Raw genomic sequence first — 126208 nt, forward strand, 5'->3', positions numbered from 1 at the left:
ATTCAGCTTTTTGGTAAGTTACAATAAGACCAATTTGACAATTATTTGTTAGACAGAAATGTCTTGCTGAAAAGTATGTATATGTAGTGTGCTTTGGATTGCAATAAAAGTAAGGTTACTATTTAAGTACAATGATTTCACATTCTCCTTGTGGGATCTCCTGTTTAAAGCTATATAAACAATTTTTGAAAAGGTTATGATCAAACCATTAAGAAATTACTGGTCTATTGCTAAAACAGTAGCTATTGGCCAGAAGCAATTTTTTTCAGCAACACCTTACTGCTGAGATAAAAATATGTCTGAGTGATTCCCTGGTGTCTATGTTATGGACACAAACAGAAACATATACTCAAATAATTTTTTGTTCATCACAAGTAATGTTATTAAGGCAGTCAACAATGGTGTCACATATTACATGTTTCTAATATTGTGCACCCCTGCCCCCTATGAATTTTCAGGGAATCTCGAAAGTATTCACAGCACTTCTCCTTTTTCACCTTTTGATATGTTGCAGCCTTCTTACAAATTGTGTTTGAATAATCCCCTTCCTTAAAATTCTAAACACAAATACTTTATTATGACAATGTGGAAAAAAGTTTCTGAGATTTTTGCAAATTTATTAAAAATAGAAAGGTGGGTATTCATAGCTTTTACCTAATACCAGTGTTGTATAGTAACGAAGTAAAAATACTTCACTACTTTACTTAAGTATATTTTGGAGTACTTCATACTTTCCTGGAGTATGAAAATTTTTGATGACTTTCACTTTTACTTCACTATATTTCCGAACTTAATTGCGTACTTTTACTCCGATACATTTTCAATGTGTGGTTTAGTTACTCGTTACAAAAAAGCGAGAGAGAGAAACGCAAGTGTTTTGACCCCACCTACTGATTAGCAAGTAGCAAGTAGGCTACCGAACAAAGTCCGTAGCCTGCTTGCCTGGGCTTGTTCATCACCACCAATAGGATACTTCTTCTTCTTCTTCTTTTCTATTATGGCGGATCACAAGCAACTTTAAGGTGCATACCGCCACCTACTGTACATGAGTGTGTAGAAGCATTACTTCATATCTATTAAATTCTACTTTTTAATTTTGTATTCTTAAGATAAATAAACAATGCTTTCCTTAATTTGTGAATATCTGTTATGTTTCCTTCATTTCCTAATATACCTTTAAGATTCCATTCATGCCCCATATTTCTAACTATTCTCTTTAATTCTTCCCTTTCGAGTTCATTTGACTTACAGTTCATCAATATGTGTTCTACATTTTCTTTCTCTCCACATCTCTCACATTTATCATTATTTTTCCTCCCTATTTTATAAAGCATGTCATTTAAGTAGGTATGACCTACTCTTAATCTACTAATTATTATTTCTTCTCTTCTGTTTCGTTCATTAATGCTTCGAATTCAAACTGACTTTTGTACTTCATATAATCTTCTTCCTTTCTTATCTTCATTCCACATTTTTTGCCATTTCTTGATTTCTTTACTTTTAATTAGGATACACCTGTTTCGCTTCTCCCATTAAACACAAAGCAAGTCTCGCAATCAGTAGCAGCCACATGGAAATTCTATCTTACAAAAACTCCCCGTTCAACTTGAAGAAACACATCGAGGTAACGTCTTATGAAATGGTTATAATCCTCCTGTTTCAGTAACTATAGCTTGGTCACTAGGCACTATTGTGAAATCTTGACCATAAATGAACTTTGTTTGGCATTGTTTCAGTTCCACACGTGGTGTATTTAGCTTAGGCCTAATGTTGACTGTAGCAGGCTACCTAGACTCCTCTGTTCAAGGGGGGACAGAAGCCATAGCAATAGCAATTTAGACTAAATTTAACGAATATAGGAAAGGCATGCAAGTTCAAAACCAGGTTTACAGATGCCAATAAGCTGCATTTCCCTCCCAATTCTTTTTTTCTTTTGCATAATGACCAGTTGTGTTCACCACCTACTGACTGTAGCATTGACTGATTCACTGATTTGTGAAGTAGAGTAATCGTAACAGCTCTTTTTCTTCATGTTGGCCGCATTTTCTGTACTATTTATTTTTCTCATTTTCAGCACTGACCTTACTTGAAGGGAAAACTTAAGGCTTACAAAAACTTAGTATTTTCTGTCCTGGAGGGTATACTAAGAAGCTGGTTCAGTTGTAAAGCAGGTTAAGTTAACCTTGTGCTATAGGTAAAGCACCTAATTTTCTTAACTAAATGATGCCTGCAGGTATATCTATTAGCAGGTTTAATTTTGCCTGCACTTGGTTGGGTACATTATTTTAAGTGTATTTGACAAGTTTACCAAAATATAAAAAATGTCATTCAAACTGCATTTGCTTTGTTTTACTTTTTACTTGTACTTTTCATTACATTACTTGAGTACATCCATTTTTACAGTAATTTCCATACTTAAGTACAAGAAGTTTCAAATACTTTAAGACTTTTACTCAAGTAACATTTCAGTCAGTGACTTCGACTTTTACCAAAGTCATATTTTGGAGAGGTACTTGTACTTTTACTTGACTCTGAGATTTCAGTACTTTATACAACACTGCCTAATACTTTGTTGAGATGTTTGTGCACAGCCATTTTATGATCTTTCCAGAAATGTTCAATCAGATTCAAGTCTAGACTCTGGCTTGGCCACTCCAGGACATTCACAGAGTGATTCTGAAGCCTTTGAGATCTTGACCATGTCCTTTGGGTCATTGCCATGCTGGAAAATAAAGGTACGGTACTCTGGAGCAGGTTGCATTACTGCATACATCTTTCCCAGTATCCTGACTAGTCTAAGAGTCCCTGCTGCTGCAAAACATCTCCATAGCTTGATGCTGCCACCACTTTGGGGATGGTATTGGCCTGGTGATGAGCCGCGCATGGTTTCCTCCAAACATGACGTCTGGCATTCGCAGCACAGAGTTCAATCTTTGTCTCATCAAACCAGAGTTTTGTATCTCAAGGTCAGAGTCCTCCAAGTGTCTTTTGGTAAACTCTAGAGGGGCTGCAATGTGCCTTAAGGAGTGGCTTTTGTCCAGACACTCTACCATACAGGCCTGATTGATTGATTGATTGATTGATTGATTGATTGATTGATTGCGTCAGAGATGGTTGTCTTTCAGGAATGTTTTCCTGTCCCCCTGGAAAGCTGGAGCTCTGACAGAGTGACTGTTGGGTTCTTGGTCACCTCGCCGACTAAGACCCTCTGACTGCTCAGATTAGATGGCCGGAGAGCTCTAGGGGAGAGTCCTTGTGGTGCCAAACTTATTCTATATTCAAATTATGGAGGCCAATAGTCTCATTCTTGAAAGCAGCATAAATTTTTCAATCCTGTTTTGAAGGACAGAATTCACACATTTTTGTTTGACCTCTGACCTGCACGATGAACTATAGGCCCTTGTAAAGACAGTCGTGTCTTTCCAAATAAAGTTCATCCCATTTAAGATGTAGAAACATCTCAGATGACCAATCAGTGGATACGGCTCAATTTGAGCGTCACGAGTAAGACTGAATAGTTATGTAAATGTGTTTTCTTGGTTTTCTATTTTTAATAAATTTTCCACATTCTCGTAATGGGGTAGTTGTGTGCAGAATTTTGAGGAAATGGATTAATCCAATTTGGAATAAGTCCGTAACAAAATGGGGATAAAGTGAAGAACTGTGAATATTCTTTGGATGCACTGTCTTGCACTGCATTGGTGAGGTGTGGCATAAGGAGGATCAGCCTGTGGGTCTGAAATTAATCTTGCTCATATATTGACTATATTCATGTATAACCATCAGGTGATGTTGATTTTTGTCTAGTACATTTTCTAGTCTCTACCAATCTCCATGTCATTTAATACCTGTAAGCGGAAAAAGACCACAAGAACCAGGCAGCTTAGTTTGTCAACTTTATTGGTACTGAATGACAGGGGATTTCTACTGCAACCTAAAGTTTGAACACAGTTAAGTTTTACTAGTAATGCTATTGAGTCTATCTGGGGTGTTGGTTACTTGTAGTTTGTTCCTTTCATAGTTTCATTTTGGCAATGACTTCTTGACTTCACATCTTCAGGCATCCTCTTCGGCCTCCTCCTCAAACTCACCCTCCTCCTCAGCAGTGGCATCCTGGTACTGCTGGTACTCTGACACCAAGTCGTTCATGTTGCTCTCTGCCTCGGTGAACTCCATCTCATCCATACCTTCACCTGTGTACCAGTGGAGGAAGGCCTTGCGCCGGAACATGGCTGTAAACTGCTCAGAGATGCGCTTGAATAGCTCCTGGATGGCAGTGCTGTTGCCAATGAAGGTCACGGCCATCTTAAGACCACGTGGTGGGATATCACAGACGGCGGTTTTCACATTATTGGGGATCCACTCGACGAAGTAGCTGCTGTTCTTGTTTTGCACATTTAGCATCTGTTCGTCCACTTCTTTCATGGACATGCGACCGCGGAACACGGCGGCCACTGTTAGGTAGCGGCCGTGGCGTGGGTCGCAAGCAGCCATCATGTTCTTTGCGTCGAACACCTGCTGGGTGAGCTCTGGAACCGTCAGGGCACGGTACTGCTGGCTGCCCCTGCTGGTGAGGGGAGCAAAACCAGGCATGAAGAAGTGCAGACGAGGGAAAGGCACCATGTTGACGGCCAGTTTGCGGAGATCAGCATTGAGCTGGCCGGGGAATCGCAGGCAGGTGGTGACGCCGCTCATGGTGGCGGACACCAGGTGGTTAAGGTCACCGTAGGTGGGTGTGGTCAGTTTCAGGGTGCGGAAGCAGATGTCATACAGGGCCTCGTTGTCAATGCAGTAAGTTTCGTCTGTGTTCTCTACCAGCTGGTGGACTGACAGGGTAGCATTGTATGGCTCAACCACTGTGTCTGAAACCTGCAGATAAACAACTTTTATTCAGTCTTATGATCTCAGAATAGGGAACCTACGGCTAATCAAACTAAATTTAAATCCCAAGCAAATCATGTGCCATCACAAGGATCAGTTACCTTCGGGGAAGGCACCACACTGAAGGTGTTCATGATCCGATCGGGGTACTCCTCACGAATCTTGCTGATCAACAGGGTTCCCATTCCAGATCCTGTTCCCCCACCAAGAGAGTGGGTAAGCTGGAAGCCCTGCAGGCAGTCGCAGCTTTCTGACTCCTTGCGGACCACATCCAGAACAGAGTCCACCAACTCGGCTCCTTCTGTGTAGTGACCTTTGGCCCAGTTGTTTCCAGCACCGCTTTGGCCTGTGGAGAAGATAGAAATTGAGGTGTTTTTTCTTAATGCTTTAGTATTTATTCATAAAATAGTACGATTTATTAAGTTTCTACTCACCAAATACAAAATTGTCAGGTCTGAAGATTTGTCCAAAGGGCCCAGACCTCACAGAGTCCATAGTTCCAGGCTCCAGATCCACGAGAATGGCTCTCGGCACATATTTACCTCCTTCACAAGAAAGAAAAGAAGACAATGGAAGAGAAAGAGGAAGGGCAAAATAAACAGACCAGCTCAATATTGAATGAAAAAAAGAATAAAAGTTGTTATAAACTTCTGACATTACCAGAGAAAATGATCTATAAAATGTTTAATTAAATAGTTTTTAAGAGAGAAGTTTACCTGTGGCTTCATTGTAGTAGACGCTGATCCTGTCCAGCTGCAGGTCACTGTCTCCATGGTAAGTGCCTGTGGGATCAATGCCGTGCTCGTCGCTGATCACTTCCCAGAACTGCAGACACAAAATGGAAGTGATCACATGACTGTTACTTTCAATTAAAAAAAACACTTAATATATCAATGTGGTTTATGAAACTGGGGCATTTAAATGGCTAAAACAGCAGTGGTATTGCATTTTTTTGCAGGCTGATGGTTAGGCCAAAATTTCCCCCCCTTTTAAGCGTGTCATATCAAAAGCATTTCCTGCAACGCAGTTGTTAATATTTCCACAGCCGCCAGCTGATGACACTGCAGAACGCAGCTCTTACACATGTAAAATATGATGGAGGAGCAGCACAAAGGAGCCACTGAGCACTCTGCACGCCGTACTGCGAATAAACTTCATTTGCACCCAGTCGCTCAACACAGGAGGACAGTGACCGTCTGTATTCAAGTCTTGTTCACCCTTTTTAAAAAGACCGCATTCAAGATCTTTAAAAACAAACCCATTCAAAAATCCAGTGTGATTATGCAGGCGATTACTGGCTTTGACCAAATTTTCAAACATTTATTTCACTTTTAAGTTATTCATGTTTTATTATTTTAAAATGTATTCATCAAAATTATGATTTCCTTTATATGGATGAGTCGTATTATGGGCAACCAGTCACTTTGGGAGTCAGCGGTGGAATGCAAATCATGACATTTAAATCAATGCATAGCAATCAGTAATGCCTTCAGGAGCAAAAAGAGGCTCAATAAGGTCGAGAAGAACAAAAGATCTGCACAAAACAAAACAGAAACAGAGATGAGAGAACTGACGCAAGGCTGATGGTGACACAATAGATGGCTATCAGCAAAGATGAAGAATCACAGTGAAAGAATGAGGACAATAAGCAGAAAGAAATGCCACACCCTGACCCAGATCCCTGCAATGTATGCATTCAGCATTTCTGTCAATCACATAAGCTGGACTTCTGAGTCAATGGATCCCAAGGGGGTGGAAACAAATAGAGATCTTATCTGAAAGGGCAGCAGTAGTAGTTTTATCAGCTTAGTCAAACACGGAGCAAAAATAATGAATTCAGGTGAATAAACATCTACTTGCTTATCTGTCCAACCTTATTTACAGCAACAAGTATAAGAAAAAGATGAATACTGATTTTAAGCTGTGTGCATTAGTCATAAGCATTCTACAGAGACAATGCAAGCAGATGCAGATTAAAGCAATTGCCTCTGCATCCACTGTGCATCAGCTGTTTCCTCCAGTCTTCCCCCACCCTTCTCTTAATTTGGTTATAGAAGGAAAGACATCGATTACAAAGGAGGGTCTGGCTCTCCAGGACATAAGCACCTCTGCCAGTACTGCATCATGACTATAATGATGCATCCTTTAAAATCCAGCCTATTGCTGTAGTGCAATCTTGAAGATTAGAAGTAAACATATGAAATGATCAGCTGTAACATAAAGAAACAATAAGACAGCCATAATAACAGGCCAGTAAGCTCTTTTGTTGCAGAATACAATTGTTAGTGAAAGACTGGGTAGATGATGAATTGATTTATTGGTTCCCATTCAGACTGTGCTGACATCCCACCACTTGTGAATAGATAATTAGGTCAAATACATCAAAATATGTGTGTAAATTATCAACAACTACTGCACAGGTTCATTACGATAGAGGCTTTTAGACAATAACAGTAAAAATGAGAAATTCCCTTATTCCTCAGCCAATTATTCATGCCACACCCTTCCACCAGATCCCTTTTTAGATCACTTGAACTGCAGTCTGCCTCTACACAGCCTGGGGAATTTAAAAAAAATCTAATCAATAAGAGCTATTGATCCAAATAGGGAGGAAGAGGAGAAGTACTAGGCCTCTCCTCCAGACTCCCACTCATTGTCTGAAATACCGGTCATATCTGCCTGTGGGAGACAAAGGAAAGCAGACTGGTCTGACTGAGGGGGGCTGTGACAACTAGAGAACAGACTTTACCCTCTTTCTTCCCTTCTTCAACAATGTCTGAGGATAAGCTGAATCTAAAGTGTGGGGAAGGCGGACACGCCCGGTGTTGTGTGGGGGGAAAACCCCCCGTCGAGACATCAAGACTCCCGGTATACCGTTATATCAATGCACACGCCCTCCCACCAGTTACCGCAGTGCACAAGATTCAGCTGGAAAACCACGAATAAAGATCTGCTGGTGTAGCTTAAAGAGAATAAACTCATAATATATGCACTGAAAATAAATGGTTGTATTCCCAATTGACATAAAAAGGTCTTTGTATGAGCTAAAACTGAATACATTAAATAAGAGGAGAGTTGGTTTTAGAGGAAATACTGTGTTCTCCTACCTTGGCACCGATCTGGTTACCGCACTGGCCGGCCTGGATGTGCACAATTTCCCTCATTGTGGAAGTGAAAGTTTTCTAAGATAAAGAGCGAGGAGAGGTTGCGATTTCAGCACGAGGAGCCGACTGGTGCCTTAAGTGCTCGCGCTGGACAATGGATTTATAAGGCTGGAGCGTTTCCAGGGGAGGTGGGGGCCACATGCAGCGGCTCCACAGCGCCGATTGGCTGCAAAGGACAGACTGGGGGAGGAGACGGGGATCTGGGTAGGGAGGAGCGACGATGTTGCAGACCAGGGAGTGGAAATGAGAACAGGAGACTGACTAAAATTTTGCCAGCTGGTGTCCAGAAATATTTATTACAGCTGTTTTCTGGGTCAGCCATAACAAATCATCTCGTATCGCCTACTTTATAGGAAACAGATGGTGGACATTTCCGTGTCCAACTGGGGGGAAATGGGGACAATTTCACTCAAGCCCTCTTCAGTATGGGAAAAAGAATCTCACTACCAGATCAATTTTACTGATTTTGGAAGTCGGATTTAATGCCGTCAGTGTCTCCAGATGGAGCATACATTATGTGCATTTTCTTCCCTTGCCTCATCCAGTTGCCTATTTGCTTCTGAATGCAGGGAGAATGCCAGAAAATAGTCAACCCTCTATTAAAAAGCCTGGATGTAAATGGATGAGATCATTTTTAAAAGAAGCTATCCTGCAGCTGTAGAGCTGTGAACAATGTGGCTAAATGTAGGACGCCAATGGGAGAAAAATAAATGGATTTAAAGACAGGCAATAATATACACTATTCAGCTTGAGACAGATGTTTACACACATTCATCATCAGTGGTAGTTTTTATAAGAGCAATATGGATCACTGTCTAGGGTGGCAAGGCCTTGGAAGGTGGGGATAGCATGACTTGACCAAAAAAAAGCTCTTGGGAAATTCCCCAAGCAAATCTTTCATTTCTTATGTGCTTGTCCAGCCAAAAATATATACATACACCCCATCAAATATCTGAATAAATATCTTTTAGTAACTTGCAGATGCACCATATACAAAAGTTCATTAAAGCTCTTTATTGTATCATTGTTGCACCTTAGTAACAAACAGGCCACATTCGCCATTAAAAGCTAAAAATAAATATGAGATTCATGACAATAACGTAAGTGATTCTTTAGTGCTGGAGGTGCTTCGTTTATTTACAACAATATTATCCAAATTTAAAAGTCATAATGTTTTGCACATTCTACCTTTATTATGTTTAAATTTGAAGAGAAAATCATTATATAAGGAAATGGGTGAATCTTTGGGAAAGCGGTAGACTGCTTTGTCAGCAAGCAGCTTATGCCTCAGGCCTTCAGAGAGCAAAGTCAGTAAATGTCAACATGTTTCAAACCACATAAAACTGCTTTAGGGAACTAAGATTGTAACTTAGCATCTGATAGTCCAAACAGAGATCAACATTGTTTCTACAGCTTACAGGTCATATAAATGAAAACCTGCTTATCATGTTGCTCAGTGATGTTCTGCTGGGAAAAATGTGGCTTCACAAATAAAATTCAACTACCTCCAAGAAGGAAACACAAAGTCTGAGATGTTAACCCAGCCCGTAAGGTAATCTGAAATAGTTTTTTAAAAATCTGACAACGACTTCTATGTTCTCCAATGGCCTCCACAGTCACCAGACCACAATCCACTAGAGCACATTTGGTCTGTGGGAGAAGCTTGTGACAAATCCACAGCTGATCAAGCCTATAGGGAACAAAATTTCATTAAAATGTTTGCGTCACCTTGTTAAATACATGACATCAACGATGAAGTCAGTCCTAAAGTCAAATGGGGCTCCAGCATGTTTCCAGCAGGGTGTGCCTAATAAAGTGGCCAGTTATTGTGTTGCAGCAGGGTGTCCCAAGTGTGGCCCAGGAGCCATTTGTGGTCCTTGAAAAACATTTGTTTGGCCCCTTTCAGTAATTCAAGACCAGAACGTGCAGCGGATGCATATGTACTCTTGTTAAAAATGTTTTGGAAAAATTTTACATACAAAATTAAATCTGATTAAAATGGAATATGTTTGGTACATTACAAAGTATTTAATTAGCTACTTTTGTTCCTTTGATTTTAGTGTAATTGTGAACAGAACCACCAACATCCAGCAACTTATACTCCAAAACAGTCCCACTCAGTCAACGTCGCTAAATATACCTGTAATGAAGAACAAAGAGTGACCCAAATCCTATTCTTAGATAGTTTTGTTCTCAGTCAATAAAACAGAAAGCATTCGACTTCTTGAGATTAAAAAAAAGCATTTCCATTAATAAGGTGATGTGCAAGAGTGTTTTTATTTTTTTTTTAAATCACTGCTTCTTTAAAATGCAGGCACACATAATCATTACAAAATCCCAATAAGATTACTATCTTTTAAAATGTATAAAACAGAAACATAATTTTGTGGTTTACATTGTGTGATTTGACTTGTCCACAGAACAGGACAGGTCCAATCTGTACCAAACAATTAAGTCTGCAGGGCGGATCCTTAGGGCCGACCGTCGTTCCATCCAGGACTTGTACAGGTCAGGTCAGGAAAAGGGCAGCTAACATCTATCCCAACCCCACACATCCTGGACACAAATTGTTTAGACTGTTATCTTCAGGTCGGTTCTACAAAACGCTATTTACAAAAACCAGACGTCACAGAGACAGTTTTCTTCCTCCAGGCTGTCCAACTGATGAACACAATGAACTCCTTACAGCCAGAGTAGTCTGCTAACTCTGTGACCCTTAACAAGACCTAGTTTGGGCGTCTACTTGTAGTTTACTTATAATAAGTTATATTTTACATACTTAAGAACAGCATAGTGAAACACACTTGGCTTGTACTGTAAAGTATATAGAAAAGTCAGAGAGTAAACACATATCATTGCTTACACTTATTCATTAAATATGCTACAATAAACTAAAACATGAACCACACATATATATCGAGTACATTAAACTATGTGTTGCATATCTTAATCTTAAAATTACTTTATTAAAGTATACTTAATAAAAACTTTTGTAAACTAAAAAAAAGTTGTATTCTATTATATTGGTATATTTTCTAATACACCCCAGTTACATGGTCTGTAATACTTTCCGTGCTTTTATGTTTAAGCATATGTAATAAAATTAACCTATACTTTTTGCTAAGAGAAAACAAAATAAAGACATTGCACTACCACAAAATGAACATGTACATGGCTGTGTATTTTCACTTTATTCTTAACTTTACTCCCTCTAATGTTCATCTAATTATGCATAATATCTGTATTATGTGAGCAATTAGAAGTGGAGTCAAATTCTTTGTTTGGTCACACTTTATTTTTATACTGAGAAAACATTTTGGTACATAAACAAAGAAAACACAAGGAACAGAACACAGAATGTGAAATAAATTCACTGGTACAAAAATACACTTTATGATAACTTAAAATTATTCAGTGACCCACAATATTCATATGTGTTTACAGATTTTTTTTTTGTTTGTGCTCTTGGAAATAATATAGATCGATTTCCTTAATCAAAGCTGTAAAACAACTAAATAAAAATAAAAACCTTGTTTGAAAACAGATCCAGACCAGATTCACCACAAGATGGCGCCAGTCAAACGGGGCGTGGTGAACAGACACTTCCTTTTTCGCAACGACGTTCTTCTCTGATTCCAATTTGACGATCGCCGAGCTACAGTACAATCTGTCCGCAGCAGCACGAAACCAATTTAATTGCATCCTGAAAAGGTTTGTTGTCTTTTATAAACCAAATAGGAGCGGTTTAAACAGAAACAGTCGATTCCGGTGTTTATTTCGCTGAAGTGTGGCTGTGTTAATCCTTTACTGTTTTCCTTTACTGTTAGTGTGTAGTAACTGTGCTAAAGGCGAGCTTATGTTAGCTTTCTTAGCGCCGTGATTTTAGATAAAGGGTGTTGTTTTCGGTTTGGTCAGGGTTTTTTGTTTTTTGTTTTACATGGGGATAGCTTTTTGTTTGGACTCGACGGTTTTGTTTGGGGAGATGTAAGGAAGATTTCAACGGGTTTGTGGGAAAGAGGGAGGAGCCGTGAGGCTGAAAACACACAGACGGATCTTCTGACTGCCGTTGACATGTGTGAACTGTAGTTCCCAAAACGTGGACTCATGTATGAGAACCAGTACTTATTTTTTACTCGAGAAGTCAAAGAAATTTGCTCAAGTGAAAACAAATCCTTTGAATATTTACAGTAGTGAAAATATATGCTACAGCATTGCGAAATACTTCCAGTGATAATATCTTCTGTGCTATAATATTTGTCTTGTGTTGACCTGACCTTTAAATGGTGCAACAGGTTCAGCTGTTTAAAAACATTAGAATAACAAAGCTTGTGAACAAACAGGAGTTCTCACTTGTATCTGTGTATCACACACCTTTGGTTAAAATGTGAATACATTTGCTTGATTTGACTTTTTTAATTATCTTTATTTTATTGACTCAACGATTTTGGCCCATACGACAAAAAATGTGGACATTCCTGCTATAGTTTTTACTATAACTTGAGTAACGTTATTACGAAGTATTGCTCCTCTTACCTGAGTCAAATATGAAACTTTTTGCATGTTTGATGTATTAAAATAAATGCATGTAGTTGTGTCACTTTCTGTCAAAATGCTTGGTATATTTACCCAAGTTTAATACATTAGATTAATATTGATTTGGATGCAAGTGTCGCCTTTTTAGTAGGATATTTATTATAAAAGCTTGGTTATAAAAAGTGAATACTTTGGGTTGCTGTAAACAAAATTATAGTTTTTACCTTTATCACAAATAAAAAGTCTCCATCTGCATCAAGCCTCTGTGCTGCTCAAATTTCTGTCATTCTTGAAATGCAGTTGATGGGCCGCACAAAATCAGTTTAAGGGCCACAAATGACCCCTGGGCCACACGTTGGGACACCCCTGAACTACAGTGTTGCAAAGCTAGTCTTAAAAGTAAATTTTTCCCCAAAATGTTACTCAAATGAGTAAATATTGTTCCTACACTCCTCTGCTCATATTAGTTTTGACTTGGCAACAATAATAAAGGTGATTTAAGAAGTAAAGTTAAATTTAAATAAAACGCTTAGCAAGTTAGTGACTTCAAAAGTGTTTGTAAGAAATGTTGATATTATTTACTGTTTTGCTACATTCTTTGGGACTCATGCTATCTTTTACATCCTATATATAGGAAGATAAATGTGTCTTAGCTATTTGTCAGTTTGATGAATCATTTGTCTACATTTTCCAATCAATATCCTGCAAAAACGCCCAGTTTTTAGGTTTCTAACTGAGGTTTTTATTTAATATTTAAAATGTCCTGGTATTTTAAAGAGCTCTACCAAGATTCTCATGTTGTGTGAAAGAGAAGCAGGCCCGCAGCATCACATATCCTCCACTATACACTAAACTCTGCACATTAAATTGTTTTATGTGTAATAATCTGCCAGTCAGAATGTAACTGATACCCCCGCTGTGTTTCCCTGTGGATAATTTTACATGAGTGGGCTTTTTCCTGTAACTCTTTTGCAATTTCTGGTTATTTTTAGATTCCTGGATTAGAATCATTAGTGAAACAATTTAGCTGCTAATTTCATTTAAGTCACTTTTAGGAAAGCAACACTCTTGTGAAGTTAGTCTTGAAAATGCCTCTAATAAGATTAAAGATTAATAATAGATTAAAGTTCATAATCTATTATTTTACATAATCTGTCATTTATTACATGTTATAAAGAAGCGTGTCACAATAATAAATTAATCACATGATAAATAAATATCAGCTTGATAATTTCTGATTTGATTATTAATATTTTTTAAAGGCCAATTTTGTTTACAGAGATTTAATAATCTATTTAATTTATGGTTTAGATTGTGTATGGTATTTGTTTCAATTTTATTTATTGTTTTTAGTTGTCTTTTTTTTATATTTAAAATATCTTCCAGTTCAAAATTTGTTTATTGTTCTTTGAGAGGGCGAACCTTCATTATTATGTCGTTATCATGTTATTACTTAAAAATAGTCTCAATAATATTATCGTTTATCGCAATTTATCATCCAACAAAATGTATTATGTATAAATTTATCTATTTTTATGTGGTAATAAATGTAAAGGTTTTTGATTTTCATTTGCATCTTGGTCACAAATACTTTTATCCAGATTTTGATTTTTATTATATTAGTATAAAATCCTGTTTTTACTGCTCACAGACTGCTGAAGGATTCCTTTTTTAATCATAAATGTACATTTTATTCCTTCAGGAATCGAGATGTTTTACACATGTGGACCCAATGAAGCCATGGTGGTGTCTGGTAATGGATTCCTGCTTGTTTCCTGCAATAACACAGGATGTTTAGAAAATCCTTTCAGTAGCTGGTAGAAACAGATGATACTTAATGGCCGTGTTTATAAATGTGTTCTGCTTTTACTGAAGGTTTGCGATCTAATTATTTGCTCACATTGGATTTTCAGCTTGGGGATTTTCCAGTTTTCTTTAATATACTGCGACTAACTCGCCTGTATTGTGAAATGAATCTATAACTGATCTGTTTCTTCTTTCTCTGGATAGTGAAGCAGCTGGTTGTTTGTCACTAATCAGCACTGTAATGTTAAATGATTTCTCTTTTTCCCCAACAGGCTGCGGCCGTTCTCCACCTCTGATGATTGCTGGAGGAAGAGTGTTTGTCATCCCGTGTATCCAGCAGATCCAGAGGTGAGCCGCCTTCTGCCTCTGTGGTTCAGAGTCTCTGGCAAATTAAATGGAGACAAAAGAGAACACATACATGATCAGAATATGATCATTTCTGCTTCGTCACGCTTGCTTTGTGTTCTACTACCGCAGAATCACACTCAACACCCTGACTCTGAACGTGAAAAGTGATAAAGTCTACACTCGTCATGGCGTCCCCATCTCGGTCACTGGCATCGCACAGGTGAGCGCCGACCGTTGTGTGGTAGAAATGCTTTATAATCAGAAAGTTTAACAGACTTGTTCTTTAAATCAGCTTCTGTGAACATATTTACTTTTATGTACGATTAGTGACTTTCAAAACATAAAAAGTCACTGATCCTTTTAGCACGACGTCAAACTTCATTGTATTTAATTGGAATTTTTTTAATTGTGTTAAAAATTGTTGCACAAATCTAAAATATTTGATCCCTTGACTCTGATACTACTTAATAAAATCACTGTTTAAGGCATATGTAGTTTATGAAAAAGTTTCAAGGGATAAAATTAAATTTGCAAGGCAATGTGGAAAGACAAGGAACCTCTGTGACTTTTTGTTTTACTGACTCAAATCTTATTAAATATTTTCCCTCTTTTAAACCTTTAGTTTCAGTTTTAGCTAAATCTTTTTCTTTTTTTGTCCCAGGTGAAGATTCAGGGTCAGAACAAGGAGATGCTGGCCACAGCCTGTCAGATGTTCATGGGGAAGTCTGAGGCTGAGGTCGCTCAGATCGCTCTGGAGACCCTGGAGGGCCACCAGAGAGCCATCATCGCTCATCTGACTGTCGAGGTCGGTCCGCCAACATCTTCACATGTTTTCACTTGAAATTTAACACCACACGGGTCAGAACTATGTATTGTGTTGTAAAATCTGTGGTAATGTTTTGCTTTCTGTGCAGGAGATCTACCAGGATCGTAAGAAGTTCTCTGAGCAGGTGTTCAAGGTGGCCTCCTCCGACCTGGTCAACATGGGCATCGGTGTGGTCAGCTACACCCTGAAAGACGTCCACGATGATCAGGTTTGTATTCTCTAAATAAAAGTCAAACATCTGGAAGCAGAAGACATCTGCTGGCCTCTAATGAAAGCTCTCTGGCTCAGATGGTTTCCGCTGCTGAAGAACTTGAGTGACTGATTTTGACCCAGCTAACTCCCAGCCTCGTTTAGGCCTAAGTGCTTCAGCGGTAGTAGAACCATTTCTTCATTGGTTTGACTAATGCACTACATCCGAAAGACTGCGTGTCCGCTCTCTGGGGTTTCAGTGTGTTAAAGTGACAAACTCATTTAACGCTGGGAGCTTTTAGGGAGTTTAAATCCTTCTCTGCCTATTTGCAGAAGCCATTTTAATTCACACAGTTATAAATTCCCTTTTTGTTTTGTTGCACAATCAGCACGAGGTTGGATGAAATTGGTTGATTTTGAATCTTGTGACTCTTTATGTGTTGATGTTTGGTTCTTATCCTCATGAAACTCCCGACGATTGATTTTTATTTACTTACTTTATCCACCAAATTTTTATTTTAAATCTCCTGGTGCTGCCTTTATGGCGCCGTTTTAACAGGATTCCTTCAGAAGGTAAATAGGCCTACAGCATCTCAAATTGTTTACTGTACCTTACAGTGGGCACGTTGTGTTTTTCCACGTTTCACACTTTGTTTCATGTGTCAAACTTGAGGCCCGGGGGCCAAATCCGGCTCACCATAACCTCTTATGTGGCCATTTAGGCTCTAGAAAAAGAGATACAGTTGTGTGCCTAAATATTTTATCTGTGAAATCAAAGCAGTTTCTATCTGAATTCAATCTGAAAAAGTTTATTTAACTTTAAAAGGGATTCATTAGATGCAGATGCCTATTTATTCACATTTTTACAGTCTAATGGGTAATTTTATTGAGAACATTCTTGATGCTGATGTGACTTGAAATAAAAACGAGTTTGACACCACTGCTACAGAGTCTTTGCTGAATCTTAAAATCTTGCATTTTATTATGTGCGTTTTAAACTCCAAGAAGTTTTAAATAATCTTAAATGTTATTTGACATAATTATTTGACTACAGATGTGGGCAGTTTTAGGCCAATATCTATTTTTTGTAGCTATTTCTTGAGTTTTGGAGGTAAATAGGACATCAGGCTAACCTAAATGGTATGTTTTCTTGTCTTTCCCATTTTGGAGAGTGGCCATGAAATATTATCGTGTCAGTTCATAGCCAGTGAAAACAGGAAGTGACTGATTATTTAAACTTTCCTTGTTCCACCTATGAATGAACTAAATTTAAAAGTATAAATAAAAAAATTGCTTCTTTTACATTTTTATAGGAACTTGTTTGGTTTGTAAGGTTGTTTGTGTTTTCTAATCTTTCATTTTCTGTCTGCTCTGCAGGATTACCTTCACTCTCTGGGAAAAGCCCGGACAGCCCAGGTCCAGAGAGACGCGAGGATCGGAGAGGCTCAGTATAAACGCGATGCTGTTATCAGGGTAAAGAATTACAAATGTGGAAATAAATGGTGAAAAAGAATATATTTGGAATAATTTCCTCATGATCTGTTCCTGTCTCGCTGGCTGTACGCAGGAGGCTCATGCAATGCAGGAAAAGGTTTCTGCGCAGTACAAGAATGAGATCGAAATGGCGAAAGCTCAGAGAGACTTTGAGCTGAAGAAAGCAGCCTACGACATCGAGGTCAACTCCAAGAAGGCCGAGTCAGAGATGGCCTACCAGCTTCAGGTGCCTACAGCACCACAGTGCACTACAGTTTGTAAACGACACATTTTATTGCTTCAGCCACATTTAAAGGGGAACTATAAGGCAAAATTCACATTTTGCATGTTTTTGAACTTCCATTTGGGTCTCTACCTCTTCTTAAAACAGCCCAAGAGTTTAAAAAACACCCAACTGTTATTTGGCAATATGTTGATGTGTTTTGGTATCTGGAAAATGAGCCGTCAAAAAGGAACCCCAGTGAAGCCCGATCGGTTACCTAGCAACTCAAGCAGAGCTTCAGCACATTTGGTCAGCTGGTTTTACCGCTGTATGCTCTGTACAATGACTGCTGGAAAAGACAAGTGTTTTATTGTTGACTTACCATCCAGAAACCACTTCCTCCATTCTTGTTGGTTGTGCAGGAGGCTCCACTTCTGCTTTTCAAAGATGTACGGTTGCATGTTTATGCATCTGTTTGCAGCCATTTTCATATGTGAGTGTAATTGTTGAGTTGGGGGCGTGGCCAGCAGCAGCTTATTTGGATTTAAAGTGACAAGACGCCCTAAAACAGCTCATTCTGAAAGAGCTCAAAATAGGAAGAACTGAGCAGAATTAAATCTCACAATTTTGTGTAAAAAATTCAATGAATATGTTTTGTATAGATCTTATCCTAACCTGTTCGAGGAAACATAATGGGTCACCTTCAAATATCCCACATCAGGTGGCCAAGACCAAGCAGCGCATCGAGGAGGAGAAGATGCAGATTCAGGTGGTGGAGCGAACGCAGCAGATCACGCTGCAGGACCAGGAAATCACCCGCAAAGAGAAGGAGCTGGAGGCCAAAGTTAAGAAACCTGCAGAAGCTGAGAAATACCGGATGGAGAAGTTAGCCGAGGCGCAGCGGTGAGCAGCACGCCGCCATTTTGTTGAATTCATTGAACTGGGATTGAAAGTGAGCATTTTACTCGTTCTGTTCTTTTGTTCAGCCTGCAGCTCATCATGGAGGCTGAAGCTGAGGCAGAGTCGATTAAGGTAAAAACTGACAATTACGTATTAATATTATTATTAATTATAATATTATGTTTGGTTTTGTGAGAAGTGAAGGTGTAACCTTTGTTAGAGCTGTGGTCTCTAAAGGGCGTCTGTGTTTTTTTTTTTGCTTTCATTCAGATGAGGGGCGACGCCGAGGCTTTCGCTGTGGAGGCTAAAGGTCGCGCTGAGGCAGAGCAGATGGCCAAAAAGGCCGAGGCCTTTAAGCAGTACAAAGATGGAGCCATGGTGGACATGCTGCTGGAGAAACTTCCTCTGGTCAGTTTAACTCTCTCTGATAAAATAATCTAAACAAATCTTAGAGCTGAGAGAATAATCACTTAATTAGCCAAAAACAAAATTACTTTTTAGTCCTCTTTAATTTTTATTTTGAGCATGATGGAAAGGACATCAAAGGGTGAGAGAGCTGCAGTAAACTCTTGGCATTAATTATTATTATTACAAATTATAACCATGAGTATGAAAAGAAAGAAGAACCAAGCTAACTTTAGCCTGAGATCTGAAAACATCTCGCTGTGCAAAGATCCTCAGCAGAGCAAGATGTGTGTTTACTGTATGAACCAAGGCAGATTTACATTTAGAAATACAGCTGAAACCAGAAGTTTACATACACCAAAAGACACATTCACCTCTTTCTCTCACTGTCTGAAGTTAAATCAAATCAAACTTCTACTGTTTTAGGCCAGTTAAAATAAAAAAATGACTTATATTTGCTAAACGCCACAATAATGAAACAAAAATTTTCAGATTTATTATGTGGAAATATTTAACTATGTTCCAAAGGGACAGCATAGTTATAAAGTGGCTCATGGAAAATAAACTCAATGTTTTGGCGTGGCCCTCTTAAAGTTCTGATCTCAGTGCTGAACGGAGTTTATGGTCAGATCTGAAAAGGCGCGTGAGTGAAGCGGACTTCAAACCCGACTCAGTCCTGTCAGGAGGAACGGGCCAGAAGATGGAGGAGGTAAACCAAAAAGTTTGAAACAAGTCATGCAGTTCAGAGGCAAAACTACCAAATAAATGTATCTAGCTTCAGATTTTGAAGACATAATTAGTAAATCTGACATATTTTCTCATCATTGTGGCATTTAGGAATTTAGGGATGTTAGATGATGTTCAAACAACTTTATGAAACCCAGACAGCCCGCTTTGTAAAATACACCAAAAATATTGGATTTTTAACCTTTTTTGATATTTTTTCATTCCTTAAAACTGTTGATTCTATCTGAAAACATTTTGTCATTTTATTTTAAATTCCTCATTACAACCAACACTTATCCTTTTTGCTTTCTCCGATGACGTTTCGCCGCAGATGGCTGAGGAGATCAGCAAGCCGATGTCGAAGGCGCAGAAGATCACCATGGTGTCCAGCGGCGGCTCAGAGGTGGGAGCCGCCAAACTGGCTGGGGAGGTTCTGGACATCATGACCCGGCTGCCAGAGGCTGTGGAAAAACTCACAGGAGTTGAAATCTCACAGGTGCTCCTGAGTCCGATCTGCTAAAAAACAGATAATTCACCTGACTGAGTAAACTGAGAATGTTGATTTCTTATTTTCCTCTGATTCAGGCCACTTCGAAGGCGTCCCGTGTGCGTTAGGAAGGGTGATCATCTGAGAGCGCCACTCCTCCTCCTCGTGTCCAATCTGTACCGTCGTTCTTCTCTTGTTGTCTCTCCATGGACGTTTCCCCTCCTTTCTGTGGCTTCTGCTCATTTCCTGGATGTCTGCTGTTTTTCTCCCTGTCGTTACCGACCACAGAAACACTCGATGTTTTTTGGGCCCGTTGGAGTCGTAGCCGCTCAGCCCACTTTAGCTCAACATGAAGTCAGAGCTGCTGCCTTTTTATACCTGATTTTCAATATGCAACTTCTTGCCTCGTGGTTTTCCTCATCGTTCCTACGAAGGAGCTGGACCACTAAACCATCACTCCTCGGAGCAGAGGTCACTGTGCCTTTTTTAATTTGTAACAGAACGCAAAGTGCTTTAGCAAGTTCAGGGAGCCCGAATTACACCTGCTGCTACAATGGAAGAACTGTCCTGTCACTTGAAAAGCGGCTCCTCTTCCCTGTTTGAAATCAGGTCTGAAATGTAGGGAAATCTATCAAATTTTCCATTTGTTTACTATAACAATTGTCGCTCTCTATGTGGTCCTGACTGTTGATTATGTAGAGCTCTTAAATCAGGGCTGTTAAACTCATTTTCCTTTTGGGCCAAATCAAGACCATAAATGTTCTTAAAGGGCCGGTTGTGCCAGAATGTGTTGATGAAACCCATTAAGCTATTAAAATATAAATAAATTCTTAAAATTAAACACCGAACATATTTTCAGTCACTCCAAGATTTCACAATCTGTTTTTTATTTACAATAAAAAACTTTTGATTACTCATCATATCATCCCACATAAAGTAAGGCTGAGCCAGCTAATTAGTAGAAGTATAGTAGAAATACTGCCACCCGCAGGTTACTTAGAGCCAATGTTTGACAAATTTATGCAAAAAATTTGCAATAAACTCACAATTATGCGTTAATGTGAAAAAGTGCAGGGATTTGTTGATTGTACGTAAGTTTCCAATTCACAAAAAACTGGAGTGATAAACTGATACAATTTGTCAGTAAACAGATAAAAAGTGCTTTGAATTGATTGATATATTTAAACTTGCTGCTATCTTGGCGGTTCTATTTATGTGTCCCTTTAGAGTCAAGAGGGCCACATAAAAAGCTGTGGCGGCCCAGATTTGGCCCCCGGGCCTTGAGTTTGACACATCTGTTTTAAATCCTCTTTGGTAATTAAATTACTAATCACTGTTAGCGTTGTTGTCCATTGGCTACATTTCTTACCAGTTTGAGCTGCAGGCAGAGGGATTTCAGTCTCAAAATGTTGGCAGAAGTGTTCGATGGAAACTAGTTTTGAGGTTTTCTTGTTCGATGGGAACAAGTTTTGAGGTTTTCCTGTTCGATGTGTTGACAGTGTCTGGTGGTTGCAGAGAAGCGTGTTGTCTCTTTGCAGCAGCATTGCTCTCTTTGAGGTCAAAATTCTGGGGGTTTTTTTTTTAGACAGAATCTGCACTAACTAATGTCACAATTCACACCTCAGCTTATGTATTTTTTTTTTTTCTTCTTGGAGTTTAAATTAGACTTGGGATGTTTTTCCAATTTTGATCGTACTGAACCTTTAAATGGTAAAATCGTACAGAATATTTGAGACGTTAGCTGAGACCTGTTCTAATATAACTGCAGGCGTATTCTTATTATTTTTTTGTATGTGTATTAACTACCAGTTGCATCTGTATCAGACTTTATAGACTTTTACCCAAAGGTTTTGCTTCAGTAAGCCTTCTTGCTGTCGATGTGATTCTTGTGAGGAATGCTTCGAAAACGTTTGTTGCATGGCTACTTAAACTGACGTGAACGTAAATCATATTTAGTATGGAACTGCTTGTACTAAAAAGTCTGTAGTGAACGATTAATAAAATGTTTTAACTCACCGAAAACAGCCTGGTGTTCATACACAGTGTGAGCCCGCTCAGTTTTATTTGAAAAGGGTAACTTTAATAAAACATCTACAAAAATAGAACAGCAATGAATAAGAGCTTGAAGGTAACAAGCGTTTCTATAGCAACGATGAAAATGTGACAGGGAGTTATCTATATATTAGCAAAGAAAACTGTAATCCTGTCCTTTGAATATGTACATACTGTGAAAATCAGAACAGAGAGATGAAATCAGACAGATTGGGAAGAATTATAGTAAAATGTTACGTACAACCAACTTCAATATTATAATTTTACTAAAAGGGACAAAAACGTGTTGGTCGTCACCAGATTTTAAAATTGTGTTGCTACAACCTGAACCGAGACACATTCTTAAATAAATCGAGACGCCGCAGAGACTCAACATGTGGGAGTTAACTTGAGTGCTGAACAAATACATTTGATCAGGTATTTATGTGAAAACTGACGTTTTAGCAGCTTGCTAATGTGTAATGGTACCAGTGACCTGAGAAAAACATGTTTTTGGCCATCAAATTGAAGAGTTATACAACCATTCCTGCACAATTTGGAATCAGATCATTCAAATAAAACCATTTCAGACTTTATACACCTCGATCTGGACGAGGGATCTTCAATACAACATAATTAGAAGGCTGAACAACTATTGGCTGGACATTTTATATGGATATCGACACAATCATCTGTTAAATAAAAGAGCTTATGCTAAAAACATCTGGTGCAGTACTGCTTGAGAAGCGTCTAAAGAAACCAGCTAAGAAATCCCCAAATTTCAGTCAAATTTTGAAATTAAGCTGAATAATTCAAGTCATTGCCCAGTTGAATATCAAAGTGTTCATAGTAAACCGACTCTGTTCTGGTTTGGCTCATTGAAATATTGTTTCAGGACCTTAGAGAGGATAAAACCTGTACCAGCATGAAACACAAATCAATCAGGTTTTCCGATGTTTTGTTTAAAGTAATTTTAAAACACACTTTTTTTGAAACAAACATTTTGAGTTGAAACCATCAATAACAAGAAGCACTTCTATATATGGATGATGAAGGTGTACCAGCGCCACCTTGAGGCCAGTGGTTCGCTACGGCTTTAGTGAGAAGGAGATCATTTTCTAGATCAAACTGTACCTTTACGCCCCTGTGCAAGGTGCTGGTTTGCTGAGTATCCAAGCTATTGCACTAACTACATTTCTCCTGACTTTCTCCTCTTCACCAGACAATCCTCCTTATAAATTGGCAATACATTCATCACACAGTCTCTATTTGCCAACTTTCATGCGCTTTCTCTTATTCTTTCATGCCATTTTATTTTATATTCCTCGACTTTTCTTTTGTAAATACATGTAAACTGTTTTGCTCTTCAAGCCTGAACACAACTGAGATGGAGAAATGTGGCAAATTCAAGCAATGTTGGAATAAAATGAACCAAGGCACCCCAAACAGGATGGAGGTCTTCAAGCTATTGCTGCTACAGCTTCTTAATCATAAATAATGATGCAGTAAAATGATTTTGTTTATTTCAGGAAATAATCTGGTGACGACCAAAAACAATATCTCTTGAAATCCCTTAAATTGAAAGCGAGTGTACAAACTTTTTACTATAACCAAGCTAAAAAAAAAAAAGAGAAAAGAAAAAATGAACTACAGTGTATCAAAATGAATGAAATGGCACAACCCATCACTAAACATGTATTACTTCACAATCAGGGTGATCTCAGAGTTACAGTGCTGTACAGACAGTAAGGTAGAAGCACTGGTTCCACCACGGTCAGCTCACACATGGATCAACGCAGAGATCGACTTTCACTCCAAAAAACAAAACAAAAGAAAAAATCAGGAATCCCAGAATTCCCCGTTTGAATAATGCCATAAAATTACAGTGATATAAAAGAAAATTATACTATCAGTAACATCTCAGCGCTCTGAAAGCTTACATAGGATTGCTGTTTGGATCCAGAATGCCATTCCAGGTTTTTAAACAATTTTTTTTACATCTAATGGTTTGGCAGAGCAGTGGAGGGTAGAGGAGGTCTCAGACATTTTCACACCTCCTGCTAACATGCCGGACATCTGTGCCATAAAAAATGTCAATCCATGTAGCTAGATGTCAGTTTACTGTTGTGACACACAAGAAGCTGCAGGAAGTTTTATTTCTCTACATGATGGACCAAGGAGTACGGCTGGAAGACAAGTAATTTTGTCCAAACAAAACATCCCGGCCTGGCTAGAAATCTGACAAACCTTGAGAAAGAATGTGCCATGAAACAAAATAAAAATAAATGTGTGTTAAAAAGGTGTGCACAGGTTATTGCAGCGTTTTACTTTTTTATATTTTCTACTTTCACTGATTTCTTTCTACTTATTTAGTTAAAATGTACAAGATGAATGCCATTTAAAGGTGGGAAAAAAAAGTTTTTAAATAATTTATCATATTTTTTAGGTAACAAAAGCCGGGCATTTTAACAGGAGAGTGTGCATGTTTGAGATGCGTGTCCTGATCAGAATCAGGAATCATCATTCAGACCCATTACAGAGACGAGTTTCGTTACAGTCAGGGAAATGCATGTAGGGTAAAGTGCTGCTGATTTGTGGAATTTTAAAATCGATCCTTTTTGACCGAGTCGCAGTCAAATAAAGAAACGATGATAAGAAGAAGAACACCTGATAAGGTGCCTGAAAAGGAGTCCCAGAGCAACGTCTCTCTGATGGAAGAAAAACAAAACAATTATTTGTTAATTTGCAGCTGCAGACTCTCATCTTCTGCGCCTTTTTCCTCTTGTTTGGCGTCGGGTGCATGATGGAGGTCAGATTGTTACGATTAAAGGCGGGAGACTCAACGTGTTCACACTGACGAAACGGGGAGGCTGCTCCTGCCTGGTCCACGCCTCTTTATTTCCCCACAAACACTGTGGATGTGGGTCACTGGGCGAGAACGTGGGGCTGAGATCAAATGAAGAGACGTAATAAAAAGTAGGCCGAAGGGGACGTAGCTGGGAGTAAGCTCACTGAGTTACAGTGCATGCTGTGAGCTATAAATACTAAGACAATCCCTGCGTGACCTTTCACCTCCAAACAACAGGTGTTCTTCGTGATATGAGCGTATTCACCTGTTAGTCCACAAATAACATTTAAAATGCTGAATAATTTGAATGTTTCAGACATGAAGCTGTAATTTGTGCCACTGATTCCTGCATATTAACTCTGCAGCATCGAATCAGAAGAGACACGATCTGAAATGACAGAAAACTGATTTGAAGACTGAACCCACCACCAGTTACTACGTAACGTAGCCGTTACCTACTAAAAAGACGTCTTTTGGGGGTCTGAGGTGGAATAAAAACCGAACCAGCGGCGTCTCAGCCCCACCCGCCCAAAAAGTACAAAATACAAAAGCGAGCAAACCCCACTGTGCCTGTGAACGCACCCTCCACCACACCAGCCCACTTCACCGCTCAAGCAAAAAGGTCAACTTTCTTCCTGTCGTTCTTCTGTCAAACCATGTTCATGGCGTCCTCAGTAAGAAAGGAGTGGATGTTGGTGAAAGATGGGCGGAGCTTGCAGTCTCTGTTCCAGCAGCTCAACATGAGCTCATAGAGACCCTGAGGACACACGGCCGGCCTGCTCAGATACACCTGAGAGAGAAAGAGACGCATGTGATGAACATCTGTGGATCAGTCTGGGTTATTCTGACTAGCTTCATTAGCAGTCAAGTAGTCAACTCAAAAACCTGTTTTTTTCCAAATCAATGAACGCATCATATCCAAGTGCTGCCAAGTCAGGGTAGCCATTTACTCTTCTGCTCACATTAAAGGTGACTTATTATACTACCTTAAACAGATCTATGGCCTAAACAAAACATGTTCATTACATTTTCAGGTTTCATTCTGATCAGTTCTGAATATTTTGAGCTCCTTTCAGACTGAGCTGTTTTAGGGCGTCTTGTCACTTTAAATCTAAACGAGCTGCTGCTGACCGCGCCCCCAACTCAATATTTACATTCACATGTCGAAATGGCTGCAAACAGATGCGCAATTATACAACCAAACATCTTTGAAAAGCAGTAGTTGAGCCTCCTGCACAACCAACAAGAATGCAGCAAGTGGTTTCTGACATGTAAGTCAAGAACAAAACACTTGTCTTTTCCAGCAGCCACTGTACAGCACATATAGTGGTAAAACCAGCTGACCAAATGTGCTGGAGCTCCTCTTGGGTTGCTAGGCAACGGTGCAGCGCCCATCGATTGTGACTAAATTGGAAAGGTTTTGAAATGGCTCAATGTCCAGACTCCCAAAAAATTAAACATGAACATATTACCAAAAAGAGCATTTTTTTATATGCTGTTTTTAGAACCCGAACAAAAGCACAAAAACATGCACAAAGTGAATTTTGCATAATAGGTCCCATTTAATCATAAACACCATATTTAATTGAAGAAACTGACTTGTTCTCTCACTTGTATCTCCCATAGATCTATGCTAACCTGTTCAATAAAGCATAACAGGTCACCTTTATGTAAGCAATAAGACTTGTAAGGACAAAATCAATGCTAGCGAAAAATAACACAAAGGCCTGTCTTGAATGATTCCAAATACTTTTGTGAAAAAGGTTTCTGGACTAATGTGTGTTTCTGAGGAGTCAAATCACTTTCTAACTGTCCAGTTTCAGTATAAACCTGTAGAGCTGTGCTCATGTTTTTGTCGTACCTGTCTGCCCTGGTCTCTGAAGAACTCCCCTGCGTTGTCGATGACTTGTTCATCTGTCAGGTCGGAGTACGGCTGCTCCTGACAAACGCTCAGCATCTCCCACAGAGTGACCCCGAACGCCCACACGTCGCTGGCTGTGGTGAACTTCCCCTGAGGACACACACCAACACACACACCTGAACCTCTGCCTTCACTGTCACGACCTCCATTAGTGTCACAACAACTACGAGCATCATTATCATAAAAGGTGAATCTGATGGAGAGGAATAACACGTCTAATGGGTTTTTTTCACACGTGAGTGCTTCATTTTTGAGTGCATTAGTTTGTTTTCCAATGTTTTATTTGTATAATTTTACTATTAATAGTCCAAAAAGCCTTGACCTGAACTAAAGTGGTGAAAAATTGCAATGCAATTAAAAGAAATGACAGCTTCGTGTTTCCTACACAGTCTGGAAAACTGAAATTTAACCATTTTTAATTTCTGAAAAAGTAGCAAAAATAGCATCCATCATTCAAATCCAGTTATCCTTGGAGAGAAGCTGAGGCTTCCAGCCTGGACCAAGTTAATGCAGGACCACTAAGAGTAATATTATACAACTAAAACATTAGAAAACATCACAGGACAACACAGAGACACACAGGACAAATAACAATCTCACACTCACACCTAAGGACAATTTGGAGATCAGTAACCTGACATCATGTTTTGGACTGTGGGAGGAAGCAGGAGTACCCTGAGAGAACCCAAGCATGCACACTGCAAAAACAAAATCAAGTATTTCTGGTTTAGTTTCTACTGAAAATATCTTAGTAGGCGTGAAATAAGACAAAACCAACTTACATGTAACTTGTCAGTAAGAAATGGGAGCTTATTTAAGTCAACAAATTATCAATATTGATGAAAAAAGTTCAAGTTATAAGTAATTATCTGCCAGTGGACATTTTTCCCATATTACAAGTTAAATTATTTGTTCCACTGGCAGATTATTTCACTTATAACTAGATAACTGATTGTTTTTCAGGAAGATGATGATTTACTGAGCAACACATACAAACACAATCAATATTACACAATAAAAGATGAGGAATTATTGAGTATGATTGTTTTTCTAGTCAATATCATCTTAAAGCTGTTGAAATTCATTCTTCTGATGTATCTCCAATATATTTTTCGATAAGGTGTTCCTTATGAATATAGCTCTATTTTAGGCCATGTTCAAAGATGTCGGCCTTGCATCTGTTAATCCATCCATGTATTCAGTTTTTTTCAGCCTCTATATTTAAATCCTGAACTCAACAGAAACATCTGCCCTGCATTTATCACAAACTTTTGTATGTATGCATTAAAACCAGTGAGACTCCAGAAAGTTCAGACTGGAAAAGTCTCGAGTTGAAAAACCATTTACAGATAAAACTAAAAACAGTTCATGATAACCTGTGAACACACAGACCATCGTGTCCGTCTGCCTGCTCACCATGAGGATGCACTCCCAGGCCATCCATCGTATCGGCAGCACAGCTCTGCCTTGGATCCTGTAGTAGTCTCCAGCGTACAAGTTTCTGCTCATGCCGAAGTCGGCGATCTTGATGTGACGCTCTCCGCCTCGATCCTCTCCGCTCTCTCCCTTCTCACCGCCGACCAGGCAGTTACGAGTGGCCAGATCCCGGTGCACAAAGTTCAGAGAGGACAGGAACTTCATCCCTGATGCGATCTGGCTGGCCATGGAGATGAGCGCTGGATAACTGAGGACAGGAGGGAAACGTCAGGAATTGTAGCTGAGGATGTTTACTTTACAGTTTCCTTGAATAGCAAGGATAGGTCTATAGGCGATACAAAACCAGACTGAGCTGATATAGGGCGTCTTGTCACTTTAAATCCAAATAAACTCAAAGCTTACAATCACACGTGGAAATAGCTGTGAACAGATGTGCAATTATACAACCGTACATCTTAGAAAAGCAGAATTGGGGCCTCCTACACAATCAACAAGAATACAACAAGTGGTTTCTGATTGGTAAGTCAACAGCACAACACTTGTCTTTTCCAGAAGCCATTGTACAGCACATCCAGCGGTAAAACCAGCTGACAAAACGTCACAGAGCTCAGCTTGGGCTGCTAGGTGACGGGGATGGGCTTGGCTGGGGTTGCTAGGTGACAGCACAGTCCCTGATGAATACGAGTCAACAATCAAAATGGCTCATTTTCTAGACACCAAAAAACATTAACGTATTGCAAAAAAAAAAGATAGGTGTTTTTTTAAGCATTTGTGCTGGTTTTCTGAAACAGTAGAGACCAAAATGGAAGAACAGAAACATGCAAAATGTGAATTTTATGTAGTAGGTGCCCTTTAAGTTACCTGATGGTTGGCGTATTGTGTGAAGGCCCAGTTTTGTCCAGCAGGACACGGTGGGACAGATACTGGTTCAGGTCTCCACATTCCATGTACTCGGTGACCATGCAGAGGGGATCGCTGCTCACACACACTCCCAGCAGCCGGATGATGTTTGGGTCCTTCAAGCGAGACAAGATCTTCACCTCCTTCAGAAAGTCGTTCCTACGAGAAGAAAAGGGACAGATCTGCTGAGTCAACAAAACAAGTTCGTACAAAAGTCCAACATAATGCGCCAGCTCTCTATATTTTGTTTGAAAAGCCTCAACCATGAAGAAAACCACAGATAAGCAGATATTTTCTCAAGTTTCCTTTGTTTACTGAAGATCTTTTATCCAATTTAAGGCTAAACTCAACAGCAGTCTTTATCCAGAGCAGACATGTCTATTCCTGCTGCCTCAGTTAACGTCTCTCCCACTATGTTTTTGGTTCATTTAAAGCCTCGTTGTCCAAACAACATCTCTTCACTTCTCCATTTCCCACCATAGGAGGCATTTAATTTAAGATTTTGAGCGATCTTCTGTCTGGTACCAGCTGCTTGCAGTCATGGCCCAGCAGCTCCTCAGGAAATCAGCCATAATCTCCTTAATTAAGTCAACGACCTTCTTTAAGTCAGTTTTAGTTTTTTTTTTTTTAAAGAAACCTAGATCATTTCATGACTTATCAGTTTTATTTTGCTGCTTTTGTGAAAAACTTAATGTGAATAATGAACCATAAATATTATGACTCTGCACAGTAAAGAGGTATCACTTATCCTGATCTCAAAATATGTGGTAAATACTAAAAAAGTATTTTTTTGGAGCAAAAAAAATTTGTTTATGTCTGTACATTAAAATTCTGAGTGGTTGACAAGTTGACATTTATGTAACATTTAATATTTGACTTTTTCCCACTTTTAAAGTAAATTGCTCACAAAACCCCTATACACTGCTTTGGGCTAATTGTGAAAGATATAGTCACTAAAATTGGTGCATGTGTTTATTTAATCTAATTAAGTTCTGAAATAAAAAGTTTGCGTTATGAACTATAGTTTATACATGTGCTACTGTAATCTTTTTAAAAGTTTATATTTTTAGACCTATATGTATATATGCACACATACGTTTTCTAGGTGCTGTAAAAAATAGATTAAGTACTGTAGAAAAATGTAAAAAAAAATGTTTTAAGTATGTTAAAAAAAATACAAATTTGATTTACAAATTAAAAAAATAACTTTTAATTTCTATTTGCAAAGTACAAAAATAAAGTAAAAAATGTAAAGTAAAAAAAATAAATAGGAAAAGTAAAAAATAAATAGATTCAGGTACTGTGAAGAAATTTCAGATTTCTTCTGTAATTTTTTTTTACAATGTCTAAACATTGTAAAAAAAAAAAGAAGATATTTAGGTACAGTAAAAAATTATAATGCAATGTAGAAGCCGGTATTGAGGTTTAGTTACTGTAAAAACAAAATGATACAAACCTGGCATTCTTTGAGGCATCTGGGCGCAGTATCTTCACTGCGACCAGAAGAGGGCGCCCTTTCCTCACATTAAAGGGGAACTCCAGGATCGGGAGGTCAAGAGGGTTCTCTATTTCACACAGGTGAACCTTTAACCACAAGAAATTAAATTCAAATTAGAGGACGGCGATCTTTTCACCCAGACATTTCCTCCATCTTTGTCGGTTCTCACCTCCCCGAACTGTCCCTCCCCCAACTTCTCCTTGAAGACGAGACACTGGCGCGGCAGCTCCGGCAGCGGGAGAGCGTCGGCACCAGGACTGGAAGAGGCCAAGGCCGGCACCGCGTAGGTGTTGTTGCCGCTGACCCCCTGCAGACTGACGATGTCCGCCTCTGCATAATGCGGGACGCTGGGAGGCAGCGGCGGGGAGACGGGGGGAGACAGAGACGGATAAGGAGGCGACCCCGGATAGGGAGGGGGCTCCTCGTGTGCAGAGGGGAAGCCTTTCTCCAGGTCCAAGTCCAAACCACAAGCTGGAGACAAGAGGCAGAGGGGGCGGATGAAAAGACGAGATAACCGAGAACAACCGAGTGATTTAAAACGGCCGTCTGCAGGAACAGAATCAGGAGATAAAAGGTCAGGCGACTTGTTTTGAAGGGACAGTTTGGATTTTCAGCTGGAAACCAAATCCAATATTCAAAAAGAAAAACATAAGCAATCTAAGATAAGTGAAATCAAGTTTTCCACAGAGCTACCTTTCCTCTGTCGGCCCGGGAAAAGGTTGTTTATTTTTACAGAAGAACTGATGATGGTCCTGAGCACAGCTGCAGGCTCATTCATCTACTGGGAGGCTGAGCTGGAGCTGAAATTATGCAGCAGAGCTGTCATCCTGCAGAAATATCGGCACACCCCTGCACATTGTGAAGGATTACAATTCTTGTGAATGTATTCCCCGCTGCGGCCTCCTGCAGCCCGGCCAGTGCATTAATCATTGTTTCATTCAGTCAGCTGACAGCACACATTCACCCTCCTGTGACTTATTTTATTCCCGTGAGAGACTAAAATAATTTATAATTTCATTAAATCCATCTTCCTGCATGAATAGCAGGTATGAACCACTTGTTATTGAATCTCTCTTTGCTCATTTACACCACATCGAACTCCTAAATTAAAACTAAATTTGAACCTGCATCTTTACCCGCTGATAAAACTGAAACACTTCGAAAAGATAATAATTTTACGTTTGAAACCAGCGGCTCCCAAAAGGTTCAGACAGCACTTGAGTCATGGGCATGTAGGGAGAGTGGGACCTGAATGCTAAGTTGTTTTACCTTTGAAATAATAATGAGCCTGATAGGAGAATGTTCAACCTAAATTCACACGCAACTGCAGCCATTAGATCACAATACTGTAACTTTATAAAGCTCATATATTTGGGAGGAAAAGCAGGAGTCACAGTGACTTCAGTAAAAAAATATTTTACCATCTGTCATTATCAACTGGATTTAACTACAATGTGTTTTAACAAGGATAAAAATGCGATAGCTTGGATTGGTCTGGGAAGGTAAAATAAAGTTCAACATCCTCGCTGTAGAAGTGTGCAGCTTTGTTTTGAGTCTTGACTTGGCAATACTTTTCCACCTGCAGCATCTTGTCCTCAGCTCTCATCAAATGACCTCACAGGTTTCTGCTAAATCTAGTTTTCTAGTTCTAGTTTGCAGCAGTTTGCAGTCAAACACATTTTCACTTCGGGCCAAGTTCAAAATTATGAATGACTGAAAGGGTCGTTTATGCTAAAACATTAATAAATTGCCTGCATTCGATTAGTACTTATTAAAATTAAATAATATTGAACATCTTTTCACACTGATCAGTCCCTCCAGGATTCCTCAATTGCTTTTGTGATTTTTCGTAATCAAAATGCCCGATTTTCTGAGGCTACTTTTGGAATATTTTCAAAAATTTTTGTGATATTTGATATGTATGAAGGTTAAACATGACCTTTTGTTACCCTGTAGATTACAAGACTGAGGTAGCAGAAAGAAATACTGCCACCTGCAGGTGAGAGTTAGGAATCACTTAAAACAGAATTTAATTTTAGTCTAAAACAAAAACTTTACCTGTTTTCGACCATTTTTGTAGAATATATGCATTATGCATTATGCGCGGATATGTTTATTTTGCATCATTTTCGAGATCTGGGAATTTCAAAAGAAAAAAAAAACTGGAGGGACTGGATGATGTAATTTGACAGTATACAGACAAAACCTGCTCTGATTATATTGCTACAATAATATTTAGTCACTCAAATGTTACCTTTAAGGTTTTATTTATGCATCTCTCTGGAGTCAGGAGGGCCAGACTAAAAGCTATCATGGGCCAGATTTGGCCCCCGCCCTTCAGGTTGACACATGTGAACTGGACTCTTCTGAAACTTTACTTTTGTTCTGGTGAAGTCGTGGCTTTGCTGATTTTTGTTGTTTGGGACTCACTGTGATGATTTCTTGTACACATCTGATAGTTTTGGGACAAAAACCTCTAAAACTACAGCTTTAGACGAACGATACCAGAAAGATCCTGCAAGGACAGCCGACCTCCAGGTCTGCTGTTGTTACAAGAAGATTATTATATAATTAGAAATAATTATTTGTTTTCTGGGTTATTGATATTCATGATACATCTCAGATTGAAATTAATTGGAGATTATGTATTGAAAATGGACAGTTAACTGAAAAAGTAATAAAAGTCGACCAGCTGTTGCTCCTAGAGGAGTGGTCGTTAAATAAAATAAAGGTCAAACTGGGGTAGTGTAAATTACTCCCAGTTTCCCAGTGGGACGTCCGACTTTGGAGGGTTTTACTCATTATTGCACACTGAAGAAAAAAAGAGAGAATCGATCTCCAACTTAAAAAAATAATAAATTCGTTACATGTAGTCAGATTAAGTTGGTCAAATTTATATTTGCTTAACATGACAACTTAATAAATGTAATATATTTACTTGCATAAACTTAATTTGACTGCTTGTAAAACATTAACTCAATATATTTTAGGATGGATCACCCGTTTTCTTTTTCACTGTATACAATATGGTTGTATTCACTCATAGACTCAATCTTTGGCATATTTTTTATTTATAAAATCATACTGGAACTATTTTGCATTTGTTTACATAAGTAGAAAGTCTACTGGGAGATATTCTCTGCAATGTGAGAACTTAATTTTCTTTTGGTAAAAATAAATTCGAACTGAATTAAGGAAAGTTCGGAACTTTACAGTTTTCTGCTCCATCTTTTTGGAACCAATTATAAATGTATGCATAAACACATGAACCTTAAGATGCTGTTTTCACTAAATATTTTTAAGGTGATTCTTACTGATTTTGAGAAGAAATCATCTGTCTGTAAATGTTTTAACTGATTTATGTATGACTGCGTTAAGTTTGTGCTGTAAACTCTGTGCTGCTGCCAGTTTTGGCCAGGATTCTCTTGCAAAACAGATTTTTAATCTCAGTGGGATTTTCCTGGTGAAATAAAGGAAGTTGTAATTTCCCAGGTCTGAGTGCAGCTGAAACGCAGCATGATAACCTGGTGCTACTGAGACGTTCACAGAAACTAAACTCAATCAAAGTAATAAAAAAAAAAAAAAAGCTCTTTGTGAAACTTTCCAGTTCCTTAGAAACCAAACTATCCCTTCAAACAAAGGAAGGAGTTATGTGATGAGTGAATGAGAGAATGGGAAGGTTGCATGCAGAAACAAATTGTTAATATTTGGGAGAAAATCTTCTCCTGCCTCAGCGTTGACAGGTCGGTAAGTGAGTGGGAAGCAGGGGATCCTCCTGACTGTGCCGGCCCAGTCTGAGGCTTCTTACCCTGGGGCACATTCAGGCTCTTTTCCTGAGCCTGAGCCGATCTCGGGACGACTACGGCTCTGGAGCCTTTTCTGTGATCTGGTAGGAGCACGTGATAGGCCGGATTGTTTAACAGCAAGGCTACAAGGTCACAGACACACAAACACACACAAACGTACAGAACGAGGTGGGGCACACAAACAAAATCATAACATGGAACAAAACAGAATCATGACAGTGTTAGCGTGTTCATGTACATACGAGGAATCATAAGGGTTTTCATTATGAGCACAGGAAGGAAGAACATCTCAGGCAAGTTAACACAACCCAACATAAAAAACTGACTGCATGGGATGTTTGTTACTCTTGTTATTTCAAACTAACACAGGCGCCTAGTAAAGATGGCATGCCAACCTCCTGAGGAACAATGCAAGCAAAGGAATGCATTTTTTCTTCTTTAATCCTCAGCTTCTCCTCCCTTTTCTTCCCTCTCTTTGGAACAATAGTTCTTTTGTGCCCCCTCTGCACCGTGCATCTTCTTGCAGGCAGACTTCCTTGCAGGATGTTTGATTTGATTCACTTTTGTTTGGTGTGGTGGGATATACTGCAATGCCACAGTTTTCTAGATAGGCACGCCACATCGGGAGTTTTCCTTCTGCTTTTGCCCCATCTCCAAATGAGTTTGCAAAATCACAAACAGGCATGCAAACTGAGCGATGTGGTACAAACCACAGGCATGAGTGCAGAAATTTAAATACGGTACATATGGAAGGTGGGATTGTTGTCACATTTTCTGCTTATTTATTGCCAGCTGGTATGTTTTGCATGTTTTCCTGCCTGTCAACATGTTGCACAGAACAGAGCATTATTTTCTTGCTTTTTTGTCATCTTTTGCAGTTATTTTTATTTAACTGTTCTTCCAGTTTTCTGAGGGACTTTTACTTTTGTTTCTTTAGACTTTGGCTGCTTTTTTACTCATCTGTCCAGTCCTTACGCCAAACCAGGCCAACGTTTAAAACAGCTCTCCTCTAGACATGACCTGTTGCAATAAGCAATAAATCAATTATCCGCATGATGAATTAAAGTGAGCTCAATCATTTCTATTTGCATGATTTATAGTTTTGCTCTTTTCTAGCTCTTCCTACCAAAAACTAGATGAAAAACATTCTTCAGTCTGGAGCTTTTATCTCAACTAGCCCTTTTTTGAAGGACAATTTTGTTAGAGAGACTTCAGTTCCTATTTTATTTGTTGTTTCTGTAATTTTGTTTATTTATTTTGGATAATTAAAATATTTTTCAGATCCAGTGTTAAATGTTCATTAGAATTTCAAGTTTATTGTGCTTTGAGAATTGCATTATTATACCTTTACTGTTATATTGCTTGAAAATGGTCTCAAAATAAGAAAATCGTTTATCGCAAAAACGTCTGGGACAATTTATTGTCAAGCAAAATTTGCTATTGTGCACTGCAAAACCACAAAATCTTACTAAGTATTTTTGTCTAGTTTCAAGTGCAAATATCTTATTTCACTTGAAATAAAAAAAACAAACTTACAAGAAACTTTTCAGCAAGATATACATAGGAGCTTGTTTTAAGTAAATAATTCCTTAATTTTGATGAAAGTGTGCTAGTTCCATTGGCAGATTGTTACAACAAGACATTTATTCCATGTTAAATTACTTTTAAGTTAGTTTTGTCTTATTTCAGATGTACCAAGTACACTAGAAACTAGACAAAAATATTTGGTAAGATTTTGTGTTTTTGCAGTGCAACAGGTCTAAGACTGCTGTATCTGTGAAAATAGTCCCTGTGGCTGCAGTCTGCAACATTTCAAAAATATGCAGAAAAAGCTTCTTCAGTCAAATGTGCTGAGCTGGGTTAATTATTATCATTATTTTTATACATTTTAAATCTCAGTAGACATTTATATTGAGGGTACTTCTATTTGTGTCATGATAGCTTTGGACACAATGTAAAGTTTCATTCCAAGCCAAACCAACACTAATGCGATGCTTGATAATCAGCCAAAGAAACGACACCCAGTAAAGAAAAAGCCACATGAAGTTCATTTTAAAGCTGCTGAAATTAGACGTGCTGTTTTCTACATTTTCCCTTTATTAGGTTGTTTATACGTTTTGTCCCATTCACACTGCAGCCAACTCTCTTTGCTGAGGTCAGATGTTTTGTGCAGTTTTTCACATTGTAATTTAAATGTAATGACATCAGACTCCAGTGTGAACAGTCCTCTGTTCTTCAGCCTTTAATGCAACACATGTTGTGATGTTGCCACACTTCAGTGGTGTGAATGAAATGTCGAATAAAATGCAAAGCGGCCATTAAGACTGAGGTCACGTATCCAATTTAGGATCAAATATTAAAGCTGCCTTTATTTGATTTTAAAATGAGTTTTGTTTGATTCAGAACATGAATAATAAGAACAGATATGGGCCACATAGTTGCAAAACGGTCAGATTTTGGCTGAATGTTGACAGTATCTGAAAAGGACCAATGAGTGAAAAAGCAGCGTCAGCACTAAAAACTTTAAAGAAACACGCTCCAAAGAAATGTCAAGAAGAAATAATGAAGAAAAAAGGATGACTTGAGGCTCTGAGACCACTTTATGTCACATTATTTATGTTCAAAAACTGACTTGGAAACATTTTCTCCAACACACAGATTTAATATTAAAGGTAAGCAACATTTAAACCCCTCAGTGCTTGTTTTGTAACTTACTGGTGCTGTCCCTCTGGTCTCTGGGCCGCAGCAGAGCGCTGGGCTCCTGATATTCCCCCTCTGCTTCTCTGTCCTGGTCCCGGTCGTCAGGAAAAGTGTGTATGCGCTGGTACCGGCTCGAGTAGCTGTGTGTGTTGTTGATGACCACGTTGTCCGAGGGGACGGACAGATGGACTCTGAGCTCTGAGCTGGACAGACTGCCTTGGGCCTGAAAGGCAGCATGAAGGAACCATTAGGGCAGAAGGATGCTCAAATCCTGGACACAAACTTTAATCGCTGACTGATTAGCAGCGCATATAAATCCAGATGGAGACGCGCTGGTTTACTGCCAGTTGGCTGGCAGCTGTTCTCTCCAGATATTACTAACTTAAACTGAATCAAAGCGACGGTTTGGCTTCATGAAATAAAATATTTCCAGCTTAGAAATTACACCGTAGAGGTCCAGCTCCTAACCCACCTTGCCCAGAATCTTTTTCCAGTACTGCCTCCAAAGAATGACAACTATAACAGCCAGCAGCAGCAGGATGATGCCCACCAGGCAGCCAATCAGAATAGCTGTGTTACTGCCGTCATCTTTGGCTACAGGAAGTCCCGCCCTCGGAGTAAAGGCAGCAAATTCTTGAAATGGAAAAAAAAAAGAAAATCAATTTCAGTCAGTTTTTTATTTATATTTGACATCAAAATCTTGTCACTTTTTATGGTTTCAAGGTTTTGAGTTAAAGAAACCTACAGCAGAAGAATTATGCGTGTCAAAGTCACTTTATCAATCACAGGTGAGTAAATTATTTACATTCACCAGCTGTCGTTTCTGTTTTGGTTGAGTTCATATCATCCAGTCACACCATGATGTGTTTAAATTGCATTTCTATTGTCAATTGCAGATGAAGCACTTCACAGAAATCGGAATCTGACATTGTATAAATGCAACCAGATCATCAAATAAGCCCCAGGGTTTTGGAAGTTGAAAGATCCTGCAGCATTAGGACCAGAAATTAAACATCAAGCTCATAAACAGTCCATTGATTTGAATTTTGCATCACAGCATTAGTATCAAGTTCAACACAAATGTCTCAGCAATGACCCAATGGCATAAATCTATCTCTTGCTATGCTATGCTGACTCTCTGTCTACGCTGAAGAAGATTCAGTGATCTCAGCATGCAAGTGACAAGTTCTGCCCTTTTCTGATTAATTTTTCTTTTAGTATTTAACCATTCACTGAAGACTTGGAGCACCTGCAGAGGGATACTTTGATTAAACATTGATGCCAAGATGGTAAGTAATATAAAAAACAAGAAAAGAGATGGTTAAATCACAGAAAAACGAACTTACTCTGTTGTGACTCACTATACGTCATCATCATACAGACACAATACAAGTAAGAGGCACCTCATAAACATCATTTATATACATATGTAATTTTTGCCAAATGTTTTATTCTCATGTAAAACACATTTTTAGAAAGGGCAATATACATGGCAGGAAGAGAAACTATGTTAGTGACTTTATTGATTTACCAGAATGATTTTTCTCATTTTGTGGTTGTGCCACTGAGCAGTCTTGGTATTTTTCTGTAACAAAGCATTAAACTAGTCCCAAACTATGACACTACCTCCACTGTGACAAACTATATTTTTATGACTTAACAAAATTAAGTTTCCACATATAATGAGGCATATTTGTAAAAGCAGCATTTTCCAATTTCAGTGACTCCTGTTGGTTTTTTTAGTGACAGATTTTTTTGATGACTTCTTTGTATCTTTTAGGTTTTCATGATAAGTTTTCAAATTAGATTTTTTTTTCCCAGAACGCCTACGCACATCAGATGGGAATTTATTCCATCGGTCAACATGTCTCCTTATGAGAAGAATCCAAGCCAAGTCCTGAATGCGTCTGTAGCATCCTGTCCAGCTTTATGCATTTTGTCTCATCTAAGTTCCTGCAGAAGTCATTGAAGCCCTAAACAAACTACCCTCTTTAAAAGCTCCCCCTCTGAGACGTAGACGGCTGCATCTTCAGAGGCGCCTTCAATGACTCTACAGCAAACCTCCAACTTATCCTTTTACAGCCGGCCAAATATAAAAGATTGCTTTAGAAATGGAAGTCGATATGGTGGATAACAGAAGACAAATGACGAACTGAACGACACTTGATGTTAGTTTTACTTTGAGTCAAACTCGGGTCCTCATGCACTTCTGTGTTCATCATCCTGCCCGCCATGAGGACGGCGATAATAACTGACATCCGGTTTCAGAAGATGATAAACAATGTGACTTCCTTCTCAATCCTTCTGTTAACCTTTTGTTCCTTTCAAGCATTGTTTTAAAGCTTAGCTGTAAATTGCACTCTCTCTCAGCCATGATTTATGAGCCACTATAAGTGAGTTGTTGTGTATTTTCCTATGGAAAGAAACCCGTCTTTCATTTCATTTCCCCGTTTTTGTGTTTGGGGCATATCTGACCAATAATCTATGGACTGAAGGTGTGTGAGCAACAGGCTTATAAAGACATGCCAGTGCTATAACTATAAATCAAACTAAATTAGATTTCTGTTTTATGCTTACAAACACATGCTCTGCATAAAGAAAATGTGTGTTTTAGAATAAAATATGTGGGTGGAGCCTCTGCAGCTGGGAGTGAACGTGCTTTCAAGTCTAACCACAGAAAAACATCCAGGAAATGATGATTTAGTTCTGTTTATTGCTTTATTCTGTGAATGACCACAGTTTATTCACTAGTTCATCAAAGCAACAAAGTTATGCTGCATTCTGTGACAGCTGGGAATTTGGACTTTCCCCTTTTTAGTGCAGGACAAAATTGCAGAAAAACCTCAAAGAATGTTTCTCCCAGTCTTTAAAGTTAATATATTACATGGTCTTGTGATTTTATTTCTAACTTTCTTACATTTTGCACCATGAAATGCAGCATTATCCCATTTCCAAATGCGTTTGCCCTAAACTTTAAAGGCATACCAGCTTTCCTAATTTTGTATTGTGTTAGTTTTTTTATGTCCCAGACTAACACAAAGAAGTGAAAAGAAAATTATGCTTTACAAAGAGAAGAAACTTAACTTTTACACTCACACAGGAAAATGGCTTCAGACAGATGTGTAATTGTACAACTATACATCTTTGAAAAGCAGAATTAGAACCTCCTGCACAACCAACAGGAATGCAGCAAGTGGTTTCTGAATGGTAAGTCAACAACAGTCAACAGCAGCCATTGTACAGCGCACACAGTGGTAGAACCAGCTGACCAGAGGTGCTGGAACTCAGCGTGAGTTGCTCGGTAATCATGCAAAATGTGAATTTTGCATAATATGTCCCCCTTATCTGTTCTAAGACACCCAAACTAGCAAATAGGGAAGGACAGAAATAGAGAAACCACCAAGAGACTCATAATAACTCTAGAGGAGCTGCAGATATTCAAAGCTCAAATGGAAAAATCAGCTAATAGGACAAACAAATCTGCTTTTATGGAAGAGTAGAAAGAAGAAAGTCATTGGTAAAATAGAAAAAAAGGGAAAAAAGTCATGTAAGACGAACAATAATGTTTTAAGTGGTGGAAAACTACCAATGCACAAAACCCTAAACATGCCATCCCCACTGTGAAACGTGGTGGTGGCAGCATTATGCTGTGGGGATGCTTTTATCCAGCAGTAACATGAAAGCAGATCAGAGATAATGAGAAAATGGATGGAGCCAAATGTTGACCAGCTCTGAAATAAAAACCTGCTACAAGCTGGAATGAGTAGAGACTTTTTATCAGGACGATGACTTTAGATTCACAGCTAAAGCTCATAAATCTAAGGTCATGAGCTAGGAATCTAAGGTCTAGAGTCTAGACAGTAGGAATTGCAACTAGTGTCCACAGAAATGTAGGACACTAGTTGCCTGTTGCATCATTAAACACTTGGTTTGTTTTTCTTTTTTTAATATCACCATATTAAAAAGTCAAAGTTCAGACCAAATCCAGGCTAGTAAGAAGAATGGTATCTAGATGTGCAAAGCTGGAAGTGATTTAAACTAAAAAAGACTTATAAAGTTCTGACTCAGAGAGGCTGGACACAAAGACGCGGTACGCTGCTCTGACTTTTATTGTGAAAGTGTTTCCAATACTCTGTATTGGTGTTGATGTTTCTGGTGGTGATGTTACAAGATGTGAAACCATTCAAGGGTTATGAAAACTTCAAGAAGGAATATAAGCTTTAACAGAACCATTTGAATCAATAACATAATCACTAAATAAAAGAAGCAGCAGGAAGTATGATGCTTTTATTCCTTTTAGGCTATTTTTCTGAAGTAATGTGACTTAGGCAGCAGTAGAGAGAGACCTTCATATTGCCAAACAGTTTTCAGAATTATTCTGCAGCTCTGCGTATTCAGTAACTGTGTGGATTTGTGGATTTATAACCAGAGTGTGGCATAAGCTAGTGCACTGAAGAGCCTTCAAACATCAGCGCTCTCAGAGGAGTCACGCTCTCACAGGGGGGTCACACACCAGCACAGGCACACCAGGCTTACTGCACATCTGATAGGGACCGACCGCTTCAATATTCACCATAACCCAGAGCCTCCCAGACCCCGCTGCTCAGGGAGCAGCGTGTCTGTGTGGTTTCACTTCTAAGTAGCTTTGTAGCGAAGCAATAATTAGAATAATCCAGTTTCTTTCTCCTTTCATGTCAACGTGAGCAACTGAGGTCTTTTTCATTGTTGAATGAAAAAAGACCAATTTTCCTCTGGACTGTGGTGAAATCTACATATAATTCAAGAACTAAGAGAGTTTTAAGAGGCGATGTAAGGCTGGACAATATGGCTGAAAAACGTATAGACATTTCATATCAGTCAATAGATAATTATTGCTTACTTTCTTGTTTTAAATATCTGAAATACTGCCAAAGCCGTGACCTTTCCTGCTTTAGCCACAGTTTTCCACAACGTCGTTTTTTTAATTTTAAGCGTTTATGAGGTACAAAGAAACCTTAAACTGCCCCTGTGTCAGTTACTCAACATGTTGTCGCTAGGTAACCAAAGAATGAGTGAGTTGCTAGGTAGCCAAATCGTGAGTGAGGTAGTTGAGGCCACCAACTTTGATAAGCTGGCCACAACTGGCCAAGTTTGAGCAGCTGAAGTGTTTTCTCTGCCTATATCTCCCAGAATGCCAAGCTGTTCTGGATCGTAGTTCAGTGAATATTCTATCAGGAATATTATCTGCTGATATTGATCACTTGTCTACCATGATAAATGGTATTGATTTATTGTCCAAACCCATTAGTGGGTGTAGAAACCTCCACAGAAATGTAGGACACTAGTTGCCTGCTGCATCATTAAGCACTTAGTTTGTTTTTCTTTTTTTAATATCACCATATTGTTTTGTTTTTTTTCCCTTCATTTAAAAACTCCTTTCTGTATTTACTCAGGTCATCTCTGAACCTCAAAGTTGTTTTTGATTAGTACTAAGTGGAACATTGATCAATACATTTGATCAATGTACCTCTGCCAAAATGTAATGTTTATTGCTCATTTCATAATTCGTTGCTGTGTTGTGTTTTTATGGTGTAAGGTGCTTTGAACCGCCTTGCTGCTGAAATATGCTATAAATAAACTAGACTTGATATTTAAATCAATTTGATGGTATGAAACATTTAATGGTGGCACAAAAAGACAAAAACAAAAATAATCTGTTTATAGCACTGGATGTAATCAACATTTGTTGAACCTATGTGTAGACAAGAACATAGCAAACCATGCACATGCCTACATTTATAAATCCAGATTTAGCAGCGAGTGTTTTAAACATTAGTCTGTCAGAACATAAGAGTGCTCCTGCATCTCTCTCTCTGTCACTTGAACACCATGCGGATAATAAATAAACCCAGACAAAGCCATCCAACCACATCCAGTAAAAAGTACAAAGCAGCAAACACGATACAGAAAACCATTTCCAGCTCTTTTCATTGTTTTTAAAGCCTGTTATTGTTTAGCTGTGTAGAACAGAGCCAGCTCGCCAACAAAACATGCAGTTTGTGAGACCACAGGAAGCCAAGATGTTATTGGATGCAAATATAATTTACTATGGCTGCGTTAAGAGTTGTTTCCTCGAGCTGTTTATCTTCCAACTCTGGGGACAGAGCCCAGTGCCAAATCCTGTCCCTCTAATCCCTGCTCCATTATTGTACAGCAAACTGTCTACTTAGCACAGCGGACAGGTTTTTTTAAGCTACCGGAGGAGAGCCAACGCAAATGGAGCTGACCTCCTTCTCGGCCTCTTTTTTAAGAAAATAAAAAGAGAATCTCCTTTGGCGCGCTCTCTCACCTGACAGCGTCCAGTTAGCAGTGGTGTCCATCATGAGGGAGGTGGCGGTGGGGGGTTCTGGAGGAGCGAGGGATGAACAAGGGAGGAAAGTGTGAGAGGAGAGATGATGAAGGCTCAAAGAAGAGGGATGAGGGGGATTTTTTATCTGTCTCAGCAAAAATCTCTTAATGGTGGCCTATTATGCTTCTTTGACCAGGTCAGGATAGAACTATGGCCTATACAAAGCATGTTCATTACATATTTTTGCACAAAGTAATTCTTAGATAATGAGATTTCACTCTAGAAGCTTATGTGAGCTCCATTCAGAATGAGCAGTTTTAGAGCGTCTTGTCACTTTAAATTCAAATAAGCTGCTGCTGGCCACGCCCCCAACTCAACATTTACACTCGTACGTGAAATTGGCTGCAAACAGATGCACAATAACACAACCATACGTCTTTGAAAAGCAGAAGTAGAGCCACCTGCACAACCAACAAGGATGCAGCAAGTGGTTTCTGGATGGTAAGGCACCAACCAAACACTTGTCTTTTTCAGCAGCCATTGTACAATGAATGCAGCGGTAAAACCAGCTGACTAAATGTTCCGGAACTTCACTTGGGTTGCTAGGTAACAGCCTGGGCTTTGCTGGGGTTGCTTGGTAACAGGCTGGGGTTGCTAGGTGAGAGACAGAGCCTGCTGATTTGTGATGTGTAACATTCCGAAGGTTTTTGAAGCGACTCATTTTCCAGACACTAAAAACATTAACTTATTGCCAAAATATGGCTGGGTGTCTTTTTTAAGTGCTTGTTCTGATTCTAGAAGCAATTGAGACCCAAAAGGAGGTATAAAAAAGTGCAAAATGTGGGCACGGACAAAGTGCTCGACCCCTAAGGAGATCTCAGTTCTTGACACGACGATCACAGGTTGGAGTCCCGGCATGTTGAGCTTTGCTACACGTCTTCCCCCCTGTTCCCTTTAACAACCATGCTGATGGTGTAAAAGCTTCCTTGTGATGGTAATTGTTTAATCTTTCTCTTCAGTATTTCCAAAACCACCATAAAATATAGAAAATAAGTATCTGCAAATAACCTGAGTTCAGAATAAAATATATTTCATAGTTTTGTCAAACTCATAATTGCAGTTGCCACAGGAGAAGATAAAGAGATGGGCACAGAAACAAGGGACAAGAGAGGAAAGAGATAAAAGAAGAAAAGTAGGAAGGAAGAGAAGGATAGAAAAAGGCAGGATGTTGTCAAGTGAGGATCAGAAACTTGACCCAAACCTACCAGAAGGCTTGGAGCTGGTGCTGAATGAGCCGTGACTCGATGTGGGAACAGAGGTGGTGACGTTCCCCACAGGAGTCGGACTAGGGTCCGGAAACTTTCGACGATTGTGAAGAAATGAATCAGCGTCCGTCTCATCCTCTTCAAATGGTTCTGGACACGCAAAATATGGAGAAAACAAAGGGAAAAAAGTGAATTACAGACAAAATAGCCCTGGTTTTCCAACAAGGGAGTGAACAACTTGTTACTGAGGGAAAACTCAAAGTTAACTTCTTACAAACATGTAAGAAGGTGTTTTAAAGAAAACTATTTTTGCACAACATATTGAGATATGACTGCAGCTCATCCAGGCTGCGAGAGAAAAAGAGAGATTTTTAGCAGATGACCACAACAAGGGATGCTCAGATTTATTCTTTTAGGCCGAGTTTAAATTTATATCATGGAGAAAAATTGGGTTTTAAAATGGTAGGAGCCTTTTGGAAATCTCTGATTCATGGTGAGGACCCTTAGCGACAACGGCAAAAATTGTCAAATTGCACCTGATTAAAAAATGCCTCTGCATTTACCACCTGAGCAGCTGGGCCAGATCTTTTTTACCAGCTTTGAATTAATCACTCAAGGAACCACAAAGACCTCAGGTTCTTACCCCTGGTCTGCAATCTCCAGGTTACACACATACAGATTGCTATTTTAGTATTTCTACTCACCTTATATGTCAACAGAAACCTGACATACATGATCTCAGCAACATTTGAAAGTATTTCATCAAAGCAGAAACAGTGATTGCTGTTTAGGATCAGGAGGTAATGCAATGCTTTCCAACAATAATGATGGATTGTGTTTGCTCAGTAACTCTCCAGCTGCCTTTGTTAGCTCACTATTTAGCATCAGGGTTGTAGCTAACAGAGGGAGAGGAGATGGGGAGCAGATAATAGAGGATGGATTATTTAACTCTGACTGCTTGAAATCCTGAATGGAGCATTGAGGGTTTATAGAACGAGTGTCAAACTCACATCAAGGTCATGAATGTTCTGTTAATGATCCGTTAAACTGTTAAAATATTAATAAATAGCAGTCTTTGCATTCAATTAGTTCTTCTTAAAATTAAATAATGCTGAAAATGTTTTCACATTATTCAGTGCCTCCAGGACTTTGTGATTGGTTTTGTGATTTTGGGAATAAAAATGACTGATTTTGTGGTGCTAATTAGAAATATTTGAAAGGAATTTCAAAGGAAGCTTTTATGTACGGCAGTAAATGTGACATTTTGCTACCCGCTGTGTCGTATAAGCTGAACGTATAAGATGAATACATTAATTATTTTATTTTTAGTTTTATTTGCAGTTGGGGTGTTGATTGACTGTAACACCTTATATGTGTCTGAGTGTTTTAGATTCAATAATCTATATTGATCACAAACTGCAATCTGAATTCAGGCAGAAGGTAGAGAAAATAATAAATACCGCCACCTGCAGGTGGGAGTTAACAGTCACTTTAACCCAGTGGGTTTGATTATTTCTGTGTTATATTTGCAGTAAGCTCACAAATGTGTGTGAATTTCAGCAATCACAGAAAAACTAGAGGGTCTGATTGATTTGGCATCTAGAGTCTAGATGGCCGCATAAAAAGATGCAGTGGGCCAAATTTGGCCTGTGAGCCTCGAGTTTGACACATTTGGTTTATAGGAACCATCTTCTTCCTCAATGATTATGTGTTTATTTATTTTTCACTCAAGTTAAAGCTAATGGAGCTGAATTTCTTCTTTCTGGAGTTAGTACAGCAGACATGCTTTACTGATCCATTATTGTGATATTCACACAGTTGCACAAGCGCAGCGTTTCTTCAAAATCTAATTTATTATCTGCATGATTCAAGTCGACAAACTGGACATTGCTGGGTCAAATTATTCAGGTACCTGACTTTGCCGTTATCACATTAGAGCTGACACAACGGACAGTTTAATTAGCCGCCGTTATCTCAGCTGTAGTGTAGATGGGTACATCTGACTTCTGGTCAGAGTAATAAATCTTACACTTCAGATACTTTGGGTTCAAAACAAAATAAGACAAGGAGGTCAATGTAGGAAAGAACAACTATTTCCCAGAACTGAAACTGCAGCGTGATAACGAGGTGTGTAAAGATTAATTGTTGCACACTCCCTTCTACGAAGAGACGACCGTACCAGGAAGGCTGTGGGTAAATTGCATTTTGATATGAATAATACCATAAAGTCCTTGCATGCAAATGCTGACACTTGCAGAATAAAAGTCAACAGCAGAGGAACTTTTATCAAAATAATTGGCTTCATTAAATGAAGATGCTCAGTTTTATTCCTTGCTGCTTCTCAAGCAAATGTGATTAAACCCTCCAGTCTGCACTACTGAGCTTGGTATTTAAAACATAGTTTATGTAATAAGGAATTTTAAGTGTCTTTTACTTTGTTGATCATGAACCTGCTGGACATCTGCAGCACTGCAATTGAGACTTAAATTGAATGTATTTTTTGAAACATTTTCTATAATAAATCCAAATGAAACAGTTTATAACATTGACATTGTTTGTCAATGTTTGCGTAGACAAACATCTTACATTTTAACACCAGGAATTACAAATTAAAGTAGCAAAATGGTGCCGGATAAATAATTCTATCATTACTGCTGTTTTAGACCCAACATGCACAGCTTTGGGGTTTCATCCCATGAATGTGGGACAAAACTTAGCTGTAAAATTAATTACTTTATTTTAAAAGACATTTGTAAGCTTTATTTTGAAAGGCCAGCAGAATTATCTTATAGCTGTGCAACAAGATTACCTACTTGAAACTTTTACTTTGAAGAGGATACAAGAGTTTTATTTTGAAAGACTCACTGGTTTCACTTAATTGGTTATAGTACGTAATGTGGAAGCTGCAATAATCAAACCAATAAAACAAAACGTATTTTTTAAGACTTTTTACGTTTTTTTTGTAAAGTTTAGCTGAGATGTACAATAAGATGATCACATGTGTATCTAATAATGCCCTGCTACTATAACTAGCTTAGAATAGTAAAATGTTAAAGCAATTCAACCTATGAAGTGTAGATGATTTCCTTTACAGGACAATCATTTGAAAAACAATTTATACTGAAATGCATAAACGGGTTTTATTTTGAAAGGTCAACATAATCTCTCTTTAAACACAGGTTGACTTCCATTAGTAATACAAAACCAACTCATTTAATTTATTTACTTTGAAGAATATCTTCAAGACCAAAAACATCAACATTTATCTTGATATGTCAAATTGTCCAGATATTGCTTTCTTGCTTCCAAAGCCGATTCTGACAACTTTTTACTGTAAAAAGAAACTATAAACATTTGAAATATTTGCAATATTTATGTCTATTTTATGTTTTATTTGCAGAAAAGGCCAAGCATATAAAATATTTTCATGGTTTATGGGAATATATAAGATGCAGAAGCCAGGGTATCTGTGATATCAGTGCAGATTCTGTACAGGAACATAACGGCTCTGAGCGAGCAGGGAGCCAATTATCTGAAATACGTGAAACAAAACTGCTTGAGTTTGTTTTCCTACCAGAGAGGAATGATATCTCACTGATGAGCAACCAGCGGTCTGCAAAGTAAAATTTGCAGCGGAGGATCTGAGCCGGCCGGCCACCAAGCGGGAGGGAGATGGGTCGTGAAGAGGGGTCCTTCAGATCTTCGAGGGGAACTGGCAGGGTGAGCGCCGGAGAAGACCAGGGCTGAAGGAGGCCAGGCTTGAAAAGACATTCTACTTTGCTGAAGACTCGCACGCCCTGCGTGTGCCGGTTGTTACTGTGAACCTAGGAGAGCAACACGAGTGAATCCAAGAGAAAAATATGAGCCGTAAAAGATAAAGATCAAGAGGGAAAGAGATGCAATCAAAAATCTACTAACTATGCATGTGAATTAGCTCGAACACACAGCAAACTCTGGGATGTTTGTTATTCGTAATGAGTAGAGAGGCTGGAAAAGATTAAATTAAGACCCTAAATTAATGACACATTTTCATTCTGTTAAACTGTAATTGCTTTGGCATGAAAAGCACAGAGCAGGACTGCAGATGAACTAAATAACAAAGGCAGTAAAGGAAAAAAACATCAACGAAGACGAGAGTCACTGAAAAAAACTCAGCTGGCGACCAAAATCTGACATTATTATTTATTTTGCTAAATTGACTGGTGACAGGTCAGATACTTAAAATTCCAATCTTTTTTGATCGGTAAACACACCATCCCCAAAAAACAAACAGTCCTCTCCAGTACTCTTGATGAGTAGAAACGAACCAAAGTAGCTGTCTCTTTTCAGCAATTACTGGGTGTTTTAGGGTCAATTCACTCCAGTTCCCTCTAATATAGTTTGTTTGTCTGGAAGATCTGGTTTGTTTGAGGAGTGATGAATGTTCAATCAAAATGAGTTTCTAGTGAACTCTGGTTCACCTAAAAACCTCTGTCTCGGTTCGATTGAAGTGAACTCTGGCGCAGTTCGAATGCATATGTGAACATCAACCAGGCAATGCTCCAAAAGCTGGGAGCGGACTACAGCACAGGGCATTCTGGGTAAAAGCAACCAAAACAAGCGAGGGGGGCCAACAGGTCATTCAATTAGTTTGGTTCATTTGGCACAGAGCAGTGTGAAAGCAAACGGCCGCAGCTGAAAATGAAACAAATGTTCCAGTTTTGGTCTCCAATTGAACTGAGTCTACCGGATTATCAAGTGTGAAAACACCCCAATAATAAAGTCTGAGGATGCAAGAAACTTTTTAAAAGAAAACTGCATTTTCTACATTATCTACAAGCACAGTTCTCAAACTGTGGCCTAAATTATTAACAAGATAAAAGCAAACAACATTCATGTTGAAACAGAGACTGCTGAGCACAGGAGGAACTCTCACTGAAAACCAGGTGCACCTGCTGCTTACGGAAAACTGACTCCCACCACTGGTCAATGTATGGTAAACGTATGAAGTGGCAGGTAAAAGTGACCAGCCCACAACTCAGATGCAATGTAAACACAGCATAATAGTTAATATCACAAACTGCGACGTTAACAGAGCTCAGTTTATGAGACAGGAGAACAAACTCTGGCTGAAGGTCCAGAACTGGAGCCGCAAAGAAAACATTCACATTCCCGTTTACTACAGGATGTAGTTATAGTTTCTTGGTGAGTGATTCTCATCAGGTTGAACATAATCACCATGCTAATGCATATGAAATGTAAGCTCTAATCTTTGTGCTAGAGTAAATTTGGTAATATGTGCTACCTTTATTAAAGTACCTCTATTATTAGAGATATTTAATGAGATTCCAGTTGCCATAAGTACAAGGGTTTCATTTTTGGTTCAGTGCAGCTATAAATAGATTTTAAATGCACCATGTTGGATTTTGAGGTCAGAGTTGGTCAGTAAAATCTGGAAACCACTTGACCTTTCTGGTAGTTTACAAATCTGGGACTTTAAAATTCAACTAAATATGCAGTGCCAGTATAAAATCCTTTCTTTTCCTTGTATCAAAACACAAGATACCGATTAAATAAATGTTCTGTTGAACTCCAGATAATATGGTGTAACATGGAAACGTTATATTTGCTGACAAAATTAAAAGTACATATTGAAAAATGTTGGCTGTTCATTCAGACAGAGATAGAGAATAAGCCTTTCAACAGATAACGGGAAGGCCAATTAGAGTCTAGTCAGTTTTTTGAGAACACAAAATGGCACGTAAAATTAACTTCATGTAAAATTAACAGATCCCCTTCTTTGGAGGGAGGTGGGGGGACTAATGCATAACTAAGTTTATTATTTTCCACAAAAATGGTTTATGTGACCGCTAACTCCCACCTGCAGGTGGCAGTATTTCTTCCTTCCACTGCACAGCAACCTCAGCCTTAATTGATGTCAAGTCATTGATATGGCAAGTAACAAAAATTTAGCTGTTTAATTTCTTTGAAGAATAATATTTGTGTGTTTAATCTGTCTGCTTGGTTTTTTTCATATTTTTCCTTCTCTGTGTAAATTCTGGAAGAAGTTTAGTGAGGAAAAAAATATTGCAAAATTCCTTGTAATTATTTCTAAAGTAGCACCACAAAATGAGTAATGTTGATTGTGGGGGGATCATAAAAACAATCCTGGAGGAAGTGCAGAGCATTGCAAAGTAGCTAACTTTGTGGATTTTCAATCTCTGTGTTGCTGGACTTGAAAATGTTTGCAGCTTTTTTGTAAATTTTACATTTAAAAATCAGGATCTACTGTACATACTCTATTATAGTAGCTGCTCTAACTATGCTGATTGCTAAAACCAGGTTTCAGCAATCAAAAGTTGCATGGTAATCAATTTTTCAGTTTTAAAACCATAATGAGACGGTTTCATAATAAAATAATTGTTGTTTATTATAGTTTTCAATCAGATTTCTCCATGTTATTCTCATATTTTCTAACTTTTTAGGTGTTAAATAGAAACAGAAATCATTTGGAATTTATATTAGCAGGACTTAGCTTTACATAAACAGTAGATATGAAATGCGACACAAAACTGATTGGTGAATCTCTAAGGAAGACTGACAAAGATTTCCCCTGTTCACAAGTAAATCTGCTCTGGTGTATGAGGATGAAGCTAAGGAGATGAGAAAAGGATGTCGATGGTAAAAGGAGTAAGTGAGAGGTCGAAACTCAAGATCAGATGGAAAATCAAGAAGGAAAAAGGTGGATTTTTGTTTTCCTTTGGAGATAGAGGAGTTGGTACAGAGGTTGCTTTGACAGGTTGGCTGTTAACCTCACACAGTGCAGGAGCAGTCACGCTAATCTAATCCACATGTTAATGCTCACACACACAAGATGCAAGACGTCCAGCTGCACCAGATGCTCGGATGATGTGTAAGCAGGAACAACATTTGGTGTGTGCAGCGAATCATGGCTGTACGAGAGTAACAAGTAACTCACTACCCCATGAGGGAGTATAGCTCCAACAACCTGCAAAAGGCATTTTTCTCTTTTAGGGAACAGCTCTGCATTCATTATGCTTAACTTTATTCATCATAAATCCAGTGTTCATTAAGGATTCCCTCTGATCTTTCTTCTCAGTTTTAAGAGCACTGACAAAAAAATAAAAAAAAATTTAAAATGCTCCGAAATATTCCCCAAAGTATCTGGAGCTCGACAAAAAGCAGATCCAAGAGTGCCACGACTGTCAAAGGGTAGAGCAGATTTCCCGTTTGGGAAGGTGATTAGCCACAGGTTAGGGAACTCTGTCCTGCAGAGACAAATCAACCAAGAATTGGATTCAGGTTCCCACTCTTTATTTATCTGACCTGTGCGCCTGACATATCCGCTCAGTCAGGCAAGTATAACAGTGTATGGCAGCTGAGGTTAGTGTGGGAAAACCACCGGGGAAAAGGCAGGAAAAGCTGGATAAGTCTTGGAAAAACAATAGGAACACTGCTGGGAGATATTTTAAATGGTAACTGAGGTAAAGTAGGACAATACCGAACACTTGAAGCATAAATCTGCTGAGAGCACTGAAAATAATTGGATTTTTCTGCGCGATTACTGGCTGTAAATTCACTTTTCAATATGTACACGAAGAGTTTGTTTCACCCAAACCGACATTCCAACCCTGGTCCAATACAACAACACAGTTATAACTCAAACTGGGTTGCTTCATATCATTATCTCCATGGTTGCTCCAAAAACTAACCCCAAAAGCCACACAGACGCACAAACAGACTCTGATGCAACTCAGTGGCTCCTAGAGAGACGAGCACAGATGCACCGTCCCGACACAAACTATGGCGCATCCAAACTAATTACATGGCCACAGAGCGATTCCAGCCAAAATGAAGCTGGTGGCAGATTAACAAAGAAAAAACAATGAGGCTGGAATATGGAAATGTCAAAGGAATTTCATCAGCAACCGGAAGAATTAGGACAAAGCCAAAAAATATTTGCACTTTTAGACATAGGGATACCATGAGATGATTTATTACCAGACACACTGCTGTCTGTGCATTTTAATGAAGCAGGCCCTGTTATGTTACATATGGGAAAAACACAGAATGAATGCTTGGATTGGTTCTTGGACAATTTTATTCAAGCTTTTAATGCCTTTAAATAAAATAACAAAGACAACAAACTACGATTTAATAATAAATCAGAATATAATCCAAAAAACAACCAGGTTAAAAAAAAAAAAAAAGATAACCAAACATCTCGTTGTCCAGAAATGAAGACAAAAGGCCATGGGGTCTATGGGGCTGCTGGTAATTTTATCATTGACTTTTATATTTCTGCCTTTTTTGGGACTTTTTCCAGGTATGAAATAGATATTTTTGCATCAATTCATACCCTTGTAAATGTTTCCTATCTGCTTTAGCAGTTGGTGGTTTAACGTGATTCACACACTCCTGTAAGGAAGTCTAGGAAATCAACCAGCAAGGGATTATTTTGGCTCAATCAGGTATCATGATCTATCATATTTCATTAGATTCAGCTGGGGAATGTCAGGGGGAATATGAAAACCTCAGAAATTGGTATACAAGAAAATAAATTACAAGGAATTTGAGCATTTTAAGTCAAACTTATGCTGAAAATCATTAGGAGACATAATTAGCAATGCACAAGTTTAAAATCTGGTATGAAAAAGAGGGAAAACAACCCTGAATCTGTCCAATAAGCAAGCCTGCCACATCACCACCATGCTCATTTATAATAAACCTCATCAGAAGAACGAGCCTTTTAATGGTCATCCAGCATCAAATCGAGTATTTTTAATGAATGAGAGAGCCTTGAACATAAAATTGTTCACTAAAAGAATAAGTCAGACTTCTTCCCTCCATCCATGTCTTAAATTCACTAAAACTAAGAAGTCCCACATGTTTTGGTCCATAACGTTCCAACAAACTTTGATGCACCTTTTTGAGTTTAATACAAATCAGATACAGGTTAAGAATGTGTGTTTCAATGCTCAAATGAGAAAATTCTTGCAATTTCTTCATATGTTGAATTAAAAACACATTTTATTTGGGTTTTAGAAATTATGAATCATTGATTTAGATCCAAATCAAATGTTCTTCTTAAATAGTGAAGTGGTAAATAAAAGAGATTTTATGTAAATGGCAACATAATACAAAACTGGTTCTCACATGGTTTGTCTGATGTAAACATGCTGAGGTGCTCAACTTTAAGGGCAAGTTTTGTGCACTAAAGATGTGAAAAGAACGTCAAATTGCAACATATTTCCTGGATATTGCGAGTTGCATTCAACTCACATTTCCCTCAGTTTTCACTTTCCTTCATTATGTCCCTCTACGGTAAGCGTTCATACCTAGTTTAAATATGACCTATGTAGATATGACCAAACATGCCGACCAAATGTGCCGGAACTCTGCTTGGGTTGCTAGGTAATGGGCTGGGGTTGGCTGGGGTTGCTAGGTAACTGCGCACTGTGACTTAATTGCGTAGACACCGAAAAACATCAAGTTATTGCCAAAATATAGCTGGGTGTTCTTTTTTCTAAATTATTATTAGAAGCAGCAGAGATCCAAATGAAAGCATAAAAACGTGCAAAAAGTGAATTTTACATAATATGTCCCCTTTAAGAAAAACTACTTTAGATTTTAGAATAACTGGCCAAATAAACTGTCTGCATGCACAGCATTAATGTGGATAACCAGAACTATTTTTCTCTCCTTACTAGGAGCTTTTGCATATTTTTCTGTTTGATAAACACCCCTGATGCTAATTTATTCAGACACCATCATCCTAAAACAACCCTTCTGTCCTCACCTGCATATTGTTGAAGCGTCTGGGTTTCTCAAAATGAAACTCGATGTCCACGCTGCCTTGCCCGAGGGCTTCTCTGCTCCATCCAAGGTAATCGTATCCCGGCCACACCCGCAGCTCCTTCGTTTCTATAAAGTCATCTCCTCCCAGGACTCCGTCACAGAGCTGGCCAAGGCCTCCGAACTGCATCCTAAATACACACAGTATCATTAACGCATAATTTTCACAGAAACAACAGACTCAAGTAGCAGCAATGGGAGCAAATTAAGAGGAAAAACATACAGATGAATATGCAAAAATACACATCAATAGCAGAAATACATCCCAGCAGGCTTAAAGCACCACGTCAGGGTCAACAATAGGACCCACTCACCCACAGATGTGCCTGAATCTGCTAGGAAAACGTCTGGATCAAATCAAAAGTGCCTGTTCACCCGTTAGCAAAACATTTCAGCTCCATTAACTGCACAGCCTGTAAAAGTGTGGACAACTCAAACCACCCTAAATTCCTGGTTTACCCCTCATTGCCCACTGCCAAACATTATGGTCTGGAAACGCGCCTCAAATCCCTGAGCGCGTAAGAAAAATAATGCTATTCTCTGCTGATTAGGTGGACAAAAAACCAAACACCTTTTAGTCTGAGCAGATGTGACAAGCACCAGATCCCTTTTATTTTCAGGTTTATTTTAACAACATTTGGGCCACATCTGAATATTTTCTTAAACATTTAATCAGTGGGAGTCAATGGGGAAGAGTTATCGTCTTCTCATGCGTAAAAATAGAAACAGAGATGCAGCTGAATATCGTACCCTTGTTCTGTGCTGCCATCGTAGGTGGAGTCGTTTAGATAGACCGGCATGCCGGGCAAGTTCATGACGTGTCCCACCGGAGCCGTGTAAGCGTTCAATCCATCTGGGAAAACATAATTACAGGTTATTCAGGAAGACTTAGAAAGAAAGCATTGTCTCTTATAGCTCTCTGTTATGTTTCCAAATATTTTGCTACTCAAATCTTATCGTTTTGATTTGGTGATGCACAAACAGGATGTCAGATTTAGGACCACAGTGCCAGTGTGATGGATGGAAATTTGTTAATTTACCATTCAGAGGTACATTTACTCTTTGAGTTACATTTAGTCTTTTTGGTTGCCAGCAGTTTGGCTAAAGATGTTAATGTCTAGTCTGATTTGGCTAATGTAGTGGTCAGATGCCACCAGCAGAGGGAGTCTAGCGCTTGATAAGTGTCTGGCTCTTTAATTAAAATATTCCCCTCCTTCAAGTATGAGTTTATATATAAACACACCTGTACGGCTGTAAATTAGTTTATTAACTTTTGGAAAGCTGGTGAGTATATTTTTGACACTCCGTATGTTGACACACTCCTTTGATAGCTCTGTTGTTAGCTCCATCGTTAGCTCTGTTGTTAGCGCCGTTGTTAGCTCCATTGTTAGCGCCGTTGTTAGCTGCCATACTGTTAAACTTTGAAATCATCGTGTATGTTTGCAAGCTAACTGAAATAATAATGCACGCTGGAGCAGAGGCGATGTGTCTGGCTCGTTTATTAAAAATATTCCTCTTCTTCGGGGCTTTTACACCAGCATATAACTTAAATTGTGCTTTTATCAAATATATTTTGGCTACCAATGCATTAAACATCAATGTGCAAACACCAAGCGATGGCTATCAGAGATTAGCATAGGGCTGAAAAATGTATCACATGCTCCGACATTTTAGGCAATAAAATGTTATTTAAAAGGGAATCAAACTGTTTATATTAATCTTTTAATGCATTTGAGAGGTTAAATAAAACAAATTATTATATCCAATTAATTGTTAGAATAAATTGCTCGAAAAATCAATTACTTAGTTGAGGCCCTACTCACAGGCAGTGCCAGAAAAATATGATCAGTGTTACTTGTTTCACCTGTCAGTGGTCATAATGTTATGCCTCATATGTGTGTTTTTGACCTTGTCCAGACAGTTGCTTTCCAAGTAGTGTGCAGAATGAGGAGGTCATGTTGTTGGACCTCTTCATCCCTGGCATGCATTAACCCATAAACTCTCGCCGCTGTAACAAACGGCTGCTAATCAGGCTGGTCAGTGAGTCAACAGCGGCTACAACCTCTGCTATCCATAATAAACAACACTTCACAGGGTATTTACACTGCAGCGTGCTCTTCAGGCACATGAATGACTGTCTGAGGGTCGGGCAGCTTCTCTCTGAATGTTAAATACTAGAAAGAGCAGTCACCTCTGTATACTGATTTGTGATTACATAATGTGTGGAAATAAAGCCTGACATTCATTAGATTCTGCATAATCTGTGGCCTGAAGTTGAACCAAGTTGCTGCACCCCTGAGACCACAGAGGATCTTTTTTTTTAAAGCGACGCTTTCCCTGAAGGCACGGAGCAGGAACCGGGTCTCACTGACGACTGTGATTTACAGAGCGCCCCACTCTGTCTCTGGGAGGTGGATGGGGGCAGGAAAGGAGATGAACCAGTCATAAATACTCAGCGTTGTGCTTCACTAAAACCAACATCATTCATCAGGCTGTGGCTTCTTTTCTCTGGGCGAACCCCTTAGAGGCTGCACAAACACGTACTAGTAATCATTACCATCTGATATGAAATTAAATCTAAGAAGAAGGAAAACTCAGTCACCTTCAACATAATCAAACTTATCAAGATTGAGCAGGCATGCCTCAAATACGCACACCAGATGATAAGAAAAGCAAAGAGTTTGTGTGTTTCTGTCACCACATACTTACCATTCCACACACAACCGTAGAGCTCCACCCGAAGGCAAACACTCATCACTCGGTCGGCCAGGGGGTAAAACCGGACCATACGGGCAACAATCGGGGGTCCGAGGTCCTTCAGCACAATTTCATAGGTGTTCTCATTACCTGACACCACCTGGAGAGGGGAAAAGCACAAATACTCAATTACATGCTGCACCACCCTGTTGGTTCCTTCCTGTTTGATCCCGCCTGAAGGCTCAGATGTTTTTATTCTGGGCAGTTTCCAGTTCTATCGATTTAGAAAATGTCTGGATGAAATTAACTTTTCTTTTTAGTTTCCAAAAACATGAAAAATACAGATTTTAGAGAGAGAGAGTCCGCATTTGACACAATATAAACAACGCTTTTTAACTGGATGGATGGATGGATGGATGGCAAAAGACAAAGGATGGATAAAAGGTAGATGGATGAACTGATGAATGGATGAAAGGACAGAGACTAATGGATGCAAAGACAGATAAATGGAGACAACTTGAGGGATGGGAAGATAGATGGATAGAAAAAGACAAAGGATGGATGAAAAGATAGATGGATAAAGTAATGGATAGATGAAAGGATGGACAGACTGATGGGGCAAATCAAGGGATGGGTTGATGGATAGAAAAAGACCAGATGAATGAAAAGACAGACAGACTGATGGACGGACGGACGTCATTGAATCAATCTATTTTTGCTCCACAATCAGAAACTGCCAGGACCAGCTGCCTGGAGACACTTGGACATGTTGTCCCAGTCAGACAAATATAACTTCATGAACATGTCTGGAAATGCTGAGGACCTTCTGACCACTAAGATTGACTTGATATCAGACGACAACTGAAAGTGGAGAACAAAGTGAGTGACTCCTCGTCTAGACGGTGCTTAATGGGGGTCTGAATTCCCAGAAACCCAGAGCAGGGCTTATCGACAAGGAAAACACTTAACGCGTGCCGAATGCTAAAAGTTAGGATTTCTTTGCACTTATCTTCACAACAACAATCAATGTTTAGCTATAAATAAAACAGTCAGGTAAAGAGCATTAATATTCAACAGCCTGAAGACACGGATCAATTTCTCTTCCATAGTTTAGCTCACCCTCAGGCTCCTTTTGACATTTACTTTTTTGCACTTGTGTACAGAATTGTCCCAGTGTAATTAATGAAACGCTGTCCTTAGATGGATGAATTTCTGCTGACTGACCTCTTGTCCCCAGCGATCCTGCCAAGTGATCCATTTCTTTCCGTCTCTGGAGTAACGGAGCCGATAACTGCGGACAAACTCTTGTCCGTGACCATCAGCGTGCCGACCTTGGGTACCAACAAGAGCCACGAAGTGGAGTTTGTGAAGGTCGATCTACAGGAAATACATCATTAACACAAGTGTCCCAGAACAAGTCATCTTTCAAAAACTTTGCAGTCTAAAATAAGTAATTTATTATTTATTTGTTTTCTTTCTTCTCCACCTGCTTCTTTTTAAAGGTGACCTATTATGTTTCCTTAAACAGGTTAGGCTAGGGTCCATGAGCTAAACAAAAAATGTTCATTACATTATTTGCACACAATCATTATTAGATGATGGGATTTTAGTCTGGTCAGTTCTTTCTATTCTGAGCTCCTTTCAGAATGAGCTGTTTTATGGCCTCTTGTCACTTTAAATCCAAATAAGCTGATGCTGGCCATGCCTCTCAAATCAATGTTTACACTCACATGAAAATGGCTGCCAACTGGACAATTATTCAACCATACACTTTAGAAAAGCAGTACCACAACTAACCAGAATGCAGCAAGTGAATGGTAAGTCAACAACAATTCATTTGTATTTTCCAGCAGCAATTGTACAGCAATAAAAGCAGATGCCCAAACGTGCTGGAGCTCCGCTTGAGTTGTTAGGTTGGTTGCTATGTGAGGGGTTGGGCTTGCAACAGGTTGCTAGGTAACAGACTGGGCTTTGAAAGGGTTGCTAGGTGAGGGGCAGGGCCTCCTGATTTGTGACTTTACATTTTGAAGGTTTTTGAAACAGCTCATTTGCCAGACACTAAAAACAATAACCTATTGCCAACAAACACCTGAGTGTTTTTTTTAAATGTGCTGAAGTAGTTGAGACCCAAATCAAAATACAAAAAGGTACAAAATGTGAATTTTGCATAATACATCCTCTTTGAAGTCACAGGTGAAATGGCATGCCTTGTTTTTCTGAAATATAGAACCTTAAACCTGTCCAACTCTCCAAGTTTACAGATTTGTCTGACATCATAAAACAACTGTTTCCCATTTAAAAAGTAGATAGAGTTACAATGGATCAGCCAGAGGAATGCTCCCTCGGATTATGCTTTCAAACTACGAGTATGGAAGGATTCAGGCTAAGCCGCTTTTTCTGGTGAAAAACATGTACAGTGCCTTTTAAAAGTATCATATTTATTCATATTGGAGCAATAAAGCTCAATTTTTAAGGGACTTTATGTGACATACCAACACAAAGTGGTGCATAATTGTGAAGTGAAAGAAAAATAGTATTTCAAATCTTTCAAAAATAAACTTGCAGTCACAAGGTTGTGGTATTTTTTGGTATTGTTTATCCTGAAACTAACATTTTCTCCCTTTCTTGTTTGTAGCTCAAGCTCAGTCAGGCTGGTACATCCATTCAAACACATGGATATGCTTTGCTCTAAACTGGTACAGCACACTTTAATACACCAACATCTTCACTAACTTGGTACGCTTGAAATAAGTCAAAACTAACTTACAAGTTACTTTCAGACAAGAAATCAGAGGTGGTTTTATCAGGGCTGTCCAAAGTCCGTCCTCGAGGGCCGGCATCCTGCATGTTTTAGTTCTCTCCCTGGTAATACTAACAACCTTTTCAGCTTGTCGATGTTCTTCTAAGGCCTCTAACGAGCCATCATTGGATCCAGGTGCGTTAAACCAGGGAGAGAACTAAAACACGCAGGATGCCGGACCTCGAGGACCGACTTTGGACATAAGTCAATAATTTCTTAATATTGATGAAAAAGTATTTAAAATTGGTCTGTCATTTGACCCTTTGCTTTTGACCCTTTGCATGTGACGTCACGCTCTCTAGAACTCCGCCCACACCGCCATGACGGACCAATGCGCTCTTTTAAAGCTAGTGTAAAAGCAAACATCTGTAGAATAATATAGCGTCTGTTTAGATGATTTCGCTTTAAAATGGACACAGGATGCTGCGCAGTCGGCTGAGCAAACAGAGAAGGATGCAAACCAAAGTTGTGGTTTTATTTTATAACTTTTAATGAGGGAAGATATGAATAAACGGACAAAAACAACTTTGGAAAACAATTTCAGTTGCTCTATTCAGTATCACTTCCGACATCCATCATGGCGTCTGATTAAGTGACGTAATTACAAACGGTCAATAATTAAAATAATCTGCCAGTGGAAAGAAAATGTCCTGTTTACCTAATCTGCTTTAAACATCCCTGCTGCTTGTTTGCTAATACTCTCTAGAAGATGTGCATCTTTTTCCTTTCACATCAAGTTGTGAATTACTTTAATTTTGATTTTAGCAACACCTCATTTTACAAGAATGAACAATGAGAAATACAGACTATGGTAGAATATAAAAAATTTAACCTGAAATGCCTGTTTCACCTGCGTCTTCTTCTATCAACAGGGTGACCATTTAACCAAATATATCCAAACAATCAATTAAAGCTAAATTATCCCTTCTGCTCATCTAATCTAACACCAACTCACAGTGATTGCTAAGGGAGCACATACCAATTAGTTAACAATATTACTTGGATTAAGTTGTAGTTTGTTTACCTTGTAGCTACATTGGCCATTGGGGATTTGTAAAGCAGAACCAGAAAAATGTATAAAACACATGGTGGTTTTCCACCCACTACAACAACAAAAAAAAAAACCTTTTTGCAGCAATAGCTTCACTTCAGGGGTGAATTTTTAAAAACTTAAAGAGCAGGAAAGTCAGCTCACAAAACGCAGGTGAAGCCATTTATTTCCAATCCTAAAACACAATGATGGATTGCCACACATTACTGGTTTAGTAATGAACAAATAAGATTTAACACTGTATTACAAATAAGAGAGCGACCATGGAAAAACATAATCAACATCTTGAAATGACTGGTGCAATCAAGCAGTACTGAACAAAATGAAGCAAGATGTTTGAAAATGTAGTCAGGAAATTATATAAAACTCTTTAAAAGCAATCAGCTGTTCATTTAGGCAGCAACAATATTTGGAGAACACAGACAGAGATTGTTGTTTATAGTTTGTAATGCTCATTATATACTATATACTGCACTAATCACTAAGATGCTGAATGTCAACTCAGCTTTAAAAATAGCAACTACTATTATGGCAACTACTCTCTTGCACACAGTGTGACGCCACTTCTGCTTCTATATAAATAATGATGTTTTATGGCAGGAAAAGTAAATTGAAAATATTTGTGATACATCTAACTATAGTTCTTAAATAAAATTTTTAATTGGCTAACATCAAAGCTAAAATTGGCCACAAATATCTGAGCTATGAATCTTTATTTCATAATAATTACACAAAAAATGAAAGGAGAAACATATTCAAATTAATTTTATGTAAAAACGGAAAAGCAAAAAATGTTCCTTCTGTTAAAATAATCTAACATATCAGTAATGAATGTTAATATTACATTGTAAGATTTATTCAATGTCATTTTAACTTTGAGAATGAAGGAAAAAAGTTTGACTAAACATCTGCTGGATTTGGTGAGTGTTTGTGTACCGCACATGCTAGCACACATTTTTGCAATTTCCTCCTTTAAACAATGAAACAAGTAGGGATATATCAAAATCTGATTTCCGCTTTACATCTTTTTTTTCCTGTTTTTATTTCTGTGAGTTGACTTTAACTCAAAGTCAAGAATGCAGCAAGGGGTTTCTGGATGGTAAGTCAACAAAACATCCAACAGTAAAACCAGCTGACCAAACATAACGGAGCTCTGCTTGGGTTGCTAGGTGACGGGCTGAGCTTGGCTGGGGTTGCTAGGTAACGGCACAGGGTCAGTTGATTTTGACTCAGGCAGGTTTTCGAAATGGCTACTTTTCCAAAAAGCATTAACTTATTGCCAAAAAACAGCTGGGTGGTTTTTGTAAGTGCTTGAATCCCTTTGAATAATTGTTATTCTTCCCACAGATAAGCAAGGAACACTGAATAAACAGAGAAACTGACCTGAAGGTACTCTGACTCATTGGGGAAGACTGGTGCTGCCGGACACCACGCTCCATCCCCTTCTCCGGTGCTCAGCCTGAAAAACAGAAGATCGATTATTTTTTAAGTAAAAAATAAAACTCACTTTCAAGGCTGGTCCATCAAATTGAAACAAACAAAAAAAGAGGCAAACATACGAGTCCCTCCACTAAATCTAAAACGTCAGCGTTGGCAACGTGGAGAGGATTCAGCACAACCTTACATACATAATAATGGCAATCAAAGATTCACAAAGTTGCAGCAGTGAATCTGACCAAGAAATACCCAGCAAGAAAGAGACTTGGATATGCACACTGACGAAAAGCACAGACAGCATCCAGCTCACGAAGAGGGGGAATAACACGGAAGGACTAAAACCTCCTTCTGACAAGATCTGGTGCTCACTGTCAGGACTGGATCTTTGCTGAGAGTTTTTATCGTGACCACACACATGCATCAAACATTTCCTCCCAGTGCGAACCCTCCCTCAATCCACCCGGAGGAGAGGAGCTTTTACCAGCACCATTTATTGGCCACGAGGAAACCACAGCCTTGGCCGTGAATCTGCGAGGTTGGACCGGCCTTTTGGAACAAACTTCCAGGCCACAACCACGCTCTGACCGCTTCGGGGGCCTCTCTGAAAACAAAAGCTGCTGCGCCGACCACTAAAACAAATCACAAGATCAACTCGGTTAAACTGACGGTGACGTTGGGATTTAAAATTCAACCCTTTCCCCCCGTCTGCCCGTGGGTGAGCTCATACAGCTGGGAGCCGCAGGATTAAATCAACACATTAGCGGTCCACCCAGAGTCCTGTGACTGAGGAGGAAGGAGAAATGCAGCCAGGCTCAGTTTTGACCTGAATGCACCAGCCTGTTCTGTTTAGTTAAATATCTTCTGAAAATGCAAAATTCTCCAATTTTCTTCACTCTATCGTATCTAATATGCTATATAATTTTTCAGGGGAAGAGAAATATCGTCCATTAAACCTTGAAAGCCGATTCATCCCCAGTTTATAGCGCAGCACTGCAGCAATGCACCTTTCACTCATTTTCTGTTTTACTTTATGTTCGCAGCTCGGCCTGTTTTCCCTCTCAGGGTCTCCCTAATGTGCCTTAAAAACAGCTTGAGCTAACAATCACTTCCACATGGTTAGACACCGGGCCAACAGACCCAACCGGCCCGAACACATGATCCTGCAAAAAGCTCCAACACGTGGCTGTAGCGTGTTACGGGTTTAACTGGGCTCTCGCGGATCTGAGCAGACGAGGTGGTAATACAATTAGCAAATGGGTTTCATGAAGGCACACGCAATTATCTCCTGCCGAAATTTAATAGACTTCAGAAACATTAGTTTTTTTCTTTAGCGTGGTGCCAGCGGACTGAAAATAAGCTCTGCAGACAAACACATTAGTCTAAAGAAGGGCTTGATTTACATTTTGAGCAGGTTAGGAGCAAACAGCTACAGCCGATGCATACTTATGAGATGAATTGTATTAATCATAAAACTGTTTAACAACGACTACAATCGGTCAGCCTATGAACATCAAAGCTGAATGTTTAACTAGAGTACAAGCCTCAAAGGTAAAAACTGTCCCTAATTATTTTTGTTTTCCTACAAAAAATGTGAGTTGTATTTCAATATACATGTAGATCATATTTTAATAAACACTGTTCTGTGAAAAAAAGTGGTAAAAAAATTGTGCACCTTGCAAAACCTTTTCACAGCACAACCCCAAATTTCCCCTGTTTTACTGAGATTATATATATAAATTGTACACAAAGTAAATGACTGAAGAGGAATGGAAATGATGCACAGGTTGTAAAATATTTAAGAATTAAACAATTGTTATGCATTTGTATTCAACGCCTTAAGCCACCACTGGGGACATGCATCTTGCAGCTTTGCTGAATGAATTTTATAACCATTCTTTTTTTCAAAAGAGCTCAATTTCAGTCAGATATCTTTGTATTACTGGAAGTAGAACATTTATCCCAGTCTGATGTTTTTTTGCAGCTCCTTGCAGGTTTTCTTCCATCTTTGACTTAAATTTGACTCCATCCATCCTCCCATGGGCACAGCATGATGCTAGATGTTCGCTTTAGCCATGAGGACCAACTAATCTGGATTTATACTAAAAGATGATGCCAAGATATGCAACTGCACGTATGCAGAAAATGATTTCTGATTGATAAGTCGACAAAAAAAACACTTGTCTTGTCCAGCAGCCATTGTGCAGCACATACAGCACTAGTGGACCAAATGTTCTGAAGCTCAGCTTGGGTTGCTAGATAACGGGTCTGGATTTGACTGGGGTTGCTAGGTAACGGTGCAGTGTCCATCGAATGTGACTAAACAATCTGGAGGTTGTTGAAAAGGCAAATTTTTCATACACTAAAAATGATGATCTTACTTCCAGAAAATTGCTGGATGTTTTTTATGCACTTGGGCTGCTTTTAGAAGCAGTTGAGTCTTAAATTGAAGCACAAAAACCTGCATAATGTGAATTTTGCATAATAGGTGCCCTTTAAAAAACGTTTTCACAGAGTTTTATCACTCTGCCTCCCCGTTAACCTTTCTCTTTAAGAGGCCAACAAGTTCTCAGCAGGATGTCAGTCAGGTGTGGAGTTTTCTCAGGTCATTTGTCGGCCATCTTTCAGGCCTCAGCTAGCAGAGCATGTGATGGAGTGTGGGTCCATGTGATGCAGCAGTGACCCACATAAAGCATGAGACCTCAACACACACTAGAAACCTCCGCCTGCTAAAACTGTCTGAGAAATCACTTCCACACAGCAGAGTGTGGAAGTGATTTTCTTATTCACTCTGAAAAGCTCCAACTGGCTCGTCCTCAATGGTAGCAGCCGTGTCGATACTCCACCATCCTGCCAACGCTTACCGCCGCCTTATGCTGGTCATCAACACTGGCTCATCCATCGCCTGCAAAGACTCATTTTATCTTCCTGGGAAAGCTGGCAAAAACAATTTCGTCAACCTCAAAATGGGTTTCATCGCTCCTCCACCTTGAGCTTTGTGCTACGTCATCTGACTGCTTCATTCTGGCATCTTTATTGCAGTAACTCAATCCAAATAGCAACGTTTATTGTGGGAGTTGGTGAATTTTTAAGAGCCTCAATCACTCTTTATTACTTTCTTAACTTCCAATTATGTGTTTTTGCTAACTCTAGTTTGTGATTATGGCACTGAGAATGAGCGACTCAAGGCCCAGCACAAAACCCAGGTCCATCAAGTCAAAGGCGATGGGAAAGGCTTCAGCAGTGGGGCCAAAATCCCCAAATTGAATCAATTTAAGGGCCAAAATTAGCTTTTTAATTTTAATTAAAAATTTATTTACTTTGAATTCTTACCTGCAAAAAAATAATTTAAACAACTAATACTTTAAAGAAACAAACATTTGCCTTAATATTTACGGTTATTTAACTTTTTGGGCCAATTACTTTTTATTTTGCAGGTCTATAAATAGCTTTAGTTAATTTCCGGCAACAAAAATGAGAATTTTCTTTTAAATCCTCTGCTCTTTAGCCAAGTATAATGGGTGGGTGTGCCCAAGTGTGTTTTTGGGTAAAAAGTCACTGGATATTAGCAGCATGACTTTCTATTTATATATATATAAAAAGGAAAATAAAAGAAAATCCTTTGTGTGGCATGTAATATTTTCTGCTTAAGATGATATCAACCCAATGACAAAGTGTCCATCTGCATTGACTCCATATGTCAGACGACCAAATATTTACCATTTTTGAACCACACAAAGTTATTACAAAGGCCAGAAATGGCCCCCGGGCCACACTTTGGACACCCCTGGATTAGAGCGCTCCCCCCAAATTAGGAGTGAAACTTTCCCAAACACAGAAGCTTAAGCATCAGGAGACCTTCTGCACCAGATTGTGAAGGAAATGGACAGAGAAAAAAAACGAAAAAAGACAGCCAAGGACCGAGGTGACGCTTCTGATTTTCTGTTTCATCTGATGACGATGTTCCCCTTTGGATGTTATGGCTGCTGGTGCCAGACAGGCTGGTGTGAGTATTTCAGAAACTGCTCATCTCTTTGATTATAGAGAATGTTTTAACGCAGAAAACGTCTCCACCGAGCGGCTGATGTCTTGTTAATGTCAGACTGGTTTGAAATGACAGGAAGGCAACAGTAGCTCAAACAACCATGTAGATGGTTTACAGCAGCAGACGATCACACCGGGAACCACTCCTGTCCGTTAAAAACACCAAAATGAGGCGACGATTCCCACAGGCTCCAGCATCATCCACTGCATCAACGGTTCAGGCCGGTGGTGGTAGAACGGAGTACAGCGTATTTTCTACTAAAGCTTTCGGCCTCTTAGTATGAACTAGGCCTGTTACAATAACACATTTTGCTCAATGATAAATTGTCCCAGAAATTATTGTGATAAACGACATTAACATTTTGAGACCATTTTCATCCATTGGTAATGGGAATGGCATGATAATGCAAGTTAAGATTAATGGACTTCAAAAATACCTTATTGAGCCAAAAGGGAAATTAAATCATATTAATTCAAATTCTTCAGAGTTTTTGTAGATAGTGACAGGAAAGATTTCTTATAGCAGTCTGTATTACAGCTAATTTGAAGGAGCTTCTGACTGAAGACACTTTCCCTTATAAAGTGCCTTCAATCACTCATGAAGCGAGACAAAACACGACAACCATCAGCAAGAAAGAAAGTAAAGAAACACACAAAACCATAAATAAAATGGGTTATGAATTTTGTGAACAAAATTACCCTTTGAAAAATATTAAACCAAAATAAAAATGATCATAATCATTTTAATTTATTATACTATTAGTTGATAAGTTATTTGCTTACTGCAACTGGCTTTCTACCAACAGAGAGTAATTTTAAAACACTGCAATCGTCTCCATCCATTCATGACAACAGTGCCTCCATCTTCCCATCTCCGCTTCCAGCAGGACATCGAGCCATGAAACAAAACTCAAATAATCTAAAGCTGCGTTCTTCAACTTTAGATTTTCTTTTTAAAAAAAGGGCCTTGAAATCTACATTCACATAGCAGGTGTTGATTTTTTATTTTTTCCTGGTTGTTCATGCCACTAATTAAACTTGATTGCAGTGAGACTTCTGTGTGAATAGAAGAAGAAGAATGCTAACATTGCATAGATAGCAGTGTAATGTTTGCAGAGGTCATAATGGATCAATTCTGAAGCTTAGGGCTCTGTTTAGACAAAGTCTGGTGGGACAGTGATGGGATTCAGTGACAGAGACTTTGTTCATAATTACATAATTATAATTTTCAGTCTTGTTTATGTCCTGATTTACAGCTTCTGGCTTTTTCTGGTGCAGAGTTAAGATGCATGTCTCACATCAATGACTTAAGTCATTTGAAAACAATCAGACACATTTAGTACCACAAATGGAAGCGGCACAGATCTGATTTAATTGAGGGTGAAAAGATCAGAATTGGGCCATTCAGACTGCAGTGAAAAAGTCAGATAGAGGTTATATTTGAGCAAAAAATGTTCATTTGGGTCGAATTTTCCTGCTGTGTGAACGTAGCTCCATAGATCTCCATTGGGATGTGGGCAAACGGGAGATTCACGTCATGGAGTCGACAAATCAGCAACATCTTTCTGGAGACTTTATGAACTGTTGATATCATTATGAATCAAAATCTAAGAAGAATTTTTCAGACATCTTCTTCAAGCAAAGCTCCATAAAGGAGGTCAAACCTGGAACCAGCAAGTTGTACTTCATAGTATATTTAGATAGATAAGATAGATAGATAAATCTTTATTGTCATTGTCACAAGAACAACGAAATTTAAAAAGTGCCATGTTTACAGAAACATAAAATCATAAAAGAGACCAACACCTGCAAACATGTACATGGTTTTTAAGTCACTTACTGGATGTGTATTTACTTCTAATTTGGTATGAACCAACTTAAAATGACCTTTTTTCAGATTGTTAGCTTAAATCGTTTGTTATTCAAGCTCTTATGAAACTGGTCCGTGCCACTGAAGACCCATAATGACTGCTGCAGTTCTCATCACTCATCTTTCCAGCTGCTGCATCTGATGGAAAGCTAAAAGTTGCATCATCACAGTAAAACTGTCACAAGAAATCCTTTATTCAAGGTGGTGCAGACATTTTCAAGATGGATTGGGGCTTCAGAAAATCTTGGGATTACAGTGTTTTATAGATGAATAAATTTGTGTCTCTATGCATCAATGTTTGGGGGAATTTGTTATGCATGTACAGTATATGAATGGGTGCATAAATACATTCAAGTTTTCTGTAAATTTACCTGAAAAATGTATCTAATCTGGAAAATGACGACACTTTAAACCTTTATCATATATTATCTGATCATCTATTCACCGGAACGTGCTACAACCTCAACTTGTGGCATTGTTCTAATTAAATTTTAGCTTGCAGAGGTATAATTAAGCTTTCTATCATTTTTAAGTTTTACTTTTTGAACTGATCCAACTTAAATAGAGATTTGAAGCTCAGCCTAATAAGCAGGTGTTCACCTCTTCAGGCATCAACCCTCTCATTACAGAGCTGAACTAAAAACACCCGATTACAAACATGCCTTCAATTTAATATAATTCTAAACCAAAACATGCGACTGCACTTTGAGCATCATAACAACATCACTCCAGCTTTTCCAGGAATTATGCATGCAGCATATTGTAGGGACAGAAGGTTAAAGGCAGTGTTTGTTGTGTTGCGAAGCATGTGTGCAGAGGTTAATGTTTAATGATTGCTGTTGTGCTTTTTAATGAAGTCTCTTAATTCAAAAACAATTTTACTCTCACCTGAATGTGATTTCCAGCATATATCGGATGTGGGCAGCAGCCCAGAACCAGAGAACTGGTAGCAAAGCATTTAATCCACCCTATCAAGTCTCAGCCAGAGCAGCTATTCAAAGTGGTGATTATCAGTTCTTTATAAAGAGCTCTTTCAAAGGCAGGCTTTTAAAAGTGGGAAAGTAGACCAAGTGAAAAGAACCTGTGGTTTTGGAGACCAGAACAATAGACTCATTGAGTCTACTCTAATTATTTTCACCCCAAGTCACAAATTTGAGAACATCTTCTAACCCCGAAGTTCATCTCTGGAAAAAATTCCAGAGCTCCACTACACTGAAGCCCATTGAAAACCTCCAGGTCTTTCCACCAAGTATGGATTTCTGAACTCTTCCTGAGTTAAAACATTAGTATTCTTCTTTCTAAATTAATATGAACTTGTTTTTTTGCTTTATTTGAGGTCTGAAAGCACTGCATCTTTTTTGATATTTTGACCATTTCTCATATTCTGCAAATAAATACTAAATTTTTGCTGGGAATTTCGGAGACATGTTGTCAGTAGTTCATAGAATAAAAGAAAATGTTCATTTTACTCAAACATATCCCTATAAAAAGTAAAATCAGAGAAACTGATAATTTTAAGTTGCCTCTTAATTTTTCCAGAGTTGTACATGTCAGAACTTTGATGTCATCTACTACATTTTACCACATCAACTTCAGCTCAGTATCGATTTCAGTTGTGTTGCACAGAAAACCCATTGCTATTCCTGCTGCATGAAAAAGAAATTTCTTCAAAAATGTTGTTTATACTGCAAAAAAAAAAAAAAAAAAAACTACTTGAATGAAGGACAAGCCTTGCCTTAAATTTTACACACCGTTAGTTCTGCTCAGCAGACATAAAATCAATCAACAGGAATTTATTCATCTAAATTCGAGCAGATTGAAAAGACGTGCCAATCTGAAGTGGAAGAAAAAGGATACCTGCTTTTCATTTTTACTTTTAACAAATACAAATCTCAAAAGTGTGGCATGCATTTGTACTTGGTTCCCCTGAGGCAATACTTTATAAAGACACAGCCACAAGTCTGGACTGTGAGCCTCGGCTTTGTTCTCAGGTCGTTGTTTCTTAGGCTGCATTCAAACAGCAGGTCTTCATACCAGTTAAATGCAACTGCAAACAGACTTCTGCGTGAAATGTTTATGACCCCAGAAGAAGAACGAAGTAACAATGGATGGAGCCGTTTATGGGTTGATTTTAAATTTGTCGAGCAATGGGAGCCGACTGTCACAAGATCATAACTAGCCGTTGTTTATGTCTGGATTTACCGTCTCTGTCTTCTTCTGGTGCAGAATTATGATGCATGTCATTGATGACGAATCTCCATCTGCCTGGCCAAGCAGATGGTGGATGTAACATGACCGCTGTGACAGCAGACGGTTTGGAAACTATCGAAGAAACATTTGAAATCTGATTTATTTGTGGGGTGAAAAGATCGGAACTGGGCCGTTCAGATTGATGTAAAAAAGTTCGATATCTGAGCAAAGAAAATCTGATTTGGGTTGAATTTGTTGCTGTGTGAAAGTGAAACCATTTGATGCTGCAACCACCATATTTCCATCATACATGGCGTTTTGTGTGCAAGTCAGATTGTAGGACTTTGGTCTCATCTGACCAGAAAACCTTCTTCCACATGCCTTATGTATGACATGCAGCTTGTAGTAATGTGCAAAGGGAATTCCTTATATCTCTGTTTTAACAACAGTATTTTTTTTGCTGTCACTCCAGAAAGGCCAGATTTGTGGAGCATAAACAATAGATACTCCCACCTGAGCTGTGGATCTCTGTTGCTCCTCCAGAGTTACTAACTGTTAACCAATTAAAAGCTTACTTTGTGTTATTAGAAAAAAGGGGACTGAATAAAATTACATGCTACATTTTTCAAATTTCTACATGTAAAAATGTTTAGAAAACCTTCATAATTTTTCTTCCACTTCACACTGAAGACACATGAAAAAGCTTGAAGTTGAAAGAAATGTGAAATAACTTGTGCACCTTTTATCCAACGAATGAAAAAAGACAAATTTGAATGATTTCTGTAACTATTTCAATAAATTACAGTAAAAAGACAGAAAAAGGTCATATGAAAAAGCTCTACTGAACATTGAGCTGGAAGCACAACCACAGCTCCCAATTCAATGCTCATCTTTAAACTTTGCCCTGTAGATTAATAATAACAAGGACTTTAACCTGTGTGTCATTATTACCAGCCAGTTGTGCATTCGTTTGGTGTTCTTCAGATAGTCGTTTAACTTTCTCTAGCAGCAGAAAATGTGTGTGCAGACTAGTCTGAATAAGAGTAGTGATCTCCTGTGACTAACAAATTCCTCGTTTGACTGCTTGCACGCGCTGTCTGCACTGTGATGGTTCAGGAAAACTACATGTACCATTACAGCCCCAGTGTTTAATCACTGTGTGCAGTCTGGGTGGTCCCATAATTCACCACAGCAGGCATCCTGCAACCTGGCCTGTACCCTCATGAGCTGATCCTAACGGCAAAACTTGTGTTGCGCAGCCAAGCAGATGGTGTGTTTTTGCAGCTTGCTAAGGCCATTGATGCTTCATTTTTGTGTTAAATGCAGAAAATTACCTCTCCAACAACAGTAATTTTATCTGCAATGTTCACCCGCCACCCTCACGTACAAACTAAAACATTTTCCCACCTTCCATGTTTGGCCTCTGTGGAGTCGGACCAGGCGCTGGAGGCGGTGATGTCAGAGTCTGGGATGGTGCCATCCTCCATCCCCATGGCGTAGCGACACTGAGCTGGAAGGGGAAGGATCGAGGGAAGCAGAGAAGACAGACACGGGATAAAGATATGAGCAAAACTCTCATCTGTCCAGAAGAAACTTAATATTTTCTCTGGAGTTGTCAGGGGCCATAATTCGTCACGGAGCGTAACATTGTTATGTCATCTCTGGGAAAACATCCGGGCTTGATGCGTCGTAGCCAAAACAGACAGCGAGTGCAGGGAGAGTTGTAGGAGACAGCTCCTTTAGCTGTCGTTTGCTGCACAAATCACAAAGTCACATTTTCCAGATATATTACGAATCGGTTGACATTTAATTCCCATATCTGCTGCAGTGTTGAGGGGTTTTAAGATTAAATTAAGCCACAACTCATACAAATCTTTTTTTTTTTCCTTCACAAAATTCAGCAACAAAACTCAGATTGTAGCTTCAATTGTGACAAGAGCTGGGATTAGTTTCAATATTTCAATCTCTCCAAAGGTTTTTCTCCAGACACACCAACATCTAGTCCCAGTTTCTGAACATTTTTGGGTCAAATATTCATAAATATAACAGCAGCAAGTTCCCTGTAGTTTGTGTAGATGGACTTTGTACCTCAAAGAGTTAGTTTAAAAATTAGCTCTAATGAATGAACAAAAGTCACAAATGTTCTTTAAGTCAGATTTGTTTTAACTGGACGTCAAATAAAAACAGCAACGGTTTCTTTTTTTAGAAATCTTAGAAATCTTTTTTTTCTTTTAGATGCTTTGTGAAAAACTACAAAGCACGGAAATCATCTTGTGATGAGAATAAGTCTGGGTTTTGATTGGACCAGCTATTCAGAAACCTGATCAAAATCTGATCAGAAAACACACCATACTATATGTTCTCCTGAGTTGAATTAACACTCTTCAGTGTGGATGCTGTTATCGAGAGAAGATTATTTGATATTTGCTGCATTCATTGTCAGTGAGTGGTTTAAAAAAAAACGTTTTATTTTTCTGTGCTTCATTTTAAAGAACATTAAGTTGAAATATTTGCAGGTCATTCAGGTTGTGAGAGAACAAGAATTTAAACGGATAATAAGAAGGTTAAATGGAGAACTACCTCCGTTTTCTGTTTTAGTGTTTCCAACTTTTGTATTTGAAAATGTGGCAACCCTCTGCAAGACAGCAAGGGGAAGGATTTATATTCTTTAGGAAAACTGTTAAAAATAAGACGCTGAAAATGGTTTAAAAAGTGAAATAATTTTATCTTTGTTTTAAAATAATAGTAAATCCCTTTTAAAAAAACAGACCTGACAACTATCATACAGCTGAAAGACATCATCTCTGCTGTGAGTGTAAATCATTTCCGAGTTGTACGTAAGAAAAGCTTATTGATAAAACACCTTGCAAAGACACAAAGCACTGCACACATATAAATCACATTTATATAAAAAGCCTGGAAGAACAAAATGTTTTTCAGCTGTTTTTCAAACATTTAGTCAGCAAAATGAAAAAATGTTCCACAGGTTAGGAGCCATAGACCCCGTCACCCTGAATCTACGTTCACACAGCAGGTCTAGATCCTGTATTCTTCTTTATTGCTGAAAATATGTTGGGGTTTTTTCCAAAACACCAAAATTAGTTTGATTAAACCCCAATCAGACTTATGTGTGAACATTTCACATCCCCGATGAACGTTAACGTCTCAGAGCAGCAATTTGTTTACGAAAGATGGAGACGTTTATGGGTCACTTTTAAAGTTCATTCAACAAGATCAAAACATGAAGAAAGCACAACCAATAGAAATGGCCTTTTGCATTAATGGAGCATTAACACCAGTTTCTGACTGGTGGGATTCTGATGCGACACGCTTCACTGACACAGGCTTCTTTCATAAGTTCATAATCATAATTTTTAGTCATTCTTTACATCGGATAAAATACATGACTGTTTAGACTGCGGACACTTTGAAAACAATTCGATGCGAATCTGATTTAGTTCCAGATATGGAACTAAGACCTGATTCAGACTGAAGTGAAAAGTCAGATGTAGTCAAGTTTATTAGTATGGCACATTTCAGCAACAAGGCAGTTCAAAGAGCTCTACATCAGAAAAACACTAAAAATATAAAGTCGTAGAAGACAGTCAACAATTGAAGCATTATCTTAATAAAAGCCTCTCTGTTGCTTTCTATGCCACATTTTAGCAACAACAAAAAAAGTGGGTTTATGTCGCATTTGCCTGCTGTGTGAACATAACCTTATTCTTTAGTCTTGTACTTAATCTTTGGGATCAGTATTTTACAGCTGACAGAAATAATCAAAGAAGAAAATATTTTAATATTTTTAATATTCTAAGAACTAGTTTTACAGTTCTTGGAGAAATATTGATGTGCTAAAGTTGGTTTTGCAGTGTCACCACAAACTCGTGATAGGTGCATCTTTAGTTTCCATTACTTTAAGCTATGAAGCTTTATGCCCATTGGAGACAGGAAAGATGTCTCAGATTACACCTTTCCTGTCTGTCATTTTTTTTGTTTTTTCCAACTATCTCTGTCCCACACAAAGCAGCTACCTCAGGGCTCCAGCTATCCTGCACAGCTCCAGTTACCGGCGCTCTGAGATTTGCAGGAAGAGAAAGAAACTGACGGCAAAGAGGAAAAAAAAAAAGAAAGAAAGAAAAACACAGACGGGTCTCAAATGTCTGCCCTGACTCCGTTCCAGAGGCAGCTTTATCAAACGATCCAGATAGCTTGGTCCCAGGCAGGGATTACCCAAACAGCCAGCTATCTGCTCTGAAGTCATCACAGGGAGGAGGTGAGGGGTGTTCGGTCAGCCATAGGGTGGATGGAGGTGGTAACGGCAGTGACATGGAGGGTGTGGGGAAGGAGTCTAACTCACTTTCTGTCACTGAGTCACTCAACAGGAATGCTGGGCTCCATGACAAACCCCAAAACCCCAGCGAGTGACAGGGGCCTCGCACAGTTCATCCACACCCTGGGGACAGGTGCCCATTTCATTACATCACCGTCATCATCGCTCCACACTGACGGTCTGCAGCCAGCAATCTGCAGTCTTTTCACTTCTCTGCCTCCCTTTGTAACTTATGAGGTCACCTTCAGGCTCTACGAATTTAACCCGTGCAATAAATATTTCAGAAATTTCACCTCAGCTTGATCTGCTAGATGAAATGTTTCAGCTAATATTTTATTGTTATAGCACAGCCACAGCTGAGACAGTAAGTCAAGCCTGTTGCTGAATGTAAATCTGTAAACAAACTGGACAATCTGACTGAAAAAGGGTTTTTATTGATCAATATTTATTAGCTTTTTGGTTTTTAATATTTGAATTACTGCCAATATTTTTATGACCTTTCCAGTTTTATCCACAGTTTTCACTCCACATCATCGTTTTATATTTTTAAGCAGTTATGAGGCACGGTGTGTAAACCTTAAACTGCTGCTGCGACAGTTACTCAATATGTTGTTGCTGGGTAACCATGTTACTCAAGTTGTTGCTAGGTAACGAAAGAGCGAGTTTGCTCATGCCACCAACTTAGCTTAGCTGTCAGAAAGAGATAGAGTAGCTAAAGCCTTTCTTCTGCCTACATCCCCCAGAATGCTGTGCGTTTCTGAATCAGTTTAGTGATATTATTGAACATTTTATCAGACATATTAGCTATTAATAATACAATATATATTGTAATTGATTTATTGTCCGGCCCTAATGCAAACTTCTATTAATGTACTTAGTAAAAGTTAACGAGTTTTATTCACCATTTATATTTAACTAGCTAGAGCCTCCCTTTACGCTAAAGCTACATTCACACCAGCCCTGTTTAATCCGCTTTAACCAAATCTGTCCAGGTCCGGTTCGTTTGGGGAAGTGTGAATGCACAATCAAGCCAAAAAAGCGAACTCTGGTCTGCCTAAAAACCCACGTCTCGGTTCAGTTGCAGAGAACTCTGACCCAGCTTGAATGCATATGTAAATGCCAAGCAAACCGCAGACCCCTCCAAAAGCAGGAAACAGATTAAAGCGCACGGCATTCTGGGTAAATACAACCAAAACAAACGTGTGAACCTAATGCTAAAGGGAGAAATGACTCGTGGGTTTTTTTATAAAAGAAAAAAAGAGATCCTGCTCAATTTTTGTGTACATTTTGTGAAGATGAAGTTGCGCTCATGTCTTCTATGGAGGTTTTTGTGTTGCTTCCTTCAGTAGTTCTTGGTGCAGCGCCACCACAGGTGAGGAGGGAAACAGCGGTTTTTCAAACGTTTTCAAACTACGGCAGCTGAAAATGTAACAAATCCCTTATCCCTAATCGAACCGAGTCTACCGGACTATAAGATGTGAAAACACCATAAACTACTGTGTTAATATTTATGGTTTTAAGGTAGATCACGATTTAAAAGGTTTAACAGTCAATAACACTAAGCGAACCATTTCTGCAGTGTGGGATTACCTTAGCAGCTGAACGAGAGAAATTTCCCTCAACTTTCCACCCTTCACTGAAAATGATGAGCGAAAAACAAAGTCAGTCATGGTTTGACTACCAGAGGAGAATCACCTGTCACTCTGTTTTACAGACTTAGCGTGTCCGTCAGTGAAATAGATAGCTTACTGCGAAGATATCTCACATATTTAACATAAATGTCTTTTATTCTAGTAAATTGATTTGTGTAGATATTTATAACGTGGGATTCTATATTCTAGACTGAAAAGGTCAATTGAAGGTAGGATTTAATAAGCACTGGCTTCTTCCTACTCCTTTTCAAAGTGAATATAAAAGTTTTGTTTTCATGTTTGATTATTATTCCTATTTTTATTTGTTTGTCTTTTTTCCCTCTGACAGTTTTTTGTTAAGATTTCATTTTCAACCTCATTGATTCTGAAGTAAAGTAATCAGTAAATGAAACCAAAACATGAGTGATGGAGTTTACAACGGAAACAACTGACTGCATTTACGAGCGAATGTCTGCAGCATTTGCTTTACACTCCTTCAGCTGTCCAGTAAAATCAGTGGACTATCCCGGGGCGAGTCTATGACTTAATGAGGCATTTAATTTTCCAAATCATCTCTGCGGACAGCTCAGTACCGGACATTTAACTGCAATGGTGTAAAATGCTCTGATGAATTGATTTGTTGTGCATTCCAATAACGTATCTTGTTTTGTCGATAACTTTCTACTGGGGATATCATAATGCTTGAGCGTACAAGATGGTACAATATGCTGCTTTACTTTTTCTTTTTCTGCTGACCTGTGTGCTGCTTTTCCAGCTGTGAAATTGCATCTCCAGCAGAAAGTCTCCTGCTGTGACCTTCAAGTGTAAACAGCAACTAAAGAATAAGTCCAGACAAGATTTTCCACATATTCTCCTAAAAAGAAAAACCTCTGCTGCTCCATGTAAGTAAAAAAAAAAAAAAAAAAAAGACAGTTTTACAAAGCCAGATGGCCTGGAGAAGGGCCAGCCATCGAGAATCATCCCAAGATAAATCAGGTGTCATCGTGGACTGGGAGGCACGGTCCCATCTGCAAGTCAAGGCTATTCGTTGCATAATTTTTCACAAAAGCAGCCCAAGGTGAAAACTCTGACAGATTCTCACATAAATAAATGCTGACAACGCAGGGTGTTCCTCCTGTAGAGAAAAAACCAAGTCACGGAGAATTATTTCAGAAGGCATAAAACACAGCGAGTGAAGTTAGCAGAGAAACTGATTCAAAAAGCAGCAATGGTGTTGCTTTGAATCCTCTCAACAACTGAGGATGTCGACCGTGAATCGTGTTTTATTCACTTTGAAATAACAGTGAAACTCTGTGTAGCTGCAGATTTTTAAAATTCACTTCTCTTCGTCTCTCACATGGTGTGACATCACCTCTGGCCCTGATAATAATATAATATAATAATATAATAATAATTCAGATTAGTTTTATTTTGGTAGATGTACAATATGACAAAAACCAACAACCTGCTGAAAAAGGTAGCGGGTAAAGTCAAAGGTTATGCTTATTTAAGTCTGTAACACTTTATTTGAAGAGGTGCATAAGACTGACATGACACTGTCATAAAATATAACATATCGGTCATGAACATGAAGGAGTCTGTTTATGACTGTTGTCATGAAGTGTTATTCGGTAAATAACTACACTTTTAAGTAACTTTTTATGCAAATATTATTAGAACTTTGCATTAACATGGTCATTATTGACCATGTTAATGCAAAGTTTACACTTTTAATGGACTTTTAATGTAACTTCTGGTGAAACTTTGCATTAAAATGTCATATTTATGACTGTCATGTCAGTTTTATGCCCTCCCCTTCAAATAAAGTGTTACCTTTAAATCTAATATATAATACTTATCAGTCACAGTAAGGCTTCTTAAGGCTCATGTAGTTACAATAGATAATTTAATTAATTTATCAGCAAATCCAGCAGTAAATCAGAGGGATTTCCTCTAACAGTATAAAGTTATTTTTTCTGAAATTACCTTGTGGGAAAAATGTGGATCATGTTACTTTTAATCTTTTGAAACATAAACACTTATTGAGCTGTACTCTCTCTTACAAAGAAGCAAATGATACTTCAATTCCTTTGTTTTCGTGTTTTTCTGCATAACAACACCCAGGAGGACATTTCGTATATTTGAAGATTTTATTGATTCTTAACGATGCCGAGAGAAACGGTTTTGTAACTCTGGGCTATTTTTGAGAAAATTATCATTTCATTTTACCGTAAATATTTTATTGTGAAGATAATGCAATTTCAGTTCATCCAGAAAGTTCTGAAATGACTTTGGTAGTGTTTACGGTTTCGACAGACTAATCAAAATAAACTCAAATCAATGTCAGCAGTTCAGCTTCAAAAAATCTCTGATTGGAAATCAGCAAAGACTTTCCCTGATTAGTGCATCTCTAAATTATGCGAGCCAAATTTATCAAAACAACAACATAGCTGCTTCTGTACAGTTGCAAACTTTTCTTGTCAGCAGAATGACTGCAGAGAGAAGGAAGCAGCGCAAGAAAAAAAACACACACACACACACGCACACACACACACGCACACAAACAGAGAAACAGAACGTTAGTCAAGAAGAAGCAAAAATAACCAGATTCCAGTGACATTGGACACATGGAGGAGAAATATAACAATGTCTGCTTAATTCTGAGTGAGTCTTCAGACTCGGCTGTCCTCAGCCGCTGAGGACACAAAGTTACAGATTGGGAATCTTCTTCAACATAAAGCAACTAGTCTGGCAGGAGAGGTGAGTGGAAATATATTTAAAAAAACAAAAAAACAAGCTGGCTGGATGTTGGAGAGATTCTGCTTTATGACCTGCAGCTGACTTTGTCCTTTACCAACATCTGATGACCCAACTGTAGAGTAGGTCTGTGAATAAAAACACCTTTAGAGGCGACATGTTGATTAGATCACTTGTGGCGCTATGAAAAAAAAAATCATATTTGATTTAGAAAGGTTAGCTTAAAAATCTAACTAAATGCTTTAGAGTGGTAGACATTAAATGCAGCAATACCAAACAGGCTCAGTAGGCTTAAAATGAGCTTTACAAGGAAAGTATTATGCATTTTTTAGACCTCTAGTGCCATTTTATAGCATAATAAAGTAACCATGTTACCTCCAGTTGTTATAAAAATGTTGTGCATCTCAAACAACTTACAAGAAGTTTGACTTTGTAATTTGATGTCTTAAAATTGGCCTCTGTCTCTTTAAGAAGCTCCTGGTCTTTGTGACACTCCGCCTCCACCAGGAAGTCATCACAACGTTTCTCCAATAAAGAGGCAGAATTAAGTATTTTCCAGGCAACCAGTGCTATTTAATATCAAAATCAATTAACTATGTTACCTTCAGTTGTTATAAAAATTCTATATATACTAAAAATTACTTAAAAGAAATTTAACTTTGTAATTTAAAGTTTTGAAACTGGGTCTCTGTCTCCTTAAAAACTCCTGCTTTTTCCGAAACTCCACCTTCAGGAAGACATCACAACATGGCTCCTCTAGTAGCCCTTTAACCCTGGTTTTTACCAGCGCTGCACTGAGACGTATCTCCTATAATGAGCTCAGTAGATCAACCAGGTGTTTGCTAATTGTTGCTGGCTAGTCTGAAGGAGCTGAGTGGAGGAGTCATGGGGAGGGCTGCTCTGTGAGGCGGAAGATCGACTTGGAAACTGCAGCTCCATGGAGGAGCTTTGTTCTCAAAGGCTAGGTCTAAGCAGGCGTTTTGCTTAGCTGAATGGTTGCCGTGGAGATTAAAGGATTTCTCAAACATGGATGGAAGAATCAAGGTACGTTTTGAAGACGGAATAACATTATAACATGATGTAAAGCTCAGAAATTTATTTCACTTAATACTCCTCCTTTAAAGAACTCTAACCTCAAGCAGGAATTTTCCTCTGGTTTATAGCATCCATATAACATATCTCAACGCTTTAGTCATTTTCACTTTTTATTCTCTAAATTAATCTGCCACTTAATCCGATTCAGTTTTAGCTTCTGCAGTGAGTTGGTTGCAAACAAGTCTCCAGTTTCCCCTGGTTGGCTCACATTCACCGACTCCTCTGATGCCTCCATCCCGACACTTTGACTGACACTTTCATGAAGTGCCTGTGCATTAGCGATCCTGACGGGTCGGAGGTGTACGTGGAGGCAGCGGAGGGGGCTGCTGCCTATCTCAGTCTCCTATTACAGACGACTGGCTGGCAGACAGGGAGAGGACACAGGATAGCCTGTTGATGGTGAATGAAGAATGAGCCGTACGGATCTGAGAGTGTGAGGAGAATGTCAGAGCAGACGCCTGGTGATCCCGTGAAATACGGGGCAACGAGGAGGAGGTCCGAAAACGCAAACAGGTTTAGGTTTTTAGAAAATAAAAATCAAGCTGGAGACGTGCCGACTAGGGCTGAGCTACAAGGTTTCAAAACTAAATCTCAGATTTGTTTCATGCCAAATCAGTTTTTTGTTTTGCTTTTTGCTTAAAAATATTCACAAAATATGTTTAAAAATTGGCTTTTATTTTAATCATCCCTTCTAATAGTTGAACGACGGAGCATCATCACCAGACAGAGAATTTTGCCTGCAGGATATTATCAGAGGGTTCGCACAAAACTGTGAACACAGCAGCATCTCCAACTCGCATAAACTGCACAAACCTAACCCACACAAATATGATACAGGAACGTGATGCACCAGAAACAGCAGGTCTGATCCACACGACGCCCGATGCGTCCCGAACAATGCAACACACACGCACATACACGTGCCAGCATAGCCAAAAGCTGTTAGGTGGGCTTTGCTTAGGAGGATGTGAAGCAACAATGTTTGTCAAAAACAGTAGAAATTAAGCAAAGATTTAACTAGATTGAACTATTTAACTCTCTCAGTATAGAGTGACGCTGGTGAAGAGCGCGGCAGGTGCCACGGTCGGCCAATGGAGAAGCAATGGGGTGTCCCGTCAGCGCTTTAGCTCCCAAACAAAAAAAAAATTGTAAAAGCGCAGGCGGGCCGTGCACAGGGTAAAAAGTTCTGGTGGGGTTCTTAAAACTGCGTCTCACATTTAACTTACAGAAAGAGCGTCAACCCGCCAAATAAAAGTAAACTGACCAATAACATTTAGGTGTAGGACGGACATGTGCCCACTCCCACAGACGCACGCAGATGTGGGCTACTTACAGGACATTTTGACACAAAAGAGTATTTTTATGTTATTCTGCAATTTTGTGAATAGCAAAGGGGAAACACAATAAAAAGTACAATAACTACAACATTTCTTTTGTTTACTGAAAGGAACATCTCAAGGTAACCACAGTGCATACTGCTGTACAGCTGCAGGCGTCACTGATTACAAGAGAACTGTCGTAATACTAGCAGAAAAAACATCTTCAAATGAAAAGAAAAGAAGAGTTTTAATTCAGTTATCAGGATGTGATTTGAGCAGCTTAGTCCATGAGATTCTTTCTTCAAAACAGACAGTTGTTTGCATATTGTTTTAAAGTCCTGCTACTGATAATTATTTGATGCTGAAGTGTCAAAGTGTTTCTGTATCAAGACCACATTTTTCATTTTAATTTTTGGTTATTTTTTTCTCATAAAATTTGTACTTCATTCTGGTAATATTTTGACTTTATTCCTATTATATTATCCAGTTGTAAGGTAATTTTATTTATATAGCATATTTTCAGCAAGAAGGCATCTGAAAGTGCTTTACATGAATTAGAGGAAATGCAAACAATACAAAAAAAAAACAGAAGAAAAGCAAAATAAAAACAAAACAATATAACCTAATAATAGTTTCTCTAAGGAATAAGAATAAGTAACAATTTATAAACTAGTAGGAGTTTCTCTGTAGAGTTAACCTGAACTCAAAGTCCAAATAAATCAAAGCTTTAAAGCATGTTTGTCAAACAAGATGGCGGCATTCTGGCAGGACTATGGGAACCAAAGGAATACATTAGTGAAAAATAATCCAGATTTTCCAAAAATTAAATCGTCATAAACCAAAGAATGGATAAAATTGATTCATCAAACAGCCGTTGAGCAAACCGAGAAGCTCTTAAAAATGTGCCTGTAGGTTATCTTACTTGGATCAAAGTGCCACTTATGATCCTCTGATGAGACGACGAACTCCGCCAGAACAGAGATCACCGAGACGAGAAGGAGCCGCGTAGTTGTGGAGGCCATGACAACAGGAACGCGCCCGATTACGTGTCCGGAGACACACTGAGGACCACAGGCATACCTGCCAGAGAGAAACAGAGGAAATTCAGAAACAGATTCAACAGTTTAAACTGGACCGAACACAGGCAAATCACAAGGCTTTTTAACTTTAATTTCCACATACATGCACACACACACAGCTGTAGCCCGAGGCGGCTGATGTCACTGGCTCGACATCACCATTAATAACTCAACTCTCCCGATCATATCCTCTTAGTCCAAAGCACGTCGCGTGCCGCTCAATCAGTTGTTCCTCCACATTTTGAGGCAGAGCGATGGGCCAGCCCTCTCAGGAGCGAACACACAGCCAAATAACAAAGAGCAGTTTCACACACTAATTTGTTTTTCTCTCTGGCACCGAAACATGGTGATACAATAAAGCTTGCCTGCCTTTAAAAAAGGGCTGCAAACAGCTTTGTAAATGAGGAAGGCATAATTAAGGGATCCCTCTTTATTCGAAGGAAGAGGTGTTCATCCTGTGGTTGAAACCTCAATCATTTCTCTAACTTATTTTCCAACCTACTCCCTCCTAACAGGAGGGAGCATTTTTGGAGCACCTGGTTATGGATCCATGTTTGCAGTGAATACCAAACAGATGAATCAATAAAAGGGGAGTAATAAAAAAAAAAAACACCAAGCAGCGACAGCTCATGGTGCATGCAAGTCTCTGCAACGTTACAAACACCGAACAGCAAAACAAATCATTGTCTTTCATATTGGACACTGCTCTTAAATTGCCTGAAACCTTTTGGTTTCTTATCTTTGTTCCCTGTAGACTGTGATATGAATGGCTGCAAAACAACAAAGAATCCCAAACTACAAATAAAACCTTCAAGGCAGACACAAACAAATTTAGCCACATTGACTCAGAAACCAGAGAAAAAACAGAAAATGGAATTGAAGAACTTCTTTGAAATACGTGTTGCTGTGATTATCACAGCATCAAGGCAGCAGGTACTGATAATGTCAGTCATAATTCATAGGCTCAGACGTGCAAATAACACAAAAATATTTGTGAAAGCACCAATGAAGTTATTTCCAACGCAGAACCTAAACATCCAACTAAAAAAAAAAAAAAAAAAAAAAAAACAGGACTAAATCAGCAGCTTCCTGCAGTGCTGCATGCGACCAATCAGAGCCGACTTAAAGGAGACATGAGTACAAGCTGAGCATCACACACAGAGAGGCCTGTGAGTAGCTGCAGAAATATACAGCATATCATGAATATTTTATGTGTAGTACCCTGTCCCAGTAAATCAGCCCAGTATTGGCTCTTTCGTGTAAACACAAACACGGTGTGTCGGCACCAATTAAACCAGTTCAGAGCATTACAGTAGAATAATACAGCAATACATCCTCCATTCATGAAGGCCTCAAAGATGACTTTGTGCTGTAACTAATTTAGATGTTTTGATTCAATGATGCTTTTTATCTTTGAGGAGACTGTTTGTCCATTAAACTGTTTGTTGATACGTCCTAAAGCATTTAGACAACAAAACAATGAGGTTTTTATAAAACTATGTTTAACTCCAGGATAAAACTGGAGCCTTTTATTGAATGCTGACTCTCTGCAATACTTTGAGTATTTTTTTTGAAAGATAAAGGGGAAAAAAAGCACAAGTTAAATAATAATAAAGAAATGGGCAATTTTTCTAGCTTAGATTCTTGCATATGAAAGTCGATCTGTTATGCTTCCTTGAACAGGTTAGGATGTATATGGCCTAAACAAAACATTTCCTGTCATTTCTGATTATTTTGAGCTCTTTCAAAATGGGATGTTTTATGTATGTATGGATGGATGGATGGATGGATGGATGGATGGATGGATGGATGGATGGATGGATGGATGGATGGATAGATAGATCTTTATTGTCATTGTCACAAGGACAACAAAATTTAAAAGGTGCCATCAGTCAGTGCATATTCCTTAAAAACAAAAAATAACTGTCTCACAATTCACACACAATGTAAAAAATAACAAATAACTGGTAAAAAAACAACAACAAAAGACTAATAAATAAGAACAGCCACATTCTCACATACATCATTTATGATGATTAATGGTTGTTTTTGATTGCATTTAGTTTTGTTATTGCTATCGGGTAGAAACTGTCTCTGAGACGGTTGGTTCTTGTTCTGGTTGCTCTGTATCTTCTGCCTGAAGGCAGCAGTGTGAACAGAGAATGTCTGGGGTTTTAGGGTGTCTTGTCTCTTTAAATCCAACTAAGCTTCGCTGGCCACACCCTTCAACTTAATGTTTATACTCGTATGTGATGTACATCTTTGAAAAGCAGAAGTGGAGCCTCCAGCACAACTAACGAGAATGCAGCAAGTGGTTTCTAGATGGCAAGACAACAATAAAACGCTTGACTTTTAGAGCAGCCGTTGTACAGAACATACAGTGTAAAAAAACAGCTGACCAAATGTGCTGGAGTCCTGCCTGAGTTGCTAGGTAACCAGCTTTGCTAATCACACCCTTCAACTCAACGTTTACAATCACACATGAAATGGCTGCAAACAGATTACACAACTGTACATCTTTGAAAAGTATCTTTGAAAACATCCAAAACGTGTAGTCCCCTTTAAGAACAGCCCGGTTTCATTGCATCTAGATCTATAAGCTTAGATCTCCTCCAGCTGTGAGCAACAGTTCAACTCTCCGTTCGGTTTCTGCAGCTGTCAGTCAGCTGTGTATGCCGGCCGACAGAAAGGAAACCTCCTGAACCTCCCCCTTAATTAAAAAATGTCTTTTTAATGTAAAGTTGACATGCTGTCATATCCATTTCCCTAAAACACAGTGTGCTCCAGATTCATCATCGATTCAGTAACACACTAAAATCAGATCTCCAGAGTCTTGGTGAGGTGAACAGCAGCAGTAAATATACCGCTGCACCGACTTGTTTTTGATAAAACGTTGCACTACTGAAGCCGTTTTTACTCTCTCCAAGAGCTACAACACAACAAGATAAATTATTCATATAAGGAACAGAGATTTTTTTTTCCAAAACAAAGAAAATGATCACAGTTAACAATCTGAACCATCTTTATCGAGCGGCCATCATTAAAGCGTTGCTCTCTGTGTGAATTCATACTTTAACTCAGATTTCTAAAAGGCTGACAACACATTTTATGAGAGGTTCAAACCTCAAAAAGGCTGAACTCCATTCAGCTTCTCCCTTTCCTGTTGCAAGACTCTCAACTTTAATGACCTACAGATAGACCTGCTCATTCCTGCAGGGCTGTGGGTAGAGCGGTTGTTTGTTCAACAACGACAATTCACACACATGCTAAGAGACAAGTGAATCTGCACCAGATTGATCTTTTTATGGAGAATAAAACTATAAAAATCATGAAATGATAAAAACAGTGGGAGAGCAAAATGACCCACTATCACATCTTTGCATCAAAGTTATAAAAATATTCTACATTAATGATCAAATACTGTCGCAAAATCTGACATTTTTAATAGCAATCATAAAACCAGATTGGTTTCTCTTTTTAATTAAAACCATACAAATCATATTATTGTGTGCCAACCATAAAACTGTGGTGTTTTTGCTCAAGATTATCATTTAAAGGTCACCACTGTACGTGTTCGGCTTTCGAAAACATTTTTAAAAAGGCTCCCAGTGGCTCACAGAAAGAAACCTTGTGATAAGTGGAGGTCTTGGAGGGAGTGACAGCTGGGATAGAGAGAGGGAGAGCGGCCAGACTTTCCTCCCTGCAGACCCTCCGTTTTCCAGCTTCATCTTGGACTCCAACAGGCTGACAACTGACACACAGCTGTAGCGACAGGGGATCCTTTGAGGGAGGAGGGGGCGGTGGAAACGGGGCGAATGGTAGCTCAGGCGCAGCAGCAGGGCGGAGGGACGGCAAACCGAGAGCAGCGATGACATGAGGAACATGTGTGAGTATTTGGGCAGGGGGGCAAGCGGTGGAAAGACGGTGACTTTCCACAGGCAGGGGAGCGATTATTTGGGCATGGAGGAGCTGCAGCTGTCCAGAACGGGAGACACAATGCAAGAGTAATGTGCTGCATGTGTCACAAGATCAGTGAAACGGGGAAACACGTCGTCAATAAGCTCAAATCTGTAAAAACACTAAATTTTACCAAGTATTTTTGGTCTAGTTTTTTATGCAAATATCATAGCACACTGTAAATAAGACAAAAACTAACAAGTGACTTTCCAGCACCTTATAGGAGATTGTGTTAAATCAACAATTCCTTAACGTTAATGAAAAATACACTAGTTATAAAGTGTTGTTCCACATCAACATGAAAAGGATTTATGACTTAAAACAAGTTCCTATATATTCTAACTTATAATATGGAAAACGTATCTTGTACCACAGGAAGATTTTTTCATTTATACTGGTGGTGCACTGATTTATCGGCATAAATACATTTGAGCTAAACACATTCTCTTTATGTTTAAATACAACATTACCATGTAAAACCAGAATTGGACTCAATGTCTTGTTACTGTATGGATATTATTGTATGTAAGTGGATGTATGTTTAACTTGCTTCATCCTTTGTTACTTATTGGGTATAATATGCATTTTTTTCTCTTTTATATGGCTTAAAATAAAGCAATAAAACTGAAACTTATGCTTTTTTAACATGAAGGAATTATTGACCTAAAACAAGCTCCTATGTGGTGCTGAAGAGTTAGTTTCACCTTATTTCAAGTGTAGATGCTAGAAATTACACCAGCACAAGTGATGTTTTGTGTTTTTCAGTGTATCCTGTCAGACTACACATGATGAGCGGGGCCTAAAATCTGAGGCAATAACCAAAACGACCAGCATGACATCAACAAACCGTCCCCTCCACAGAGTCTCATCAGCATTTCATCATCAAGGGAGCGAACCTTTCCTCCAGCAGGGCGTCGAGACACAAAGACATTGTAAACATGAGCACAGAAACCAACATCGCGTTTCATCTAGCAGGAACAAAAGTGGCCGCGGCCATCTGAGAACACTGTTGTTGGAAAAGTCAAGTGGTGTTGAACAGCTGTGGTTAGCGCTGCGAGGGAAGGAGAAGGGCCGGCTGTGTTCTGGAGGAGGCCCGGTCCACACTCACATTTTGTCTCCACTAATCCAGGAGCGGGACTAATGAATACTTATGAGCAGCTGCTGTTTCTGTCCCCCCACAACAAAACGATGCTGACGAGACGGACGAAAGCCGGGAGCAGGAAAAACAGGCGGGAGGACTGATGCAGATTGCTGCCATTGCATCATATAAGATGATCTGCCAGTTGCTATAATTAGATTTCCCCTCTGAAAAGCTGGCAAGATTGCCTTGGACACGCTTCACGTCTGCTCAACAGATCCGAAAGTTGGACCCTTAAGCAGTTATTATTCTTTAAAGGTGACTTCTTATGCACAGATTAGGATAGGCCTACGGCCTATACAAAACTTCTCCATTACGTTTTTAGATAATGAGATTTCAGTCTGGTCAGTACTGAATATTTGACTCTTTTCAGAATTAGATGTTTTAGGGCGTCTTGTCACTTTAAATCCAAATAAGCTGCTGGTCACGCATCCAACTCAAATCTTACACTCTGTGAAAATGGCTGCACTTCAAATTCAAAGATACTTTATTGATCCCAAAGGGAAATTAAATGTTGTAATTCATTAATTCAAATTCTTCAAAGAGTTTTTTGTAGATAGTGAAGGCTGTTGGCAGGAAGGATCTCTTGTAGCAGGCTGTACTACCGTGAATTTGAAGAAGCCTCTGAGTCTCATGAAGAGGCTGGTAGTTGTCCATACTTTTTTAGATTTTGTGAAGAATCCTTTTTTCCAAATGCAGAACCATTTTTGAACATCATACAAACAACAAAGTTGTCATTATACAGCACTTAAAGCTGTAAAATCAGCTCACCAAATGTCCTGGAGCTCAGTTTAGGTTGCTAGGTGATGGCCTGGGCTTCGCTGGGGTTGCTAGGTAACGGCGAAGTGCCCGCTGATTTGTTAACATTCCGCAGGTTTTTCCAACGGCTCATTTTCCAGACACCAAAAAACATTAACTTGTTACTTTAAAATAAATAAAAGAACATCTGGGTGTTTTGTTAAGCACTTGGTCTGTTTTTAGAAGCAGAATAATCCCAAATGGAAGTATAAAAAGGTGCAAAATGTCCCCTTTAAAATTTCCCTCTTTAAATTCAGTCCAGATTTCAAAAGGTCACCTGAAGGATTTTCTGGTAATTCTGTTGTTTTAGTCCATTAACTGAGAACAGCATGTTTTACATCGCAGCTGACTGTTTTCTGAAGCACATCATAACTTCTAAGTCATTCTGGGATTTTCCTCTTTGCCCCACACCCTGTCCAGACAGCCATTAGTTTCAGTTTGTGTCAGTGCCAAGTAAAAACCAAGTTCCAAGGGCTTGAAATCTGAGAGGTAATCAATCACAATCAATGGTTAATTCATTTTTTCTGTCGGTTACATCACCACAACCCTCGCCTCAACAGAGCAGCTGAACAGAAACATTAGCAAAAGCCCCGCTTAAGAATTCCTCGCTGCTCTGGGTTTGCTTGTTAAAGTGATTATATTCCAGGGTTTTCTGGAGTGGAGTGGATGCAGCTGTAATGATGGAGATGAAAGAAAATTGTTGCTGATAATGCTTCTAGTCACCAGATATGGTGTCAACTTTTTCAGCTTTTTCCAGTGTAAAAAAGTTGATGGGAAATTCCTCAGTTCCGAACAGGAGTGGATGGTTGAAGGGCTCAAAGTAAATACACAAAGAGAAACACAGCATTACCCTGTGGCACCTGTCACTGGGACACAGGTGACACATGGGGTGAAAACTAGAGCCACCTATCATGTTCTTTATCGTAACTTTGTTCTAAAGATGCAGTTCCAAGGCTCAAGCAACAAGTGCTTAGCCACAGCAGTGTGGAGCCGGCGTGGAGCGTGTGGCTGGCAGGTTCCAAAATGTCACCCCTTCCCTTGGCTACCACAAGATCCTGGACACCCCACCGGGAGCCACATTCGTTAACATCACTGGAGAGACGAGCGAGCCGCAACTACCTGGGTGAGATGTGATGCCTTTGGACATTTAATTCCCCAAACTGGCTGCAGAGTCAGTTAAAAGTGAAGTGTTGGCCTGCGATCGTGTGTGTGCTGGCTTCATTTAAGACGGTAGAGTTTGTGGTCTTGCATATTTAGGCCAAGTACAGCTTGTATTGCTGGAGTTGTAAGGAACCAGTGAAGTTGAACACAAGAGGGGATGTCTAAGATTTGGTCTTCCACTTAATTTACTTTTAGCTTTTAAAGTCCAGTTATGTCCCGTGTCTCACGTTTCCCCCTTCATTTCCTCCAGCGATAAGGAGCGGCACTGGGGCGTCTGTGGTGACCAGGCATTGGGATGTTGACTCCCCAGAAGAATACCATGCAGGTTTTATAAAACAACAAGCGGTTTCTGGATGGTAAGTCAAAAACAAAACACTTGTCTTTTCCAGCAGCCATTGTACAGCACATGGAGCAGTATGGTGGACAGCCGGAGGACCAGAAATAGCTGAAGATCACTGCAGCCCAGATGTGCTAAGGAATGCTACAGCAGGTCTTTTCTGCCTGCAGCTATCAGACTTTATGCTACACACACAGTCTCTGGAGCTGTATGTTTTAAATGTTGAACATATACTGAGCAATATGCGTTTGTCCTTAAGACTATCACTGCTAATTGTTATTTATTGTTGTACGTTTATTGTTATTATTTCTATATTATTTATTTACTTTTTTTTTCTGTTGTTGTTGTTGTGTGCTATGCTGAGACAAACAAAATTATTTCATCTTAAAACTAGCTGACCAAATGTGCTTGGGTTCCGCTTCGGTTGCTAGGCAATGGACTGGGCTTTGCTGGGGTTGCTAGGTAACGGCCGGTGCCTGCGGATTTGTGACGTTACATTTCAAGTCATTTTTCAGCCACCAAAAACTTATTGACATAAGTTTTTTGTCAAAACTTATTGACAACAAAATGGTTAGATGGGGCTTTTTTGTATCGTTTTGTTTCAAACAAAAACAAATAAGGTTAAACTATGGCAGCATGAGACAGTTGTATTTTTAATCAAAGTTATGCTGTGAATATCTGATTAAAGTCAAGACTTTATTCCATTAATATTTAGCAAATGTAACAGCAATCCACTCGTATGTTTAGATACTTTGGTCAAATTAAATAAAAAGTAAAACTCGAGCTGGTGGATCAGTGAAGTCAGCAGGACTGGCCTCTGGTAAAAGTGAAATCATCAAAGCTAGTCATCGTTTTAATTTGACTAATAAAATGCTGAAAGAGAGACCCTTCAAAACTCTGCACTTTGTTTAGAAAGAATCTAGCAAACATGTAAATAAATTTAAAACACTGAAAAGCCCAGAGCCTCGATTTTTTCCCCCATTTTTGTTATCAAAACCGCTTCTGACAGAAAACAACTTGTGAAGTCTTCAGCAGCGGCCAAATAAAGCAACACGCCGCCAGTTAGACGTGACTAATGGTCACTGGGGAGGCACGGAGAAGTGAGCTCTTTGTTTTGGATTTCCGTGAGCCTGTGAGGAAATTGGATGCGTGCGATATTAGGCTGAGTCCTGGAGAGGGAGGGAAGCACGAATCAATCTTTTATCTTCCCAACACTTTGAAGGATGGGACACTGCCAGCCTGAGAAACAAGGTCATCTGATGGGTTTCTTGGAAATACCCTCGACTGTTAGAGGCTCTGAGTGGGTGAAGTGCAGGTCTCAGTGGAAAAAAGCAGTTTTCTCATTTTTTACTGAAGACCCACTCTGAGTGGAGTCAGCAGTTGTTTGTTTATGCCGGTTTATTCATGGAGGCTCCTTCATTCAGCTTGAAAACATTTTTCAGTTTACATTGGTTAAATATTTAAGTGTTACCAGTGCTCAGCATAATTTCTCCAGAGGATCAACATCACAGCTTCTTACCCTTAATGAGGAAGAAGATTTTACTCCTAAAAATTGAGAGAATACTGTCAGTATGTTTGCTTATTTATCTTAGAAAAACACACAGGGCTGTGAAAAAGTATTCCCACATACTGTACATATTTTTGAAAAAATGTTGCGTTTTTTGTTTTACTGAAATGTCTACACACAAAAAGTGATCTGAATAAATTAAAAAATGCAATTTTCAAGCAATTTCCTTTGGGCCAATGTAAAAATATTATTCACTTTCACTGCACAGTGACAGCACAAAGGTCCTGGGTTCAAATCCCAGCCTACGGACTTTCTGCCACAGGCCAAACGTTTGCATGCACGGCTTCTTTCCAGGTACTGCAGCTTCCTCCATATGCACTGCTGTTCCTATAAAACCATAATGAACCTGTCCAGGAGTGGCCAGTGTACCAATGTTACTCAAAAAGCGCAACAATAACTCATCAAAAATGCTACAGGTCTCACTCGACTCATTTAATACCTCAATCCCCTCCTAAAAAACACAAAAGTCTGTCTCACATCGTCGTGAAACGTCTTGATTACCAAAAAATATTCTGTAGACTGCCAGGAGAAAATTGGTTGTGCCTCCCATTACACCTGGTGTAAAACAAAGCTTTTCATTAAAAGATCATCATACCAACAGCTAGTGCTGAGTAATAAATCAATAATATATATTGCAATAGACAAGTGATCAATAAATAGAAAATAAGTCCAATAAAATGTTGAATAATTTCACTGAACTCAGATCCAGAGTCACACTGCATTCTGGGGGATATAGGCAGAGGAAAGACTTTACCTGCTCAACGTCTCGTGGCCAAAGTTGGTGGCACCAACTAACTCACTCATTCTTTGGTTACCTAGCAACAACTTGTTGAGAAACCTGTGGTTACCTACAGAAACCTGGAGAGTAGCTGCAACAGCAGCAGTTTAAGGTTTTGAGTGAAAGGAGAAACTGAGCACAACAACTTGAGGGGAAACTGCGGATAAAACAGGAAGAGTCACGCCACCAGCTTGGCTGTATTCAGAAATGGAAAACAAAAAAACTAATCAATAATTGCCGATATCAACTAATATGAATACCTTATATCGTGGTACATTTTTCAGCCATATTGTCCAGCTCTACCAACAATGAAATATGGTGGATATTCTGGGGTTGCTTCACTTCTTCAGCTCCAGCAAAACCAACTCTGAAAGGTTTTGGAGTGGCCTAGTCAAAGTCTGGACTTAAAGAGCTGATTTAGATTCTGTGACTTGACCTTAAACAGGCAGGTCATGCTCAAGAAACCTCCAATGTGACTGAATTAAAACAATCCCGCAAATAAGAGTCGGCAAATAGAAAAATTACTCTTTCACATAGAGGGAGGTTGAATTAGAAAGATTTTCTTTTTCTCCATTTTAAACAAAACCACCATTTAACTCAGGTTATCTTCCACCAATGAGAAAATTTCTCTTGTGAATTTCCTTTTTAGAACAAGAAATAAAGAGTTAAGGAGGAAGTTGAGTCTCATTTGAGTCTGGTTTGTCATCCATTGCCCACCAATGTGTCACGACTCCTTGACAGAAGGAAGTTGCATTCGTGTCTCTGGAACCTTAAAATCTGCTGAGTTTCCTGATGGGAAGTGCAGCTAAAGAATAGATGAATCACTTAAAGAGGGTGACAGGAACTGAATGCGGATTTAAAAACTGCATCCACAGAAAGATGATGATGTATATACAGTGAGAGTCGAAGGTGATGAAACTATTCCCGGAAGGATGCTTAGCAGTTCAGGATCAAATGAGTCATTAAAAAGAAATTAAAAAAAACACCAAATTCAACACACACTCTCACTCAACAACGTTCACCACAGATCTACGCCACACCAGCAAGAATTGAACAGAAACTCCTGAGGCGAGGCTCAAGAGAAGCACAAACCCAGGTGAAGAATGAGCTCAGCAAACTCGGGATCATTAGCTGGTTGCTACACCAAGCTGAAAAATAAAATCAGTTTTATTCCCCTTTGTGCTTTCAACTGAGTACGTAAAAACAGCTGTCTGGTCCAACGCACAGCTTTTCTACACCTCTGGCCAAATGTTTACATACGTCCACCATAAGCAGTAATGTCAGAATACTTTAGGTGTTTTGTGTTTTATTTGAATCAGACATTGGATGATTGAGCTACATAAAGCTAGGAATGGTAATTAATTGATTTGGTCACTGTAAAATCATTTTTTACATTTATTTTAAAATAAAATAGCAGTTCCATCTTTGCATTCATTCATTACACTAGTCAACAGCAAAAAAAAAAAACTCTCTGCGGTTTTTCAGCTGTTTTAGGGTAATTTTGATGTGCTGAATCCAAAAATCACATTGGTTTTGCTCAATCTGGTAAACTTTCTGATCTATGGAGCAACATGAGCATCAAAATGCACGACTTGTTCTCACATATGGATCAGTTTGCTGAGAATCTGGGATCAATGAGCGACGAGCAGGAGAAGCGAGTCCATCAGGACAGAAAAGAGATAATGATGTAAAGTTCAATTCACATGTACTTTCCCTTATCAGTGTTTATTATACAATTCACCAACCAGGCTATGTGAAATGCTTGAAGTGGCTGACAGGGAAAGGGAGTTAACCATATTTTCTGCCTAAAAAGGCAAATAATTTATTGTATGCAGAGGATTGACTTTAGTCAAACAAACATCAAGTAAAAATTGATGGGAAAAAACCCACTTTGTCCCAATCCAAACATCATAAGCATCAAAGTTTCCCCAACATTATTCAAACATTCAGATGTGTGACAGGGATTTAATCTGCCTCAACTCATCATCTTTGGACCAGCATAAAAAACATGTTTGGAAAAATGGAGAGCAACATGTGAAACTGTGACAGCAGCTTAAAGGCAAACATGATTTGTGAAATCATGATGCATTCTATAAGCAAAATATGAACATCTAAATAACCTTCAAAGAGGAACTGAATATCACCATGTCAGCCAGCGACTTCAAAGGAAATAGAAAACCAGGAACTAAAACATGGATGCAGTTCCTTCATGCATTTCCAGTAATGTCCTGGGTTACATTTTCTCATCAATCAATCAATTATCAATACAAGTGTGATAACTGATACTAAAGTATTTATTCCAATTACCTGCTTGTGAATGATGACAAAAACAAAAAACAACAAGATAATTTTGTTAGTCTTCACAGAGAGTAATAAACTAGAAACTAGAAATTGAAAACCCAAAAGCCCAACCAGGTTATATTTCAGGCTCTGTTACAGTAAAAAACAGAGTTTGGTACCGGGTCACAGTGATAAAGAACCGCTGCATCAGAGAAAGCTATCACAAGGGAAAGAGTGCTTGACCCAGAAGGAGCTTCTGTGAGAAAAGAAAACAGAAATGAACAAAAAGAAGAAAGACTGAGAGCTGAAACATGAGATTGAAAGAAAAAATAAATAAATAAAAAACCCTGAAGGTCTTATTAGCACTGGGGCGGCGTATTAGCTGCAGCGTGTGAACCACATCGACTTGCTTTTTGTGCGAATGCAAATGAAGAGCGCTGAAAAACAAGACGGTTAGAGTTTCCTGTGGGAAACTTGACAGGACTGACAGTAGCTCAAACACAGAGATGTTTCTTGAGGCAAGAAACTTCACACGTGTTGGAACAAGCATCCGAACTCTTCTCAGCTCCTGTTCCCACATTTAACCCATCAGGAATGAGACGCGTCCAGGTTCTGGTGGAAGCCCGTTAATGAAACGCTTGTCTCACCTTCAGCAGAAGTGAGGTTATCAAATACCTGGGAATGAACCTTTGCTCTTGCCCGGGGAAAGCCGGCTCAGGGTTTGACCTCTTTTGGAGTGTGGCTGCAAAACTCGTGATGGAAATTCAGCAGGAATGAGGCGGCGTTGGCGTGTTAATGAGACATTTCTGCAGAGTGTTATCTTTTGAGTTGACATGTTACAGCAAACATCTCAAATTCGACTCAATCTGGAAGAAAAACTGAGATTTAATCTAAGGATTTTATATTCATACTTCATAACTTTTGGGTTAAGGGATGTGAGTTAATCAATCCATACATTCATGCCTCAAGATTTCCATAACCATCCGTTAATCATCGATTCCTCCATCTGTCCCTTAATCTACTTATCCATTTACTCATAAAAAATCATTAATTGTGCCACTGTTATTGCATATTAAAATAAAGAACATTTTCTTTCTTTATGATTGCACAACCTCCTTACCATTTCAGCATCTCAGCCACTGAAGATAAACATATCGGTATTAATGAGAGTTACTCCATGAAAAACCTGCTTTTTATGCATATATAGTCGATAAGTAGAGTAGGGATGTGCAAAGGTGTTGCTATTGTACTTCGAGGATTTTAGGATCATTTTTGTGTTTTCTTTTTAAATCAAATTACTACATTAGAAATATTTGCAAGGAATTTTGCGATACGCTTCCCTCACTAAAGCTCTTCCAAAAACTACAAATAGAAGAAAAAAAGATCAGAAAAGACAGCAAGCAGACAGATTGAGCACACAAACATTTCTGTTCTTTAAAGACCTTAAAAAGCTTCTCAATAATAAACTATAAAGTAACAACAAGTAAGGCTGAGGTAGTGTTGCAGTAGAAGAAAAAAACTGCTACATCCAAGGGGAAGTTATTCACTGAAACTAAATGTTTTTGACTATTTTTGTAGAAAAGTTGCAATACACTCACAGTTATACATTAGTGTAGAGAAATGTATGGATTTGTTGATTTTGCATGAATTTCTGCGATTGATGAAATGCAAAAAACTGAAAGAACTGTTCTTGTTTCCAGAGCTGTATATGTTTTGTACAGTTTTTTAAATAACATCTCTGAATATGTTGGGTTTTTTTTTCAATAAGTAGAATTTTTTCAGTCTGTATGGCCCAGTTAAAGATTAATCGATTACTAAATTAGTTGACGATTATTTCTAAAATCAATTTTTCCAATTATTCAATCTAGATATGCACCCAGCTATTTATCCACAATCTTTGTTTTTCCATCCATCTTTTTGTTTATCGTCCACCCGTTCATTTCTCTTTTTGCTGACTGTCCATCCATTCATTCCTCAGATTTTGAAGTTTCCATATTTAAAACCTGACCACTGTAAAAATATCTACATTTTCTTTTCTTTAAACAAGTTGAGTCTGGAAAAGTATGAAATTCTGATATGGAGAACATGCAGGAAACCAGAATCTGTGATCTCACTGGCAGCTGTCAGGAAACAAGCGAAGGTTGGAGTGGAGGACGGGGCGAAAACAGAGACAAGCGACGGCACCATGCTACTGTCGCAAACTACAGAGAAAAAACAGCCACAGATGGACAAGCAGTGGATCGTCATGAAGGAAAATTCCCAGCAGTATTCACACGAAAGAACCAGGAATGACAGAACAAGCGTGAGGGGGAAAAAAGAAAAAAACAATCATCTCATCGCCTGCAGGAGGTTGACGGTTTTACATTCAGTGAGCTGCGATTGAAACCGAGAGCTGGGGAACAAGAGAAGACAAGGAGGCAGAGGGAGGAATGAAGAGCACAGCAGAGATCAAGTCATACAGGAATGAGATCAGTGAGACTCAGCGTTTTGAGTCAAAGTGAGAAAAGCAGTCGGGCCTAACCCAGCCCTCCAACAGCTCTTCGGCTCATTTCTAATGGCTTCCAGCTCAGGAGAAATTAAAGTGTTTCTGACATTTCTCAGGACTGCTTAATGTTTAACTACAGCAGCATGCAGGCAAATAAATACATTTCACTGCCACAAAAACCAAACAATGGATCGAAAATGTGGCGACCTGGTTAATATAAAGAGTGAGCTTTGCTGCGGCTCTAGCCACACAAACACCTCTCTGTTAAAAGCCTCAGGCTGATGCCTCCATCACGGTGCCAGCCCTCCTCCTCCCTCTCATCAGGACAAAAAGAGCTAAATTACACATTGCACAACGGTTTCCTGATGGTAATGTACCCGTTCAGACCTGGTGGACGGAGGGAGAGAGATAGACGCATCCAGCCCACTCAATGTGGCTGCTGTTGCAGCTCACATTCGTCATATGCAGAGGAGACATATTGGAAAAGAAAAGTAGCCTTTGATGTTTAACACGGTTGTCTAACATATTCCAAGGTTTGACAATCGCCTGCTTTGCCAAGAGCCATTAGTGAGTATTAGAAGTGTCCTGAACCACAGGAGGTACAATGTGTGCTGGAAACTCTGCTAGAAAACACAGCTCTTAATGTTTTAACAATGAGACGGTTTGAAGTGAGGAAAATAAAAAAGGGCAGACCACATACTCGTCATGTTCAGGAATTACAGCACTCTTTATGCATGTTTCAAAATTGTTTCAACAATACTAAGAGCCGGCGCAAGTAATATAACTAAGCAAATTAAACCGAAGAAAAAGGACCTTTTTAAAGCTTTAAATTAAGCAAATACAGTTTCTGGTGAGGAATAAAATCTGATATATTTCCACATAAAATAGGCCATATTGCATCAGGTGCTCAGGCTTGGAACATCATGCCTCGACCTTTTGAAGAAGTTTTGCTCGGTTTAAACCTCAAACACTTAGCCAGGAAGCTGCAGCTTGCTGGATTCTGTCACCTCTAACTTTTCATACAGGTGAAAAGAGCCAAAATAATCTTCATTTTACATGAGTGACAATTTATGATTTCTTTTCTTAATTATCATAGAACAGCAACCTTTTAGCACTTTAAAGAGTAAATGTCTATGAAATTGTTTGACTTATTTTGTTCCTGAATTCACATTTTTGTACTTCCATTTGTATCTCAACTGCTTCTAAAAACAGTCCAAACTCAAAAACAAACAAAAAACAACCAGCTAGTTTTGGGCAATTAATATGTTTTTTTGGTGTCTGGAAAACAAGCCATTTTCAATAACCTCCAGAATTTAAAGTCACAAAACAGCAGGCACGACCCTTCACCTAGTAACTCCAATGAAGCCCACCCGTTACCTAGCAACCCCAGCAAATCCCAGCCCATTACCTAGCAACTCAAGTAGAGTTCCAACACGTTTGGTCAGCTGGTTTTACCGCTCCGCTGTATGTGCTATACAATGGCTACTGGAAAAGACAAATGCTTTGCTGTTGACCTGCCATCCAGAAACCAGTTGCTGAATTCATGTTGGCTGTGCAGGAGGCTCTACTTCTGCTTTGCAAAGATGTACGCTTGTATAATTGTGCATCTGTTTGCAGCCATTCTCATGTGAGTGTGTAAATGTTGAGTTGGGGGGCGTGGCCAGCAGCAGCTGACTTGGATTTAAAGAAGCCTTAAAACAGCTCATTATAAAAGACTAAAATGTCATTATCCAAGAATGATTTGTTTTTCACAAAAAAAAAAAATAATCAGAATGTTTTGTATAGGCCAATCCTAACCGGTTCAAGGAAGCATAGTAGGTCACCTTTAAAAATAAATGTCAGGAACAGCAGCAGTTTTATAAACTTGGCCATAAAAAACAGTTTACTACTGTTGCAAACACACATGATAAAAGAGAGATTTAGATATTTCAGCTTCGAACACAACTCATTTTAAATGCCTGAAGTGAATTTAAACGAAGCTCGTTTTTAGAGCGAACTGGGGGAGAGAAAAAAAAAAAAACAGTTTCCTTCCATCGTTTATAGAGCGCCATCTTTTTCCAAAAGCAACAGCCACCACCTCCAGCAAGTTGCTGAAATGTGTGAAGGAAGCAGGTTCACGGCTGGTTCCAGCTCACTGGATTCAGCTGGATGCCGTCTCTCATCAGATCATTAACTGAGCATCATAAATTTCAGAGAGGCTGGAAAAAAGGTATGTAAAAACCTTTTGTGGCTCCAGAGCAGGGCAAATAACTTAAAATGATTTTTAGAGAGTCAACGGTTGTTTACAATGACTGGATTTTTAAAAAATAATAATTTCTAGGTGGAAAAATGCAGTTTGAAAACTCTAGTCAAATATTTCTAGTGCATTTCTTTCTCCTTTGGGCTACATAGCAGCTACCAGCCAACATGGCGGAGCCCCCTGCTGAGCCGTCAGCAGCAGGGCTGCATTGTGTGTAAGGACGGTGCTGGGCGCCGACACCGGGGGGGGGAAAAAAAGATAGTAACTGTACATCAAAGCCCAACAGTGATGCAGGAGCGAATCACTTCAGTTATTTTTCATGAAGTCATAAAAAATGTATTACAGATGAGAAATTATATATTGGGGAGCTGTTACCTGTCAGCTCCTGGATTTTTTGTGCTTTACCGCTGATACCGAAGCTCGCAGAGTCAAAGAACGGCTCTAAGTTATTAATAATTTGCTATAACTGACAGGGTTTGCGTTGTGGCGACACAAGAAGAAGGTCTGTGGTTAGAAATCACAGCTGGAACCTTTTCTGGGAGGATTTTCCATGTCCTCTCTGGGTTTTCTCCAGGTACTCCGGTTTCCTCCCACAGTCAGAAACATGCATGTTAGATTAATTTGCGATATTGGCTCAAGACGTTTGAGTGTGCTTCCATGTCTGGCGCTCTCTTGTGTCTCTCTGAGTGATCATAACATGGGTTATGTATTCCCTCACAAATCCTCAAATCAGAACAGTAACCAGAACTCAGGTGGAAATATTCTGTTAAGTATTCAGGCAAAAGCTGGGCGATAAATCAATTTGATCCATTAGTCAAATTTTTAGTTTTTGAAGATTTGAGTTCTGGAAAATCAGGATTTTAACATTAAAAGAATGAAGTAGCAAGTTTGAGAATTAAAATAAAAATATTAAATGAGGATTGCTAATCATCTTGTGAAGTAATTATCAGTTTTAGAAGGAAAAAGTTAATATTTTAAACGAATCAGCATCAAATTACCATTGAAACCAGATATATTCACACACTGAATAAAAAAACTATTTAAAAAGACAATTATCCCTGACACTGACCTCATCAAGTTTTCTGGCATTTAGCAGAAATAATTTTGGTAATTCCAACTAAGCTAATATAAGAAAGGCTTGGTCAGATTTAACTTCATACAGTGAGAAAAAACTAATTTATTTTATTCAGTGTATGAAAATATCAGTAGCAGGACTGTGAATGACGCTAATGAAACTTTTTTTTGCATTAAAACTACTTTTTTCTCATAATTTTCAGATTGTTTTCTGGTAAAATTGCGAGTTTATTCTGCTTATTTTACAACTATATTATATTGTCCTGATACTCCGTCATATAACTTGCAGAAATGATGATTGAAGTAAAGGCCACTTCAATGTGGCCTTTACTTCAATCAAGTAAAGGCCAAATGTTTTCAAATGTCTTGAAAACATTTGTCATTTGTAATTTTTTTTAGAAAAGAAAGCAAGAAAACAAAATGTTCAATACTCGAAATGAAATAAAACAAAATAAAATCAGATTTTAAATTTAAGCCCAAACCCAATTCAGACTCTTTTGGTTTATTTTTGTATTTCAGAGCTCAAGTCTTTGAATTGTCCGGTCTGTTTTTAGTTTGCTGTATTGCATTAAAGCAATGGAGACAAATAATCTGAATGCAGTCTTCTCCTGGCATCACGTTGGTATTACCTCTACAGTCAAACATGGTGGCGGTCCCGTCATTCTGTGGGGATTTTCCCCATTAAAGGGTCAGAAACTAAAGAAAATCTCCAACAGAAAGAATGCGTATAGAAAATTTCTGTTTGATTTGCTTTGGTCGGCTCAGAATCTCAGCCTGGAGCGAAAGTTTATATTTAAGCAGGATGACATGGAGAGGGCTGCCAAGGAAGCATTCCCAGTGGTGGCACTGGGAATACTCCAGCCCTTCCACTTTAAAACCAGCTGCCACTTTGAATTCAGGAGACATAAACCTTCACTACTTCTACTTTTCACTGAAATCATTCTTTTTCAATAAAGCTGATTTATAGCCTTGGAGCTAAACCCAACAGACACTCTGAAGATAAAAAAAAGCAGAAATACTCACTCCATCATTCAAACCAGTCAAGTTTTAGAGCCTTGAAAAACTGTGCAGACCATTAAACCTTTCTACATTCTGTCATGCCAACACCAGAAATTTATTTTTAGGGCTACAAATCAACACAAACCAGCTCAGGAAATTACGTGGGAAGGTTTAAACAATTTTGTTGCAAACAAAAACCTGAAAAGTACGGATAGCATTTGCATTCACTCCGCGAATCGGTAATTTGTGGAAAGATTTTTGCTTTCAATCAGAGCTGCAAGTGTGTTAGGATGAGTGTCTACATGCTTTCCAAATCTAGACACTGGTGTTTTGGCTCGTTCTCCTTTGCTAAAGAGCAAGATTAATCTAATTGGATGTAGAGCATCTGAAAAAGAAGAAGCTATTTTAAAGTCTTGCCACAGATTCTCAGTCGGATTCAGTTGTGCTGCCTGATTCTGCTACTCCAACACACACATGCTCTCATTAGCCAGCCCAGTGGTTTATGTGGAAGATCACAAACCAGGTTTTCATCTGTGTTTTGCTTTTTCTTTTTCAAATGATAAACTGAACCGAGCTGAGGAAGATGTGCAACTTCTAGAATCAGATTCTAGGATCTGACCCCTGAAGGTCAGATTCTAGGATCACCCCTGGTTATGAGGCACTTTGGCAAAACCTTAAACTGCAGCTGCGTCAGTTACTAAACAGGGTGTTGCTAGGTAACCACAAGTTACTCAGCAAGTTGTTGCTAGGTAACCAAAGAGTGAATGAGTGAGTTAGTTGAAGCCACCAACTTTCCCAGCTGCCCTTGAGAGGCTGAAGTGAAATATTTGAAGAGTCTATCATAAGTATTTCCTATTGGTATTTATCAGATGTTTATCATGATATATTGTTATTGATTTATCGTCCAGCTCTGGGATATCGTTTCATGACTTAGTTTTACTTTAAGCTTCTCTCCAACACTCCACCCGACTTCTCTGATCTCCTCCTTGGTTTTCATGATACTGTTTGTTCGCTGATGTTCAGAAACAAACTTTAGGCCTTCACAGAACAAATGGATTTATACCGGACTCTGTATTTACTAATTGTGTGATTTCTGAAGGAAATTGGCTGCACCAGACTTTATCTGGGGCAAGGGTCTCAAACTCATCTTTATTTTGTGCCATATATAGATTACGAATGTTCTCAAAGGCCCAGTTGTTCCAAAACGTACTGATAAAACCCATTAATCTGCAAAAATATGAATAACTGTGCTTCTTAAAATTAATATATGAAACATCTTTTCACACTGATGTCTTCTGGTTGTACACGGATTTAATTTGATTGATACAAATAATAGTTAAGCACACAAATGTTCTACTTATGTGCCCCTAAAGACTCTAGAGGGCCATTTTAAAAGTCACGGTGGGCCGGATTTGGCCCCCGGGCCCTAAGTTTGACACTTGTGATCTAAGGGCATCAGAGTAAAGGGGGTAGAATACTATAGAATACTACTATACACATTACATGTTGGATAAATTTGTCATTTTTACTCACTTCCCAAATATGAGTGACCTCATGTTGATCACAAAATTCCAATAAAATATAGAATTTTATGGTTGAAATGTGGAAAATGTTTAAATAAAATAAAAAATAATAAATCAGGAGTATATGTGTATGTGAACATTTTTGGGTTTTAAGAAGAGATGTGGTGAGAAATGAACCAGTGGGTGAGCTGCTGGACTCTACAGAAAATGTCCGTTTCTTTACAAGATGACCTTCAAAAGGCGTGACGTTTAATTTTAGGCCGAACACAGAGCTTCTTGATCTAAAACCAGAACGAAGCGAAGCTTTGAAAGGTCTCGATAAGACATGTTGCAAAATCCTTTGAGGAAAATTTATCCCGTTAGTGCTTACGTCTAAGCCCCAGCAAGGCGTCACTGATGGAAAGAGCAAACAGATAAATAATCGGACACGGAGAGGACAGCACAAAGCAGACTGGAGGTATGATGAATGAGCAGAGGAGGACAAATAAAACATCTAGTGCTGATTTAAAGAGGATAGAAGGTGAAGGATGAGAAATCTGTGCTCAGAGGTAGATGTAGAGAAAATCAGATTTTCCAGAAAATACACACCAGGTGATCAAAGGTATGGGGAAGGAGTGAGAGGATGACGAAGAGTCTGTCGATATGGATTCATCAAACAGATGTGAAAACTTAATGACAACTGAAGCGCAGGAATATCAAAGATCTGGGGCTCGTCGATTCGACTGAAAAATGTTATGAAGATACCAGCGTTTCGTACGAGTCAATAGATAATTATTGATTTTGTTTTAAATATCAGAAATATTGAAAAAAAATGGTGGTGTGATTTTTCCTGTCTTATCTAAAGTTTTCACTCCACACTGTTTTTTATTTTTAAGCAGTTACTTAAACTGCTGCTGCGCCAGTTACTCAACAAGTTGTTGCTAGGTAACCACAAGTTACTCAGCAGGTTGTTGCTAGGTAACCAAACAGTGAGTGAGTTAGTTGATGCCGCCAGCATAGCTTAGCTATGAGAGGTTAAAGCTTTTCCTCTGACTACATCTCCCAGAATGCTGTGCGGTTCCGGATCCAGATTTAAAACCTTATTGAATATTCGATCAGATCTATTGATATTGATCACAGGTCTGTCACAATATATATTGATTTGTTGCCCAGCTGCACCCACATCTTGCTTAAAGTCCAACCACTCAATAATTTGTTTGTTTTACTGTGTTTTTGATCACATGCATGTCGCCACGTTTTCTCCACACTCAGTTGAAAAGTCTAAACTTGGCGTCATGGTGGTCAGCTGAGTTGTGCCTTCAATTGGTTTTCTTTCCCATTAAAGAGGCGGCTGAAGAGTGTGAGAGAGAATAGTGGTGGTGCTGCTTCCTTAGACTTGAATGAATTCCTCCACCGGCCTTCCTGCTCAGCCTGTCGGGAGCCAATTATGAGCAGAAGCAGACTTTCTGATTAACACACGACCGCCGTGAGAGGAGACAGAAAAAAAGCCTGCTCGTATGGATTGAAAACACCCATTATCACCGTGTTCTCTCGTGTGATTTACCAGCCACATTAGACCGTTAGCCATAAAGTTCAGGCAACTGTGCAAACATGTGGCTCAATTATCGCATAGGGTCCCCACAATGACTCAACGGACATGAATTCAAAACTGCTGGAGGCTCTCTATTCACCTGCTGAAAGTCTTTTCACACAGAAGTGAGTCATAAAAGGAGGCGCACCATCAGAACAAAGCCCCAGACAACAAACTGAACTCAGGTCACTGATTAACTAAAACCAACTGCAGCTAAACATCAGCCCCATTTCTTCTCTGTTTGAATGAATAGCTGTGCTTTCAAAAGGAACAATAACTAAAGTATGAATGGGCCAGAGACCCACACTGAGGCAAACCAGGGATTGTAAAACGCTACGGATTCAACGCTCGACAGGAAAAACACCGGAGTGACTGGATTTACTTTTTTTTTTTTTTTTGACTGGAGTAACTAGAGTTTGGGTCGGAGCGCTACTTGGTTCACGCATGGATAGGGTCGTTCACAGACTGCCACTAGGGGCAGCTAGAGCGCGAAGAGGAAAAAGTGAAAAGATACAGTATGTAGTTTTTGTTTATTTGCTTTTTTTATGCATTTCTAAAAAGGCTTAGATGGTTAAATGGAAAATCTGTAGAATGTTCCATTTTTATCCGATTAATCATCAGAATAACCGATTAATCGATTACTAAGATAATAGTTGGTAGCAGCCCGTGTAGATATACATGTTCAAACTGTGCCTATATTAAATCCCACATCACTGCCATGTGCTGCTCAAGGTCCCCCTTTAGCACCTGTCCCCAGAATATCTATGCACGCCCCTGCATGTCAGGTCTGAAGGTCCTTTCCAGTATGTAAAACATATTTAATAGTTTTTTTTTGGCTGCTGTATCTCTGCTTTATTGACGAAGAAGAAATAAACGCACACTCACCCCAGAGTCTGGGTCACAAGTTCATGCTGCTTTTATTTTGTGGGTCAGAAGCTGAAAGTTTTGAAAAGCACTTGAATATCTGAAAAACACTCCTTCTCAGCTTGTTGCACCGTACTGCCTGTCAGCTGGCTGAAGGAAGGCTAAAACGACTTCTCCTCGCATAAATAAATAAATTCAGATGTTTGGAAATATGTCTGATCTAATCAAAAGGAGATCCGAACACTCGCATTCGGATCATTTTAAACCTGCAGCTGGTGAGAAACAAGGAGTTTCTCTACTGAGCAGCCGACTGCAGGATCCACTCAGGCAAAAGAAACTAATTAACCTGCTTAGTATCAGCAGCAACTTGACAAAAAGGTCTAATAATATTATTGTAACGAGCACATTTACTCAAACTGTCACTAAGTTTAGTGTGTTGCAGCTGCTAGATGTTTATTTCATATCTTTCCATACGTTTACGCATCACTAAGAGAGTAAACAAGTAATTAGATTTACCTTATTACCACAGTAGCAACAATCAACATCAAACTGAAAACACTTTAAATATTAAATCAAAAATAAGCAGGTTAATAAATGAGTAAATTACATGTAAAGACAATTCAAATAGTAGAAGTAGGACTTTGTGAGGTTACTTGATTAAGAAACAAAATTTAAATAGAGTAATTTTATGGTGAAACTGTTACGCATGACTGAAACCAGAACAACAAAGATATAACACTAAAACATTAATCTAACAGATAAGACATTGAAGTGATAAATGTCTTATATCACCTTAATAATAGCATTGGAAATAATTATTTTTCTTTTTTGAATAAAAGCTTTTGCAACAATAGACCATAATAACGTCTTTTCATGCCTGATTGCAACTTTACCTTAATTCTAGCTTGACATTAAGAGATCATTTTCTTAAGGCTTCTTTTGCTGAGTCTTCACTTCTCTGATAAATCAGCACAGAAGCAAACAGCCACTCCCAAAATACAGGCCATCCTTCATCACAAATCACACAAACCAATTAACGTCCTTTTGTCCTAAAACTGCAGAGACAGAGACAAATCAATAAAAAAAAAGCTGTCCTTCAGGTCTAATACTCACACAGCTGGTGTGTCCAACTATTTGAACTATTCCTCGTCCCTTCGGGCTGCACAGCTGATAAAAAAAGCAACTTCACGGGGCCAATTGCTCTCATGGGACACTGTGGAGGAATTAGCAGCCAGATGCCCATTAGACTGAGATCCAGCAGACATGTGCTGGCTGGGAGGATCTGTGCATCACACCTCCAGTTCCTCCTCTCTTTATGCCTCCGCCGTTGCTCCAGAGGCAAAGAAGGAGGGACAAGGAGCAGGAAAAAAAAAAAGCATTTTACAGCCTCTGCTTGTGAAAAGCAAAGACACCCCACCTCCTCCCTCCTCTTCTTCCAAACAATTTAACAATGGTGCACCTCCTCTGAATTGCCTGCTCAGTGACCTGCAGCCAAAACATCGAGATGTTGGAGAGTGTGTGCGCTGGGAGAGGTGACCACCCGCTGAACGGGTTGTTTTAACGCCTCCATCAGGCTACCTTCACTTTGCAGGGGAGAATGCAACGCCTCCTGCGTTTTAACCTTGCCCCTCAAGTCAAAACACACAGTTTTTGAGCAAAACCTTGTCATTTATTTATACAGTTCTGCTCTCAGAATAAGAGAGAACAATCATTTCACTGTTGCTGCCCTTTCCCAATGACTCAAACCACAGAAAATATCCTGTTGGAGCCGTTTCTTCAGAATCTGAAATATTTTCTGTATCAACACTGCACCGGGTGGCTTCGGGTTCGACTCTGTTGACCAAGACTTAAAAGTTTTATCACAATATTTTGCAGAACTATTGTACCAATAAAAAGGGATAATGCATCTTTTTTAGTCAACTCTGTGACTGAGTCATGGCAATCATAGCCCCACAAACACAAACAATGCTGCTAAAAACATCCATTAATGTGTAAAAAAGTGTGATTAGCATCACCAGTTTACACACTGTAACTGTATTTTCACATTTATTGGTTGTTTTTTATGCTTTCCTTCAACACACAGTGGAGAAAATAGTAAAACTATGAATCCTGATAACAGGGACAGTTTAGCGGGTTTGTAAACATCATTAATGGGAATTTATTGTGACAAGAATAAAACAAAAATTCTTATAATGATAAGAAATTCATCATGATAAACAATATGATACGAGTCAGCCTTTTCTCCACAGCTGGAGGAGAGAGAAATCAAAGCTGGTGGTCTTAGAGCCGGTCACCTGCGCTGCTGCGAGGGCACAGGGTTAGGTGTGTGTGTGTGTGCGTGTGTGTGAGAAAGAGAGAGAGATAAATTAATGAATGCATGACAGTTATCAATCAATTCTGAGTCTTCCAGAAAATGATGACAGACAGAAGATCAATTTAAAAGTGAGGGAGTTAAAGTCAAGAAGTCTAGACTTTGTAATTTATCAGAATGGGACTACATGAAGTAATCTAATGAGCAAAAGAATAAAATAAATCATTGCATTTATTAGCCAATTCACTCCACAAATGTACCTTTTATGGTCGACTGGCAGGAAGAAATACATGCAAAACACTTCGCTTATGCCAGAAAACTAATCCGAATCTCTCCATCCCGTACCAGGGAACATGGAGGTGGCAGCATCATGCTATGGGGATGCTTTTCTTTGAGCTTGCACAGTTAAGACAGGTTTTGTTATATTTGGCTAAATCTAATGAAGAAACTAGTTAGTGGCCGTAACGTAATTGAAGTCCGCCAAGTTTCCTTCAATGGGATTTACTTAGAATAAATTATTATCATGTGTTAAATGATTACGGTGAAGTCTTGACTTGAAATATAAACATGCCCCAGATCCTGACTGGTCAACAAGTCAACACCATGATGCGCCCAGTCGGAATATTTCTGTTACGCAGTCGCTGGATGCCCAAATGCGTCGCCCCGCACAAACGCGCATAAAACGGGGCGCATTGCTGGGAGCTGATCCGCGCGTCTACGAGCCTGTGGCCGATGTCCAGATCACACCGAGACTCACAGACGCCAAGCCAAGACAGACACACAGACAAATACACGGGCAGCAGGCTGGAAATATCCACTGCAATATTATTATAGCCGCTTATTATGGCGTAAACGCAAAGCGAGGAGGAAAGCGCATGGCATTACGCGAGTTTTATCTGTACTTACCTTAGAAAAACAGGGAGAAGAGTGTCGTAACACCGGTCCAAACTTTGGGGATAAGCTGTATTTATACAGCAATGCCTTTAACTACACGAGTCCACCAGAATAATTCAGAATAATCCAAGAGTCCGGAGTCTGTAGTTCAGCCAAAACTCAGAAAACAGTCAAATGTTGCTGTTGTAAGCGTCGACTTCCACTTGTCACTTCAAAGACACAGATATTTAAGACTTGTCAACAAAGAAGGACGGCCATATATGACCTACACCATGGAGGAGCGCACCGTGGAACGTCTCCGGTCCTTGGTCGCTCTCTGAATGCGAGCCCCAGCCACACCGCCTGCTCTCCGGGCTCCGCAGCGGGGCCAGCAGGCGCCGCCAGGTGCTCATTTACATAACTGCACCGGCTGTGTCCAATCACAGCTGCAAGCAAGGTGTCTGATTGAATATTCCAGCATGCAGCTCAGCCAATCAGAGCCGCCCGGGGGAGGGAGTTACGTACTGGACAACAGCAGAGAAGCGCACAGGACAGACAACTATAATGAGTAATTTAGAGTAACCAATTAACTTTACATGCATGTTATTCTGGAGTGTGGGATGAAGAGAGGTCGCCTCTTCCAGAGCAAACAGACAGGATGTTGGGATCAGCAGGAAAAATAATATTAATAATAAGAAACATTAAACCTACAGGACTCACAAGGTGAACAAGTCTAAGATCGGGCAGTGAAACAGGCAGAGAAATGGATCATGAAAGAAAGAGTAAATAGTTTTAATAATACATGTACTTCAAGCTGTAAACATATTAAGTCATAGATGTAAGAGCTGAAGTAGTGCCAAGGTTGTAGATGTAGCTGCAGGCCAAGAAATGCAAGTTGTAAAGAAAAAAGAGAGGATCTTAATAACATGCTTTCACACAACAAGAACAATTTGGTGTAGTTTCAGTTTAGCACCAGTACAATTTAAATGTGGGTCATATGATCTGGAAGCAGTAAAACTGATGCATGTAAAGGAAATTGTTTCAGCTGCTCACTGAAGTAGATTTATAAACTTTTAAACTGTTTAAATAATCAGTAGTAAAAGTCTCCGCATCTGGCCAGGCCCATTCATTGTAGACCCTGTACTCAACGACAGTATTCATCTCTTAAGGCAACTTTATTACAGAGTATTGGTGGAGTAACTGTATACTATTACTGCCTCTTGGCTATAATGACTTACAATGAAGGGTTAGCATGGAAGCAGAGCTGCAGCCAGGCCAGTTGTTGATATGGGACCCCGAGGCAACGCGGGGCTGAGTCGGGATTTCATGTTTAAAAAGAGCCACATGTGTGAATTTCTTTGCTGCATAACATCAAAAGTGAACAAGACAGACTGAAACAGACTAGAAAGGAGGCTTTAAAGCAGGTGGAGTGCCTGTTGGTGCTTGTCTGGCAGAGAGGAGAGAAACTTTAGCTGGAGCTCAATCAGCAACCGGGAACAATAAAGGTCATTTACTCACTGAGCTCCACCTTGGATAAACCAGGAAGGGGAACTCCTTAAAAAACTTTGAGCTTTTTTTTGCTGTTTCCAAGGTGTTTTGTGTTTAAACTTGTTCGCTTTGTCCAGTGAAATCTTGAAAATAACTCCTAAATAGTTCTGGACCCATGAGATCTCACAGAAAATTATTTAACATACACAGTCATTTTTACAGTATTCAGTCATTTAATACTCACAAAGTGTCGTATTCAAGCTAGAAATTTTTGTGTATTTTATTGGATTTTTTGATAAACCAACACAAAGTAGAGCATAGGCGTGAATTTGACAGAAAACGTAAACAATTTGAAAAATACATCATGCATATCTGTTCAAACCTGAGTTAAACGTTTTAGAACCACCATGGAAGCCAGCGGAGACCAGACCTGCATGTTTATTTTAATTATGTCGTTTTTATGAAATAACGATGCCCATTGTGTTGAGATAATGAGATGATTTCTCCCGTTATCACGAGAAGACGTGGTTTTCTCAAGATAACAAGATGGTAATCTTCTCTTGAATGCTCCTAATTGTTCTTTAAACCTCCCCAAGAACGGACTGAAGCTGGAAACATCAGATTGCGAAGAACTTGACATTGATCAATGCATCAATTATGACTAACACTTGTAATTTCTCTCCCGTTCTGCTGAAAGGTGAACCTTGACCTCTCGAGTTTTCTTACAGGATGTCCTACAGGATTGCTCTTCCTGTTATGCTCCATACATCTCGTCAGTCTTTCATAAAGCTTAGATACAGCTCTGGAAAAAACTAAGAGCCCACTGCAGTGACCCTTATTGAAAACCTCCTGGTTATTCCACCAAATATTGATTTCTGAACTCTTCCTGAATTAAAACATTAGTTTTGTTATTTCTAAATGAATATGAACTTGTTTTCTTTGCATTATTTGAGGTCTGAATGCACTCCATCTTTTTCGTTATCTTGACCAATTCTCATTTCTGCAAATAAATACTGAAGTTTTACTTGTTACTTCAGAGACATGTTGTCAGTAGTTCATAGAATAAAATAACAAAGTTCACTTTACTCAAACATATACATATAAAATGATCAGAGAAACTGATAATTTTGCAATGGTCTCTTAATTTTTTCCAGAGCTGTAAAGTTAAAACCAGAAGTTCACATAAACCGACTAAAACGAGACACTCAGACAGTGTCAGATTATGGAGGTTTAAATACAAATGCACACCACACTTTTCAGATTTTTATTTGTAAAAGGTTTAGAAAACCATTTTCACCCATTTCACATTTCTGTGCTTTTTGTATACTTTGTATTGATCCGTCAGATAAAATCCCAATCAAAACTGTCAGTTTCTGGTTGCAGTAGGAAGAAGCGTAAAAAGGTTTAATTGGTATGAATACATTTGCGAAGCAGATCCTGGTTGATTGTCTCTTCAAGATTATGATGGATTAATGTGGTAAATTTAACAAGACTGTTTCCTATAATCTAGAAAAAAGACATAGATTTGCACACATTTAATGTTCGTGTGTCGACTGAAAGTGTTTTAGAGTTTGCACACTTGATATCTGCCTTCCCTTGTTTCTGCTTCACTGATGCCATGTTTTCATCAGCCATTCTCCCTTCCTCCCCCTCGCCATCTCCATCGCTGTTTCCAACTTTTTTTGGCTTAAAAATAAAAAAAGTTGTGCTGAATTTTTATCTGGCTTAGCCTCTGCTCATCACTTTTCAGTTCACACCTACAGCAAACCAAACGCTTGTTTCTTCTTTCTTTTCTTCTCAAACTGCAGCAATTAAAATGTGAAGTTGCAGGTTTTAATCTGTGAATTAAGGGACACAATAGAGAAAAAGGTGATTAATTCAGTGACATCAGCAAGAAACTGGTTCCCAGAATTCGTCCAGTTGAGAAGTGCAGCAACTCCCAGCTCTGTTATTCTTTTCCCAAAAGCCGTCCCCTTTGCCTTTCAGCTCGTTTTTGTCGTGCACGTCGTCCAACAGGCTCTGCTTTGTTAGTTGTCTGGGCAACTGCAAATCCCCTGGCAAAAATTATGACCGTTTTTTTTTCCTGCATTATTTCCCTTCTACCCTCTCTCTTATTATTGTTTACGCCTCACTTCTGCTTTTGCCTGGATCCGTTTTTTTTTTATATTTCTCATTTCGGTCTTTTTCCACACAACTCTCACGGTTTCTCTTGTCGAGGTTTGGTTTGTTGCTAATGCTTCCCCCCCTCCCACTCTCCTCCCTCTTCAACTCTGAGTGAAAACCAGTGGAGCATAAAAAGCAGGTCTGATCCTGTGAGGAATTCACACACTGAATTCACGCAGCGAGAAATGAACGGGGAGGGAATAAAAGAGAAAAAGTTGTACTGCACTTATGAGGCCGCAATGACGACAGACCGCTTGGTGCCAAGAAAAGAAAGCGTTACCTGAAGCATCAATGCTATTCGAAGAAGAAGAAAGAGGGGGTTTCAAGAGGTGAAAACTGTTTAGTTGGGAAAGTTTTTCCTTTTTTGAAGAGGTTGCTGTGTGAAAAAATTAGCATTTTTATCAAAAGCTTTTATTTAGCGTTGGTGACGGATGATGTATTGCCTGTCAGGGCGAAAATGCATCTTGAATTGATCACCTCTCTGACTTCAGAAACACAAGCCTCTGAATTAGAGATGGAAGCGTTCAGTTTAAAGGAACAACACACAGTCTCTGTCTCTCTATCTCTCTCTGCGGCTGCCTCTCCACCTCCTGTTGTGGTCTGACAGCTGTGCAGGGCCGCAGGATTCAGACAACGCAGATCAGTTGCAGAATGCGAGGCTTGCAGAGTGTTGGAAACCATTCTGCCCTCTGAAACATATCTGGGTTTCTGGGAATGTTCAAAGTCTCCACTGGCAAACAAGAAAAATCTTTAATGTTTATTTTACAGCAACATACAGTGGCGTACGCCCTCCAGCTAATATGGTAGGTTTTTGTTATGTGGAAAATGGAGCAATGAGAGATCATTTCAATATGTTCTCCAATCATAAAGAGATTTACAGGGTTTGGTGTTCAACATGGGCTGAAAGGCCACTCACAGAGGAAGAAGCCATCACTGAAAATGCAACATAAAAGATTAAAGTTTGAAAATGAAAATGAGGGATAAATACCCTAAATTTTGATCTGATTAAACTTAAAGTGTTTGGTGATAATCAGAGGTGTATAATAACTAATAATATTTACTTAGTCATGTTTACTTGGATACATTTTGGGGGGAAAAATTACTTTTAGGAGTGGTACCTTTTACTTGAGTAATATTATTATTATTAACTATTTCTTAGGTGAAATTTCTGAATCGTCTATCTGATACAAGTGATTTAAATGAAAATATAACAAATAAATTTTAACCATAACTGTATGAGACACACACCTACAGTTTAAGTTAAAGTGCAATTTCTTGTTTGTACAAGCGCTGGACAGTAAATCAACAACCATATACTGTATATCGCAATAGACACATGATCAGTATCAACAGATAATGTACAACTAATGATTTTACTGAACTCTGATCCAGAACTGCTCGGCATTCTGGGGGATGTAGGCAGAGGAAAGACTTACAGCTGCTCAACCTCCCAAGGCAAGCTAAGCAAAGCAAAGTGAGTGGAATCAACTAACTCGCTCACTCTTTGGTCACCTAGCAACTCAGTCGCTCTTTGGTTACCTAGCAACAGAGTGTTGAGTAACATGCGCAATAGTAGTTTAAGGTTTTGCCATTGTGCCTCATAACTGAATAATAAAAAAAAAAACAGACGTGTAAACTGTGGATAAATTAGGAAAGGTTACGCTACCAGTTGACAGTATTCCAGATATTTAAAACAAACAAAAAACAACTAATAAATAATTATCAATATCAACTGACATGAAACACTTATAACGCGACACATTTTTCCAGTCATATCGTTTAGTTCTACTGTAGATTGTACACAAGCATTGTTGTTCAAGTGTTATTTTAGATCTGATGAGCTTGTAGTGGCTCAATACTGGAAACACTGCATGTTGTACAGAAATACAATATACACATTGAGTGTATAGTATATTGTTGTAATGTGAGCATTATTTTTATTTAAAGTGTAATTTTGAAAAGAACATTGAAAACGTCTGTTCTGCCAGAGTGTGTTATTTTGTAGTTATTTGTAGTTTTTTAAAATTTTATTTTATTCTTTAAATGCCAGAATTGTATATAACTTTATATATATATATAATTTTCTTTTTACTTATTTTTTTTCATTCAGTTATGAAGCACAGTGTTCATCAAATATTGATGAACCAACCAAACAAACATCTTTTCATCTGATCCGTGTCAGGTGAAAATGTATATCTCCCCGTTAATGTCGGCTCGCTGTGACCATCAGTGTTCCAGGTCTGGTGCCGGTTCTGCTGGATGAGCCCCTGGAGAAAGATCTGGGAGTTTGGAGGTGTCGAGAGGTCACGAGGTCACTGTCTGCTCCAGGGGAACGCAACAAAGGGAGGAGGTTGGTTTTTGATCGTGACCTCTGAGCCGTCATTTGAAATGTTGAGTAAAAAGGAACATTTCTATGACAGTTCCTGTTTCTCTAAACAAGGCTCTACGATGTTTAATTTTGGACTCCAGATTATTAGTGAGTCTTCCTAACAAGGCGCCTTGTTAAGAAGAGAGTCCCGTCACGTTGCATGGAGCTGGACAGCTTTGTCTTGAGATAGATGCTGGTGTTACCAATTAAAATACAAAGTACAGCTGAAACTGAGAAGCATCTTTGTGCATACGGCCTCACCATACTGCTAAAAACACTGACACACTTTAAAATGTAACTGAAAACATACATAAAATACATTAACATTTATACATTAACAATAATACTGACATAATCTAGCATGTAATCTTTAAAATAATCCAACCTTCAATTTGGCCACATTGATTTAAATCAGTGTGATGTGAAACTTCAATCCATTAATTTTTGATCAGTGAGGCTGAAATATGGGATGACTCATCATGGATGCCCATTTATTTTACTCTTCAAAATTGGAAAGACAAGAGAGTACGCAGTTTGAAAAACCTACACCATCGCATATATGCAGTATCAACGAGTTTAAACAACAGGAACTGTGATAAACAAGTCTTGCCATACAGAGAAACAGAGAAAAATATAGAGAATCCAAACGTTTAATTTGAGTATATTTAGTTTGTCTGGGTAAAAGAGACACAAAATCACTAGGATCACAATCACTGGTGCCGTAAAGTTAGTAAGAGTAGCTATTTTCTTGAATCAGTTTGTGAAAATCGGCATGCACTTACCTCACTGATCAAATGGCGTCTTCTCAGTCCCATTTGGGAGAGTGGCTAAAATGAAACGGACCTCTGGCTCGCCTTGTATTTATGCTCCAGGGAAACAGGAAGTCATGGAACTGTAAACACTCACAAACTTTAGAAATATATACTTTTTTAAAATGCGAGAGTTAACTTTACTGTATGTTATGGGGCTTGTTAGAGGACTGTTTACTGTCAGAGCAATAAATCACAAGAGGCAAGAAAAGCAGCATCTATTAAGAAAACAAAAAAACGATTTGGGGACATTTACACTGTGTTGCATCAGTTACTTTTATATGTGATCTGAAAGAATTTGAGAGATGAAGGAACAGATGTGATGTTAATTGGGGAACATGTTTTTGTTTTTTTGCTCTTTTTAAGCAGTTCATCTAAAGCACCTGTCAAACTGAAGGCGCAGGGGCCAAATCTGGTCCGTCATGACATTTTATGTGGCCCTGTGTACTTTATAGACAAACTGCAACATGACTTCATATGCACAGGATCCCAACCTTATCTTCCTGCTGAAGAGAAAAAAGCTTGCTGATAATGGTTACCATTGGTTTTAACTGTCAAGTTGTTAACATAGTGTGTTAAATTTTAAATGTACGCTTGATATATAAAAGAAAAAAGGACTCAGTGCTTTGACGCTAATTGTCAACACTACAACAACTAGGCAACAAGGTCTAAGGATGTCACATTTCACTTGTTAATAAAACATTTTAATTTAAAAAATCAACGGCGAGAGAGAGGGAAGTGGGGTCAGTTATGCTAGCTTGACTTTGACAACGTGAACATGTAGGTGTGCTGCAGAATTTGGTGTGTTTAGATTCAGTAAAAAAAAAAAAAAAAAAGCCACACTGTCACTCAACTCTCTGACAAATCATCGGTAGTTTAAATTACTAATAATCACAAAATAAACATCAGGCCTGAAAACATAACACTAACAGACTGAATGGTCTGTATTTTGTGTGTGAATCCTGATACGCTAGTGGAGCTGTTGTCAGTCAGTTGCCATGGCAACGGGCGTGTGGGTAATGTAGCCTTTACAAGGGAGCCAGAAAAGGAACGAGTAGTTTTGAGTTATTCCTCAACGTTTTTTCAGCGATTTTTCCCAATGTAGTGCACTGCACTACATTAGTAATGTCTACCTCTCCAGGATTAATTTTGTTAACGCTATTTGTTCATATTTTAACAGTTTGTTCGTTTTATCAATATGTTCTGCCACAATCAGCCCTTTGAGGACATCCATGATCTCGATGTGGCCCAACATGAAAATTAATTTGACACTCCTGCTCTAAGGACTAAAGATATTCAAAATTACAAATCTGAGTTATGTAGATCACGGTTGTTAAAACCAAGAGATATTTAATTCCAAACCAAAGTCACGCAAGGACGCCATCAAAGAGAGTTTCTGTCGACTTCAGAGGAAGCAGGTCTCTTTGCTTTCAGGCATAACTCTGAAAGTAAAACATTTTGTCACACTTGACAGAAAAAACTTGTAACAGTTCATTTTCCATCTGTCGGGTTAGCCATCAAAGAATCTCCTGGATGAATCCTGTCTGGCTCAGAGCGTCCTTGTGATCCGTCAGATCATGTGGGTGAACCGTGAGTTGTTGTCAGGAGGAAGGTGAGGGGGCGGGGAGCGTTCCAGACGATCCGTCGCTCGGTCCGGAGTCTCTGGAGACACTTTCAGCTGTAGCTTTGCAGTTGTGCCTCGTCTTCCTTGTGCTTGGAGGAGGGGGGCCATGTTCTTTTGGGAGTCATGTTTCCCTCCTGCCTGTGAATTCCCCCGCTGTTCGTGCTCACACTGTGTGGACAGTAACCTCTGCTGTGATATTCGAGGGGCTCTTCTACCTTCAAACGCTCCTTCATGCTTCCCATCCTCCCAGTAGACAGCGATCTGTTTATCTCCAACTATACTTAGTTCATACACATGAAAAACACAACACTTTACCATGTATTTTTGGGTTAGTTTCTAATGGGAATATCTTAGTACACATGAATTAAGACGAAACCAGCAAGTAACTTTTTTAGCAAGAAATAGGAGCTTGATTTAAGTAAGTAATTAATTCATAATGATGGCAGATTAATGCAGTTCCTCATCAATATCAAGGAAATATTGACGTAAAACAAGCCACTTGTAATTATTGTGATGCCTTACTCTCTGACAAGATACAAAGTACCTTTAGAAGGGAACCATATTAGAAACAACACCATTAATAGTAAACAGGAGGTTAGTTTTAACATATTTATCCTTTGTTTCACACTAAGACCACCTGTAGTGACTGTTGAGGAACAAACTCCTAAAACCACCGTCCCATAAAACCGTGATGCTTTACTGCAAAACGCAGCATCTTACCAAGTTTTGTTAAGATGTTGTGACTCAACTAACTCGTACATTAGTTGAGATTAATTTACAAATTAGTTTATCTTACAACTAACTTGTGAGTTAATTGAGTCTCATTTCAAGTCTACTGAGGGTACTGGCATGTCTGCACTAGAAACTAGACCAGATTTTGTGCTTTTTTCAGTGCAAAACACTAATTTTATTTATGTTTTTGTTTCATGTAAATCAAGAGGATGCAATTCAACCATTACTAAACCATTAGAAGACCTGTAGAGGTCAGTTTTTTCTCCATTAGAGAGGAGCGAACGTTTGAAATAACATTTTAACTCTTTTAACAGAAGTTATTTCAAACTATACTTAATTAAAGGACTGTAACTGTAACTTTTTTTCATTGTTACGTGTTTTATTTAAATGCCAATTAATACTTTGTAAATGTGTTTTTATGTTTTGAAATACATATGATTGTATTTCATAAATGTATGATCAACTGGTGAAGGATTTTATTCTTGGATTATATTATTTTTTTCTGTCCTATTAGACTTTTGTCTCTTCTTGGCCTGTTATTGTAATTATTTTTTCTTAGCATCTTCTGTATTTTAATTGTCCAAAATAAAGCGCTTCTTTACTCAGCTCTGCTCTGCTCAAAATGGAGTTACACAAACAAACATGCCTTGCCTTGTTTTGTCCTTCCACAGCTTTTGGGTCAAACATCAGTTTGACTTTCCTCAAACATTCATGCCATGTTCCCAGGGTCTTTATATGAAGACATTCAATTACATCAATCCTTTAATTACAGCTAATATTCAAACAAAACCCCAGTTCTTTATCTCTTAAGGAACCCAGATCAGATCTTCATTGCTCAGATGCCAGAACTCTCCCGCCCTGTTTTTAAACCGACTGTTGCTGGCTCTTTGCAGTGAGAGTGACTGCTGTGGCGGGCTGGGAGGCCCCGGAGACAGCGCGGGTGGACGGGATAGGACGGAGGAGGAGTGGGTAGCGCTCGGAGGGGTGCAAATGAGTGCCATTGCGATGCAGTGAGAGGTAGTGCTAAATTTACCCGACTGACACATGGGCTCCAGCTCAGCAGCAGAGTCACAGACAAACAGCAGCGAGCGCAGAGGACTCATCCATGCATCACAGGGGCAGAAGCTGCCATAAAAAAATCTGCAAACTCGCACATTCAGGGCAGTATTTTAATAATTAAAGACGTGAAAGTGCCACCATATGCAAGATTATTAAACCACAGAACTCTGGCTGGATTTTTATTAACCATGAAATTGAGCAAATTCAGATTACAAAAAGGAGGATTTTCGAAAAAATCCAAAATGGTTATTTGGTCGTATTGAAATGAATGTATTTTGTAAAACTGCAATTTGCATCACACAAATCATGTGATCAATATCCGGATGTTTCTACTGGTAAAAACGCCAAACAGCAGAAAGTAGAAGGAAGGTGATGGTTTGTTTTGGGGGGTTTTTTAAAGACAATGTTTAGCTCACAGAATCACACAGTTAATAAAGAGTTGTTTGTCAATTGAATGTGTTGAATCCACAGCTTCTCTGTAAAATCGACAACTACAATTTTCCTAAAACGCTGCATACATACAGTACAGACCAAAAGTTTGGACACACCTTTTAATTCAATGAATTTCCTTTATTTTCATGACTATTGACATTGTAGATTCACACTGAAGGCATCAAAACTATGAATAACACATGTGGAAATATGCACTAAACAAAAAAGTGTAAAACAACAGAAAATAGCCCTTATATTCTAGTTTCTTCAAAGTAGCAACCTTTTGCTGTGATTACTGCTTTGCACACACTCTGCATTTTCTTGATGAGCTTCAAGAGGTAGTCACCTGAAATGGTTTTCACTTCATAGGTGTGCCCTGTCAGGTTAATAAGTGGGATTTCTTGCCTTATAAATAGTCATGAAAATAAAGAAAACCCATTAAATTAGAAGGTGTGTCCAAACATTTGGTCTGTACTGTAGGCGTTCCCCAGTTTAAGTAATGTATCGCTCCAACGCATGAATAAGACACCAAAGTCTCCTTTGATGCCTGATGTTCAGCCATATTTGAATTAAGAAAATATTTCATGCAACTGTTTACGCCCGTCACTGCCATGAATTTTAAATGTCTGATAGCGTGAACAAGCTTATTCACGTGTGATTTTCATTTAATTTCTTATTTAATGGAAACACTGCAATTACAAAATTGTGCTTTTCTTCCTTGTGAGAGCATAGATAAAGATTTATGCCCATTTGTAATGAAAACGCAGCTAAAGATCCCCTCTGCTTTCAGAGAGCTGTGGGTCAAACAAAGAGCAGGCCTTCGCAGCTCTCAAGCTCAAGTCCTCTGAGCAAACAATCCCAGCTGCTGTGTTATGACTCTCTGGAGCAGGAAGACAGGAACGCTGCTCTGCACACATTTCTCTGAAAGCTCACTGTGACTTTGCCTCACGCTGACATGCTGTTGAGAAAGTTTGCAGAGCACCGACAACCTTGGGAAATTAGACGCTCACAATCTGGCTCTTCTCATTGTTTGCAGTTTCTATTGGGCCCTTCCAAACATGGGTGTGGTACCTGAGGGAGCTCTTTGGTCACAATGATGACTTGTGCAAATGCCTGTGGATCTATCTCTTGTTGCTGCAAAACTAAGGAGAAAAATCCGGTGAGTGAGTCTCTCGTTCATTATCCAACAGTTATCATTCAACCTATTTACCCTTTGTAACTACGTCACTTAATCATTCGAGGCGCCATGTTCCAATGCAGCAAATTGAACATGTTTATGTTTGTAATGGTAGGACAGAAGAAGCATTTCCTGTCAGGATTTACAAACAAATGCTAATAGACTTAGTACAGTTGAAATAAGACAAAACTAACTTATAAGTAACTTTTGAGCAAGATATAAGAGTTTGCTTTAAGTCAATAATTCCTTGATATTGACAAAAAAAGAAAAATACTAGCTCCACTTGCTGATTAATTCACTTACAACATGGGAAAATATGTTATAAGGGAAAACATCTGTAAGTGAAATAATCAGCTAGGGGAACTTGTACTTTTTAAATTATTATTAAGAATTTGTTGATTTAAAACAAGCTCCTATATCCTGCTTAAAAGTTACTTGTAAGTCAGTTCTGTCTTATTTCAACCAGATATTTGCACTAGAAACCAGAACTATTTTGTGTTTGTGCAGTGAATACACTGTGATAGCATTTAAGAAATATGGATTATTAGAGGCACCAATAAGTGAGGCATTGCTATTAATAAATTATGATTTTTTTTCCCCTCTCACTGAACTAATGGACTTGAGTTACAGCTTGTGTTTTTCTACAATTTTCCCAATATGAGATAAAGTTACCTTTAATAAAGCAGAGAAAAATGACAATGAGATTGCTATGAGACTTGAATAAATTGATTGAATTACCTGCAGTGTTATAGGTGATGGTAATGGAAACAAACAGCAGATTGAGCAATGTGAGCTATTCACCGCCTGCAACCCCCCACTGTGTTGCTGCAGCACCGGAGAGCCAACAACTGCCTCGGCTGTAAATCTGACTGCGTCTGCATGTCAAAAACCTGCTTTTGTTTACAGCATAAAACATGAAATTTAGAGAACGTCGCACATTTCTTTACAAACCGCCCCAAAAAACAGTTTACACAGTGAAAGAAAACTGTCAACAGATCACTTTTACTCTTCTAACAAACACAGAGGCCAGCTGCTTGTAGAAAGCAACACACAAAAGCACAAAACATTTAGCGCCTCGGCCTTTCAGGAGGTGGCAGGGCAGTAAAATCAAGCTACAAGTACCAGTTATTAACAACAAATGAGACGCCTTACAGGCCCATGCACCTGATTATTAACTGCAGCTGAGCAGCTAGCGCTGGCTTTGATAGCCCCCTAGTGACCACAGAGGTATACCTGCCAGCAAAGATGTAGAGCCACAATATTTATATAATGAGGCTTATTGCAGCTCGTCTGTTTCCACGGAGACTCAACAGAGAGTTTTAATTTTAATAAAACCCCTCTTATTCTTTTTACAGCTTTGTGTTTGTATACATAAGCTGGTAATGCTCACAAGAGGAGCATAAAACCAAAATAATACATTTTTCTACTTGAGTTGCCTCTTGATATTTAATTCCTGCTTGGTTTCTGTCATTGTAAAGGTCACACAGGGAGCAGGAAATAAGACAACACCCTTTCTATATTAGCTCAGTTTGACTTTGCTCATTTTATTTCATGATACATCTATCTGTATTCAAACTCAGGCAAAATCTATTTGACTTTACATGTCAAAAAATAAAGACTCACATACAAACCATAAAAAACATCTAACTTAAATGACGTAATTAAACAAATTTCCTCACCACACCAAGAAAATGCAGTTTTCAAATGATGATTTCTTTCATAAACAGTGTTCTCCCTCATTGTTAAATCCTAAATTGCCTCTAATTACTCACATTTTATTCAGTTTTGCAACCTACACTGGAATTTGCACTGCAAAAACACAAAATCTAACCAAGTATTTTTTTTGTCTAGTTTCTATTACAAATATCTTAGTACACTTGAAATAAGACAAAACTAATGTACAAGTAAGATTTTAGCAAGATATAGGGACTTGTTTTAAGTGAATAATTCCTTAATATTTATTCTCAAAAAGTCCTAGTTTGCTGGCAGATAATTTCACTGATAGCAAGACATTTTTCACATGTTATAAGTTTAATAATCTGCTAGTGGAACTCGTTATTTTTTATCAGCATTAAGGGATTATTGACTTAAGACAAGCTTTTACCTCTTATAAGTCACTTGTAAGTTAGACTTTGTCTTATTCTAAGAGTACTAAAATATTTGCACTAGAAACTAAACAAAAAAATACTTGGTTAGATTTTGTGTTTTTGCAGTGTACAGTCGATTACTGGTAGGCCTGTAGAGTCAAGAGGTTGGTTAATGGCACCTTTCTGACAGCATGAAGTAGGCTAAAATATTCATCAATCACTCACTGCAAAAACACAAAATATAACCATTTAATGTGTTTATGCTCTGGTGTTTCATCATAAAAATGTACAAACTGTTGCTTATTTTACAACCTGTAATGTTGAAACCAACAAATTATGATTTATTGTATCAAATATCTTTTTAATCTATTATTCCTCTTTTAATTCAATTTATTGTATTTCTGTGATAATGTTGGTGAACAATGCAAATTAAATGTCTGCTTACCCCAAAGCCAAACTCATTCTCACTTATTGTTTATATATATATATATATATATATATATAAAGCTGTTTAATTTTTGTGCAAACCAATTTTGAAGTACTTCAGAAAATTTCTCTGAAAGCTTTCCAAAATAAAAGAGGGGGAGCGATCAAATTAAAGCCACATGAGTTTTAATGGCGTGGCCGCAGAGAGATTGAGAGCAGCAGAATTTAATTAACAGATTTAAAATTTACGGCATTTCGCCCCAGTAAATCTGGGGTCTTTGTCTGGCTGTAATTACTGACTTTCTGGTCTGAAGGCCACAATATAGTAAGAAATATATGACTGGGGAAATTAAGCAGCTCATTGCTCCGCCTGTGGATCGGAAATAATTCCAGATGATTTCTCGTTTCCCCCCTCAGAGTTCATTCAGCCTCTCCAAGTGACATACAAGTTGGCACCGAATCCGAATGACGCGGGATGAGTGGGGTTTTCCACCCACTCCCATCTGTATGTAATAATGGCTGTGGAAGCAGTCGGTTGTGATTGTAATCAGTTTGCTCATGAGCAGTGCCCAGCGGGTCGTGCTGAACCTAATGAGATAATGAGCCGTGGCCAGATTTACGCTCGACACTGGAGAGGTGTCAAGAGTGGAAACTGTTTGGCAAATACTGAGATAAATTTTAAAAAAAATACGATTGATCTGCGATGGCAGAGACAGACAGGATTCAAATGAAACATAAATCTGAAGGCGAGGTCTGAAAATGTTGTCGGATTACGTGGAAATTGTCTTATTGGAAGTTGGGAAAGGTGGTAATGTTTTCCACATGCTTCACATCTGCAAGGAGTGGACTTTATGGAGTTATGTCTTATTGTGTGTTTAAGACGTATTAGAAACTAAAAACCAAATGTTGTTTTGAGAAACAAGCATCACTGCAATAAAAGCTTTAGTGCAGCATCTATAAATGCAATTGTTGTTTGGTCTTATTGAGCCTTGGAAATGTAAATCACACACCAGCGTTGCCTCCAGGTGATTCCTTTATAATGAAATTCACAAATCTTCAAATGTTACCCTCCATTTTGATTAATACAGACCACAGTATATGCAGTATTCATACCGTGGGTCATAATATTAAAAAGTGTGCCTAGCTGTGTGCACCTCCTGTGCAAGTTAATCTAGTAGTCCTCTACAAACCAAACCCATCTCAGCCTCACTGACCCCTGCAGAGGGAGTCATTTCCACTCACGCTGCGATACCAGAAACTTGCTCAATCTGGAGAACTTCATTTGAAGTTCAACTTTAGAGGAAAATATTCCCAAAGAGAGTGAGAACGAGAAGGAAAATACAGATCTGAGAAACAGTGGGCCTGCAGAGAGTTAACCAGAGTAAATGCAAAATATGTTTTCAAATTTATTTATTTTGTTAAAGGTAGTCAAACCAACCTTGACTTGTGTGTAAATGTAATTTTCCTTCTCATTAAATCATTAATTAACTCTGATAAACTACATTTACTTTCATTTGTACTATCCAAATAAAAAAAAGATACTTATATAGAACATGTGGGTCTAAATGGTCTCAAAAAGCAACACTCCACATTCAAGAAAACTCATTAAAGTTGACTAATTATGCTTTCTTGACCAGGTTAGGATAGGTCTATGGCCTGCTTACAGAGCTAAATTTGAAGGTTACAACAGTTTATAAGGTAAAATAAGCCAAGAAGCTAAAACACTAATGACCCAATCTAGGCTAGCACTTGCATGTTGACTACAGTAACATAATAGAAGGAATGTCAAAAACCCCATGCAAAATCAAAAATTAGCTAAAAAAAGTAAAGCTAGCACCAAGGCTAGCACTAGCATGATACATACTCTATACAGTGAAAAAAAAAGCTAAAACTAGGTAAAAACCTGAAGCTAGCTAAAATATTAATTAAAGCATCTAGGCTAGCAGCAGCATGGTGACTTCAAATATAATACATGCAAAAAAAATGTAAAAGCTCAACTTAGATAAAATGGTATTAGCTTAAAGGGTATCAATATTATGTTGGTTTTAGCTAGCATGATACCTGACAATGCTAGTAGTTTTAATACACCACCAAACCATAGCACCAATAATCTACTGGATGTATGAACAACCTGTATGCAGATTCATATGGAACAGTCCTTTAAAACTAATCACTTTTCTCCAAGTGTTAAACAGCACAAAAGCTGCTTACCTGCCCAACCTTCAGATTTCAGTCTAGTAGTCAGTGCTACTTGTGAGCTCCTTTCAGAATGAGCTGTTTTAGGGTGTCCTGTCACTTTAAATAAAAATTAGCTGCCGCTGGCCACGCCCCCAACTCAACGTTTACACTCGCACGTGAAAATGGCTGCATACAGATGGGCAATTGTGCAACCATACATCTTTGAAAAGCATAATAAAGTGAATGAATATACTTTATTAATCCTCTGGGTGGAAATTGACATTTCAGCACAGTCTCTCCAAAGAACAAAAAACAAACACACACAGGAGCCTCTTGAATGTTGAATGACTTGAATGTAGCAATTGGTTTTTGAATGGTAAGCCAATAACAAAACACCCGTCTTTCCCAGCAGCCATTAAAAACATGGTGGAGCTCCTATTGGGTTGCTAGGTGACGGGCCGGGCTTCGATGGAGTTGCTAGGTAACGGGGCACTTACCGTTGATTTTTGTAACGGCTCTTTTTACCAACAGACATTGCCGGAAAATGGTTGGATGTTTTCTGTTTTAGGAGCTTGGGCTGTTATAGGAAGCAGTAGAAACCAAAATGGAAGCAAAAAATTTGAAAAATATGAATTTTGCTTAATAAGTCCCTATTAATATACTAGTCTACATATGATTACAAAGCACCTTTTAGTAATATTCAATAAAATATAAACTACAATGAATATTGTTGGGTTTTATGTTACAGTTAAACACAAAGTAAAGTGAAACTATGAAGTAGGATATTTCTGTTTATTTAAAATTTCTTTAAATAAATTTTAAAAAATCAGACCTGCTGCACCACCATATGCTGTTAGTTTC

At 38.8% G+C, this 126208-nt stretch overlaps 3 protein-coding genes and 2 long non-coding RNA genes across 9 annotated transcripts; 2 read left to right on the forward strand and 3 right to left on the reverse strand.

The window, feature by feature from the left end:
• Positions 1–3883: 3883 nt before the first annotated feature.
• tubb5 (tubulin, beta 5) lies at positions 3884–8151 on the reverse strand. Its single transcript, XM_032558906.1, has 5 exons — positions 7989–8151; positions 5598–5706; positions 5316–5426; positions 4983–5227; positions 3884–4869 (listed from the first exon to the last, which is right to left on the reverse strand). Exons 1-5 carry the CDS (start codon positions 8043–8045, stop codon positions 4057–4059), a joined length of 1335 nt encoding a protein of 444 aa, XP_032414797.1. The 5' UTR covers positions 8046–8151; the 3' UTR covers positions 3884–4056.
• Positions 8152–10303: 2152 nt separating this feature from the next.
• LOC116717478 (uncharacterized) lies at positions 10304–11704 on the reverse strand. Its single transcript, XR_004338747.1, has 2 exons — positions 11607–11704; positions 10304–10601 (listed from the first exon to the last, which is right to left on the reverse strand). It is a non-coding gene; the product is annotated as an uncharacterized LOC116717478 (long non-coding RNA).
• flot1b (flotillin 1b) lies at positions 11642–21983 on the forward strand. The gene is made up of 13 exons (XM_032558900.1): positions 11642–11756; positions 14281–14331; positions 14657–14732; positions 14862–14952; positions 15394–15537; positions 15647–15766; positions 17125–17220; positions 17315–17467; positions 18165–18346; positions 18430–18475; positions 18614–18751; positions 19806–19970; positions 20060–21983. Exons 2-13 carry the CDS (start codon positions 14289–14291, stop codon positions 20087–20089), a joined length of 1284 nt encoding a protein of 427 aa, XP_032414791.1. The 5' UTR covers positions 11642–11756; positions 14281–14288; the 3' UTR covers positions 20090–21983.
• Positions 21984–22019: 36 nt separating this feature from the next.
• On the reverse strand, positions 22020–109165 carry ddr1 (discoidin domain receptor tyrosine kinase 1). Of its 5 annotated transcripts, none has more exons than XM_032558897.1 (20): positions 108838–109164; positions 82694–82851; positions 72044–72146; positions 62482–62557; positions 58472–58624; positions 57260–57407; positions 55301–55403; positions 54495–54681; positions 48270–48519; positions 44696–44845; positions 43431–43487; positions 37575–37735; positions 37118–37325; positions 34405–34482; positions 30766–31067; positions 30555–30682; positions 29060–29257; positions 28178–28445; positions 26702–26851; positions 22020–25630 (listed from the first exon to the last, which is right to left on the reverse strand). In XM_032558897.1, the coding sequence occupies exons 2-20, from the start codon at positions 82791–82793 to the stop codon at positions 25490–25492; spliced, it is 2961 nt and encodes a 986-aa protein (XP_032414788.1). In that variant the 5' UTR covers positions 82794–82851; positions 108838–109164; the 3' UTR covers positions 22020–25489. The 5 variants fall into 5 exon arrangements, with proteins under 5 accessions (XP_032414788.1, XP_032414786.1, XP_032414787.1 ...); XM_032558895.1 differs by having other exon boundaries at positions 34405–34524; XM_032558896.1 differs by lacking the exon at positions 108838–109164 and adding an exon at positions 106734–106913 and having other exon boundaries at positions 34405–34524.
• Positions 49365–69231, forward strand: LOC116717477 (uncharacterized). Its single transcript, XR_004338746.1, has 3 exons — positions 49365–49456; positions 65294–65299; positions 69222–69231. It is a non-coding gene; the product is annotated as an uncharacterized LOC116717477 (long non-coding RNA).
• Positions 109166–126208: the final 17043 nt, after the last annotated feature.

The sequence above is a fragment of the Xiphophorus hellerii genome, chromosome 3, assembly GCF_003331165.1.
Source record: "Xiphophorus hellerii strain 12219 chromosome 3, Xiphophorus_hellerii-4.1, whole genome shotgun sequence".
In the NCBI taxonomy this organism is placed as follows: domain Eukaryota; kingdom Metazoa; phylum Chordata; class Actinopteri; order Cyprinodontiformes; family Poeciliidae; genus Xiphophorus; species Xiphophorus hellerii.

Bases quoted from the DNA above. Each gene is read 5' to 3' on its own strand.
- tubb5 (XM_032558906.1), bottom strand. From the start codon at position 8,045: ATGAGGGAAATTGTGCACATCCAGGCCGGCCAGTGCGGTAACCAGATC. The intron at 5,707-7,988 runs GTAGGAGAACAC...TTGTGTCTGCAG, and splicing joins GTAACCAGATCGGTGCCAAG to TTCTGGGAAGTGATCAGCGA. The intron at 4,870-4,982 runs GTAACTGATCCT...GTTTATCTGCAG, and splicing joins GTGTGGTGCCTTCCCCGAAG to GTTTCAGACACAGTGGTTGA.
- flot1b (XM_032558900.1), top strand. From the start codon at position 14,289: ATGTTTTACACATGTGGACCCAATGAAGCCATGGTGGTGTCTG. The intron at 15,767-17,124 runs GTTTGTATTCTC...TCTGCTCTGCAG, and splicing joins AAGACGTCCACGATGATCAG to GATTACCTTCACTCTCTGGG. The intron at 17,221-17,314 runs GTAAAGAATTAC...GGCTGTACGCAG, and splicing joins AACGCGATGCTGTTATCAGG to GAGGCTCATGCAATGCAGGA.
- ddr1 (XM_032558895.1), bottom strand. From the start codon at position 82,793: ATGGCCTCCACAACTACGCGGCTCCTTCTCGTCTCGGTGATCTCTGTT. The intron at 58,625-62,481 runs GTCAGTTTCTCT...TATTTCCTGTAG, and splicing joins ATGAGTCAGAGTACCTTCAG to ATCGACCTTCACAAACTCCA. The intron at 44,846-48,269 runs GTAGGAAAACAA...TTGCGTGTCCAG, and splicing joins TGAGATATCATTCCTCTCTG to AACCATTTGAAGAGGATGAG.